Raw genomic sequence first — 117,500 nt, 5'->3', positions numbered from 1 at the left:
CGTCTGTGGACATTGGGATTCGAACCCACAGCTTTCTGGGTAGGTACTAATAACTCTGTGTAGGATGGACACAGTGAGCACGGAAGTAGCTGTACTGCATATCACATCTCCGTAGGTGACAGGGTGAAATCCAAAATGACACCCGCTCACCAATACAACCGAACCATCGCACAGCAGTCAACTCCAACATTAATACAAACATTCAGCCATCATGGTGAAACGAGAGCCCACGTTTGAAGAAGACAGAGAGCGATAAAATGCTCAAGAGCCAAGCCAAAAAAAAAGAACACAACAAAAAGAACAGAACCTTCACGACTACAAAATATTGATGTGAGGGAGGCAGCGTCTGCCATCCCTCTCAGAGTGGGGTCCAGCCACTGAAATGTAAATAAATCTACGAGGGCAGGGGGCGGGTGGGGGCGGTTCAGGGCTCGAATTACCTCTGCTCACAATCAGCAGCCTTCTCATGGTGCCCTGGAGGCCCATTCCTGTAACGCTAGCACGCTGCACAGAGACACAAATCACCATCCCTCGCTCCTCTCCTCCCCCCAACCCCCCCACCCCACCCCCCAACTCCCCTCGCCTCCCCCCCGCTCCCCCTCCCGCTCTCCCGTGCTCTCGTTCTCTCCCCCTCTGTTTATTTGACTGGAAATCTCCACCTCAAAGATCCTGTTCAGAGTCCCTGTGGCTGCTGCCTTTTCTATTTTCTCGATCTTTCATTCATTCATTCTTTCTTTCTTTCATTCTTTCTTTCTTATTTTTCTTATTTCACCAGAAACACACACACACACACACACACACACACACACACACACACACACACACACACACACACACACACACACACACACACACCATAAACACACACACACACACACACACACACACACAACCCAAGATTGTGTTTTTTAAACCTCATACAGTCTTTTGTGTGCAACAAACGAGTTGCTATGAGGTGCAAACTCCACACCAAAATATACACACGACAACAAATATCCTTTGTCCAAAAATGCACACAGCACAATCATTTTTAAAAATGCAGTTTTTTTGATGGCTCCGAAAGGATGGGGCTGTCGGACGATGACGACAAGCGTATCATTTTACCCCCTGGTCGCTCCACACACACACACACACAAACACACAGACACACACACTGACACACATGCACGCACACACACACACACACACACACACGCACACACTTGCACGCACACACACACGCACACTGTTGTTGTTGATGATATCTTCCCTGCTGATCAATGGCGGTGTGGAGCTCCGATCGACCGAGGCAGTCTGGGGGTCCGGGAGGGTTCTGTTGTGATCTCTACAGGCCAGCCGGGTCAGGGGGGCTCGGAGGGGTTAATAGAGGGAAGGTAAACACAGAAACACATGATACAACACAACAAAACATGGTGGACCACACCTGCAACATCACTGGGTCGACGGAACCACTCTTGTTCCTCCCCCTCTTCCTACCTCCTCTTCGTCTTCTCCTTCTCCTCTTCTTACCTCCTCCTTCCGTGTTTTCCTCTTCCTCCTTCTCTTCCTCCTCTTCCTCCACCTCCTCAACCTCCTCCTCGTTATCTTTCTTTTACCTCCTCCTCCTCCTCCCCTCCTCGCCCTCCTCTTCCTCCTCCACTCTTTCAGGTGAAATCAGAATCTAAGTGTCTTGCGTGCAAATGCTGTCTTTCAAAGAAAGGCTACAATATACACCGCAGCGGTCTTGCTATCTTCTTCCACCCTTGTCCCTGTCACTCTCCCCTACCCTGTCAATACAGCCACAAAAGCCCATTCAAATTATTGTTCAAGTCCACCTCTTAAGAGCATGTTAGGTAGGAGAAAGCATCCATTTCATTCATGTATTTTAGTTATTTCCTAGTTAAAACCATTGTGCTCTACATGCTTTGTGTATCCGGCCACTACTCTGTATCCATATGAGAGTGCTTTAAGCATCCTGCTCACGGATGAGAGAGGGTTCTTCGTCAATTTAATCAATACATCATCTGGGAGCCCCTGCTCGGGGTGGATCTGGTGTTCCGTAGTATAGTCCAGGTTCACCCTCAAGACCTTCGGTCTGAGACCTATATCTCTGGAGGAGGCTTCCCTGTAACATGGATGCAAATCTAGGATCCTTCAAAGAACCTAGATCTTTATAAGGTACCCATTTGGGAAAGGTTGGCTTCAATCTAGGCAGCCTGTGAGCGCAATGTCATGCGACTTTTAATAATCGGCATGGTTGCCATGGTGACCGTAAACTATTGTGTTTTAGGAGAACAACGCTGCCCTGTACTGATATTAAATTAAAGTGCCCGTGCAAGAACTTTCACCAACCACTGCCTGGTGACAGTTTGAAATTATAGTGTTTCAAATGATATATAATTATATCTTTGGCACGAGTATCCTGCACCAGAGATGCCAAATTACTTCAACTGCACAGTGAAACACACATACTGTATTTCATGATGACAAGATATTCCATCTTAGCAAATGAAAGATTTGGCTTGCTTTTTTATTTGATTTAATGTGCAGAATAATTGACATCATAGTTAACCTTCATGAGTATAGACAGAGATATTAGTTTGGCTGCAATCCACAGCACATCTCTCTCTCTCTCTCTCTCTCTCTCCCTCTGTCTCTCACTCCCTCTCTTGCTATGTCTCTCTTCCTCTCTCTTCCTCTCTCTCTCTCTCTCTCTCTCTCTCCCTCTCTCTCTCTCCCTCTCTCTCCCTCTCTCTCTCCCTCTCCCTCTCTCTCTCTCTCTCTCTCTCTCTCTCTCTCATTCTCATTCTCATTCTCTCTCTCGCATCACATGCAGGAGCCTGGCATCCACAGCAACTCTTGTCCGGTGTGGTTGGTGTGTGTGCGTGCGTGAATATGTGTAAGAGTGTGCGTCTGTGTGTGTGTATGTGTGTGTGTGTGTGCTCCACTGTGTATCTTCCAGACAGTTGTCAGGACGTGCGGTGCAGCATCAATCTGCTGTGATTACTGCCAGTAGACAGGGAGGGCCACCCTGCCTGCCTGCTGACCCTCTCCATCCATCCTCCTCAATTGGCAGCTTTATGGGTCAATCAGAAGAGCTCCGTTCAGCGGGCCGAGTGGGCCCGCGATGGCACCCAACAATGGGCACCATTTGACATTTGATGTCGCCCCCAGGGCTGCCTATTGTGCTCCCGATTGGCCGTCACCGGCTAATTAAAGCATTCTGCAGCGTTAATGCAGCATGTGCCCTGCCATCATTCAGTTACCTATTCAGTGATTACTGCCTTCATCTGCTCCCCCGGTCCATTATCTACCGGCGCCGTGATGAATATTTAGACTTTTATTTATTTTTTCATTTTGCCGTTGTTGTTGTAATTGTTTTTTTCATGGCCTCCTGACTTTCGCAAAATACGACGATGTAAATCGATGTTTTCATTTGGTTAAAATACTGGAATAATAATTGAGCAATCATTTTCTATCATTTTTTCTATGAGAAAGTTTGGTCACCCGTCAACTTCATCATCAGCCCCAAATCATTTTGACCATTGAATGTTTAAATTATCCCCGTCTCTGACATCCCTTCCAATGGCCTTGCATATCGAAGATGAGCTGGGAGTCTCCTGACTAATACGCCTTTGCAAATTAGTCGGGCGTTCTCAGGCTAATCGCCAGCGTCTTCCTCTCCCTTTATCGATTTCTCTGAATGTCACCGTTTTTTCAGCTGCTTATTCTACTTCCCTAAACACAAACACACACTTACACAAATACACATGCACACTTTCACACGCACACACACACACACACACACACACACACACACACACACACACACACCACTGACAAACCCCCGCAAACACTGCACCCAGGGGCAGCTCATGTGAGTGCTCAGATGTCTAGGGTGTCTAGGGTGCACGTTGTGTCGAGGGTGCCAGGTGCTAGTGTAGTTGGGTGTCTAGTGTTTCTGGGGTGTTTAGAGGGTCTGGGGTGTTTAGAGGGTCTGGGGTGTCCGGGGGGGTCTGAGGGGTCTGGGGGCTCTTGGGGCTCTGGAGTGTTTGGAGGGTTTGGGGTGTCTGGTGTGTCCGGGGTGTTTAGCGTGTCTGGGGGATCTTGACCGGCCTGGAGGACTGGACCTGGCATGACTTGGAAGGATTACCCTGACTCCACCTGGTCGCCATAATAAATCTAGAGTTATTCAGATCACACAACCATCACCACCAGCACAGCCAAACAACCAGCAAAACCACAGCCACCACTGTTTTCATATCATACGTTGCTGCCGCTTTTCAAACCACTAGTTTCAGCCAGATGAGTTTATCTATGACAATAAGTGAAGATACATAGTAGGTATCTATTAAGTAAGCCAATGAAATAGTTAATGCTCCTGTATTTATAGCAAGTAGGGCTCAAATTGTAACGTGCACTAAATTCATCAATCACAAACACATGGCTGAAGTCAGGCACCGATGGAACCAGCACTTCATCACCTTAGCTAGGAGCAGCCCAGCATCAAACCAGCAACCCTCCAGACTCCCTGCTCTAAGTCCTGAGCTGCTGTTTAGCGTACTGTGGAGACCAGCAGAGTGGACCCCTTCACTCTGCACTGCAATCTGTTTAAGGACAGGTATTGTGTTCAAGGTCACACTAACCCTAACCCACACAAATAAAGAAATATAAATACACACGCACTCACACACACACACACACACACACACACACACACACACACACACACACACACACACAGCCACACAAAAACACACTCCTTCACACACAGACACCCATCCGGCATTAATAAATAAATGAATACAGAAAATAACGTTTTTTATCTTAAATTATCTGATCTAAAGCACAATTTATCCTACTAATGCTTATTCGCTATTTCTGAGTCTCATACAGCGGGTATAAAGGAATCCAGTCACTAGGGAGCATCTTGCTCCAGGGTGCTAACAGGTAGGTAGAATATGATGAGGATAGCAGTATATTTTCAGGACTCTATCGCGTGGCGAATGCTAACCCACTTCAGAATCAGCTCCATCACGTCAGCAAAGTAATGTGCAGTTCACCGGAGAAGATCTTGACATTTAAGTTTTGCAGTTATTAGTAATCGTAGCGTAAGCGTACCCCCTACATCCACACTCCCACAGACCGCCCCTCCCCCACAGACCGCCACACCCTGCCAGCGTCAACCCCCACTCAAAGACCCCCTCCTCCAGCAGCATGACACCCCCACACCCCGCGGCGCTGCTTGGGTTTCTGCTCATCTGCATGGGGCCCTGGCGAGCCTCTGGTATCCACTGGCAGCCCACTAATGAGCCAGCGAGACGGTCAGATATGGTTTCACCTCCCCCTCCGCCTCCGTCCATCCACCCCTTTTACTCTGGATCACTCCATCCCATCGATCCTGGGTTTACCCCTGTGAGTTACACACAAGCATGCACACACAAACACACAGGCGCAAACACATCCACACGCACACACACACACACACACACACACACACACACGCGCGCGCGCATGCACACACACACACACACACGCACAAATGGCAGACACACGCACACACACACATACACACAGGCGTGCACACTTGCAAGCACGTGCTTGCACATACAAACACACACATACACACGCAGAGACACGAACACACTTGTGTGTGCCATTTCTGCATCTCGTATTAGGATCGTACTAGGAGCAGGCACATGTGTGAGTATGCATGCATGTATAGGTAAGAACAGAAAAGGTTGTGGGATCGAGACCAAACAAAAACAAAAACACAAAAACACACACACAACCACAAAGGTACATACACACAAACCCACTTGGAAAAATACATGTAAAGTTACTTGTATGGCAGATACATTTATATTAACAAAGATATACAAACACACAAAGACACACACACACACACATACACACTGACACAGAGACAAAGGTTCTGGGAATTACAGGGTGGGTGATGATGATCCGGCCGCAGAGGCATGTGGAAAATAAGGGATGAGGGGAGGAGAGGAGGAGAAAAGGAGAGGAGGAGGAGAGGAGGAGGAAAGGAGGGGAGGAGAGGAGGAGGAGGAGAGGAGGAGGAAAGGAGGAGGAAAGGAGAGGAGGAGAGGAGGAGGAGGAGAGGAGGAGGAAAGGAGAGGAGGAGAGGAAGGGGAGAGGAGAGGAGACAAAAGGAAAGGCGGAGAGGAGGGGAGGAGAGGAGAGGAGGAGAGAAGGATGGGGGGAAAGTAGGAAAAAAGGAGAGGAGGAATAGAGGAGAAGAGGAGGAGGAGGGGATAGAGGATCTTAGGAGAGGAAGAGGCAAGGAGGATGAAAAGAGGAGAGGAGGAAGAGAGGAGGAGAGGAGGGGGAGGAAGAGGAGAGGATGGTAGGATAGTAGTAGAGGAGGAGAGGGGAGATGTCGTGATGAATCTGAGACGGTTCCACCCTTGTTTTGCTTGGTGGTATCGACCGGCCGAGCGGGATGTTGTCTGATGAGCAGGGCGTGTGTGTGTGTGTTTTTGTGTATGTGTGTGTGTGTGTTTGTTTGTGTTAGTGTGTGTATTTTGCTTGTGTATTATTTTGTTTTAGGTATGTCTGTATTAAATATATGTGCGTATATTGGTGTGCATATGTATGTGTGTGCGTTTGAACGTTTCTCTACGTGCGAATATGTAATATTCGAATGCACGTGTTCGGTCAATTGATTACATGTGTGTTCCAGTGAGTGCATGTGTTTATCTGTGCCTTTGTCAGTGTGTTTCCTTGTGTGTGTATGTGTTTATCCTTGTGTGTGTGTGTGTGGCCCTGAGATTGCCAGATAAGAGCACGAACATGGGCACCAACATGGGGTGGGTGTCGCTGCGTATCTTGTTCTGTCTGCTTGTACGGACATCCAGCCAGCCATCAGATAAGAGCCCGACCACAAGGAACAGTTAAACCCCAGAGCGGGGACTCCTCCACCGTGGGTCAGGACCGGGGCTGGAGGCCTGACACAGAACGCTCTAAAAGAAACTGAGCACATCGGTACCGGTGATCCGTCGGTTAAACCCCTGGGTTGGTTCCCACTGGCACACTTAGATGGTATTTTTGGGTCCCCAAATGTTTTATGGCCCCCTGCCCAAGAGAACAGCAGAGGGGATCCCTGGGGAACACAGCAGACATGAGCACAGTGCTCCCTGGGATGGAGGAACGATATCCGCATTGGGGCTCTGATCACTGTTTCGATTTAGCTGTGAAAGTGTCTCAAAGAGGGAGAGAGAGAGACAGAGATGAGAAAGGGGGAGATGGGAGAAGGGGGACGAGAAGGAGAGAGAGAGGGAGAGAGAGAGAGAGCGAGAGAGAGAGAGAGAGAGAGGGAAAGAAGAGAGCAGGGGAGATAGATCATCAAGAGAGAGAGAGAGAGAGGTACTGTAAGCAAGAGTCTGACAGGGTGGGCCCAGTAAATAATAAGACTAAATTATCTTGTTTGAAAACTTCAGCCAACTGTCATTAATCAAAAGGGGAAGAACAGAAAGAAACAGCCGATTAAAGTTTCCTATCCAAAAACTTTGTTGAGCCCTGTACCAAAACACATAAATAAACATCAAAGGAACGTAACGATTGTGCCAAATCAACTGCACCTATTTCATGGTTAGAGCTCCAGAAAATACAGTGAAAGGAATGGAAAACTGGTACAGCATTCATCCATGTTTAGGATGTTTCTAGATGGAGATACAAGAAACACTTATAGACTAGTTAAATTGACAGACGTATATATACATTTATTTTTTTTAATTGCGACCATGCACTCAGCTGCAGTACGATAAATGCATCACGAGAGAGTCCACACCGAAACTCTCTTTACAAACTGCAATCACGGCATATGCTTCTACACAGTACGTCTTCTGCTTTTCTACTTGGTCATATTGTAGTTTACTTGCTGTAACCTTGCAGTCGGTTCATAGGCATCGAAAGCAACCCACTGAACATAACGGAATTCAGCGAAAATGAGCAGAGAGCAAGGAAACAAGAGCGGGAGAGACAGACACCGAGCTAGAGGGAGATGCTGGACAAAAGGCTGTCCCTGAGAAGAGCCGAATGCATTGCGCGCCTATCCCTCCTCCCGCCCTCCCCCTCCCACCACCCCTACACCAGCAGAACTCTCCAAGGATGATAGGGAGGGTTGCCAGCTAATAACTGGAGCGCTGTGGCGCCTGGACGCCTCCTCGTCTCAACAGATCCCCTCTTCTATTCTACTCTCTGCTTCTCCTTCTTATTCTTCTTCTTCTTCTTCTTCTTCTTCTTCTTCTTCTTCTTCTTCTTCTTCTTCTTCTTCTTCTTCTTTATCTTCTTCTTCTTCTTCTTCTTCTTCTTCTTCTTCTTCTTCTTCTCCCCTCTCTCTGTCTCTTCTTCTTCTTCTTCTTCTTCTTCTTCTTCTTCTTCTTCTTCTTCTTCTTCTCCCCTCTCTCTGTCTCTTCTTCTTCTCCTTCTTCTTCTTCTTCCCTCTCTCTGTCTCTTCTTCTTCTTCTTCTTCTCCTTCTTCTTCTTCTTCTTCTCCCCTCTCTCTGTCTCTTCTTATTCTTCCTCTCCTTCTTCTTCTCCTTCTGCTCCTCTTCTTTTTCATCATCCTCATATCTTCATCTCCTTCTTCTTCTCCTCTCCTTCACCACCTTCTCTTCAACACATGGGGGAACAAGGGAAAATTACGGAAATGAAGAACGAGGAATTACGCATTTCATGAGAAAATTTGAGGTGCCTTTCATAAAGAAAATGTGAGTGCTGCAGTCTAAAATGAGAGGATTAAAGTTGAAGAATTTAAAAATATTACATACATGTATCCAATAGCATCCAATACAGTCGTAGCTATGAGCAGCAGTATATAGTATTATGTAAGTAGCAGTAGTTATAATAGTACAGTAGTTATTATAGTATTAATCTGATTATGATATAGTATAATATCATACTATACATAGTATAACCCGGTACATTTCTTAGCAAAAGTAGCATGGTTGGGATTATTATTGGTAATTATACTAATATGACTGTGAATATTTATAATCATAGTCATATTCACAACCATATGATTATGCACATGCATATGCATACGCATATTCTCATTCATATTATCATTATTATAGTAGTAGTTGTAGTAGTTATAGTTAAAGTAGTAGTATGATGATTATGATAGTACTTCAAAAAAGCTACAGATCTGGGGTCTCATTTATAAAACTGTGGATCTGTTTTATAAATGAGACCTGTGGATCTGTTTTATAAAACTGGGATCGTTACTAAAAGTATACGTATGCCCAAAAGACAAGTTTTTCGTGCGCCAAAAAATATTCAGACTTATAAAACCCTGCGTCAAACACCTCTAAGCAATCTTTGCTTTATAAATCACAGAGTGCCTACAAGTGTGCGCAGCTGAATCAGCTTCACGTTCGGCCCTGTACACGCCCCTTTTTAACCATAAATTATCAATGCAAACGACCTCATGAATGCGATCTGCATTTAAAACAGACTCACATGAAAGTATTATGTCTTGTCGGAAACAATGGCAGAAGGACTGAGAAAAGCAAAAAAGCGAAATTTCAAGGAGGTTGAAGTGGAGACACTTGTGGGTGAGGTGGAGGCCCGAAAAGTAGTTTTGTTCGGCGGTCACGGGATTGGGATCACTAACAACATAAAGCAAGTGAGTGAGTGGCAACATGTTGCTGCAGCAGTGAACTCTGTCAGTGGCACGGAGCGCACAGTCCCAGAATTAAAAAAGAAGTCGTCTGACATAAAGGTACATATTTTTATGTACCAATAAATCGTTATGGTCCCTGAAGACCCTCTCCCTCCGAATTCTGCCATTTGCATGGTCCTCCAGCAGTGCCAGCAGTGCCATGGTGCAGCATTACGCACGGGGCTCACCGCTGTATGTATAGGGTTACGGTAATAAGACTGACCGAGAACACCTTGGATAATCAGTTTGTAATCACCCACGTAAAATGTTCTTGAACATAACCCCTTTTTAATGCCTGATTTGTCATGAAAAGCATCAAGAGGAACGGACAATAATATAACGATTGTGATGAGGAGTATGTGGCTTGGTTTTCCACACTTTGGATATAATTGACATTTGATTATGTGTTTACAGTGTCACATAAAAATATTATGTTATTGACACATGTTGGACAGATGCTTTATTCCATGCAGTCGCGCCATCAGTGGACAGTATGGAGTGACGGGATTTAATATAGAGAATTTTGATTTTGAATTTTCATTTCGATTCTAAGGAGATGTTTCTGGAGTGATAACTAAGAAATAACGCAGTTGACTTAAATTATTCTGATTACATAGATTTAATGCATGATACGGGTTGAAATTAAACTTATGAAGGGCAATGATAAAACATAATCGTTCTTCTCACTCTACATTTCTTTAGTCTGACTTCAGTTGACCACCACACCGTCTGTGTTGCCAATTCTCCTTTTCCTCCAAACCATGCGTACGCATGGGTCAGAGTTTGCTTAGGGCTGCGCACATTCTCCCGTCAAGTAAGTTTTTTATAGAACCTTGGCGTGGAAAGACACGTACGCCACTTTCAGCCCCGTTTTGTGCGTACGCAACGGTTATAAATGAGACCCCTGGTGCCTGTGTGACATCACTGATGATAAGAGAAGCAAGCAATGACTTGGATGGAGAACCACGGCTCAATCCAACTAGGTTCTCAAAGAAATCATTCAGACTTCGAGGAGCTGGATCCGGTGATGCTCAGTGGAAATAGACAAACTATTTGATGACAAAACAATATCCGACCCTTCAAGTATGTGAATTCTTTCATAAGTTAAAGAGTTTGTAACTGACCAGAATGGTGTCTGAAGAACGGCTAGACTCCATTGGAACGTGAAACAGTGTTGGTCAAAAAGAAATCCTCAATGCTGAAAAAAAAATAATATCCAACACTTGGTTATTTCTACACCTGTGAAACAGGGGTCACCGAAACAGCTGCCTTTGGTTAGATTGGATAAATCTGCTTGTACTCAATTTAAATCTATAAGACGAAGCAAACTATTGAATCGCAACAAGTAATAAAATATATCAATAAGCCTTTTCTATTAGATTAAAGGTCTAAAAAATCAAATAGATATAGGCGCACAATTGAAAGGTACAAGAAGAAAATATAAGAACAGATTCATATTAACTGTGGGGGAAAACTGCAGAGTGTGTAGAGCAAAATAAATAAAGCCAATAATAAACCCTAAGGAGAATATTAGCCTTATTACCATTATAAAAAAGTTGTCCTACAGTAGAGGCCATAGTTTAAGACAACAAAGATTGCTCACGACTGATAAGGAGAAAGCTTACCAAAAAACGTTTTGGGTTCTGTAGATTGTTCTCGACAGCTCAGAAGAAGTTTGATATCTAACGGACGCACAAAGAGTAGGAAGCTCAAAGTAAGTTCAAAATATAAGCTTGATAAACTGTCTGGAGGACTTTGCACTATTTTCTAGTCCATCAGTTTTAAAGAGAGTCAGTGTGGGTCAGTGTAAGACGTCCATACATTTTCAGAATATGACAAGAAGATGAGCGATGAAGGCTCAGCATACGACTGTTAGATGGCTCTTAGACGTCATTAACGATGTGGCTAACATTGCTATCATGGCAACCATCTTGGAGGTCCAAACCATTGTGCTTATCTTAGACTTTACAGGGGATGAATAGATTTCAAAACCAAACCATTGCAATTAACTCCATTAGGTCTTCATCCCTTCAGTGTAGGACACTGGGAATCAAAGTCAGAGTGTAGGACTAAACACCCGAGACAAGAGAGCGGGGGGAGGGGCGGTTCCTTAGTTTCCATTGGCAACAGCGAAGAAAACCTTATACTTGACAAACTATCTTGAGTATCTTGACAGTTTGTTGAGTTGGTCAATCCGTTTTAAAGAGAAGTTTTCTCCCAGGGCAAACATGGGGGCGGACAAGACGGAACTGGAGACTCTTGTAAGGGAATCCATTGTGCTTTACCTCCCAGCCAGAGCACTGAGGATAAGTAAAAGCCTGCTGGCTGTAATACACAGAGTGCTTCCTTGCTCCAACATGGGTGCCCTATACATTTATCACTTAAAGCGTGAAAGCATTTTCTTGTACCTGGTCCAAAACAGTTTTTTCGTCCCCACCTACCATTCATTAGCTCTCTCTCCCTCTCTCTCTCTCTCTCTCTCTCTCTCTCTCTCTCTCTCTCTCTCTCTCTCTCTCTCTCTCTCTCCCTCCCTCCCTCTCTCTCACTCTGTCTCTCTCTTCCTTTCTTTCTTTTTCTCTCCCCCCCCTCCCTCTCTCTTCCTCCTGCTTTCTTGCCATAGCACATGAACACAGAGTGGATTGGTTATTGTTTTAATTTATGTAATGAATCCTACCACCTCTATGGCCCTCCGCCCCTCCTCCTCTCCTTCACCGCCCCACCCTGTACTTCCTGCTATCCCTATACACCCTGTACATCTCTATCCCTCACACCATCTCCTCCTCCCCTCACCGACCCCATCATGGAAGCAAACATACATACGATGCACATGCATGTCTGTACAGCTTGGCACATGTATTTTGATTTCATTGAGTATTTGCAGGCTACTAAATTAATGATAATAAGAGGACACAGCATAATTTATTCATGTATAAAAATTCAAGGTGAGGGGTATTGAAAAGCAAGAGTTATGGTGTTATGTTAACGTTAACACATCTATTAATCATGGTTTAGAGACGTGCATTAATCTCAAAATGAATATCATTTTGTTTTAATTAAATCTCACACAGTGTAGCAGAGCCCTCCCGAACTCCTACACACACACACACACACACACACACACTCACACACACACACACACACACACTTTATTATATCTCGACCAATTAGTCATTTTTATATTCTTATTAAATTATGTTATCATTGTTACTGAATTAACCGTAATAGTGCTCTTTATCCAGAAAGAAACCCAGCTCCCCTGGTACTTCACTGTTTACGGCGACATTGACGCACCGTCCGAAGTCCAATGTTGGATCTGTTTATATGTCAATGAGGAGGATCACATCGCTTACGAGAAACACTGAATCCTCTTCACCCTCCACTTCCTGCCTTGCATTTGTCTGTCACCTTCTTCACTCTCCCCCTCCTCCTCCAAAGATCTTTGCATCAAGTAGTGCTTTAGTAGTGATTTGTGTGCACAATAAAGTTTGGTATAATGTGCAAGCAGTTTGTAAGTGCAATAGTGTGTTTGGGTAACAAGTTGTGTGCACGCGTGCACGAGTTGTGAATCGTGTGCAATTAGTAGGTGTGTGAGAGTGTTTAATGTGCACTCATAGTAACAAGCTATAAAATCCGGGGTCGGTTTCAAATCTGTTCTTGTTGCGCAATAACCAATAACTAGCATTGGCATCAGGCTGGGAGGTAGCGAGCATTAGCCTTCTAATTCTAACTCCCCCCCCCCCACACACACACACACACACACACACACACACACACACACACACAGAGACACACACGCAGACACACAAGGGGATGAGAGGGCTATCCATCAAGCAGAATGGGGCCCGTTTTCCCGTTTGCTTCATACCCAGGGGCCACACCGGCCACACGCGGTGCTCCAGCCCATTACTCTGATGGTCATTCGGCCTACGAGGCAGGTTGTAATGACCCGACCACCATTACGGCTCAGGCGCTGAATCGTTGTTTTAGCTGCTGTCGTCAGGGCTATCTGATGGCCTAATTACCCAGAGCTCCCTTCCCCTCTCTTGTCTCTTCCCTCTCCCCTCTCTTCCTCTCCCCTCTCCCCTCTCCCCTCCTGGGCTGTGGAGCTCTGTGGATAGGTTGGACATATAAGGAGTGCATTATTCACCGACATAGTGTGGCTGAGCGAGAAGTCTTCAACCCAAACATCTAGAGGTGTCTTGTTGTCTTCAGACAAACATATCGTGGAGGATGCTCAAAAGTTTCAAACACAAGTTCTAATGGGAGAATGGCTGAGACGAGACGAGCTCTGTCACATCCCGCCCCCTTCGTTGATTGTTTCCACTCCCTGTCCTTGTGTCTCCCTGATTGTCCTCACTGACCTAAGGTTTCACCTGCCCCTCAAAGGCATCCCCTCCTAATGTATTTAGCAAGCGTGTTTCCCTTCCTCTGTGCCAGTTCATCTTTTTGCCCTGCATGAAGCGTCCCAACATTTTCCAAGTTTTTCCAATTGATCCCTGATTCCTGATTCCTGCCTATTGAACCCCGACTTTGCCTTTGCCTTCTCCCTGCTGGATTGTTTGCCCGATCAAAGTCTGATCGCCAATGAACCGACCCACTACGACTTTGCCTTCTCCCTAGCGAATGGTTTGCCTTATTGGATTTACCGTGTACCGAACAATCTTCCGGTAAAGACCATTCTCTCTGCCCTGACTTTTGCCTCCTGAGCCGTGCTTTGGAGTCCTTTATCTGCTGTTGCCCACCCTGCCGTTACAAGCTATAGGTCAGCCATCGATGCGGCGGCGCTCAGTGGTCAGAGGGTGCAGGCATGTATGTTGACTTACATTTTTGTTTATGCATAATTTAAAATGTTACTTGAATAATTTGTGTTCCCGGATTCTTTAAGCACTTTGACTGTACACGGCATATTATAATAAGATGAAAAAACATGTGTAGGAGTCTCCACAGACTCTCCCCAAAAGTTTGTAAAGCTGCTCAAATGCATCTCCCCTCTGTGGTTAAAATTATATTATTCTGTCTTTGTTGTTATTGTCAATAGTCCAATCTACCGAGACAATTTAAACACAATCTCCTGCTCTATGACACACGTGTCTCATTGCTGCAGTCGTATCATTTGGAAATAATGGGTAATTTCACAGTTAATTATGCTCTCATTTGTCTGTGGGTATTCAATTTGATTATGTACTCATACATCGCCCAGAATTATGGAAATGTATAGGGTTAATTACAATGGTAGCCTTTGAAATCTATTTAACCCCGTAATGTCAAAGATAAGCACAATGGTTAGGACCTCAAGGGACAGAATGGCCAGTGTGATGGGTAGCTTTAACCACATCGCTAACTACCATCTTACTAACATTTGCTGACCTATCATATCTTATCGCCATCTGTAACATTCATGCAGTAACACACACACACACACACACACACACGCACACACACACACACACACACACACACACACACACACACACACACACACACAACACACACACACACACACACACACACACACACACACACACACACACACACAAACAGAACTGCAGATTAAATATTCAATATTATTTCCCTCTCTCCTATATGATATTAAGCATTAATTTGTTTTGTTGACAGGAGGTAGAAGGACCACATTACTTATTTTAAATCACCTGAATGACTAGTGTTGAGCAGTCTGCCATCATTTGATGTCCTGCAAGGCCAGCAGTACAAGTTGATTTCACCCCAATAGGAAATTAATAAGAAGTTTAAACAGCCGCCATGGCCTCCTATCAGAACAATTCTATCATTTTATCAAGTCATCTCTGGTGTCTTATCTCTGTCTCCGTCCAGAGCTGGCTGTTTCTCCTCATTTCTTTCATCTTATTTATTTTCTTTCCTCTCCCCATTCTTCCCTGCTCTTTCTCTCTCTCTCTCTCTCGCCCGTTCTCTCTCTCTCCCTCTCTCTCGCCCATTCTCTCTCTGTCTCTGTCTCTGTCTCTGTCTCTGTCTCTGTCTCTGTCTCTGTCTCTCTCTCTCTCTCTCTCTCTCTCTCTTTCAAAGTAATCCATATTGTCCCTTTAGCTCTTTACAAACTTAACAAACCAACACTGATCCTTTCAAGGCTAAAGTGTGTGAGTGAGTGATTGTGTGTGTGTGTGTGTGTGTGTGTGTGTGTGTGTGTGTGTGTGTGTGTGTGTGTGTGTCTGTGGTGGCTTGCGCTAAGCTTATGTACACATAAGCTTAGCCACGACCAAGCTTGCCGAGGCTAACTTTAACTGTGCCACGGTGCATTTTAGAACCCTCAATGTTAGTTTTCCCGTGCTAGATATCGATCGACCCCCTCGCTTTCACAGAAAACTCATGGTCCCCAACTGAAAAAAATAAACCTTTCACAGAGAGTTATAGAGTTATAGCCAATGCTTGGTTGCAGAATTTGGTTTGCTATCACAGAAGCTAGCAAGATCATGTTCAAAGAAACAAAGAGATCATATGGGAATGAAACTAGTATCTGATACATATGGTTGATGCTACAGCATTTGAAGACTTATTCCAATATTTAACCCCATTGTCACTACTATAGCAATGGCTCATGTGACATAGCGGCCTCTACAGAAATCAAGTTTAACATCAGCAAAGAAAAATACTACATACAATGGAAACATAGGACCTGGGGTGCATTGTACATTACAAATATTTTGTTTTATAATGACATAAAAGTGTTTATGCAGTATTATTCCTTCACAGATGCAAAATAAGGCTGAATATATAAAATTTAGATCAGCTTGTGGGTTGAATACTCTGTTGCCACTTATATCTGACACAGGTTTAGCCAGCATTTCAGGGGTTAAAATGTCTTCTAGTGTGCAAGAGGGATGCAGAGTCTTAGAGGACAATACCGATCTTGGTGAACAAAACACCCGAACAAACCTACCAAAACAACCAGTGCCAATATCATTTGGCAAAATTACTTTGTTGTACTGATTCTGCAGAAGAACATTTAGCGTGAGTGCGCCTGTCACAAACGTAAACAATTACTAAAAAGCACTTAGGTTTTTTGTAATCAATGTGCATCTGCAAGTACGGAGTCTGTGGACAACATAACAGTGTTTAGTTAGAAGCTGTGAAATGGCCCAAGACGTTTTAACCCCTGACATGCTGGTCTGACTTTCGGGTCGCTTGTTAAATGACATAGCTCTTCATAGACCAGCCTGAATATGGGTGGCATGATATGATTTAACCCCTAATCAGACACATTCATTCAATAAAGATGTAATATCCAAAAGACTGAATCCGAACAAGGAACTGGGTTTTCAGCAATGAATTACTGTGTAGACATGAAAGCTGCTTTGGGCCATGCTAATGTACCTTGAGAAACATTAGAAGTGCATATTGACCACTAGGATGTTAGATTTTAATGAGGACCAAGGATTTAACCCCTGAAGAGCTGAAGAAGTGTCTGTCTTTAACCTGTGAAACATTTCAGGCAATTGGATTTACAGTAGGTGAGTATTTATTCATGTAAAAAAAACAACAACAATTATTTCACCCTTTCAAAGCAGGTCTGATTACACCTGTACTGAGACACTGGTTGTAGTTATAACACTGATGTTGAATACGAAAATATACATTTTCCTAAATGTAAGGTTTTATGTGTGCTTCAATGATATTGTCCTAAACAGTCTCCCATGCTTCTGGGGTCCCCTCACAACTCATAACACTGTCAGGACAAACAGGTGCATAGAGATATATCTTGCCATCACACACACACGCCAGGCGCACAATCACACACACACACACACGCACACACGCACACACGCACACACACACACACACACACACACACACACACATAAACACACAGATCATCTCTGTCTAGCTGTCACACGCCCATGTACACAAATACACACACAAACACACACACATCACTCTGTCTTACACTCACACACTCAAAGACACACACACAAACATACACCTTCACTCTCTGTTGCACACAAGCTTGCTTACACATACACACACACACTCACATACACACACATGCACACACACACACACACACACACACACACACACACACACACACACACACACACACACACACACACACACACACACACACACCAAACCTCTTCCCTCTCAGAGGTGTCTGGTGACTGTTGAACACACTGATGGCAACTGTTGTCGAGCTCCTCCCTTAATTATGGAGAAGAGAGAGAGAGGAGGGAGGGGGAGAGGCAGGGAGAGAGAGAGGGATGACGAGAAACAGAGTGAATGAAATAGAGAGGGGGAGAAAGAGAGAAGAGGGGGAGGAGAAAACAGAAAACTAGAAGGGAGAGGGGTATTAATATGGGAGAGAGGTAAGGCGAAAGATACGATAGAGACAATAAGACAATAACAAATAAAGACAGAAAGGATTGAGATAGATAAAATTAGATACAGAAAGAAAGTAGATGGACAGTAAAAACAAAGAGGAACAGAAAGAGTGGAAGGATTAGAGAGACATAGACAGAAAGAAAGAGAGAAAGAGAGAGAGAGAGAGAGAGAGAGAGAGAGAGAGAGAGAGAGAGAGAGGCAAAGTAGAGAGTGAGGAGGGAGAGAAACAATTAGAGTGACAGAAAGCAAGGAATAGAGAGAGAAAGACAGAGAGAGAGAAAGAGAGAGAGAAAGAGAGATGAGAGGCATAGTAGAGTGAGGGGGAAGAGAGCAACAATTAGAGAGTGAGAGAGCGAGAGAGAGAGCGACAGAGAAAGAGAGAGAGAGCAAGAGGGAGGGAGGGAGAGAAAGAGAGAGGGAGGGTGGGAAGTGAGGCTGCAGCCCACCAGCAGTCTCCCCTGAGGCCTGTATGCAGCCTGCCTGCCTCTTCTGCCGCAGCTCAGTTCAGACCTGGCTCCCCAGCAGACCCTGAGCAGCCTGGACCCCCACTTCAGGCCCTCAGACCCTCAGAGAGCTAACTGACCCACTGTGGTCTAAACCTGCATCTCTCTCAGCCCGGACCCACTCGCGACCAGACCCAGGGTACTACTGCAACGACTACAAACACCAGAACCACGACCCCAGCCACCACCTGTTCTGAAGGCTGGAGTTGGAGGAGGAGGACTGCCGTTTCGGAGGCGCTGCTGTCAGCGCCATGCCTGACACCACAGCAGGCGGCCCCAGGAGGGGGCTGAGGATGGGGACGGCGGCGTGGGTGCTGACCCTGGTGCTGGCGAGCGTGGGCCCCCAGCCTGGCCTAGCGGGCTGCCCCGCGGCGTGCCGCTGTTCCTTCGCCATGCTGCAGTGCCTGGAGGCCGACGGCATCGCCAGCCTGCCCGCCCTGGCCCCGCAGGAGAGCGAGAACGTCACAGAGATGTGAGTAGCCACCCCGCACAGAGGTGCTGTCACAGCCGGGCGTCGGGGTGGAGGTGCGCGGCGGTCAAGAGCCGTGTTTTGGTCAGGTCGGGCGGCCTTGGTGACGTCCTCGCCCTGCCCGAGGGGGAGCGCTCGTGTTTGTTTGTTTGTTCCTTATTTTATTGCGTGAGTAAGCATTTGTGTTGTTTGGTGTGAGGCACAACTTGCCTTGTTTGTTGTGAGTGACTACTTATTTGTTTTTTTTGGGAGTCACAACTTGTGTTGTTTGGTGCGAGTCACAACCTGTGTGGTTTGGTGCGAGTCACAGCCTGTGTTGTTTGTGTTGTTTGGTGTGAGTCAGTACTCTGATTGTTTGGTGTGAGCTAGTAATTGTGTTTGGATTGTTAGTCCTTCTATTTGTTTGGAGTCAGAAAAGTTTAGTTGCTGCATGTAGTCAGTAGTGCTGTGTGGTTTACCGGTATGTGTAGTTGTTGTGTGTAGTCAGTAGTGCTGTGTGGTTTACCGGTATGTGTAGTTGTTGTGTGTAGTCAGTAGTGCTGTGGGGTTTACCGGTATGTGTAGTTGTTGTGTGTAGTCAGTAGTGCTGTGGGGTTTACCGGTATGTGTAGTTGTTGTGTGTAGTCAGTAGTGCTGTGGGGTTTTCCGGTATGTGCTTTGGGTGTGAGTCAGATGTTGTTTGCAGTGTCAATAATTATCTGTGGTTGATACGTGCCTCTGTTGTTTGGTTGGTGTGCATCCGGTTTTGTTTGGTGTGGGTCAGTTCTCTGTGGTTCTAATAAGTACTTTTGTTTGGTCTGGGTCAGTTCTCTGTGGTTCTAATAAGTACTTTTAGTTTGGTGTGATTAATCTGCTCTGTTGTTTATATAAGTACTTTTGTTTGGCAGAACTTTCACTAGTTTCAATCAGAATTACTGTTTGATCTGAGGCACGTCAAATAAGCCTTAAAAAGGTACTTCCTTTACATTGTTTTTGATGTAAATACAAAAAAAAAACTTTTTGGGTGCAACTTGGTACTGCTGTCTGGTGTAAGTCAGTACTTTTCAGTTTTATACACCAGTACTTTTGTGCGGTTTAAAAAAGTTCCCCTGCTGAGTGATCACCACTGCTTCTGTATGGTTTAATTTAGTACTTTTGATGGATCAGTGCATTTGTTTGGTGTACACCAGTACTTCTGCTTGGTTGAAATAGGTACTTTTGGTAGGTGTCCTTTTGTGAGGTGTAAGTCAGTAAGCGAGCGTGGGTACCTCGCATTTAAAGACCTTTGTGGCGTTACCGTGCCATTTCGGTTGTGAGGCGAGCGCTCGTGCTCAGCTTATCAACACAGTGTTTTACTGCTGCTGATGGGGGCTGGCTCAGAGGGTCTCACGGGACCTCTGTCTCTGGTCCATGCGACCAGGGACTTTGCATCTCCGCATCAAAGGTCCAGTCCCTCACAGAGGAGCCACTAATACATGGCGGTTAAAGATGCAAAGAAAAGGTTTTATCTTCGGTTGTTCAACATGTTTTATGATTTATGAGTGTGAAAGTGATTTTGAGAAAAACAGAGAGCGGGAGGTTCAGCAACCCTTAATCGTTTCAACCCTATAAATTGCACACCAATTTCCTTTTTTATTTTAAACTGCACCGCCCTGCAAAATGAAACCCAGACCTCCGAGCTCAATATCCTTCTGTGGAAACACATGTCCCTGGACTCCTTCCTGTTCTGGTGTATTTTTTTATCATGTATTCAAACACATTCTTTTTTTTATATAAATTGGACCGCTGATCTCGACAAAAAGGAAAAGCTCTATGAAAAATGTCCAAACTATATTTACTGCTCCACCGCCCGCCCCCCCCCCCCGATAACTATGTGTTATTTCTGAAATAGGTTTGCTTATTTACCACCACCACCATCACCACCGCCACAGTACTATTGTATAAAGAAGGACCCCGCAGTAAAATAACAATTGCTTTGGCAGAAATGGCATACTCTTTTTAAGTGATGATAAATCCATGGCATCAGGTTATAGTTCAGTATTTGCCATCATGGGAGCCATCAATAGCTTATTAGAAAATTGATTATGGATCGCTATATTTCATTTTAATCCAATTCATTCATAATTCAGTACGTTGAGCGAGTCTGGCAGAAGGCAATGGATGTAGACCTACCACATCCTATAATATCCTAGCACTGAAACATTCCTATGTGTTTTTTTTAATCTGTTTATTTGAAAGGTTATATTTAATATGCATGCTTATTCACTGAAGCACACAATTGGTGATGAAAACAAACATTTAGGATAATATTTTCATTTGATCTGACATCGATAATGGACAATCTCTCTGACATCAGATAATACAGAAAATTGACTGATTTTAAACTCTTTTATATGATTCTATATCAAAATTTGACAAATGGGTCATGCTTTTGGGTTTAAAAAAAAAAATGCAGAAAGGTATTTTTCAATTATCAAACATCTGCTATAATTTCTGTGAAGAACAGGTCAGCATTAACATTCTCAGTCTGTTCTGACCATATGTTTGTCTAACCCTAACCCTAACACAGGATTAGTGAGGTCAAAACCTCCTCCAATTATAAACTCATGTTAACAGTGCAGTTCTACCTGCCAGTATTGGACAATTAACATCCTCGCTAGCAGCCAAACAACATATTGGTACAAAAAGTGTCCAGTTGCAGTAGTTGATTGCTTGTGACTTTTCTTCCAAGAAACAGTCAATCAACAGACACACACAACCGCGCAGGTGTTTGTGTGTGTGTGTTTGTGTGTGTGTATGTGTGTGCGTGTTGTGTGTGTGTGTGTTGTGTGCTTGCGTGCGTGTGTGTGCAGGAATAGCGAATCAGTACAGATCACCTGTTGTTGGTAATGGAAGCACTTCACTTGAAGAAAAGAAAGGCATGTACTTGTTCCCGAAGGAAGGTGTTAAATGAGGGAAGTCTAGCGGTTATACATCAACGTCAAATGTTCAGAATATGTGAATAAAGACCGGGGCTAGCTGTGATTGCCAAGTGCTTATGCAACTTGTCCACCACGAGAAAGCAAAGGAAAAGAAAAACCTAAATGTCACTCTCGCCTGCACAGCGTTTTTCTCCCCTCTCCACCGCGCTGAACGGAGCAATTAGCCGCTAATAAAGGAGCAACAACATCTGTGGCAAATGACTCAAGTCCACTTGCTTCCATTCTCTCTGTCTCTTTTCAACAAAAAAAAACCTTTATCCTGCAATTTTTCCCTCTCCTCCCCTGTCCAACTCCCTCCCTCTCTGATACCCTACCTCGCCCCCCTTCTCCCCTTCCCCCCCACTCCATCCCCCCCCACACACCCACCCCTACTTGAGGTGTGGCCGCAACTTTTCTCAGAGAATCAATTCAATCAATGCGCTCACGAGGGAGCTTCTCTTTCCCGCCATGTGGGGGACATGCAAGTAAATGGCGACGCGTTGGGCGTATTGGCGGCCCATAGGACTTATTCACCTAGCACCGAGCGGCCATCTTGAAATGCATCATTTGTCAAGAGTTCTAAATGCAGATTTAAGAGTTTCCAGCATCCCCCCCCCCCCCCCCCCCCCCCCCCCCCCCCCCCCCCACGCCACCCGGGAACAATAGATACAATAACCTATTTGGCTCTATCCAATAAGTCCGGCTAAGCGGGAATCCTGAGCCCACCGGCACAGAAACCAAATTACGCTGTAAGGGTCAATCCTAGCAGAGTACACATGTTTACCTCTGTCAGCAACACAGTGTCTGGCTGTGTGTCAGCAACACACACCGTCTGCCTGTCCTTCTCTCTGTATCCAGTCAGCAACACATTGAATCTGTCTGTCTGTCTGTCTGTCTGTCTGTCTGTCTGTCTGTCTGTCTGTCTGTCTGTCTGTCTGTCTGTCTGTCTGTCTGTCTGTCTGTCTATCTATCTATCTATCTATCTATCTATCTATCTATCTATCTATCTATCTATTTCAATACTTACCTACCCACCAATGTATCTCTGTATAAAATCCTTATCCTAAATCGATCCTTCTCCCCCTCTCTTGCTGCAACAGACGGTCAGAATCTCTTTCTGGATAACCAGGCTCGCTCAGCATGCATGGAGAAAAACTTGATCAGCCAACCCTTTCAGAACTGTTAATGAAGAAGAATCTACCTTGGCCCTGCCACTGGGCGCTTATCAAACAGCGCCTACACTCTCTTTAATAAGGCTCCCTTTGTTTTTACATAATTAGAGGAATTCAAATTGGAAAAAAAGTTTGTTGGAATACCATTATCCTTCTGGAGAATGCATGATGTGGAAACATCCCGGTACCTGGCTCATCATTTCTCTGTCTGATGAAATAGCATATTCACTTCTTGGATAAGTGTCTATTACATTGACTTGTGACCTCACAAATTGAGCTCAAATTCAGCATGCAAAAAAAACATTTAGCAGGCACATTCATCCAAAGAGACCTACAAGTTAGGCTGAAAACGATTAACCTTATAATCTTGACAATGTAACCTTAGTTATAATAACTTGAAGTGAAAAACACTTTACTAATCACTAATGCTCGTTTAAATAAAGCCCTGAGAAACAGTACAAGTACAGGGCATGGATGAGTTATCTGTTGCGCCAGCGTAGCGCTGCAGGTAGATGTATATCTATCTTGGGGAGGAGGACCAGGAACTATGGAAAGTGACCCAAGAGGAGGTGAAAGTGTTTCCTGCTAGTCTGTCTGGCATCTCGTTAGGAAAAGGTTTTTCCAGCTCGGCCTCCCCAACGTGCATTAGGCCGGGACATAAGCTTTATCGCCGATCAGGTGGGAACACCTTTCCATTGATTAAGATGTTTGTTTTAATCATATGATATTGTTGTGTTACGCACAGAACTATGTGTGTCCTGAAATCGTTGCTCCAATGGTTGCTTGGAAGGGCAAGATGGTGTCTAAATAGACTCTGGGTGTTTGAGTCCCTGACAAAAGGTTCTGGCTTCATAATGCCCCATCTCTTGTATTGACTGTCTAACCCCTCGCTGCTCCCTAATGATCTGTCTCTGTATTCAGTATTTTACAACTACAAGTTTCCTTAAAGACCAGGCTCTTTATTCAGTGTCTCACCCAGGGGCGATTCTAGGGTCAGAGCTTTAGAGGTGCTGAGCACTCAATGAGCCCCACTGCCACACCACCCACCCTTTTTTCACACAAAAACAAAAAATATTTCTATTGAAAAATAACTTCATAATTTTAACATTGGTTCAACTAACTCAAAAGATTTTATGTTTTGGACATTATTTAACAATTTCAAAGACGAACAAATATAATTTTTAGAATAACATTTCTTACTCCCAAGTTTTAGGGGTGCTGAGCCCCTTTTTAGGGGTGCTTCAGCACCCCTAAAAATGGGCTAGCCTCGCCCCTGGTCTCACCCATGCCTGTTCCTTAAACATCTGCTCTGTATTCAATGTCCAATCCCTCCCTGCTCCTTAAGGACCTGTTTCTGTACTTTCTTACCCCTTTCTGCTCTTTAATGACTTGTCTATGGTATTCACTGCCCAACTCCAGAATGGATCAAAGAATGGATGAATGGATGGATAAATGTTTAGATAGGTGGACTGGATCAATGAATGGAAAGATGAATGGATAGATAAATGGATAGATGAATGAATAGATGGATGGATGGGTGAATTTCAAAGTTATCCACACACCTTTTACATTTCTAATTTCAGAGGTTTGCCAAAACCTTGGAAACATATTTCCAACAGTCCTGTTTGGAGCTGTTTGTGTTCATCTTCCCTTTCCCACTGCATGCCTGTTGATTATTTCTTTGTGTGTCTTTGACTACAGTAAAGTCTGCAGAGGACAACAAGCGGAAGGCCATGGTGTGTTTAATCATCAACAAACCCTCCTTTTCTCCGTTTGCCCCAACAGATACATAGAAAACCAAGCCCACCTGGAGAACATCACAGAGCTAGACCTGGTCTACTACCGGGAGCTGAAAAACCTGTGAGTACAGCTCAAATCTGTTTGTAACAATCTGTTGACGAATACAGGTAATGGGCCCTATCTTGCATCCGGCGCAATTCACTTTCTCACTGGCGCATGTGTCGTTGCTAGTTTGCAACTGGCGCAGAGCATTCTTTTCCCTGCTGCGCCACGCGTCGGTAAATTAGGGAATGATCTTGCACCTCAAGGGGCGGTTCGGCGAAAGGAGGAGGGCGTGTTCTGGCGCAAACGTTCCCTACTGCTGTTTTGCAGTTTCAGAAATCACTTGCGCCACAAACCAGGAAATACCTGGTTTAAAGTCAGTGGCGTGTTGTTCAGATGCTATTTTAAGGGCGCATGCATAATGTTGCTTGTGCACCTGTATTTGAACGGGGGGACGCATGCATATTAGGAACACAAGTCGATAACATAAGTGGGTTAAGTTTTCTTTGCCAAAATTTATTTGAGGACTCAGTATTTCTGAAGTTGTGAAAGAAAACCTTATTCCATGTGTGAATTAGGCCATATTATTTGGCCATAAACTGAGCCATTTGAAGTTTGAAATTCATGTGCATCTGTCTCATTGGAGACTGCAGACGTGCTGTCAAAATATCAACTTGGCTACTTCAGACCAACCCTTTAGATTTGTGCCGGGTGCAAGTGTCATTTTTGTGCCGGTAAAATAGCAACATCGCCATAGAACCGCCCACAAAGCTACTTGCGCTTGGTGCTTCTCACTTGCGTTTCAGACGGTTAAATAGGGCCCAATGTATGTAACATGTGAAGTACAGTTTGTTCTATCTCCCCACACATTGGCCTGCCCATAACATGTTGAATTAGGAGGGAACCAAGCCTCACATGGCAGTATATTAAATACAAGGGTCAGAATGTTCTGTTCTCAATTAGTTCTCTTGATCCGTCCTATGTTCACCGACATTACATGAATTTGTTTTCACCGGCTTCTCCCCTTTCTCGCCCTTCTGTCTGTGGGAAAAGGGCGAGAAAGCTAGCTATTCCTGTTTAGATATGTTATTGAGTGAGATCACATCATTTTAGTGGTCAAAATTGAAAAGGTTTACATCCCATGTTGGTGGTGTAGGTGGCGTCAGTTCGGCAAGCCCATTGGGGATGGAATGGAAAGTAATAATATGAGATAAGATAAGATAAAATGTAGGCCTGCTTTATGAATCCCAGATGTTAAATTAGGTAAAAATATAATACTGACCCACAAATACATACATATATACTGAAAATATGTGTTAATAATGTTGAAATATACATTAAATGTAAAAAGTCACAGGAAAATCATTGAACTACATGTTTGCATTGTGTAAAACAAGCTTCTTGGAGCATGGACTCTCTCCATGCTCCAAGTAGGATACTCAAAGTGACACACAAACCAAAAAGTACAATATTTGCTCCGAGGTTAAGTGGAGTAAATCTATAAAGGACATGCTTATAGTCCGCCCTCATATTGTCCAATCAAATTGTTTCCCCTCAGAAGGCCATTGGGGTAATTAGAGACACATTACATACAATACACTCTAATTCCTCCATGCTTGTAGAAAAGCCCTCCATGCAAACCCTGCCTTTTGCCTGTGTATTGTTTTAGGACATTATACCTCCTCATCCCAATCTCTTGATATTTTTTAACAAAATCTTAAAACGTAGCTATCAAGTTTAGCTCTGTGATTCCCTGTGGGTTTTATTGTTATTGAAAAAATCAGTGTTCCTGTTTTTCCTCTGTTGATTCCCTTATTAAGCACTGTTTTTTACAGAAAGCAAATTAATGTGATGAATAACATTGTTCCTCCTCCTCCACTTCCTGTAGCACGGTCACATTCTGTAAACTACGTCTCATTTCCCCCGGAGCCTTCCAGCACAACCCCAAGCTGCAGTATATGTAAGTAACCTGCACCACAAACACAACAACACAAAAACAACATCTCCCTATATGTCTCCAGCCCTCTCTGGAGGCAGAAGAGTCAAGTAGTGGTTAGGGGATTTGCTCCCAGCCTAAAGGTTCTGGGTTCAAAGCCCCAGCGTCCATATTAATAAAATAACCTTTGGATAAAAGCCTCTATGAACCGTAAATAATGATCTGTGTTGTTGTGAGTGCTGGCTGGGGAGGGGAAGGATTAGCCCTTTGTACCTGTCAATCAAACGGCCCATTAGGTTGTTAGTACATGTCACCTAGTGCTACTGACACCCACATCGCCGTCATCACGTGACCTGTCATTCCAACCTGGCAACTGAGTACAACGAGAGCCGAAGCCGGGGAATGGCTTAGTTAGAAAGCAGTTCTAGCTCATTTAGTTTCTCAACATCAGATCGTTTTTTTTGTCTGTTTCAGGTGGTAGATCCATCAGACATTGGTATACAAAGATGTTTTTGCAATCTGTCGGCCATGTGATATCGTTCAATCAGTCGGGAGACATGAATTTTGACAGTGCCCACAAAGGCCGATCTTATAAGCTTGTAGTAATTATGTTTGGACGTTTCATTAAGTCCACCATGATCATCCCTCACCACTTGTTATGGTTTCCCCCAATGGACGTTTATCTGATGAACACATTGGCATCTGATCTGACATTCAAAAGGTGATTTTATTACCCAATTTGAACAAAATCAATGTTTGAAAGAAACACAGGACTATTCTTCAGATACCTGTCCGTCTTAAAGGTTAGTTTTATTTTTATTTCTTGGTCAACCTCGAGCCTACTTTCCAGTCTGACAGTAGCCATGGCAACCTGGTGGTTCATTTGGCGAGTAACTTACCCTTCTTTCAGACTATGTCTTAAATCCTTCACAACGTGGTTGCCATGCAAACCAAACAAGAGCGATGTGGCCCGGTTTGGGGGGGGTATGGGGTGCAGTGTAGGTGAAGGGGACAAAGATTTTAGGGGGTTGTGTGTTGAAGGGGACCGGGGGGGGGGGGGGGGCTGAGAAATCCGAGACAGGCCTTCAACAGTCACCTTTTACTCCCTCGCACAGGCGTATTATCGACAGCTGATGCATAATAAATACACTCCACTGAGGGTCCATTATCACTTAATCAATACCCGAGTGTGGGGATGGGGCGGAGAGGGGGTGAAGGTGGTGATCGTGGGGGGGGGGACGGGACAGATGTGTCTCTTAGATTATCAGACAGCTCGGCCAGGTTGCTCCTGCATGGGAAACCCACCCGCTTGTTTACACGGCCCTGTATTCATTTAGCAGACGCTCCGAACAAACACACACTCTTGCTCCTTCTTTGGCCTTGGGCCGTTTTTTTTTTTTTCACCCATCACCCCCCCCCCTCTTCGCCTACCCTCCATGCAACCAGCGCTGGTGGAACGGTAAGGGTATCATCCCTGCTCCTCCACCCTCTGCCCCGCCCGGAGGGTCGGTAATGGATCAGACCCCAACAGCCCCCCAATCTGACATGAACTTTGGGAGGGCAAGGAAAACAAATGGTTGATCCTCGCCCCTCGGCTCTCGGGTCGAACCCTGCCCGGCTCCATGTGTATCGGCTTCCACGAGGGGCCCTCCCCTGCTGTCGGCCTGGGAGCCGTCCTCTGCCTACTGCTGCTGTCCTGCTGCTGGGGCTGGGCGGCCACCCAACCAATGATGGTTATGAGTAGAAAACTACATGCAGTGTGAATGCACTGCTATACATCCACAGAGCAGCAACTAAAAAAACAGGCTTTTTTAATTGTGATACAACATTTTGGGGGGGGGGGGGGGGAGTCTATTTTTTTTATTTTTTGCCCCGATAAGCTTTGACCGATAACTCCCTGTTCTTTTCTTGAAATTATATTCCTGCTTCTGTCAATTATTTTCTTTATCTCCATATACAGAACGTACAACAGCAAATAAATACATCGAATTAAATCAGAAATAACTCATTAAGGAAGAAAGATGGACTCAAATAAAAACGAATCCATCAGTTGACCAAGCTGCTCATCAGCGGTGCTTAAAGCAGAGGTAATGATAGGGGACGCTGCGAGGAGCGCCTGCTGGGAAAGTGAACGCCACGTGGAACATGGCAGCAGGGCTATTAGATGAGAAGCTATTAACAGAGGGTTTGTTTCTCTGGCAGAGAGAGAAAGCGGTTCGACACAGGTTTATATTGTTCTGTAGCGAGTGATTGGGCCTCATCGGCCGACTCACAATGCAAATACCACCATTGTATTCCTACCGTCTTCAATGAGGTCTATAGATGGAGCGATTTTATTTCTTTATTTCTCCCTCCACGAGTCTATCTGCTCTTTTTATTATTTGCAGCAAACTTTACTTTTTATTATTCATTTAATGAAGGAAAAAAAGGTATATAAAAAGCTGGGTTTTAGGCTTCTCACAAAACTAGTGCAGCTGTATAGTAAACTAGTAAAGTACAACTACTTCAACTATAATTGAGATACAGATAGATTTCCCTTCTGTTCTTTTGAACATTTAAGTGTATTTTCTTCCATGTTTTACCATTTTACCTTCAGATCCAAATAGTTTAGAGGTTTAAATTAATTAGAGTAGGTGCGTCTTTGTCACCAAACAAAATATGGGGTCGCATCCCTCCTATACAGTCTACACACTGTTTCATCTGGAGGTAGGCTAGAGGCCACTGACACCAAAGCTCACAGCTGCCTCTCATTGTTCAACCTCCCTTTACATTCTTAGGTCTACTGTTCACATAAAAAGCAGGAAAACCTTTCCTCAAAAGTATTTACCAAATAAAAGACAGTTTTCCGTGTTTTTCAACTGTGGCGCTGCATCAATGTTTGCATTCATTTCATAACAGAAAAAACACTCCACTTCAGCCTCCTACTTGTTAGTTGTCAGGGCTCATCATGTGCAAATTATGACAAGGTGATGATTCAGCTTCTCGGAAACACAAACAAACAAGGACAAAGACCATTTCAGGGCTCTGTCCATCGAGTGGTGAAAGCATTTCTGTAAAAAAAAAAAAAAATCTGTTCTTGTCTTTGAAAGCAGCGCCAGGAATAGATTTCAAAGCTTGGTTCTACCTGAAGTTGTGTGGGTGCACCGAAGAAGAGTTTACGACCGTGGTTTCTTTCCTGTTTTTTCCATTTGTATGTTGTGTGTATGTTTTCACTGTGTGTATCTGCTTTGTTGAGAACAAGAGCCTCTACCTGGCACATCATGTATCGCCAGGTGAAGGATAGACCCACAGTTTGGCGGCCATTTTAACCCGGTTCCCTGTCTTTCTGTTGTCATAGAAACCTGGCATCCAACGTCCTGGAGCACATCAGCTGGAGAGTGTTTCACTTTCTCCCTCTGCTCAACCTGTGAGTCACCACCAAGTACTTTCCATCCACTCTCTATCATTGTAACCATCACCACTATCTCCATCCATCCACTATCTATTAGTACTATCTATCACTAGAACTATTCATCCACTATCTAGCAATACAATTATCCATCCCTGTGTGTTTGTGTATGTTTGTGAGTGTGTGTATGTGTGTGTGTGTGTGTCTGTGTGTGGGTGAGTAGTTATGCGTGTGCAGGGTGATTCCTTTAATTCATCAGATAACTCATAGTAGACTCCTTCTTATACCTTAAGTTCATACTCAGATGGATCCCTGTTATTACATTATACTACTTCACCACATGCACGCCCCAAGGTTGAAACCACATAGGACCTCAACCAAGAGGTCTGCTAATGCAAAACCATACAACATACATCCCTCATTAGGGACACGCTCAGCCCCGTACTGCAGAGGCAGCAGAGCGTGCGTGCGCCCCTGAAGTCCCGCTACGGAGGTAATGTCTTACAGTAGCAGCTGAACCAGGGAGACGGCATTAAAACCACAGCAGAAAAGACACAAAGACCGCCTTTCAGAGCTTTATGGATCCTAATGGGATGAGTCAAAAAGGTTGATGGACTTCAAGTACCTGCTGCAAAGAGCTGTTTTCCCCCCAAAATACCATCTTTAAATTACATACAAGACCGGAGGTCTCCCGTGGCAACCAGCGGCCTCGCTGCTAAGCCGAAATACAAATTGCAGTCATATATTTTTTCGTAATTTAGGTAAATTATACATTTGTATTGTAATAAATAGAAATGAGCCATAAAAAACGTAAAGTTAATCACAGTATCTAAAAAGTACTTATACCCTTTACAGTCTCCTTGTTGTTTTCCAAATGTTCAAATCTATTCTGTGAAACGTATTTTATATGTACATTTCACCTGTGGTTGCACTCCACACCTTCTAATATATTAGATATTACACATTAGTCTTTCAAGGTGAAATGGTATGAAATGATCTGAAAAGAATGGCCTTTTTCTAAAAATAACTACATTTACAACATTTTTTATTTTATGCTTTCATGGTTCTGAGCCTTGTAAATCGCCATGGATAATCGACATGGCTGAATTACTTAATCTATAGAGGCAATGTTAATTCAATATTAATGAATGTATGGGTGTATACAGTACATGAATATATATTCCTGAAGGCCATTCTATCCCTGGTTCACTACCCAGAGTGCTGAGGGACAACCCACTGGTGTGCTCCTGTGAAATCCATTGGCTGCAGCAGTGGGAGAGCAGTGGGCGGGGTGACCCCGACAACCAACCAATGACCTGCTTCTCCTTTGGACAGGAAGTACCTCTGAACATCCTGCCCATGGACAACTGCTGTGAGTGCAGCTCATGGTTAAGAGATGTGTTTCACACCAATGTTGCATGGTCTTGTGTAGATAGAAGGGAGGATTTACTGTATGTGTCATCCAGTCTGGAGCGCAGGTCTGCTATGTAAGACTACAGGGAATGATTTATTTCTCAACGTTATAAAATGGATAACAAAACTAAATCAATCAAAAATGCATCTTATGCATCAACTTTTTATTTATATTATTTATATAATTTGAATCATACATAGGCCATGGGGATACATTTAATTGGGATATGGAAGTAAATCCTTAATTGAAGGTTAATGATTGCCCAATTAATTCTCTCAGATCACGCCCTGATTTGATTAAAATTGTTTTTATGTTTTTTTAAAAGATATAATTGGTATTATGTTCATGGGGTATGCCGAGATATTTGTCAATTTGCAATTGCCTTTCTTAGCCAGATTCAGACAAGTTTTTTTATTTTTTCGAATTCATCATTGAGCATCCATAAAGGGGGTTTGCCTTCACTTACCATTGGCCGCCTCCATTGAGCTGCAGATTTACAGTCGCCTTCATGGTTATGTGAGGGGAATACGCATTTATTATTATTAGATTTCCAAATAGTCACATATTCCAAACAAGGGCCGGGAACACAAAAAGATTGTAGATTGTGGACACACGGAATCCGGCACTATTTGGGCAGTGTGATTATCAGGCTACTGTGATGCAGCCTAACAGGTCACCCTCCATGTAGACCACCCAGCCAGAAGAAGCTGACACTATTGTTGTGCCAGCACCAAAAAATAGTGCCAAATTATCAGTGTGCTTTTAGAAAAACTTCAATCCTGTGTTGTTACTGCCACTTGTTTCGAATAATCAACTTTTCAGTGTATTCTCCCGACATGAACAGAAGCTATGCTATGCTGCTGTAACTCTGCAAGTCAATGCAGAGTTAGCGGCATGAACAAATCAAATGCTAACCCAGCAAACTCCCCTTCTGGACGCACAATGATAAATTTGGAATCAAGCCACCGGTCTTAATCTGGGAAAGACAATGGGCCCTATTTTAACAATCTGAAACGCAAGTGAGAGAAGCGCCAAACGCAAGTAGCTTTGTGGGTGGTTCTATGACGATGTTGCTATTTTACCGGCGGATAAATGACTTGCGCCCGGCGCAAATCTAAAAAGCGTTGGTCTGAAGTAGCCTAATTACCCGTAGGTGTGGTTTGGGCGTAATGTGCAATAAACCAATGAGAGTGCCAGCTCACATCCCCTTTAAGAGCCATGAGCGCATTTGAATCTGACAAGTTGATATTTTGACAGCGCGTCTGCAGTCTCCGATGAGACAGATGCATGACCACATGAATTTCAAACTTCAAATGGCTCAGTTTATGGCCAAATAATATGGCCTAATTCACAGATGGAATAGCGTTTTCTTCCACAACTTCAGAAATACTGAGTCCTCAAATAAATTTCAGCAAAGAAAACACACATATGATATGCGATAACTGTGGTTCTATTTAATGATATACGCATACATTAAAAACATAGTTTCTTACCAGTATTGTATGCATTATCATTATTGACTTGTGTTCCTAATATGCATGTGTCCCCCCGTTAATATACATTCCAATGGACTGTATTATGCGTCACATGTTTAGTTTTTGTGTGTTTAAACAGATGGACGCACACACGCGCGCCCGCATTCATTAATTATTTTACGCGCGCCCGCATTCATTCATTCTTTTTAAAACTCACTCGCGGTAAAACAATGTTTTCACACGATGAGAAACTCATCAATCTTAAAAGTTATTGGCTTGTACACGATGTCTTTGTCAAGAAAATATGTGTTTGCTGTACGGTGTTTGCAGATGCATTGATTTAAAAGTACAATTTATTACAGCTGTATCAGCTGTTTTTTCCCAAATAATTTACCAAGAATGTGTGGCTAGGTAGATGAGAGATTCAAAGTGTATGTGCGAGGTGCACAAGCAACATTATGCATGCACCCTTAAAATAGCATCTGAACAACGCGCCACTGCCTTTAAACCAGGTATTTCCTGGTTTGTGGTGGAAATGTTTTCTGAAACTGCAAAATAGCACCAGGGAACGTTTGCGCCAGAACAGGTCTCCTCCTGTCGCCGAACCGCCCCTTGGGGCGCAAGATCATTCCCTAATTTACCGACGCGTGGCGGTGGAGGGAAAAGAACGCTCTGCGCCAGTTGCAAACTAGCAACGATACATGCGTCAGTGAGAAAGTCAATTGCGCTGGATGCAAGATAGGGCCCAATGTCCGGAACCGTAAGTTTGACAATGCAATAGCCGACATTCTGGGGGGAGACTGCACAGTTCCTGCAAGTGAGAGGGCTGCAGTCAGGAACAGGAATCCCTACGTTGGAATGGAGATGTGAATCTGCACTCCAATAGAAACTCATCCTACCGTGGCAAGATGGATGTTTCAGAAGACAACTTTAAGAAATGTATTTCTACAGTGGCCAGGCTAATACGTAGGCTTGATTTCAAACCTTACAGAAACTATGTCTGAGGACTTTGATGTCCAGACAGGATGTTGTCGCTTGTCTTCTCAATGGCACACCTACATTTCCCAGACATTGAAGTTGATTGGTTGAAGCAAATTTGGAACACTCAACAAAGATTCGTTCTTGACACCGTCAGACCTTAAATGTTAATATTCTCGAGACTAGGTTAAGACAGGCAACGCCAATCTACAGATATCTTGGCGGATCCCTTTAATAATATAATGTATCCCTGATGGTGGTGTTCTCGCTCTCTCTCACTCTCTCTCTCTTTCTCTCTCTCTCTCTCTCTCTCTCTCTCTCTCTCTCTCTCTCTCTCTCTCTCTCTCTCTCTCTCTCTCTCTCTCTCTCTCTCTCTCTCTCTAGCTCTTCCTGAAGTGACCATCCTCCCGTCCGCCACTAAGATCAAGGAAGGAGGCAGCCTGATGTTTGAGTGTCATGTGAGAGGGACCCCACCCCCCGTGGCGAGCTGGCGTACGGAGAGGCTCTATTCCCGCCATGTGTTCGAGGTATGCCCGCACAACACGCCGAGACGTGAATACATTTATTTGAACTTGAGGAAAGTATTTTGTAAAAATGAACCAATATATCTCAGGTATTTCTAATAAATAGACTTAGTATCTTTTAATAAATACATTTGGTCCTATTCTCTATCTTTTGGAAATAATTTCAGACCGACTATTCAACTGTGTAAGATTTGCAGTAGATTATAATTCTTTACACTCCACATTTCAGACCTCGACACAGCACAACACATTCACCAACAAATATACAAATAGAATGAAGAAAATCTCCTTCTAACACACCCGCCCTCCCTTCCCCTCCAAATCCTTTCTCTGCTTTTTTTTGCATCCTGTGGAGAAACTCCTTCATCCACCTCGACCTCCACCTCCCCCTCCTCCATCTTATACCCCTCCCCCTCCTCCCTCTCCTCCATGCCCTCCCTCTCTTCCTCCCTCTCCTCCATGCCCTCCCTCTCCTCCATGCCCTCACCTTCCACCTCCCCATCCTCCTTCCCCTCCGACTCCACTTCCTTCATCTCCTCCCTGCCCTCACCCTCCACCTCCACTTCCTTTTTCTCCACCTCCTCATCCTCCAACGCCTCTCTCTCCCCCCTCTCCCCGATTCAGAGGAGAGTTATGGGCTCCACCCTGGAGCTAGTGCTGCAGCTCCTGGAGGTCTCCTCTAAGGACAACCTCCACAACCTGACGTGCGAGGCGGAGAACCAAGCTGGGCCGGGAGAGGACATGGTGCAGCTGGACATCGAGTGTAAGTGGCCCCCGTAGCACAGGAGCTGGCACCGGGCCTCGGGGGGTCACCGGGTCATGGAGGGGGGGTGGGGGGGATTCATGAGGGGCTGTCAAGCTTAATGGAGGTGAGTGCGAGAGTACACTGCTCCCCATCTCTGCGTTGCAGGCAGGGTGGACAGCAGCATAAAGGGAAAAGCTCTCCGCGTCGAATTTCTGTTCAAACAGGCTGCTAAAAATAATAAGCGCAGTGTTCCCGGCCAACCTTTTAAGAGCGTTTTTTTGGGCGCTGCCACTCAAGGCGGGGTGAACCAGCGCAGTGGACAGTGCACTCCTGTCATTCTGTGTCGATCGAGGTCGGCTCTCTTCGTTCGTGCTGAGGCACACGGAGAGAACCACGAAAGAGAAGGGAGAAACACCCCGACCGACCCTCTCTTCCCGGACAAACCCCCCTTCACCTCCGGGTTCGGGCCCTGTACTTATGATTATAGTGTTCACTTGACCCAGGGGACTTTGACGATGCTGTTGTCTACTTGGCGACGCCGCTAATGCATGCTGGAAGTTGAACAACACCCAGTGACAGGCCCCAGCGGACCCCGCCCCCCCCCCCCCCCCAAGCCCCAAGCACCACTGCAGGATGCATTAGCAATACATTACCGAAAAAATATTGCCAAAACAATATTGTACATCACCACTATCAACTCAGTGACAGTCATTAGAAGACAAATCCCCCCCCCCCCCCCCCCCACCAAAAGGAGTCCGGGGGAACCAATAAACAGGAGCCAATGGCACGGGTATCAGGGGACGGATAATAACTGCCCGGGAAAATGGGGGACTAGATAACCCGCACGCTAAGATCTCATTTGAGCTCGGCGCTAATGGATCCTTACCCGCGAGTCCGGAAAACCGCTTCATCCGCGCTGATTGGCGGGCGGTAAGTGCGTTAGTGCGTGTGCTAATCCATCCACATCGGCCCCTCCACGGCTGAGGGACGCTCGTTAACTGCCAGCCCTTTAATTAGGCTTAATTAGCTCGTTCAACAGTTACTGTTTACAGCGCTGATTCTACAGTAGCTCCCATTACCCCCCACCCCATCCCTCCTGCTCACCGCAGTTGGTGCGGAGAAAACTGCCATCGCTCTGACATCTCTTTTCAACGTATAGGAGAAAAAACATGTCAGACGTATGAAAGACGCCCGAGTGAAACACTCGAACGTGGAGCACCAGAACTTTTTTTAATTTGAATCCCCTTCATATGCTTGAGGACTGCCTACTGTTACACGAGTAAAACACTTTTCTTCAACACTTTTGATGCTTTTTTTGATGCTTTGAATATGTTTTCTTGTTAACAGCCTCCGACATACCATGGTTTATCGCATTCACACCGGCCGAAGAACACACCCAAAAATCTATTATTTATCCCCAACAAATGACTTTCACCCTTACTTTGAAAACTTAGTGTTCAGTGAGTGATTAATTGAATTATCTACCAAGTAATCCATTTGTCTGGAGGTTGGCCAACTCATGGGATTGTCGGATCACCAATTGTAAATTCTATACATTGCTTCCGTAAAATTGCCCCCTAAAAGCCCCTCACTCTCGGGGTATAGGTAGCCTAATTGCTACCATAAGTGCAGTCGGGCTTGGCTAAACAAAGGGTAGAATTTACCCCAGCTCTTAATAAAACTGACCGGCGGAGGAGACATGGGAGATGGTTCAGGTTTGTCCTGAGCCCAGCAGATTCCCACCGCAGGGTCAAGGGTTAAGAGCGGCTGAAGTGCGAGGGTCTCCTCACCTCTCCTCCATCTTGGATCTAAAGGATGCCATTTCCTGTAGCATCAGGTCCACAGCTGCTTCCAGGTAGTGGTCCTGTGGTCGGGAGCGATAAGGAGTACCAGGATGTATTATTCATGGCCGGGTCAGTACAGTTACAGATGGAAGAACATTGATTGGGGGAAATATCGCAGGACCCTATGGCTGCTGTGGGCCTGTGACATAATGTTGAACATGCTTTAAGTGCACATGCAGCAGAAAAGGAAGAAAAAACATGTGTAGGACAGTGATTTGGAAGTGGTTTTCTGCTTAGTCTAGGTTGCTAGGGCTCTTTGGTTATTACAACTGAGCTGAAATTACTTTATTATGCAAATGTTCTTTTATGTGTAGCACAATCTAGGATTGGAAATTTAAGAGGAGGTTAGTTAGTCACCGAAAATCTTTTCAAAATTTCTGAGACATACACAGATACACACACACACATTCAGAGTCTTTTAATTTTGGACACTAACTTCACCCATTAGAGAGCTATGTTGCTAAGTGCCTTGCATCCAAGCGCACAAGGGAATTGCACCAACATCCTTCTCAAACTTGCTTGTCCTCTTACCCTAAATGGTCCTCTCTAGCTCTAGCAGTTGAGAAGTTTGCCTGGCAACCGGAGTGGTTGCTGGTTCAACTCCCTTAGCCAACCTCTTTTGGCAAAGTGTTTTTGAGAAAGGGACCTCATGAACGGAAGGATCTTCTCTCTTAGACTGGGAGTGCAATAGATTGTAGAAGGTGCTAACAAATCACTCGATGAATACAATCTATTTCACTCAGAGAGAGGTCCTCGCCAGTTCCGGTTGCCAGTTCCAGTTACGTCGAGAGGACCCTGTTCCTCCAGAGGAACACAGAGGAACTCAATGATTGAAGATTTCCTCTTCTCCAAGTCTTACTCCTCCCCTCCCCCACACAGTCCCGGTGAGGATCCTGTTCCTGCGCAAGGCCGAGCGGCAGCACCACTGGTGCTTTCCCTTCGCGGTTGACGGGAACCCCGAGCCCAATATCAAATGGCTGTACAACGGCAAGGAGCTCACTGAGAACAGGTACACCTACACCCAGCTGTTCCACGACACGGACGATGGCTCCGTCAAGCACGGCTGCCTGTTCCTCAACAAGCCCACCCACCTGAACAACGGCGTGTACACCATGGTGGTCCATAACCTACTGGGCGACGACCAGGCCAACGCCACCGGGCTCTTCATGGACAGCCCTGCCGATAACTTCGCCGATGGCGCCATTCCTGGTGAGTCGTCACTCTGCAGGATAAGAATGCACTAAAATGTATTTTAGGGCCGGGAAGGACGTAGACAGTTTTTAAGGTTGGTTTACTGGAAGGCGTTGAACTGCATACACCTGTTGCATTGTCTTGCAACCCTAGTATTGGATGAAAGTTGACGGAGGAGGTATGGGGCAGTGCAGAATACTCGTACTGATACATCTGATAGCAAAAGGCCTGTGATGGCATCCTAATATTAGCCTGGTCCTATCAGACTCTCATACTTCATTTCATTTGCACAGAGAGTCTGGACCTACTCAATTGACAAATGTTAACTCACTTGAAGGCGGGTGTCTGTTGAAGTTTAAAAATATTGGTTCTGCCCAGTGCCACTCTGGATCTGCCATAACCAATCGCTAACGTTTGGCCGGGAATCACGTTGTGCGCAGGATGCAAACAAACCAAACACTGTGCGTGAAGATGTCCGTCAACGAGAGCTGACATTAACGTCATTGTTCTCAGCCACTTCCTCTGTTCGCTGATTGGACCCACAAAATTTGGACGGAGAAAACCCACTAACATACCGCAGACCCAGACGTAGTACTGAAGGGAAATTAAAATTGAGCGGAAGTACCACTTCTGATATTTTCCTTGGAAACTTATTCAAGCATTTTTACTCCAACCGTTCCTTTCAATGTCCTTAGCTTGAATTTCAAAACAGAAGCACAGTTTTGATATGGCCCTATATTCATGTACAACCCATTCAAGCTTGTTTTTTGTGTTCCCTCTCCCCGCATGCTAGTCTTCGATCCAAGTAAGTCCCATTTTACTCATCTTCTCTCAAAAATACAAACTTTCTGTTCTGTGAACACTCAGCATTCTCTTTCTCTTCTCTTTGTTTAGTTTCTACCAACACATCCAACAAGCATGTGACGGAGAGCAAGGAGAGTCGCCTGTTTGTGGTACGTCTGGTGAAATGCCTGCAATCCTCTCTGTGGCCGCCCGCTTCCTACTATGCTGAGGCAAAGATAGTATACTACAAAGATGACCCATCTAAACAATATATAATTTTGAAAATATTGTGCAAATAAATATATTTAAAATTGACCTTTTTAAGCAGATATTTTAAAAACTCAAGCATATGCAAAAACATGCAAAAGACAACGTCTTTAATCAAAGATGGTAAATTGGCAAAGAAGACACACTTTGACGCTTTTGATTGTTTCCTATTTGAACAGATCTCTGTGGCGGTGGGCCTAGCTGTGTTCGCGTGTGCTTTCCTCCTCGTCATGCTCGTGGTGATCAACCGATGCGGACAGCACTCAAAGTTTGGCATTCACCGTACGTTGGCATGCCACTCATTCATAGTCAAACAGCAAGGATGTTCCTTCGTTATGGCATTCATAAAAGCCCTTCTGTTTAGCAGAGCATCTCTGTTTTTTGGTTTACTTCACCTTTTCATAATATTTTTTTATTCTTTTGAATAGTTGTACTATTTGATATGGTGATAATGACCCCATACACCCAATATTTTACATTCATATTCTTTGTATATAAATAATTACAATTGGGTAGCTGAGACCAAATTCAGCCCAATTCCAGGGAAACAAGATTTAGGAGAAATAAATATAGAAACCTCCATAGATAAATAAATATGAAAACATCTATTCTTCACTATTAAAAATGTACCATGAGGAGCAGATCAACAAAATGTATTCAAGTGTTTTGGATTGACAATACAGCAGGACCAAAATTCACTCTCAATCTGACGCCTGCCCTGGGCTCTCTCTGAAAACCCCAGTGTCCAACTGTGCTGAGAGCAAACGCCACCAAATAATAGTTTTATTTTTTCCTCCAGTAACTTCTTAGATTGCCCAGGATTCAGTGGGGGCCATTTTGAGGGTCTCTGGGCGCATATTGCAGAGGAAGCCCACTCATACAGGCTTTCCACTAGGCTGTAACTTTGCACAATGTGAGCCCTGCTGTCGGCAGGTCTTAAGTGCCTTAATTACTGCATGCACAAGTAAACAGCGTCAGAAACCCACCCCTAGCCAGGGCCACTCTGGCTGCACTGTGGTCCATTAAAGAAGATGGATGGATGCATGGATGGATTGATGGATGTCTGGCTATAGGTCCTCCTGAATACCCCCACCCACCGCCACCACCAGCCTAACCACTGTTGCTGCCACCCCCACTCCTATACACCTCTCACAAAGAGCCTAAGTGGGCCTGATTGCCTAAGTGGACCCCCTCCTCCCTCCACTCCTCCATGGCTTTTTCCTTGCCCTCCCTCCCTCTCTCATTCATTCTCTCTCTCTCTCTCTCTCTCTCTCTCTGTCTCTCTCTCTTTCTCTTTGTCTCTGTCTCACCCGCTCTCTCACCCTCTCCCTGTCTCTCTCCCTGTCTCTCCCCCCCCCCCCCCTCTCTCTTTGTCTCTGTCTCATCCACTCTCTCTCACCCACTCTCTCACCCTCTCCCTGTCTCTCTCCCTGTCTCTCCCCCCCCCCCTCTCTCTCTTTCTCTCTCTTGCTCCATTCTCTGGAGCTGGGTTTGGACTCTGGGTTCTGTGGTTTTCCATGCTGAGTGAGGCTTTACAATTTCGAGCTTTTAATACTGCAGCCTCGGGCCGCTCAGCGATCAGCCTCCTGACACGGTGGTTTGGACCTGTTTTGCTCAATGATGCTTGATTTCTGCATTGTTGATGATGGTCATTATTACCGTCTGTCATCATCTGTCGCCATGGGATCAAGGAAAATTTGCCGGGGAGTCGATGGGCGAGATGGCAGTTTCATAAATGGCCTCTGGATTGCCTCGTTTGACCAACAATGCAATCATAAACGGCCTGAGAACTGATCATGACCCCCTCCACCCTCTTCATAGCTATGAAAGTAAATGCATCTTTATAGCCCTCCGTGCTCTGTGTCCCCAGGCTCCTCGGTCCTTGGCACTGAGGACGACCTGGCGCTGTCCCTGCGCTTCATGAACTTCGGGACCAACCTGCCCTGCACCGAGGACGACTCGGGCCTCTCCAGCTTCGTGGAAAACCCTCAGTACTTCTGTGGCATCATCAAGGACAAAGACATGTGTGAGTGGACAAGAGCCGGCCGCCCCAATCACCTCTCCCTTAGCACTACCCAGGGTCCCCCCACCCCTCCGCTGAGTTTCCATTCAGCCGTCTGAAGCCGAGTGTTAGCCGAGTGCTCCAGGGTGAAGTGGATGTAACAAGCTCATAGTGGAGTTAGAAGCACAACAGCATCACACCACCCTTAACATGACCCGCAGTACCGGCCGTATTCACCCCAGGTAGAAACCTTCTGCTCTTCAGAGTGGAGGTAGAAGCACACCACACACCAGTTCACACCGCACCTTACATTATCTGTGGTAATGAGTCGAAACCTTTTGTCTTGGTTGGAAAGGTGTCCAGAACATCAAGAGGCAGGACATTGTGCTGAAGTGGGAGCTGGGTGAGGGAGCGTTTGGCAAGGTGTACCTGGCCGAGTGTGCCAACCTCAGCCCCGACAGCGACAAGATGCTGGTAGCCATCAAGGTGTGTACGGTGGATCCTGTCTGGCCATACCAACGATGGCTCTGCGCTCTCACTTCTAGAGATGGCTAGAAAGTTCACTGTCAATAATGTTTTACTGTTGCACATTTGATCGTGAAAAAAATTGGACTGCTACTATGATAAAGTAAAGTGGTTTACGGTCTAAGGGATTGCTCCATCAGAATTTAGGAATACCTTAATTGTAAGGTTGTGTGTTTTATTCAATGTAAAAATCATGAATGGAAGGGAATGGGAGGAAGGGAAGGGAGATATCTCTGTGGGTTTCTTGTCTTTCTCCTTGCCCGATCATGGGCATTTTCATTTCTGTATTTAACAATGAATAGCTGTTATTCTCGCTTTGTCTTAAATGTGGCTTTCATCATTTTAACCAAAATGGCTTTAGAGATTCAAATGTATTCATCATTTGTCAACTTCAGTTGCACTTACAAATACAATCCCAGACAATTTTCAAAATTGGCTACATGACCATTTTGACCTGGCTTCCTCACGCTCGCAGACGCTTAAAGACGCCAACGAGTCGACCAGGCAGGACTTCCAGAGGGAGGCGGAGCTGCTGACGGTGCTCCAGCACCAGCACATTGTGCGTTTCTACGGCGTATGCACGGACGGAGAGCCCCTGGCCATGGTGTTTGAGTACATGCGGCACGGAGACCTCAACCGCTTCCTCAGGTATAGACCTCCGAACCGTAAGGCTCTGACCGGTCTTCAGAGCAGACAAATACGACAAGACACTTTGTTTCACAAAAACCTGTATGTTTATCTTCAGCAGGGTAACAATTACGTACTTGGGTTTGGACAAGCATGGAACAGAAACATGATGGTCATTAATAGAAAGATAATGCTCATGGTCAAAAGATGTTGTCTATAGAAGATGAGCCGCAACTCTGATAACTCTGACAACCGCACTGTGAAGTTGCTATAAAAAACGTATAGATTTATAGTGAAACAAACTGCAATGAAAAGGTATTCATTGCAAAATGTAGTATAAAAACGCAGGATAATGTTTTTAAGAGCCAAGTAAAGTAAAGACAGTTTTATTTGCTAAGCTCTTAATCACAGTCACCATCTCAACGGGTTTCATAGGCACGATCGTTTTACGACACCAATCTAAAGGGCCTTTGGAAAGCTCAACAATCCCAGGGGAAGAAACCGTGACCCACCGATAGTCGTCACTGCCTGAAACATTATGTAGCATTAATATGTCGGACTGTATTCTGAGTTCATCATATTACCTGTGAAACATGGTTGATGATAAACTATGAAGGAACCTGAGGGAAGATTGGCGAGAAGAGTCCTCGATCAGATGCTGCTGACACCCATAGTTAACCTCCCAGGTCCTCAGAGTTTAGAATACGAGGGAGTCCTACCTGCCCTCAGTCTCCCTCATCCTCAGAGTTTACCATCTGCTCCCATCCCAGAGGCTGTGGGATGACCAGTAGATAATGTCCACATAATTCTGTGCAATACGTCTGGCTAATGCTCCCATTCATCCCCAAAATCTATCATTCCCCCCATTGCCAGAAGCCAAACGGAGGCTCCAGACGTGAAGACGTATTTAGATTAACTTGGGAACACCTGGGTAGAAAACGCCCCCAAAATGGCAGAGACAGACATAGTGGGCGGACTAAAATCGCATTTCCACAAGGCAGTATTGGCAAAAGGTCTCATTGGCTCACAGGGCAGCTGCTCTCCCTCCCTGCCACCTGCCCTTTAAACTAATACTGACACAACTTCCTTTGTGAGGAGGTTGGGGGGGGTGGAGGAAAGGGTGGGTGGGGTGTCCCGCCATGGGTGGAGGAGAGTGGACGATTAGGATGGATGAAGACATATGAAGCTCATTTAGGGCGCCAAAGCTCCCAAGCAAGGAGTGTGTGTTTCTTTATTTCTTTATGGCCTTCAAGGACAACTGTGAAGTCTGGAGAAACACACTGGAGAAGTACTTCTCCTCAATTGCATTATTGCTAATCAATTGAGGGCGTATTACAAGCTGTACATCTCCTGTCATTTGGTTCTTTGTTAGAGGGGTGGATGATGATGGTGTAGAGCTGTAATGGTTTTAAGATCTCATATATGTCCAATCTGCTAAATGGAAAGGCCAGAGGTCAGAATTGTGTTAGGTCACCCACAGTTACCGTTCACACAAGGACCAATCAGAGATGGTCAGAAGGGCTTGTCAAAAGCAATAGCACAGGAGGGCTGATCATTACTATCATTAACACCAACTGTCTTTATATTTTTCTTACATTTCAAAGGTCATTTTATGTTTAAAACTTTTTGCAACTACGGAACTATGGATGTTTTTCAGTGCAGCCATTTATTTAAAAAATAAAAAATAAATGGTCTCAAATGAATAATGTCTGAAGAAAAGCAAAATCTTCCACCAACGCCTCAATCAACCTCTCTGAATCAATGTGGACCCCAGACAACCATGAAGGCACAAGGCTTTATTTGCCTAATATAATGATGGATAGAAAAAATAATATTGAATCACCTTCATGTGATGGCATTTTAAGTGCACTCAATTATTTGTGTGGTGAATGACAAACACCCTCCACGGAATAAGGGTGCTCAGACCTCAAGCGGAGCAGGCTAGACTAGTGGTTAGATGCCCTTACCCCCCACCTGCTACTGAATGACGCTCACATAGGACTCGATAGATAGAGCTTTCTAAATGACTAAATCATGACAATAATCAACATTCATCCACCTTGAGCAAGACGCCTCACCCCCCTACCTGAGACACATGTTGCCATTCGCATGTCGTCAATGACATTAAACCTCACTGTCAGCCACAAACCTCCTCTGCCCAGGGCCCACGGTCCGGACGCCCGCATCCTGGAGGAGGTGAAGATGCCTCCGCTGGGCCAGCTGACTGTCCCCCAGATGCTGCACATCGCGGGGCAGATCGCCTCGGGCATGGTGTACCTGGCCTCCCTGCACTTTGTCCACAGGGACCTGGCCACACGCAACTGTCTGGTGGGCGAGGGGCTGGTGGTGAAGATCGGGGACTTCGGCATGTCACGTGACATCTACAGCACCGACTACTACCGGGTCAGTGGCTCTTCAGCGCCTCTCTCTCTCTCTCTCTCTCTGTCTCTCTCTCTCTCTCTCTCTCTCTCTCTCTCTCTCTCTCTCTCTCTCTCTCTCTCTCTCTCTCTCTCTCTCTCTCTCTCTCTCTCTCTCTCTCTCTCTCTCTCTCTCTCTCTCTCTCTACATCCTTTATCCGAATCTATCCATCAGTCTTTCCATCTACATAAGATGCAATCAATAATTATATAATTAACTGACTCAAAAACCATCATTAAAGTATATGAATTAACCAATCACAATGCTGCCTCCTGGTCAGGTGGGTGGGCGGACTATGCTGCCCATTCGCTGGATGCCCCCGGAGAGCATCATGTACAGGAAGTTCACCACCGAGAGTGACATCTGGAGCTTCGGCGTGGTGCTCTGGGAGATATTCACCTACGGCAAGCAGCCCTGGTACCAGCTGTCCAACAGTGAGGTGGGTCCACTGGGAGGACTGGGTGGAGGGCTGGGACTACTGGGAGGACCAGGGTGGAGGGCTGGGACTACTGGGAGGAACAGGGTGGAGGGCTGGGTCTACTGGGAGGACTCGGTGGAGGGTTGGATCTACTGGGAGAGGACCAGGGTGGAGGGCTGGGTTTACTGGGAGGACTGGGTGGAGGGCTGGATCTACTGGGAGGACCAGGGTGGAGGGCTGGGTCTACTGGGAGGACCAGGGTGGAGGGCTGGGTTTACTGGGAGGACTGGGTGGAGGGCTGGGACTACTGGGAGGAACAGGGTGGAGGGCTGGGTCTACTGGGAGGACTGGGTGGAGGGTTGGATCTACTGGGAGGACCAGGGTGGAGGGCTGGGACTACTGGGAGGACCAGGGTGGAGGGCTGGGACTACTGGGAGGACCAGGGTGGAGGGCTGGGTTTACTGGGAGGACTGAAAGGAGGGCTGGATCTACTGGGAGGACCAGGGTGGAGGGTTGGATCTACTGGGAGAGGACCAGGGTGGAGGGCTGGGTTTACTGGGAGGACTGGGTGGAGGGCTGAGTCTACTGGGAGGACCAGGGTGGAGGGCTGGGTTTACTGGGAGGACTGGGTGGAGGGCTGGGTTTACTGGGAGGACTGGGTGGAGGGCTGGGACTACTGGGAGGACTGGGTGGAGGGCTGGGTAGGAGGACCCAAAAGCCGTGGTTGGGGCTGAATAACTGAAAATAATGAATAAATTCATATTAAAGACATCTATGTCTGTAAGACTTACTAAATATACATAAGAATTTGGCATAATTCAAATATTGTTTTTAGGGGTAGGCTGGTTAGGACCCTGATGGTGTTTCCTCGTCGTTTATGGAGCCGTTGTTTTCTTCATATGCTGCCAAGAGTTTCAGAGAGAACTTGGAAACACTCCCATGTAATATTGCTGTGATTAGGTCTTTTTAAGTCTATAAATGATTAAACACCAGGAAACTGAAATAATAATGGATAATAAACGCTCTACCGTCAGTTTAACAATTAAACAAACACACGACTTTTGATCTGAGATCATAGAGGTGTTTGACGATATTAAACCAAAATTAACTTTGTCTGTAAGCTCATGTCTACAGTAATTTAACATTTGTTCATTTGGATATAAAAAAAAGCTCACACAAAGGTTTGTGTTTTTAAAGTACTCCTTAAGTTCCACTATGAATTAAAGGTTTGATTTTGCATCAGCCTGTCAGTCTGAATACTACGATACATTTGATAGTTACTTTACATAAAGCAGTAGTTCCTCCCACTAAAGCCAATCAAATCTTGAAGGGTGAGATCTGATTATGTCTCTTTCGTCCCACCCACACATCCTGCCTTTTTTTTTTCATAACAAAAATGCAAACAAATCACATTCAGACAACAGACGCATCCAGTCACGCTACTGTGACTGCCTCTGCAAGAACACAAGCTACGACAACCTCATAGAAAACACGACTTGCATCTTGAATTTTTAAAAGCTTCATACTCATCACGGCTGCCAACCAAGTATTGTAAAGAAATGCAAACAGAACACAGTGCAGCCCTTTAAGGCCGTGATAAAGGCCAACAATGTTGAAAGATTCTTATCTACATTTGATGAGCTGTGGTTTGACGAGACCACAATGAATGGATCAGTCACCACTTTACTCAGAAAAACTGTTTGAGTAATGCACAGCACAATAAAATACAATAGAGCTGCTATTCCCACTGTCTTGAAGATATGTGCATTGTAATGCCACCGTAAGTCAAGGCTACAAACAGTCAAACCATCACAAACATCAATTCCCAGACCCTATCTTGAATTTCAATGAATGAGGCAGAATCAAGTCTAGAAATTTGAAGACTAGACCCATATAAAAAGAGATTTTAGGGTTGTCAGTATATCATATACATATATATCAGACTAAAAGTATATGAAATCCACAAAAATAAAAAGCTAATACAATGTTATGAGCAGAACAATAGTATTCTAGTACTTGAATTGAAAATATTTGAAGTGAAAACCTTCATATTATCGTATTCTCCAAAAGCTGCTAAAAGTTCTTGCAGCACGTGCTTGCAGTGTTTGAGTGTTGGTCAGACCTTGCAGGTGTGTGAGATCAGCTTCAATGATATCTGGAGGGTGTGGCTGTAACTTAGAGCTTATGATTGGCTAATATTTGGTTACCTAAAAGAACCATTGAAGGCAGAATTACCTGGACCTCATTTCATATCATTCAATGACAAACTGAGATATTAATATGTACTGTAGAGCTTCCTGTTTGCCACACTGTTTTAACTGGTTTCAACCACTTTCTACTGCTTTATGCATTCAATCCTCAGCCAGCCCTAAATACATCTAAAAATATACTATATTTAATTAAACGACAAGTGAGGCAGGCCTATATACATGAAAATTATGAAAATGATAGCTATATACATAATATAAATATATATATATAATTTTCATTGTACATTTAACTTTTCTTAAGCGTCACTTTGGATAAAAGCTCAATGATAGCATGTTGACTGTAATATAACAGCAGGCAAACTGACTCAATTATGTTTTTTTATAGTTTTGAGAATTTATCATTCCATCACAGACATGAGAGGACGTGTGTGTGTGTGTGTGTGTGTGTTTGTGTCTGTGTCTGTGTGTTTATGTTAAGGGCTCTTCAGAGCTCGATAAGCTCTCTGATTGGTCGATAAGTTGGTAGTTATTAAGAACGGTGGAGTGCAGCGCTTTACGCTAACGCACTCTGAACCAGGAGTCTGTTGTGACCACAACTGGAGCATTAAGGCGTCCTGGCCTCTCTCCTTTCAGGAGGCGGTAGATCACTTTCCTATTCACTCGATCCTAATCTCATTGGATGTATCTTCGCCCCCCTGGCCGATGAGGTTTAACCTCGTTAACGCCATCCATGCATCCCATCCAAATAAGTGATGGTGCTATTAACAGCCCATACACATAACAAATGGGGGTAATAAATCAGACCCAAAAATCCACCGGCCTGCCCGGCGGCCGCAGTCATTTTTGGGGGCTGGTATTGACTGTCTGGAGCTGGGAGACTAACTGGAGGACACAGTGACCGGGGGAAGGGTCACTAGTATGGGATGGGAGTAGGCCAGGGGTCAGGTCGAATAGGTCACATTGAGCGACACACTGGGGCACACATGCAGACAAACACACACACACACACACACACACACACACACACACACACACACACACACACACACACACACACACACACGCAAACACACAAACGCACACAGGCACGCACACACACACAAAAGCACGCACACAAATGCATGCACGCACGCACAAACGCACGCACACACATACACACACATACACTGATTGATTTACGGAAAAACAAAATGTGACATGGGTGTGAGAGCTCAGCCAGACCATAATAAAGACAGACCTCTGTTTGACTCTAGAATATGAAGTCCTAACTTGTTTTTCGGTTTTGACTTTGTTTAATTTATCCCTTTTAGGTATTTTCTCAAATGGAATTCATTTCAATTTCAGGGACAAAAAATGTGTTCTTTATGCCTAATGCACTAAATAATTGTCTCTCCTTTTGTTTCTCCACCCCTCCTTCTGATTCTCTCTCTCTCTCTCTCTCTCTCTCGCTGTCTCTCTCTCTCTCTTTCTATCTGTCTCGCTCTCCCTCCCTCCCCCAGGCAATCGAGTGCATCACCCAGGGTCGGGAGCTGGAGAGGCCCCGGACGTGTCCCAAGGAGGTCCACCTCCTGATGCAGGGCTGCTGGCAGCGGGAGCCCCAGCAGAGGCTGGTCATCAAGGACATCCACAGCCGCCTGCTCACCCTGGTCAAGAACCCCCCCCTGTACCTCGACATCTTGGGATAGGGAGGGTGGGTCGGAGGGGGTGGAGGGCGGGGCTGGATGGAAGAGGGGGGATTGGTTCAGAGGGTACGGGGGGGGGGGGGGGGCTTTTGGTTCTGAGAAAGATACTGGGATAAGGAGCAGGGGGAGGGGGCTTTCTACCTGTATGGATCCGGGGATACAGAGGGGGGATGGGAGGGTGGAGGACGGAGGGAGAGGGGAAAGGAGATCGGTTCACAGAAAGGAAGAGGAGACGGGGGTGGTTGTTGTGTAAAGGCTGTAAGATGTAATGTTTTGAGCTCCATTCCCTCCATTAAAAGCCATGTAAATGCAAGGAAGGCTTCTTAGGATCCATCCAGTGGCTCTGTGATCGTTCTTCGCACATGAACATCCCGTGGTAGAGAAGCATGCACGGGGGGGACACCGGCCCCCGAAGGTTGGACGTTAGGGTCAGCCGGGGACTCAAACCCGAGAGGAGGAAGAACAGTCTGAACAGGGACTCAGACGTCTGGCGAGATGGGCCATTATAAGGCTGTGATGACAGGAGAGGCCCTTCAGCGAGGCACATGCCTGGCTGCATGCATCGCGGGCTCCCACCAACCGGCTAGTGATTGAGTTTGGAGTTTGGACACGTGAAAGATCTTTTTTATGAACTTTAAATAAATAAATATATATATATATATATATATATATATATATATATATAGATTATTTGTGAAGGAGATGAATCATAGGCTGGCGTCTCTACTTTAGCATTCAGTTGATGGAAGAAGGAACTCACTCCTATGTGAATACTGCATCAAACATAATGTCATATTATCATATTTGAGTTTTCTTTATTCAAAATCCCAGACAAAATTTTGCCTCTCAGGATCGATTCAGGTGTTCTACACTTATAGCTACAGCCCACTGTTGGCTGTTTCAATACCTGTCTGAACGGGAAAAATAAGGAAAAAAGGACAATAATAATTGGTTTCATTATGGTTCAATGCATAGGCGTCCGATTCAGAGATAAGCTTTTGTACATATTGCCCCTGTTTCCAATGCTAGTATCCTGACCTCGAACACAAAGCACTGTATTGAAATCCGGCAAGATGACGTATGTGTTTGTGTGTGTATGTGTGGTCGTGTTTGTGCTTGTGTGTGATCAAATCTTTGTATGTAGGATGTGTGGATGTCTCTGTGTGGGGGATGTGTGTGTGTGTGTGTGTGTGTGAGAGTGTGTCTTTGTGTGTGCTTGTGTGTGTTCAAATCGTTGTATGTGGGATGTGTGAATGTCTGTATGGGGGATGTGTGTGTATCTTCATGTGAGAAGACACACACATTTGTGTGTGTGTTAATATCTCTGTACACTGGATGTGTGAATGGCTCTGTATGGGGGATGTGAGTGTTTCTTTATGTGAGATGTGTGTGTGTGTGTGCCTGCGTGCACGTGTGCGTGTGTCTGTCCTTGCGTGCGTGTGTGCATGTGTGTGTTGTTGCGTTTGTCTCTATATAAGGTGTGCGTGCGTGTGTGTGCATGCATGTGTGTTTATAAAGAGAGCGGTCGAGGACACAGTGTCGTGTTTGGTAACAGATGGAGGTGGAAGTCCAGGAACAAAGTGCTGCTGGCAGATGGTTCTGGAAACAGAGACAGCGCTACCGGCCGCTTGACCGCTGCACACCCTAGTGTGAGACCAAATACAAGGCTCTGGGTTTAAGGATTTATTGCCATATAAAACTTATCAAAGCGCTTGTTCGAAGAGAAATGCTTTTTTTCATTATTTTTTTTCCTGTGGATCCATTTGTGATGCCTTGAAGTGTAAATACTGTCTGTAAATATATAATGTATTCATGTCTAAAGAGATGTCTCGTTACCCTGCCACTTTGTATAATGTCTTCGCTCGAATAAAAAAGCAAACTATATATATGTTTATATTGTATGTCCCGTTCATAATTCACTTTCATCCCTCAGAAAATCAAAGGGTTCAAACAAACGTAAATATTGGTTGTATATTGGTTGCATCCAACAGTTTTAAAGTTGTGATTAGAAAAATGGAGTTTCATATTTCGTCATGTTGTTCCTAAAACAATATCGAGAGAAAAAAGAGGGGAAAACAACCATCTCTACAGCAGCCAACTTCTGTCCTGTCTCCACGCAATCCCTCTCCTGGGAGTGGTAATGGGTTGTGAGTAATGCTATCATCACCCCCCCCCCCCCCCCCACACACACACACATACATACAAACGCACACACCTCTCTCCCCCACCCCGTCCGCTCTCTCTCTCGCTGTCTTTCTCCTTAATTTTCTTCACATTTCCTCGTGTTTGTGCTGTCTTCTGTTCTCTCATGTCCTCTCGCTACTTCATTTTCTCATGTATCTTCTCTTTCACTCTCTCTTTCAGTCTCTCGTTCGGACCCATCTCACTCTCGATCTCTGATTTAGCGAGGATGAAAACACTTGGTAGAGTAGTGTCTTGGCTCATTTGTGAGGCTCCAACCAGGTACAAGGCCAGGGAGAATAGGTAGCTTCACTTGTCATAGTGCACACTCCAAAACATTATTTTCTGGTGTATGGGTGCGCGCGTGCGCGCGCGTGTGTGTGTTCGTGTCTGATAGTGTCTCCTATACAAAAGGTGATGTTCTCATTTGGACTGCACGATGAAGGACAATAGGGTCGTGTTCATATATGCAGCCAGACCTACATCCGCATGTTTAATCCATTTATTTTCCAGTTTACGCATTCACTTAAATATGTGAAAAGAAAGCGTGAATTTGGCAATAATCTCCGAGAAAATACAATATCTTGAAACAATTTTAATTAAGAATATAATGTTATATTGATTAAGATTGCGAACTTTGTACGAAACAGGTTGTGTTGAGCCTATAATTCCATCCCGCATTCGGCAAATCACATCGACACCACGCATCACAACATCTTCCATTAAACACATCTCCTTAAACAAGTTATTGACAGGTTATCATTGCTATGTGTCAGTATTCACGAGCCATAAGAATACGTGTATAAAGCTTAGCGTATAGAAATATATGTCTCTTCATTTTGGTTAACGAGAGAGAAACACCTCATAACAGATACTCTTCTGCCCCCTTCTGGCGACGTTGACACACACACACACACACACACACACACACACACACACACACACACACACACACACACACACACACACACACACACACACACACACACACACACACACACACACACACACACACACACACACACACACACACACACACACACACACCAGAAATGGGGTGAGTACTTTTTATTCATGTCAGTCTCCAGACCATTAATAAAAAAAACATTCTGATTTTGTAGAAACAAGGATAACAGTCTTACAGTTTAGGGTTGGGCTTTATGATTTTGGATCCTTTTCAACCATTGTTTGTTATAAGAAATGTTTATGTAAAATATCTAGGCACATTATCAACAGCAATTTCACATTCTTCCCTCAGTACTGCATGTCATACATATAAAAGACGATGTTACACACAATTTAATATTCCTAGGTTCTATTCTAGGTGATACATCATACACTATGCTCTCTAATCCTCATTAACAACCGACTTCAAACCATCAACAGAATCTGTTCCTTATCGGACCAAACACATCACTTACAAGTTCGCTCTCACAGGAAGACCCTCCTCACATACTGAGCTTCTACACAAAACCACAAAGACTGTGTGTGTTGTATGCTAGTGTACAAACTGATGTTTAGGTGCTATACTGGGATGTTAAGGGGTCAATATTTTACCACCTAGGGGAAAATACATTATTATTTTAATAAAGATATCTTTAAACAAAATGTTTACCTTACCACTAAGCGGTAAACTGGATGTGGATAAGTGGATGCACATTTAAAAGGGCTTGTAAGGACTAGTCAAGCCCACACCCGGGGGTAATGTGTGTGTGGGGGGGGTCCTTTAAATGATGATCAAACTCCAATCAGCTCTGTGCGGGGTCTCTAGATGTGAAGAACAATGCAGGCATCCATGGGTCTCTGTGCTGCTAAGTGCTTTAATACTCGTTGCAGGGTTTCATTAAAAGAGGCACAGTACATTCGACCCTCAGCCGGCAGAGCTCAACGTCGCATTAAGACAACACATCTTTTCACAATTGTTCCCACTTTGGTCATAAAAAGAGACTGTACTCTAAATATCTATGTTATACAGGATACATCAGCAATACATACCACTAGTGTCAAATACTCAAATATCAATAAGAGATGGCACAGGATCTTTAGACAAAATGTAAACAATACAAAAAAAACACAGTGAAGGGTACTACTTAGTCAAAAACCTGCAATGACCACCGAACAGTGATACCCCAAAGCCACGAAAGGTTGGTTAGCAAATGATCCACCTCAATGTGACAAATTCTCATTTTCGGTCCCATGTTGCACCAGTGCGTTCCCCACTAAAAGACCCACCGATTCCACCCAATTCCAATTATCTGAATAAAAGTATTACACATTTGACACACATTAAAGCAGTTTTTTCTATGCCTGGTGACATTTTAGAACTCTTGACGCCAAGAACTCTCGTCGGAGCGGAAAGAAGTAGACAAATTTGAACATAGAAAAAGTACAACGTTGCCATGGAAACATAACTTACTGCTTTCACCATGGGACTCTTAACTACTATTATTATCATTTCTTTTACTTGAGGATGTAGAAGCTTGGGCTTCAAATCAGAGCGAAGCACATGTGGCCAGGGAAATCAATTTTAGTATGTACAGAGTGGAATCAATACAAGTATAAATATATGTATTGGGGACAGGGAAATCGAATCTGCATTATATTATGTAGTTGTCAATCAGATTGCTAATGTTGATCAGAACCTAATCAACTGACAGCACGAAACAATTCTGCTGAAATGTAGATAGCAAAATATAACAACGTTATACTCACAACGCACCATGTTGTCCTTGGCCCAGAGTAAGCAAAACGGCACACTTTAAACGTTAGTTAAATAAATCCCTGCTAATCCCTAATTAATGACTTTCTCTCCCAGTGTGAGTGTCAGCCATGTGGCCCACTGGAACCTACTGTGAATGCGAAAAGCTTGGTGGACAATTCCAGAACAAGTATTTTCTGAGGTTTCTTACGTTAGTATGAGAACGCTTCATTTAACCCAGAGGCTTGCAAAAATCAAGGAGACAAGGATGGCGGAGGTACGTCTGTGAATCTCACGTGAACACGCGTCATGAGCCCTGGGTCTTCAGCTTTACACATAAAACAACAAACAAACAAAAAATGGAAGCTTCATTTGACATGTCTTTGTACTTCCACATACACAATAAGATATCTTGAGTAATAGACAATGTTAGTCCGGTCCTACCACAAACATCCTGCCGTTATGTTACAATATTTAGAGTTGCTTTGAGAGAGACCCATGTGAGATGGGCGGGGTCTACTCATTATGGGCGGGGTCTCCTCCTTGCATCTCCGCCCCCCTGCAGCGGCCCCTCAGGTGGGGCTTCCAGAAGAGGGGGGCGCTGAACACTGCAATGATGCCCAGATTCAGGACCACGCCGGCGGCCAGTGCCCCCACCGTGCCCAGGAAGGTGGGCACCGCGGCCTGGCTCACTAGCCATGCCCGCCGCGACACCATGTCCGCCAACACCCCCTCCATCTGGAAGTGGGTGCCCACCACCGCACACACGTGGAACAACTGATGGCTGTGGCCTGGGGGGATGAGAAGGGGGTCACATGGGAGGGTTGGACGCCAGAGGCTTGCTCCTCTGGAGAGGGGGCCAGCTAATACCATGTGTCCAGCTATGAATACTCAGGCCAACCAAGTCGCACTGCAAATACCAAAACAAAAGAGAAAACGCAAACACATTCGAGGACACTTCGTTCAAAGAAAATGTTTCCCTAATTTACAATATATTTTTATATATATATATATTTTACAAATGGCAAAATTTAGACGCATAAAACTTTGATATTCCCATAGCTGCATAAACATGACAAAAACACTTCACAGTTTGGTTTCCTTTGTTGGAGCTGTGGAGGTGGCAGAATATCTACCGAAGTAGTCGAAGCGTCCTGGGGCCAGCCGCTCCGGGAAGTGTGAGGCAAACAAGAAGCAGGTAAGGATGGCGAAGAGGAGGTGGTAACTGTGGTTGACCAGGGCCTCACTAGGCCCACAGCTCCCCCAGCAGCACAGGAGGAGCTACAGCAGCAGCAGCAGCAGCAGCAGCAGCAGCAGCAGCAGCAGCACACACACACACACACACACACACCCACACACACACAAAATTGAGGAGTGCTCTTTAAAGCGTTTGATGGAAACACAAGCATAATAACAAAAGAGTCTGAACAGAATAAAACAATATTTAAAAGTGAATAGAACATTTAATTATAGGCAAACAATTGCTTCAGTGCAAACCAAAGCTCAGTTTCTAGGTTAATTACTCAAAAATCCTTTGAAAATATTAATCTGAACGCTGATCTTACATAACCGTACAAACACCCGGGCAGTCCCAATTAATGAGCTCAGGCCAAAGAACAGGTTGAGTCAACACTTTGTTGTAGATTCGTACAAGATAAGTACATATTTGAACACAATGAAAAACATTCAGTGAACAAAATTCCCAAGAAAACAGCTCCCAATCATTTCTTTTTTATTCACATTTAATTTTAATTGCAATCCAGATAGATATGAGTGATTTTTTAATTTTTTTAAGGGAGAAAATGGCTTTAAAAAGAAAAGCTAAATAAGGAAAGCAAAAAGATTGGGATTAATATTGCTGCAATTCGATGAACAAATTAGAGGAAACACACAACAAACCAATCTACATCGTAATCCATAACGGCCAACACGAGAAGACCAGGTTCAATAAGGGATATTATGCTACCAGAAGCAAAAGAAAAAGGCCTATTTTCCAACGGCTTGTAATGGCTAATCACACTCACACCAGGTGGCATAATATCACCACTTCGAGTGTTATTGATGCAATTTGTCCTCTGTGGGCTGCCATAGTGTGGTTCACTCACTCTGTAGAACAGCGGGACGGTGTCGAAGAGGAAGGGGAACACGAAGGCTCCTGTCCGGAGAACTTTGCTGCGCTGAGGGAACTGTAGCTCCAGGAACCTGTAGAGCACAAGAGAGATTGCGTTTTCGAGATGCCTCGTACACCTGCACAAGTTGCAAAAGTGGGAAATCTCCCAACTTTCTGGCGATATTTCTGCAAGGCACGCCCCATTTTAACCTGTCCCACTTGGGATTCTGAGAGTTCACCGAGTTCAGTGAGGTTAACCATACGACTCGACAAACAGACTTATTGGGTTAGTCCGACTATGATTGGATTTTTAAGATGCACGTATAAACCATAGTCGGACTAAAATCTGACCAAAATGGGTTTCTCATAGATTAAGAACCATGTATACATTCAATCGGATTGAAATCGGATTTTGCGTTCTGCACATGCTCAAGATTCTTTCCCGGGGCCGTGAGCCGGAAGTAGAAGGAGACAATAGTTGTGTTTTTGTCCAATCGGAATCAGCATTGCACAGTCTTGCTGTGTGTGCAATACAATGTAAAGTTTTATTGTTTGTTTTTGGGCTGGTTTGCTAAAGAGGCTAATGTAGCTAACAATGACAATGACTGGCCAATGACCCTTCTTCCCTGGCTCGTCGTGTAGCGATGCCAACAAAGACAAAGAGGAATGGTGTAAGTGCTACAAGCCAGGAAATAACGCCACAAGAGCACCTCTTGCGGCTGGTGTACGATGCACTTCGAACACACCAAGAGCTTCAGCACACACACACACACGCATGCACACACACACACACACACAAACACACTCAGGGAAGGCTAGGTGTCGAATGGCAGACCGCTAGATAACAGGGGGCTTAACACTGTAAACCCCTACGACAGCCACCCCCCCGCCCCCCTCGCAAGACATACCTGACCCTGATGTTCATGCCCTGATACAAACTGTAGAAATCAGTGGCTGCTACCCCATGTATGAACAGTATAGGGAAAAGTAGGGAGTTTACCCTGGGGGAAAGGCCCTATAGGTAGCAAAACCTGTGTTAACACTGCAGTGTTTGATAACACCGGTGGTGTGTTTGTCTTATATAAAAGGTTTTGTTTTGTTTACCAAAGGGAAGATTGGCTCTGGTCTAGCTAGTTTGCCCTGCTTTAGAAAAGAGCTTATCACCTCACTTAGCAAATACCAAGTTCAACATATAGACAAATGACTATCAGATAACAGCTGCTTAAACTAATGACACCCGTAAAAAGGTGACATCAAAACATTTTTGATGTCATTATCTCTAATATCTAAGTTGATCCGTCTATGTGGAAGACATGAATGTGGAACTAAAGTGTCTCAATTTTGGATCTTTCCATCTATCTTCTGCCCTTTGATAAACAGAAACTATACTCTGGCCCAGGTAGAAAAAATAAATAAAGATAAGACTACAAATAAGTTAATTACCTTGTAACTATAACTAGACTAAGACTTAGACAATATATTTAGAAACGTTCCATCTGCACTAGAGCACAAATAAAGCAATTAGAAGCAAAACAAATGAACATTGCACTAGCCTGCATGACGCCTGCACAATTTAAATGTTGTTGCCTCGTTCACACAGACCAACGGACGAAATGGATTCAAAGAGAAGAAGGCTCATGTTGACTGAGTTGTTGTCAGATGGGTCTCATGATTCAAATCAAAAGTAACGCCGCAAGGGAAAAAGGCAAGAGGGAGTTTGAGTAAACTTTGGTCAATATTTGAGTTTCTACCTAAAGAAAAGTACCGGTGGTCAAACAAAACACAATCTCTAATAACTGAGATATGATTTGAAACCTAGGAGGTGGTAACTAGACTGCACTATTGTTTTATATATGTTCAAGGTGATTGCTTTGCAAATGACAAAACTTTACGGAGCATGTTGATAGCCGTCCCTGAGTCAATAAGGGAGGTTCTGCAAGCTTCTCATACAAAAACAAACAACACAAAAAAAGCCAAGAAGAGTGATAAGATGTGACCTTGAAATCAACAATGCCAAATCCCCTTCACTTATCTTAAAGAGACCAAAGCCAACCCTACATATTAACCAGCTGTGACATTAAACCCAAAAGCCTCTTCTTACCTAAACATAATACAAAGGCTCTGTTTTGGTTAAAAACAGATAGAAACAGTGATTAGGTTTTCAGCTGTTTTGGCTCCGATGACGTGGCCGGTGTATGTCATCTACAACCAGCCCCTGAAGAGAGGGATTATAGGCTTCCCTCATTCTACCCTGTTCAGCAAAGCAGTGATCCCATAGTCATCAAATTCACTGGCTGAGGGTGGTTGGCTGTAACAGGCTTTTGAAGAAAATGGACTGGGATAGGCAGCTGGGCAATGAGGTTTTGTTAAGCACACTTTGCCTACTTTAACTACCCTTATATACAACCATAACTTATAAAACAGGTACTTTTATCTGATTAGTTCAGAGCAGTTGTGAAATACTGTCAATCTCAAACTATGCAAGCCTGTTAAGCTTGGACAACAATGTTGCGGTTTTGAGGGACTATATTGCTTGGCGAAAGAATGCCCAATCAATTCTATCATTTTATGTCACTGTGTTTATTTTGTGAAATTTAACAAGGAAGTCTATAGTGACCACTTACTAGGAATTCTGCTTCTCAGTCCTAACCATACCGCCTTGCTGTTTTGAAATCCCGGTAAACCACGGCCTCTTGCGATTATCTACATGCTTGTTGTGCATTGCACGTTAATCGGAAATAAAAACCAGGGAACAACATAGCTTCTATTTATTTCTTAATATATTATTAACGATAGCATCCGTCAGAATTAGTTTGTGTCAAAATAATGTAGCTTTGCGACTTTGCGTTTTTGAAAGGTTCATTTACAAATGGATGGCCATTCTGTTCACACCATTACTATTGAGACAAACCTAGCCCCATTGTATCACCTTCGATGTGCCCCAGCTAGGAACAGGTCCTAAAAAAGGTGATCCTGGTTCTATCATCGCACCGTAACCTTGCCCTGGTACCCAAAATGCTGTGGGAGGGTCTCTCACCTAGAGTAGCAGGAGAGGCTGGTGCAGAAGATGGTGTTGCCCACGGCAATGGGGACGTAGTGGTGATGCAGCCAGCTGTTGACCCAGCCGTCAGGCATGACGTAGGACCCGTACGAGATGGCACAACCTGCAGAACCACACTGTTTAATTATCAAGAGATTTAAAGGAAGCATTTCAACGAATCAGCACACACTTTATCCGAAGCGACCTTAGGGGAATTGAGGTGCATGTTATTAATGAGCAGGTAGTGGTTAAAATCAGACATGGATCCTAGTACCTTTATACCTAAGTCACTAACTACACTATCCTGCTGTCTGTCAAGCTTTCCCCCTGTCCAATCACTGGCTTCACCGCTTAAACCACGCTGCTTTGACAGCCACGTCACTCACCGTTAAATAGGGCTCCACAGGGAGTGTCACCAAATCATTTGTTGAACATTGAAATCAATCAATGTACAAAGAAGGAGTTCCTCATTTTTGAGTAAAATATTTGAATTCTTTAGTTTTTTCATACGCCGTCATCGGAGGCAGTGTATGAAAAGGTTGATGCTCATTAGACACAATGCTGATGGCTTTAGTGGAGCTGAGAGGTGACCAAAACTAGAGTGAAAAATATGATTGCCAGGTGATGCTTCATCTTTAAAAGTTTATTTTGCAAACGTATGCTTGTGGTTATTGTCGAACAAAGACACCTTAGGGGTGGCAATTGTGCTGAGGTCCAACATTAAAGTGCCTACAAATCATAAAAGATCATAGAAACCATGCAAGTCTGAGTCGTAATTGTCCCTTAGAGTAATTTGAATAAAATGGCACGCATGGCACACATACCAAAGAGTGCATGCATGTAGGTGCGATGTTCGCTGAAAGTGCCATACCCATAGCAGATGTAACCATCAACAGATGATATGTTAAAAAGGTGATTTGAATATGCATTATTTGTTACCTCTATGTAAATTCTAACAGAGCCTGTGCTCAACTACAGGGCAGGGCAGATACAATGCAAACACATGCAAAAGGCCTGTCAGGTCATACCTGAGCTGGTATAAAGATGAAAACACTGGTATTTTCACACTCTGACTTGTGTGAAGATGGTGAACAGGTGCCTAAGCCTACAAGATTATTACACTTAATACTCAATGACTATTACCAATTTAGGACTCCAAGATGAATCCTAAGTTGTTAACGTGTGCAAATTGAGTAAGGTCACCTTAATATGTGTCGTTAGCAGATGGGCGCTATCAACTCAGCGATTGGAAATCAAACATATTCAATGATTAACTAACTATGATCACAAAATAAGTATTGAGGGTGTTTTATAATCAGAAACTAACTGTGTAATCCTTCCTTCACCAGCTCTTAGATGCAATATAAATTGAGAGGAATGCTTTTCGTGCATTTTTCCATTTTTGCGTTTCCTTGTTCAATTTGTATGCACAACCTAGTACTCAAAATGTGGAGATCTAAATGTATCTTCAACAGTGATTTGGTACCTAGACCCGGAAACTGAAGTTCTGTCTACGGTTTCATTCTAATTATTAGACAAATGGCTTCCTCAATGACCCATCGGTTTCTTCCCAAACAGGAAATGCTGAATGAACATTCTTCCACTAGCCACATTGAGAAACGCAGGCTACACTCGTTTTTATTACCCAAGAAATAGAGAAAGAGGAACTGCTATTTTATGTTCAATTAGCCAAGAAAGTAGACCGGATGGGTTACCACATTATTGGCTTAGGTTGGCCTGATCAGGTTTGCCTGATGAGGTCCCAGGCACAGTGCTGACATATAAGTAAGAGATATTATATGGTACATTTCTGATGGGAAAAAAAGTTTGAAAGGTCTTGTAAAGGACATGCATAGACACACAGAAAGCAAAATGATTTGTCAGGGGACTATAATGCTACTAGCTAGAGATCCAAGTTGGGTCACTAGAATTTTCATCAAATCGATTGAGGAGTCAGGCATGCTGACGTTAAGCCCCGTTACCCAAAACGACATCTCCAGGGTAAAGTTTAACAACTGATGTTAGCAATCTTTTAACTTCTGCAAATGAGGAATTTTGGGTTCCAACTTCCATGCTGTGCAAAACAACATGTGGAAATTCTTGACCAAGTATTTCATAAACATGTGCTTTCAGTCAGCACAAGAAGTCCCCTAAAATGAATTGTGAAGGTTAATTTCCAGTAACATACCTAAAATGAATGTACTCAATGTAGTCTCATTTGAATCAATCCCATATATAGCTTCTAGCTATATATGGTAGCTTCTAGCTTTGGATTCAATGACTGAACTCTGATTCATTTGATGGTTAAAAAATAAACGTTCTAATATAGATTGAAACAAATCCATCAATCTAAATTAAGTATCCATTTATCAATATATATACACACACCGACCCTTCATGCATATATCTGTTCACGTTTTCAAAATACTCAATCACCAGCATCATGAATGAACGAATGAGCAATTGAGAGAGTGAATACCCAGGCTGTAGAGGCTGAGCGCGCCATAGTCGAAGAAGTAGCAGATGTGCCGCGACTCGGGCGACATGGTGCTGAAGGTGTGAGCACAGCTGGAGGTGAATGGGTACACGCAGATCAGCAGCATGTACACCAGCAGGGGCCAGGTGTAGCTGTCCGACAGGAAGTTCATCGTGGAGCACAGGATGCTGAAGCGCCACAGGAAGTACCTGGGAGGAGATGAGGGAAGAGTGTTGCTGGGCTCGGCGTGATGAACAAAGGCGGGTTATTGATAGGGCAGTGCTGCTTCACAGTGCGGCGACGCCCGAACTTTGGATGGACACATGGATGACAAATCATCATTACATTTTAATGAATTAAAGTTTACAATTAATTAATACGTGTGAGACATCTATTTGAAATACTGAAGAGCATACAATCTTCAGTAGGCCATATGAGGAGCATCAGAGAGAGGGATTAGCTTCTCAGAAAACATACATATAATAGCAAGGTGTGTGATGCATTCCATTTACACTACCACTAGTTATAATACTCCCACACAAAGACGGTACCAAAGCAGTATCACTAATGGGTCGTAGACATGGAGATAATAGCCCCAAACAGGTTTGTACAGGAACAAGAACACACCATGTTGGCAGGAAGTGAGTCCAGATGTTGATGGTCTCGTTGGTGAGCTGGAAGCTGCTCAACAGGCAGTCCTTGGCGGAGCTCTGGGGGTCCCGGTAGCCAGAGATGATGCCGTCCTCCCGGAACACCTGTGGAGCGGGAGGTTAGGCACCACAGGTGTCCTTCAGGTGAGTGGTTTTTAGACAGGGATAACATGAGGTACGATCTGAGACATGCTCACATGATGTCTGGTTTAAAGAGACAATGTGTATTCCTGCACAACAAGTGCATTTTGTTTACACAGAGTGCAAATACGCTGTTAATGTAATGCACATACACAGTACAAATACAATGTAAATGTAATGTACACACACAATAGACATAGGCAGTTTGAGTAGTTTGCATACGCAGCAAACAACTTCAACACCAAAAACGCCCCTTCCCAGCGTGGATGACCATGTTATCAAACAGACTACATTGAGAGAAGGAGGGCGGAACAAACCAACAGCAAATGGAATGAAAGGACACAGGAAGTTCCTCTCACCTTGGGCACCTGGTGGGTGTCCAGGAGCTGGGGCAGTTTGAGGCTCAGCATATCGGCGTGCATTCGCAGGGCCCCCTGGCCCCTCTCGCACGCCTCACGCAGCCGCACCCGGCACTCCCGACAAAGCACGCACCACATCGGGCCGTCAAGGGCCTTGGCCCCCTCCCCGGAGCCCGCCGGCTCCCACCGCAGGCAGCGGCCCCAGCCCCATGCCTGGCTCCAGCCACCGGCACCACCCCAATTGGCCACACCGCCCTGCCACACAGGAAACACTGGGAGGCAAACACACACATATGCACTAGGTCATCAAACTGTGTGTAAGAGATGTATGGTATTTAGTGGCTCTGGTACCAAGTGGGAAACAAACCCACAATCCCAGCAGGGTGGATCTCATGCTCTACCTAGCTCTTTGAGTGAGTGAATGTGTGTATTCCTTTGGTCATGTCTCTAGTATTTGTGAAATCATTTGTTGCATGCGAAACAAACAAGACACTTGGTCAACAACTAGTTTCATCGGTTTACATGGGTTCATTTTTGTTCAGCCAGGGACGCGGACGCAATGTCTTTGTTGGACCGGGGCAGGACAATCTCCCTTTGTCTGAGGCTCTGGAGCGCCCAGCAGACATATTCTTTGAGAAAGCCTGCCATTGTCACGGTCGCAGTGGGTCGTGACTCCGCGAGAGCTAGTATGGTAACAGCATGTTCCTTACGGCCAGCGCTCCACAGACAAATCCTTCCTCTGATGGGAGATTGGTGGAAGGTGTGGGGTGGGCTGGCAGAGGGGTCGTCATTGAAATGCCTTTTTTGACAGGCCTACAGCAAGTCTTTGCATGCTAGACACTCCGGATGTCTATGACGGTAGTTCTAGAAAGAATGTTCTTGAAATGTGCTTACTATTATTAACTCTGCAGAGATAATCAAGGCTGAAAACCTACCTCTTTAGTCACTTGTTTGGCCCCTAGGGATGCCCTCAGCTGCTGTTGCCGTTTGCTGAGATTGCTGCTGCTGAAAGGCACTACATAAGCATTTGTCTTCATGTTTTCTGTGCACCTAGCCCTGTCTAATTCATAATTTCATCTGTTTAAGCGTGTTGCAGTGACTGCGTCTGGATTCCTAGTATGTTGCGGTGACTGCGACTGGAAGTCTTGACTCCCCTGGCGGTTAACCAGCCAGCATCCAGCATAGACACCATTTATTTATATTTTTATTACCTAAATGACTTAAAATGTTTGCTTGTATGCTTTTCAATGATTGCCCCCATTACTCTCCTAACCATCACTGGAAGAAGGGATCCCCCACTCTGCGTCCCTTCTCAAGATTTCTTCTTTGCTAATTAATGGACTCTGTTCTTGCCCTTCAGGGGGGCTAGGGCTAGGGGACTGTCATAAATATATGACATATTAAGCCCTTTAAGATTGTAACTGTGATTTAGGGGTATACAAATTAAATTGAAATTGAATTCTAGATTGTGAGAGGGCAAGTACTTGTGTGACTGAGTGAGGTAGTGTGTGAACGAACAGGGATGAGAGAACAAAGTCGCACTTTAGGGAACGGAAAACACTTGGCTGACAAAAACACACGCAGTGGAGCACATACAAAAACATGCACGCTAACAACGTGACCAGTCCAAGGTGGGCGTGCATGACGGGCTGAAACAAGATGATGATCATGACCATATGTTGGCTAAGAGCAGTGCTGTCTGTGGAATTTACACTACATGCCATGGTAACAAAGTTTACTTTAGACTGTACGTGTTCACCTACAGTCAAGACACATTCCTCCGATTTTTTTTTCCTTTTACCCCCTCTTCTTCTCCCAAGTCCTAAATCCTCCTCCATTCCCCTCACTTTTCCTCTCCTGATTTACACTCCCTTCATATGGTGGTAAAATACAGATCAAATGCAAAAAAGTAATAATACAAATACTTGCTCCCTACTACGGAGCTTATGGCCTAGTGGTAACAATCTAGTGTTTGTAGCAGAGACACATGACAACACTAGAAAAGTTTATAGTAGAGTAGTTATAGTAATTCTCTAGTATTTATAGTAGATCTCCGATGATCCTCTAGACCTATAGTTTAACTAGTATATCATGGTTAGTCATACTGAGTCCGGGCCCGGCTGAGATGGAGCGACTCCCAGCTGCAGTCTCTGGTGACAGAGTGGGCTTTGTGGAGGACAAGACCGGGGAGGAGGAGGTGGAGGAGGAGAAGGCCAAGGGACAAGAATGAGGGGCACACACACATTCTCTCATTACACACACACATACACACACACACACACACACATTCTCTCACACCAACAGACACGCAGGTCTTTGGGTTCGCAGTAGGATGACGGAGAGCCGAAACATTCTGTTCATTGACCAGTCTGGGAAAGGAAACGAGTTAAAAGAGATTGATCAGGTCAAATATTTGTGTGTGATTGAAAGGAAAAAAGTGTTTTGTTCTCAGTGTGTCCTCCTGTCGTCCACTATAAAAGGAAGGTTCGTAAGGAGAAAACATTGATTCCCTGAAAACTGATTACAGAGGGGAGTTGCAATACAGAGAACAATGAGTCACTGGAAAGTTAGCATCCAGCAGCCAATAAATGGACTAGAGATTCTGATTCAGCCCCTAATAGCGTGACTGAAACGTATAATGCAATGCAGGCTTTGACAAGGTGGTTTTTGCATGTTTTCAAAGTAAACTTGTTTGTTAACCCCTTCTCCGCACGGTTGTTAAACAGTGACAGCATTACACAGGAAATACTTGTTCTCACTTTTTGTCCTTCTGTTGCAAAAACCCGGTTTGTGAGTAAAGACCCCTTATGTAATGACAAGTTTTCCTGAGATTGCAGGGTTTTAAGTCAGAGTATGACACACCAATGAGCCCCGTCCTCCGTGAGTCATTCCAACTCATAACTGCCTGTCCCACCAGGAAGTGGGCTTGTGATTGGACAGTTGTGTTGGGGCCCCGCTGTTCCTGTCAACAACAAGTCCGACAAGTACGCTGATGGTGAGCAACACACACAGATCAAAACCCACACCCAGGGCTTTAATACATTCCATTCAACTTGCACAATTTAATATCACCAGTCATATAGTAGATGCTTTCAGCCGAAGCGAAATAGCGCAGTTAGAATTTTAGATACATGTTATTAATTAGCATGTATTGGTTAGGGCATCTTGCTCAAAGACGCCCTACAGGTAAACTGCATACCTGGAACACCCTCACCACTGTGAGTATGCTGTACCCTGACTCTGCACCGTCTCTACAACAACGCATGGATGGCTAACATACACCAGCTACCCGATGGGGCATGGTTTGGGGCGAGAAGGTTAAACCAACTCTCAGGCCCCCCAGGGAGCCTCCCTCAGCGCTCTACAAACATGTAGCTGTCCAACGAGTCTGGACAAAGACAAAGACACTTGAGACATCCATTTTAGAAAAAGGGAATACACAGACACGCACACAAACACACACCCTCTGAAACCACATGTTGTGGAAAATAGGGAGTTGTTCAGAGACAATGTTTTCTGAGAACTGAGTGACGAGTTCAAAGTTACTGGCAAGGACGCTTTGTTGCTGGTTTCCAATAATTAAATCTTGGAGAAATATTGACCTACTGGTGTGAGACGGGAGGGCTGAGATAAGTCTGTTTTCTTTCAAGGGGTTAGCGTTTCCCCTGATTAAGTATTTGCTTGAGACAAAGTCCCATTAAGCGTGGCCTCTGCTAGTGCTGGGTGGGGTTTGTCTCTAGGTTGATTCTGCGGTTGTCCACTTTGCTTTAAACTTTTCCCCAAGAGTGGGAATGCGGCAGGGCGTTGGGTTTGAGAGCTGCCTTCATTGCACATATGAGTGTTTTTTGGTCCAACACCTTTCAACAACAAAAATCAACCATGTTAAAAAACATGTTGAATTTCCGCAATTTTATATTATTGAATAATTTAGGGTAGACACTTTTATTCAAAAATGTAAGATAGTATATGCCATTTAGCGACAGGTAGGGGTTAGTTATTTTGAACAAGGATAGATAGGGGGAGAAATTGGGGTTGAAACGCATAATCTTTCAGCTGGGTCTCAAAGACAGTAACCCCTTGACCCTTATTCTTTAATAAAACTATATAATGTCATTAAATATATTGTCTAACTCAATACAAAATGTAAAATATTTAAGCTACCCTGCCTTTCTTGAGTTTGAGAGAAATGTCAATGAAGGTTTTTAACAAAACTCGAAAATTACCAGACCAACCGCCTATTCATTTGGTTGCCAGGGTCAACAGCAACAGTAATGCTCGGAATGTGCCTCACGCAGACTGGCTGGCCTGCAGACACTTGGAGACGTATTCAGAGAGAGGCATTTGATTTATATGAAGCCAGGTAAAGAGTGCCTCTCCGTTTCACATCGTCTTCAAAGAAACAGGAGATGCCATTAACCTGCCTTGGAAGGTCAGGTAGTTTCAAGCACTACGCGGTATAGCTAAGGGACATACACCAATGTTTTATTTAAGGTTTGCCCCTGGATGGCGATCGTTGGACTTTGCGTGTCAGTCTGACCGTCTGTTTCAGAGGATTCAATTATGGTGATCTTGGATCATTTAAAAATACAAAAACAGATTTATGCAGTAGGAGTGGGATAATGTGATATTTGTGTAAATTTGTAAGGGTAATGTTATATTTTAGATTTACTAATTCAAGGTTCCCCTCAAGGGGAGATTGAAGGCAGGTGATTTCAATATCAACAAGAAAGATCACATACAATACCAATCATAAAAATGTAAAACAAAACATTTACGTTTTAGACCCAAATAAAAAAATCCTCGATGCTGTCACATGAGAGCACAAACAGATGTTGAACTGTAGAAGAGGGTGACTTAGAAAGAATTCCTACTAGCAAAGATGTATCTATGCCTATATACACACAAACCCAGAACACACAGAGACCTGTGGGGACCCACCTCACAACAACATGCTGGACTGGATTGATTTCCACTTTAAGCCTACACATCAGACGCAACTTTTGGGCAAAATGAGTATCAGCCACCTTCCAATTAAAGTGACATGACGTCACATTTTTCTTAACATTCACAAAAAAAATACCGAACATTTCGTCCAGTGTGACTAAAGTCTCACGTTTATGTTGTTGCACATCAACTTTCCTGAAGTCTCGCAATAACTCAAACCACTACAACAATAACGTTCGTGCATAAACATTATTGTACACAACCCGACAAAACGACAACTTATTTGAGCAAAATTGTTAGAAAAAACAAGGTGGCGTGTTTTTGGAAACGAGCTGCCCGCGAACTTTTGTCGTGAACCTACTTCGTCATGTTTGATGCAACGAAAACCAAACTCGTACTTACCGCCTGTGTCTGTCATGTGTCGGCGTGTTACGCGTGCGCCACTACCATACAAAAAATGATACTTCGTATTCCGCCGTTACGATGCCAACCTGGGCGCGAGAGCAGCTCTCCGTGGTTGTCTGTCTTGCCTCCAGTAGACCGTCTGCCAACTGACGCTGGGCCTCGAGCCTGACACAGAGAACACCGGGGGAGCCAGTAGGAAGCTCTGCTCGGCGCTCACGTGGACTACTACAGAAACAATAACACGCGGCGTGTGTAGCATGTGGATTCTAACAAAGACACGGTGATAATGTACGTTGGTTTCTTCTTACTACGGCAATGATGACCTGTAACTATTTCGTTGTATTAGGCGTGTCAGAAGAACCAATGTGTGTTACCCGATACATGACTGAAAGTAGTCGCTTACCTGACTAATTTGTTGTTTTTCGTGAGTAGATTATGTAACCAACCACGTATGTTTAATAATTAAATATATGCCGTGTATTCAACGAGAATGACAATGTTTTATAATTTGCCTTCGGGTCGCGGACCTCCAGGCACACACAGATCAGTAGCTCTCTACTTCAGTGCCAGTCGGGCTGTGTTTTGTTTTGATACATTTGGATTAGATTAAATTTGAATACCTTCCCACAGAGTAGAGCAGGCATACTCAGACAACGAAATGCAGTTTAGCAGTAACTGAAAAAAAAACAGTAAAGTGTATGGACAGGTACATGTCAATACACTAGTGAGATATGGACAGTAGTACAAAATAGTCTAGTTCAAATTTTCACTTTAAAAGTGATAATTGGGATTGGGACTTGCTGCAAAAACAATCAACGTCCCATCGAATTTCGCTTCCATACTGGACACATCATACTACTCTCCTTAGTAAATAAATAGGACCCTCAATGGCTAGAGCCCACCCTGGGGAAATAAACTATGATGTATAACAAGCAGGAGACATGGCTAAGGACCAGTCCAGCCCCTGCCTCTTATCAGTGTTCTTCCAACAGGCTACATTAGTGTGTTGTAATCTGGGACATTCCATCATAATTTAAATGCATATCATATAATGCACTAAAGTCCAACATTTAGCAAGTCATTTAATGGTTTGAAGAAAGTCAAAACAAAAAGTGCCACTTACGCATTAAATCCATATTGGTAGGAACCTTTCCAACTGTTAAAAATGACCTTTTCATCAACATTCTAATGAAGAAAGCTCCTTAAGACATTTCATGCTCATAAACTTCACTCCCCAGAGTTGATGTGGACCTAGACGAGAGAACTGCCCACCCTTCCCATGAAGAAACGAACAAAAGAAGTCTGACCCGTTTGCCAAAGATCTATCAGTGGTTATTCAGTCCATAGAGTCCGAGGATTTGGCTATACTCAGCCTGGGGCACTTTGCTTAGTCACTGGCGGGCATGGGGCCCACAGCAGAAGGGGGCATGAGAGCTAACCCTGAAAGTGAGAAACAGCCAAGACCTAGTTTTGGAGGGAGCCAGTTTTTTTTTTAAAGGGCTTAATGAGTTTCAAGCAGTTGGTTGATTAAGGGTAGTGAAGTTTTAATTTTGATAGAACTGAAACCGGTTCGATTCAGAAGTAGTTCACATATCTCCGACACAGATCTGATTGAGATTTCAGTCAATAAAACACAGATGACGATGTTAGACGGGCTTCTCTTTATTGTTCAATGTGAGGCAACACACACACACACACACACACACATAGACTGCCTTTCCTCCACGCTGTGTATTACAGATCAGTTGCTATGGAAACGGTGATGGTAGACAGGCATGCCATCGAGGGGTTCACAGGTGTCAGTACTAGGCCCACCGCAATTTCCTAAGGGTTGGTGTACAAGCCCCTCTCCCCTCGTGGACAGCATTTAACAGATGTCGATGATGATCACTCCCGTTATCAAACAAAACGACTTTACGAATCCACCCGGAGTTACTAGCACTAGTATTCTTATTCAGAAGAGTAAGAGCAAGTTATTTGTTTTTCGTTGGAACAATACACACCAATCTCTATCCCCTTCCCCTGACATTTCTTCATATTTCATTCAGCGACTGCTTACAAAAACAGAAATAAGCAAAAGTAAAGAAAATTGTTTGGGTACAAAAATAAAATCCAAATTAAAACCACAATCGGGCACAACCCGCCATTTACACACACACATATATATATATATATATATATATATATATATATATATATATATATATATATACACACATACATACATACATACATACATACATACATACATACATTTATAGATCTATAGATATTTTATCCTACACAAACAGCAATACATTAGTCACTAGTAACAAAATTACATCGCAAATAATGGAGGGTGGGAGAAAGAATAGATTAGCCACATAGGAGAGCATATCCCAGAGACGGTGAAGCCCGCCATCTTGCCCCTCTCATAGACAGGTTACCAGGCCCTGTCTGAGATTTAGAACCGGTAGCTTGGCCCGCCCGAGTTGTCAAGTTAACAGTGGGTGTGCTTTTCTTTTGCTTTCTTTTTTCAGAAAATACTTTTCCTTCCACAGCTTGGCCATGACCAAAACCCTTTGGCTACCGGACGCTGGACAGGAAGCTCCCTGCTCTCAAACACAGGGGACAGGAAGGACGAAGCAAAAAAGACAAACACAGCTCTACTATATACCTAGATGGATGTATCCGAGCATGACAGTTTGTAAGTGTGTGAGCTTGTGTATGTATGTGTGTGTTTGCAAGAGATTCGCTCTTGACGGCGCATGTACTCTTGGTCGCTAACATATACAGTTTATGCCTGGTTAGGGTGTGAACTGGCAGCCCTTTAAAGATGTGTAGCATTCTTCCCACCCCCACCATTTCCTCATCCAGACCACTAGGGGTCACTGTTTACACTGGGGGAATATTTTTTTGTGCGGGAGAGTGGGAGTGAGGAGGTAGGGGGGAGAGATCTACCGTTACTTTGAGCTCCGTTTCACCCTTCATCTCCTCCACTGTATTCACCTTTACAGCCCTCCTTAGCCCAACTCCTTTCTCCTTTTCCATCCATCCTTTTCGTCTATCCTTCCTCCTTTCCTTTGAGTTGTTTTTACCTCTGAGACGGAGATACACACAGAGCAAAAGAGTGGGAGAGAGAGAGAGTGATAGAGAGAGGGAGCGAGTGTTTGAATCGATCGGCGGTCCACGGCGCCGAACCCCGCCCCGCTCGGACCTCTCAGCCAATCTCCTTCCACTGCCGGTAAAACTCCACCATGTTCTTCAGCTCCATGCCCGCCGCGCTCGCTGCCTGGACCGCCGCCTGGGGACCGAGCGGTGCACCAGTCAATTTCCCCAACCATCACAATAACAACTCTTTCCCACCTTTTTTAGGGAAAGGGTTAAAGCAGCAAGAGTGAACCCTTTTTTAAAAGTAACCAAAACTGCCATCAGATTTACCGACTGGTCTCTCTTCTGCGATTTATTTCCATAACTCTTTCCTCCGTCTCCTCCACATTTTTTTCTAGTCCCTCACCATGCTGGATTGAAGGCAAGCCACTCAATTGATAGCCTTCCTTGCCATCATAGATAAACTTCACACTGCTAGAACAGCCTCCATCTCCTCTGCTGTCTTTCTGCAGTAACCTTTCAGCAGCTTTTATCACATTGAACGACAATCTCTGCACTTGCCCTGTTCACATCCTTCCTCACAGGTTGCAAGTAGGGATGCACCAATTTATCGGACGAACATCGGTAACGGCCGATGTTTGCGTTGTTGACTGCCATCGGCATTATCGGGAAATAAAATGACATTCACCGATGGCAGTGGCCGATGTTTATCTGTTGTGTCATATCCATTTTGCGCGGGCTAAATGTTGTGTTGGTTATTTGCGGTCTGACTTGCAGTTTCGGAGAAGATGCAACAGGTGGTAGGGTACTAATAATACCACCCATAACAGCAGCTGGCTGGACACGCCTCTGGCATGATGACGTAAGCGGGCGGGTGCCGCGCGCACGTGTGGTTTGTTTACAAATAAAAGTGAGAGAAAATGTCGGTCGTGTGGGAGTATTTCACTGTCTCGTAGAAAGAACAGCGATATGCAGTTTGTTGTTTTGTTGGGCTATGTAAGTACTGAACTCTTCTCATTGAGTAGGGAGTTGTATAGTAGGGATGGGCAACGATCGTCGAATAGTCGGAGTCACGTAGAAAATCGAATAATGAATGTGACGCTTTATTTATTACACGGCTCTTCTCAATGCTGTTGAACGCTCCGTTCCGCTGTTGAACGCTGGTAACAAATAAATTGTATAAAAGACACACCGTGTGAAGTAATTTTTTTTGGCCAGTTTCCATATGCTAAAGACGTGTCTATTTCACTGTCATACAGGCTGTGTTTAGTAAAATAAATAGCGATTTGTTTTCGGCGCATGTAGGCCTATCTGCCTAAACCCACGTTGAAATAATTTTGATGTTGAATGTTGATGGCGCAGTTGTTGAAATAAACAGATTGATTTCATACAAATCATAAAAGCCTCTCCCTGTGTCATTGCGTGTATACGAGGTGCGTGTCTGTGTGCGTGCGTGGGGGGTTAGGGTTTGTTTCCCTGACACAAAAGAGGGAATAAATAACTAAAATACATCGGTATCGGCTATCGGCCAAATTGTTATTTTAAACATCGGTATCGGTCCAGAATTTAACAATCGGTGCATCCCTAATTGCAAGTGCATAGTAACATGGAAATAATCTGTAGGATCCTTGTAGTCTCACTACTGGGGTCCCTCAGGGTTCTGTCCTGGATCTCATGCACTTCTCTTTGAACATCAAGTCACTCGGTTATGTAATTCAGTCACATTGCCATTCTACCACAGCTATTCAGACAACACTATATATTATTTCTGGGTTTTATACTGAAACCCAGGTAGAAGCACAAATCTCTGAGTGTCTTCTCTCATTGGATGTTGACACAGCACCTGAAGCTCAATCTGGACAAGACTGAGATGCTCTTTCTTCAAGGAAAGGCATCTCCCATCCACAAGCTCTCCATCAATATCAACCACTCTGTGTTGCCTGCTACTCAGACTGATATAATCATCTCATCTTGACATTTGGTAGTCTAAACCAGTGTGAATAAACACAATTTTGTTTTTATATCTGGGAGACTGACCTTCATGGTCGCAGAGCGAGAACTTAGCTCTTCCACAGCGTGACCCGTCAAAATGGTTACCATGCCGGCCGTGTCATCATCTCCGTTGCTCTGGGAGATGGTGAGCTGGCGGCAGCTGTCCACCATTTTGTACAGATGCCTGGTAACAGAGCAGCCAATCAGGAAAGAGAATAAACAAACTCAAGAAGAAAATGAGATAATTTTAAATGTATTACCTCTTTTAATATCCAACCAGTCACAAAATATGCAATTTTGTGCAAGATCAGTGGGCAAATGTTTGACACTTGTGGATTGTTTACATTTTTTTTCCTCTTTGGCCATTCCTCATTTCTCGTCATGCAAATACAATAACTTCTGATCCGTGCAGAAGGTGCATTTGCATGCCTCCAGCCGTTATCCCTTTGCTGGCTTACCATGCCTCAATGTCCTGCCGTTTCAGCTTGTCTCGTTCAAAGCTCCGCCCCGTCTCCTTCTGGCAACGGATGTACCTGGGCCGAGAACAGAAACAGAACCGTTGAGTCATTACATCAGAGGCATGCCACCTGGAAGTTAGCTTTACAACAGAAAGAACAGTTTGATTGACTTCCCCTCACCTGTTGCCTTTACGGAACTCTGACTCCAGGAAGCGAATGCTGTCCCTTGCTCCCGCGTTCTCTTTCTTCAGCATGTCCAGCCCATCAATCACTACAACACACGAGAGCAGTAAGAGACCTGGAACACCTTGGCTGAACCAACTGGGACTACAATAAAACTCCTACTGTTCACAGATCGCGACAGTTCACATGGGGATTGAATGCAGTACGTTTCGTCAAAGAGTTGAACACCCACTATACTATTAACTGGGCTAGATACTGATTTGTGCCCATGTAATCCAAGGGGTAGGTACCCAAAATAGAATGTACTTTATCAATCCCAGAGAGGAAATCAGGGTAACCTGTGGCCAAAGAGGGAGGGGCCTAGGTATTGACCTTTGCACAGGGGTTCCTACCTGTGCGTGGGATGATGACGATAAAGCAGCCGCTACTGGCCAGCTGGCGGATGAGGTTGAGGTGCTGGCAGAGAGCTGCAGTGTCTGGGACCAGGTAGGGAGACATGGAGGACTGGGCCTTGGGTTGCTGCAGGCTGCCCTCTAGCTGGGAAACCTCCAACTGCAGGTGGAGAACCATAATGCATGAGTCACGAGCAATAAACACAAAAGGTGTGTGAATATACAAAGGTTATTATAATACGGTGACTAATATTCAAGTTCCTGAGATCATGGATGAAGTAGTACTGAAGTTAGTTTTACTGATTAAGGAAATATTGTAGGAAGTTCCAGCACCAAATAAGATCCCAATTGTTTTGTTGTTATAGTCTCTGCCGCAAATGGAGATAGCCTACAAAATGTTTTGAAGTTAAAATCAAAATGCACATGAATCTACCCCACCAAGTGAAGCATTTAAATACATCAATAGATGCAATGTAACCCGTAAAAGAATGTCATTAATGTTTCTATCATATTTATTTTACAACACTGTGCCAGTCGAGAGGGCTGTACTTGTTGGTCCATGCACCACATGCACCACAACCGGGATGAGTGATGACCTTCTGACCTGCAGTCTGAGCTGGGCCATGTCCCGCATCAGGCGGTTCCGACGCGCCTCCTCTTCTGCCTGGACAAACAGGAGACTGATATAAACACATTCGACCAGTCTCCACAGTATCACGTCATGCTGCCCTAATTGCATTCTGGATTTCCCTTCTCTTGGATTGATTTAACACTACTTAATTCAATAATAATTATAGTATAAGTAACAGTCTGTGACTGATGGGTCACTTACCATGCGGAACTGGGCTTTGGCCTGCTGCACCAGGTTGTCCTGCTCCGATTGGCTGATGCTGGTGAAGATGCCCGCCTCCGGGTTGAAGTGCAGCACGTTGCCCTGGAGACTGGTGAGGAAGTGGCCAAAACTGCGGATGCAGCACACACGCACAACACACTGGGGGACAGGGAGAGGAACCAGAAGGAAGTGAAGAGAAAGTAACGTACAATATAAGACCACAATGTAGTTTGCTTTGTTTGCCAAAGCAAGCACCCATGAAAACTGTTGTGAAGAAAGTGCACACACGCATGCGGGCGCACACACCCTCTAGCAGTATATGAATATGAATGTAGGCGACAGACTGCTGAACATCTCCCAAACACAAAAGGTGTGATTCTCCTATACCTGGGCTGAAATGTGATGTCGTGTATGAGAGTATGAGAGTGGGTGTGTGTGTGTGTGTGTACGTACGTGTGTATCTCTGTGTATTGGGTGTGCACGTGTGTGCCTGTGTGTGTGCGCTCCCACCTCTTGCAGGGGGCTGAGCGCAGGCCGGGGGCGGGAGTAGTCCAGGCGGCGGTGGGCGAGGCCCAGGGCCGGGAGGTGTCGCAGAGCCAGGTCCTCCGGCAGCAGCAGGCTCTGCACCAGGCCGGGCTGCTCGCACTCCCCCAGAAGGGCTGCCACCTCCGGGCTCAGGCCCAGCTCTGAAACACAGCCAGCACCGGTCAGCCTGGAGGTACCACCACCGCTGACGCCTCCCATTGACAGTCTTCCCGGGGGGTCTTCACAGGCGTACTCCTATCCTTTACCCAGCTTCACTCTACAGCTCCAATGTTACTTTATAAGTCTTGAACGCCAACAGGGTAGGGTGGAACCAAGCTTTTATCTGCTTGTCGTAAGTTTGGTTTGTTTGATCTAGCATCTTCATAGGAGATTATATATTGTATGGGTAGTTGGTTGTCGTTATGTTATTATACAGCCAAATATGAAGAATTAGAAATTATTATATAGCCCAATTATTCCTACTTCTCTTGTTATTAACAAAAGTCAGTCTGATCAAGAATTAGATAATAAAATAAATATCAATGATTTATAAGTGGTAATTGGATATATGCAAACACTTTCAAGGAACTGGGCCATAGAATAACAGCCTTGGGCCTACTCTGTAACCATTACTAACCATGTCACATGTCAGCCGGTCAACAGATCTGTTAAGACTACATGGGCCGACAAGGTGAAGACACAAGGGAGGAATGCAGGCGAGAGGGCGCTAGTCTCCTCCTGTTGGTCCACATTCACCTGTTGGAATGTTGACCAACAGCATGAAGGAGACGGTTGGAAACATGTAGTGTCGCCAAGGAAACACACACACACACACACCTTTTGTGTGTGAAGCACTTAAGGGACATTTGACTACAACACAGGACTTTAGCTAGACTGGGTAGCCCTGCCCATTCTGCCGGCAATTTGAATTCGCCCTGCAGAAGGGTCTGGAGAAGAGCAATACACTTCTTTCTTCTTCCGATACGTTTTTGCGGGAGCCAATCACCAAGCTGGCTTCTCCCCCCCTGGCGTGCTATTGGCTGGTATAACACAAGGATGACAGGGAAGCGGCGGCAAGCAGCCAATTGCGTACAGAGTCAGTTGAACTACGCTTGATGATCACGCCTCTTGAGCTGAAGAAAATGACAGCAGCTTCCCCAGGCCAACGTGCAATCTACATTTGAGCTTGGTCTGGCAGTAGCCAGGCTAAATTTAAGCATTAGAGCTGGTTAAGACGAAATCCGATAAAAACCTTAATCTCAGAGCTTCCTCATGTACAAATCCATTCCATGAGCCCGTCTAAACGAGGGCGGGACAATAGGCAGGGTGTTGGACTCACCTGCTTCCAGCATCTTGCTTCCGTCTGGGAGCAGGTTCAGCAGGACTGACAGTCGGTTCCACAGGCTTTGGGAGCTCTGAGCACAGAGATTAGATGATCAGTCTGTATAATAGTATATTACTTAGGAACAGTATATTATAAGCTTTCTTTATATAGCACCTAAAAGGATATTAAAAATGTAACTTTAAAAAATATCAGGGGACATAATACTGACACATTTTATAATATGAGAATCTTGCTGCATGGAGAAAAAAATAAATTTGGGATCTTACCTGGGCACACATGAGGATTATATCTGTATTGGTTCTCAGCCAATCAATGAAGACCTTCACTACTTGAATAAGGCCCTGAGTGGTCAGGATCTGCATCTTCTCTGACAGGGTTTTTTCACTACATGCTGATGGGTTGCTGTGCTGGCTGCCTTCCGAATCAGAGTCCAAATCTGTTGAAGAGAAGGCGCAGTATATAGTACATAAAATGCTCCTACATTAACTCAATCCTGACAGACCAAACGACATTCTAAAGATTTAATGACGGTCAAACTCTGAAACCGATCAGTCTTCATAGTTTGAGGACAGAGATTGACAGTTGGTTTACCGATTTCGTTGGTTCCATTGACGGTGTGGGGGGTCACGTCGCTAGGGGGCGTGTCTCCGGCTGCGGGCGGCTTCTCGAGGGGAGGGGATGCGGTGGCGGTGCGAGCAGGGGCGGGGCTGGCGGGAGCGGCGGAGCCCGGGGGGCGCAGCAGCATGTTGCTAAAGGTGGGGGCGAGGCGGAAGCTGCGCTTGGCCTGGAAGAGTTGCGAGGACATGGCCTGGAGGTTGCTGCTGATAATGCTGGCCTCGTTGCCCGGCAACAGGGGCCCGTTGGTGGCGGGAGGGGTGTCGCCGCCGCCCTCCTGGCGCCTCGGCTCCTCCGCCCCGTGGCCCTCCTCGTGGCCCCGCGGCCTCTGCTGTCGGGGCCGTCCCTCGGGGGGCTCCGAGCTCTCCGCCTCCTCCATGTCCTCCAGGTCCGAGCGGGACTCCTGGCTGTTCATGTCCGAGTCGGTCTCAACGTCGAAGGCGGTGCCGCCCTCCTCTTCCTCCTCCTCCTCTTCCTCTGAGCCGGTGGCCCAGCTGACCTCGTCCCGCTTCACCTCCTTCTTGGAGGAGGAGGAGGATGAGGAGTTGACGGCAGGTTCGACGGGGTCAACGGAGCTCCTCCCACCGCCGTCGTCGTCGTCGTCCTCCTCCTCCTCGTCGCTCTCGAAGCCCTCGCTCAGGTCGCTCTCGTCCTCGGCGTGGACGTCCTTCCGTCCGCAGCGGCGCCGGCGGAGGTGGGAGAGGCGCGTGTACTTCTTTTTTTGCCGCCGTTTCTCCTCCTGCTCCTCCTTCTCCTCCTTGCACTCCTCACCACTCTCCTTCCTCTCGAGGCCCTGACCGTCGTCTTTCTCGTCGTCTTTCTGGGCGTCCCGGTCGGGTGCCAGGGAGCCGTTCACCAGGGGCTTCGTCTCACTGGGGTCTGCCAGCGGCTGCAATAGGTCCTGCGTCTCTTGGTCATCTGGGTCAAGAGATACACCCAGAGTCAAACACCCAGAGTCAAACACCCGGAGTCAAACACCCAGAGTCAAACACCCAGAGTCAAACACCCAGAGTCAAACACCCAGAGTCAAACACCCAGAGTCAAACACCCAGAGTCAAACACCCGGAGTCTAACACCTACACCCGCTTCCCCTCACACTTGAGGTCAGCGTTTAAACATATGGATCAATTTGCCTCTTTTCTTTGTTTGACTCTAGAATATTGCTGAATAGAACAGACACTTCTCACATCATTATCATTGAGAGAACACTTTACAGTGCAGGATTGTTGTGTACACAAAATCAGGCAATGCATCCCCACTGGGAAGAAACTGGAGTAGCCTGCAGTCATAGTGGGTATTTAGTCAGGAGATTCTCCCCATAGGAAAGATGCACTAAAGGTCACCCTGACACTTACTTAAAACAGAAGTATTTGTCATGTCGTTATTTACATCTGTGGAGCAGCCTGGAGCCTTCCCTCTGAGAGTTTGACCAGGTGACTTCCTACTGCAAGCCTAATTCAGAGGAAGCCCTAGGGGAGGTGCTCACCTGCGTTGTCAGCCTGGAGTGCTGGGACCTGGCTCTCTCCGTCCTCCAGCTCCGCCTGCAGGCGGATGTTGACGTGGTTGACCAGATGGGAGAACAGGGCCAGCGTGAAGGCTATGGATGCGCTGTACTGCTTCGACCCTGCAAGCACAACATCAAGGCATGCGTCAGCCCGACTCAAAGGGTACTGGCAACAGACTTCCAGAACTTCCGACTTGCCGGGACTTCACAGAAATAGGTTTGTTGAAAATGTGCACTGGCATTTTTTATTCATTTTACATTTAGATGACATTTCCTCTGAGATGTTAGTCTTTTATTGTCTATTATCTGAATTACCTTTATGTGTGACAAAAAACTTGGCATACAAAATAATTACCCTAAAAATGTAAGAAACACACCCCACACAACACACAATCAGGACCACTCTGCACCCTCCAACTCCCACCTCCTCTCTTGAGACTGTGCACGACCATCAGGCAGGTGACCACCATCTTGAAAACCAGTGCGTCGGGCATTGTAGGGGAGGGGCTAGTGGGGTCTGCGTTGTGGGCCAACTGCAGCTGCTGCGGCATTTCCTCCTCTTCCTCCTCCACACTGGGCAGGTGGGGGCCCACTCCGGAGTGGGGGGGCGGGGGGAGGTAGAAGAGAACCAGGTTGAAGTCCTCAAGCACCGACTGGCACAGAGACGTCAGCTCCGCCTCCATCAGGCTGGGGGGCAGAAGACGTCAGCAGGAGATGCATACGTTTGAGAGAGAGTGATAGACAAACACAGAGAGAGAGACACAGAGAGCGAGAGAGAGCGAGGGTGAGCGAGACAAAGACAGAGGGAGGGACACAGCAGAGATCAAGGGTGAGAAAGAGACAATGACAGGCCAAAAGAAAGAGTGTTAGACAAAGATGGAGACAAAGAGAGAGACAGACGGAGAAAGAAAGATTCAGACGCAGCCAGATGAGAAAAGAACGAGGCAAGGTCAGGTGAGGAGATCAGGATGAAAGACTGATAAATACACGCATGAGGAAAGACGTTGTATCAACCGTAAAATCTCACCTGCTCTTGGGCTGCAGCAGGCTCTGGAGGTACATGAAGCTCACCAACAGACGCTTGATGTCTCTGGACCTGGGGAAAGGGTCAAAGGTCAAACACACATGCCAGAAGTGCTTTTAGTGACAGTTGGCATAATTAAAATAGTTGTTTTAAAAAAGGAAAGAAAGATGAATAGGAACATGATGTACAGTGTACTTCTAATGTTTTGCTAGCAGGGTCAAGCTTGGTGACTTAACGGTAGGGGTGTAACGGTACACGTATTTGTACCGAACCGTCACGGTACAGGCACTTCGGTTACAGAGGTGTACCGCGGAACATAAATGTGCCGTACATAGCGTTAATATGGCGAATGTAAAGGCTTGTTTTGCGATGCAGAATTTAAAACTTGAAGTTGGAGTTCCACCCGGACCGTTTAGCCAAAGTATACTACTCATAGATAGTATATAAAATGGATGTAGCATCCTAGCAGACCTCAGTTATTCCAACTGCATCCTATTCTCTTGGTTTATGCCCGTTGCCATCTTAGTTTGACTCGTCATAGTTTGACTCCGCCTCATTTCCTTTAACCAAAAAAGGGCATTGATCTCCCTCCCCCCATTGAAGGGGGCGGGATAAAATAAAATAAAAACTAGCCTCCTAAAAAAAAATTCACCCCCCTCAGTCTTGTCATGGAGATATGAACTAAACATACTGACTAGAATGTTTTTTTGGACCAGGCTGTAAATAGGTTTAATAAGACTGTGAAAACGGCCTGTATGTGAGTCAACGAAGAATTGCTCCCTTTTGGTACCACCACGTAGTGGCCACCCGGTGCTACTGCAATGTTTGTCACTTCTGCATTGGATGCTGGTATATCTCGCTGTGGTTGGGGCTTGATACTACTCCGACTCTGTAATCCGGCTCCGTAAGTAGGACACCCCTCAGCAGCTCTCCGTTGGGATGTTGGATACGCAATGCAATTCCCCGCCCGATCTATCTTATATGTTGACTACAAACCATGTAAGCAGTGTTGTAAATAAACTTCCAAAGCTTTTCAAATCTTATTTGGTGTTTTATTGGTCCTAAAGGGGCAAAGTAAACAATGTACAAAGTAATTAAGGTGCAAAGTCATACCGGAGTTTGACTTTGCACCGTCAAATCCGGAAATTAATTTGTTAGAGGACCAACCACAGCCCTTCCCGTCTCCTTTGCGTCGACCAACAGGTCCATGGCGTCGACGGATAGTTAAAAAATATTGGATGCTCTCCGGCTATGGAGAGGGCTCTCCGTGTCTACGTACAGTACTTTAACATGCATGCGCTAGGGATGGGCAACGATCGCCGAATAGTCAAGAATCACGTAGAATATCGAATAATGAATGTGACTATCGTTATTTATTACACGGCTCTTCTCAATGCTGTTGAACGCTCCGTTGACTGGCATGGGCCTTCACAACTTTCGGTGGTGAATAGCGTCCTCGGTTGCTAAGCGGCGTCAACGTCTTTGGTGGACTATTTCTCTGCTGATCAACACTACGAATGCTGGTAACAAATAAATTGTAAATAGACACACCGTGTGAAGTTATTTTTTTGACGTGTCTAGTTCACCGTCGTGCAGGCTGTGTTCAGCAAAATAAATAAATAGCGATCCGTTTTCGGCGCATGTAGGTCTATCTGCCTAAGCCCACGTTAAAATAATTTCGATGTTGAATGTTGATGGCGCAGTTGTTGAAATAAACAGATTGATTTCATACAAATCATAAAAGCCTCCCCCTGTGTCATTGTGTGTGCGTGTATCCGAGGTGCATGCGTGCGTGGGAGGGTTCTTGATTGACCGATTTTCGAATATTATTTGAATACTTCTCAGCGAATATCGAATTGTATTTTTGCCAGAAATGCACATCCCTAGCAGACGCATTTGAAAAAGGCACCATCCAGGTGTTACTATCACTTTGGAACAAAAAAACGAGCTGTGCAAACCCAGCTCACGACACTATTTCAACAACCCCTGTCTGGGAATTCAGAATTGCAAATGGCAAAACCAAGTTTATTGGTGTTTTCATTGCTGCTGATCTACGGCTATTCTCCGTTGTTGACAAACAAGCAGTTTTTTTTAATTTTCCCCTTAACTATGAACCGTACCGTACTGTGACTTTAAAACCGAGGTACGTACCGAACCGTGACTTTTGAGTACCGTTACACCCCTACTTAACGGCAAAACCTTGTTTTTACATAAGTACAGGGCGATAATAGTAAAACGAGGTATATACAGTCAATGAGTCGTAGAATGCATGTATGTATAAAAAGTTACATTATAGAACCTTTAGAGGGTTAGGTCTGTTTTAGAGGGAATAAACTGATTGATTTGTTTCAACAGCTTCAACAGTTTTCCCCGGACCTTCAGAATCCACCCACTGACCTTTGTCGCGACGGGGAGAGCTTCTTCATCTCTTGCTTCTTCACCTGCTGGTACATTTTGGACGCTTTGTCAAACAGGCGCTTCAGATTGCCGTAGGCGCCCTCGAAGGGGGTCTCTGATTGGATGCTGGGGGACACACCGGAAGAAAGGAACGTTATGATTGGACAAAAGTGCTGTGGTAAAGTGAGGGTTAAGTCTGAACAGAATAGGTAGTCATTATATAGAGGGACATGATTGGACTATATTAATTAGGATGAATATGATTGGACACTTTATGGACTGGTGTTGGTGAGGACAGGAAAAAAAGCTCTCACCAGCGCAGGTAGTAGTAGGTTGCCTCCACATTGTAGAACTTGCTCCCAGCCAGAGTTCCTAACTGGTTAAAAGGCATGCCTGTACAAAGGTCCAACTAGTTAAGGGAAAATATGATTTCATTTTCATGAAATCAGTTTAAAAGAAACATCCTTTAACATTCCTACATTTTTCCTTTAACTTAATGATCATCTGGTATACTGAAATATTTGACCAGATTCTTCAGGTCTGTGCATGTAGATACAGGCATACAAGTGCTGGAGTGCTAGGGCTTTAGGAGGAAGGCACTCACCGACATGGGGCGTCACAGACAGGGCCTGGTGGTAGAATCTCTCTGCCAGCTGCTCCGCCTCCACCCCTGCCAGCTCGTTCTGGTACCGGGCTGGGGGAGAAATAAAACACTGCTTTATTTGTACAACCCAACTTGTTCTAGCAGTCAGGGGCATGGATGTTTAAAGCGTTAAACAGATGGTCAAATTGGAACAGGATTACCACACTATGCTAACACTTTGCTACAGAACACACAGAGTAGAAACCATCTCCCTACATGTCCTGAGTCCAGAAGAAGAGCTGAACTGCTTACTTGAATCAGTGTTGGTCCAACTCAATGTACCAGTACCCCAGAACCAAGCACATTCAACCATATCACCATAATAAAAGACATCCTGAACAAGGCACGAATGCATACAGGTGAACGTATGACATAGACTAAGATATGATTTATTGATCACAGACAGCAAATTAATGTTAGATTAATTTCCGAGGGTTAGAAGAACAATAGTTCTAATATAAAAGACACTGAATTTTATTTTTGAAGAAAATGTTTGATATTATCGACAGAAGAAAACAAATTAGTTAATGTCAGAATACAAGTGAGTTAGTGAAACTATTTCCTGAAACGAGCCGGTAGGAAGACTTGCCTTTTACCAGCTGAATGGACATTATTGACCATATATACGCAACATGACGAAAACTATATGTGAGCAGAGTGGGTAGAAACAGAGACCAATATCAAGATATTATAATGTTGATGTTACCTAGATCTCCGAGGTAGACCAGGCAACGGTGGCAAGCCATCTGGGCCCACTCCATCTCCTTGGGGGAGGCAGACACTGGCTTCTTACGACCTGCCGGAAGACATATTGGTCAGAATGGTGGGTCACCCTTTATGATATTGAAATGTGTGATGAATATAAATCATTTTTGGACATACATTCGCTTAAACATAATTGTTTTTTAAAAGTTATTGCCATACAAGTACATTTTTGCCATACATTTCTTCTTATTTGAATTCAGCTGTTAGTGGGCCCCTAATACAGTACTTGAAGACGTTCAAGAAATTCAGCCTTGGTGCAAAATTACAGCCAATACGAGCTAGTCTCACAATGACCTTTCCAAAAACGGCGTTGCTGCCGAGGCACCAACGCCTCGGAAGCGGGCAGCGGGAGACAATCGCGGGCAACAATCCCTTTCTCCTCCATGTTGCGGTTCATCTACTTCAGGGAGTCAAAGCCAAAATTCCTTTCCCCAAATTCCTTCTCAACCATAGCTGAGATAACCCCCAACACGAGTCTCATGGAAATACCAGAGACGTCAGAGAACCCAACGTGTTATGCACCATAACACCAACAGCATTACAGTGTGTATTCACACACACACACACACACACACGCACGCACGTGGCGCTCGCACGGTCGTAGCTAATCACTTCATTGGCGGGCCAAATTCTCTTGGTGGGCAAAGCAGAGAAAGGGGAGGTAACATGTCCCCGTATGACGACTTAGGGGAAAATTCCAAATAGGCACGTCTGAGCTTTGTTTTTTCAAAGGCGGAGCAGGATACCTAGTGCTCGTTTTACACCAACGCCATTTCTAGCTACTGAGGGACCAAAGGCAGGCTAGGGGAACTCATATTCATGTTAGAAAACCTCATAAAGTGACATTTTCATGCCATGGGACCTTCAACTGACCGATGAGGGGGTCTGTGACATGGGTCCAGTCGATGCAGTCCTGAAGCTCCAGCTGGTAGTGGGACTGGATGTAGAGCAGCAGGTGCTGGTAGAAGCCCACCCCGGCAATCAGGTGGGTCCTGTAGGCACACTCAAGGGCACTACGGCTATGGATGTGCTATAAGATGGTGGGGAAGGGAAAAGGTCAAGACATTTAATAACTGTCTCCAGGGGCTTTCACAGGCCCACATTACATGCAACCTACCAACCCAGTCACTCCAGGGCAGTGTTTGCTCGACCGCCGGCTGACATGTAGAGTTGTTGTTAAAAAAAAATGCATATCTAAACCAACGGCAGATTTACATCAATGAGGTATATTAGACCTCAGTTGTGAATGCGTAACAATTTCATAATTCAGGCAGAACAAGTAGAACTAGGCATGACCAGTGCTATGACATGTCCCAATTGGGGCACATTCACAAAAAACCCGGCAGACTCAAAGACATGTTGAGAAGGAACACATAGGAGGGATACTTAGAGGTGCAATGGGTGCTGTGTGTAAGATTTCCATAACAAAGAGATAAGGAAAATATCAAAGCTTTGAATCTGAATTAATCTTAGACAAACATCTCATGTTCCTCTTTCCGCCAACACAAACACAGCCATGCAAAATAACAACCAGCTGACACAGAAATTGGAACAGCCATACACTTTCTGCCAGGTTCCGGGTAACCAATCCAGCACAGTGCAGTGGCTTCATAAGCAAACAGATCATTTGACAACTGACAGGGATGCTAGGTGAGTCACATAACGCCATCGCCATAATTCCCCTCTTGTTCATGGGTCAGATACGATATCATATAGCAGTTGTCGTACAGCGGTACCTTCTTGTTGGTCTTGATGACCTGGATGACCTCGTAGTAGACCTTCCTCCACAGCAGCTCCTCCGCCTTGCGCCCGTAGTCCACGGGGTGGAGAAACATCAGCTTCACACACAACTCCCTTAATCTGACCACACACACACACACACACACATTAAAGGTTTGTGGACCATTTAAAAACAAACACTCCCAAAACACAGTGCTGTATTCATGAAAGCTAATGCATTTTCACACACTACAAGCTTAGAATCTTGGCATCATATATTGCTATTCTGAAAGCAAAAAGGTGTGTACCTAGGGGAGGACTGGCTTATGAGAGAATGTAAATAGTACCGCAGAATCACAACACATACACTTCGAGGTACTAAAAATGTGGGGCATGATGAAAGCTTGACAACAACAGAAGTCGACAGTGTTGACACTACGTGGCTTTACTGATGCCAATCAGGAGTTTATAGTATCCTTTCCTAAACAGCTGGACTTACTTGTTGCGAAGGCTTATGTTCTCGGGTTTGAAGACCTCCCTGTAAGACGACTTACTGCCGATGATGACATCTAGCTTGTGCACAGACTCCACCACCGCCCTGATTGACGTTGGAAGAGAAGAGAACAGCATTGCTGTGACTTGGCAAAAAAACACCAGTGAATTATTTCGAGTCAGTGTGGTTATGAACATGTCCATCGTAGAGCGCCAGTGTCTTTCCTCGTTTCTCTTCGACAGGTGGATAAAAAAATAAATCACTCAAATATTTGGATGGAGGGTCAACAAACACCAGCTAACTAGCAAAAGCATATTTTGGAACACTGAACAGGGATTTTCTGATATAGTGTGAGGCTGCTCTCTCTAGATCACCCAAAAGATGCTCATGATCAAGCCTTCTTTACCTTAGAAAAAGCTGCACGAGTGACTTCAAGCATCCCGTCAGCGGTGTTAACAGCGTTAATGATCTACTAACGCTAGTACAATACAATACAATAACCCAGATTTGTTAGCCCAAGAAGACTCCCTGGGCTAGTTGGAGCAAAACGGCCTTGCTTAACGTTACTCACCTGTACAGACGCTTGATGAGTAGGACTTTCGCTTCTGGCTCGCTGTCTTGCCCTGGCCCACTCATCTTAGCAATCGTAATTATGTTTGATCAATTCAGTTGGTAGTCACTCAACACCTCCCCGACCCAACACTCGTGCTTGTTTCCCGGCAGTGACAACCGTGCTGATAGCCAGACACTGTTAGCTACCTAGCTAATATTAGTCTATCTTAGTCTCTATCCCGTTATTGTGTCCTTTGGCAATACCCCCTCTACCCATACGTCCTGGAGATCAGGTAGAAGGGGGCGCCGCGGTACGTATAGTATTGCTGGTCAGCTAAAACGCTCTAATATCTTGCTTGTGTTGTTCCCTCTTCCAACCATTGCTACGAAGGCGGCCATTATTTCTGAGCAGTGGCTGGCCAAATGTCGCGAGAACACACACGGTACTTGCGAGATTTAAACGGTCTTGCCAGGGATTCTATAACCCTGAGAAATAGCTGTAATTTGTGGTTCAGGCTAACCAGTAATTCAGATTTAGAATAATGAACAATTATGCAGCAAACATATCCAAATACAAACAAGGTAACTTTATTTTTTGGAACAGAGCACCTTTGAATTACCGACAAATTAGTCAGTATAATTGGAATATATAAAATATATAATATAAACTGACTCAGAGTAGGATGACACGCATTGGCATTTTATTCATCAATGATACATATTGCTGCTCTTAATATTTTACCTTTATCAACCTTTTTTGAATGTAATATATATATACATGTATAAAGTAAGCGGACATGTGGATATGTCTCCCTCTGCAGTTGTTTTTAAACAGCCCAGACTGCCAACATAATTGGCAACTTTTACCTTTTGGTATATTTTGAAAGTATCATCAAGTTGGTCTGTAAAATCAAAAAGGCATAATAAGGTGGGCGAGATAAGTGCACGTGTTTGTGTGCGTGCCTGTGTTTGTGTGTGTGTGTGTGTGTGCGTGCGTGTGCGCGCGCGCGTGTGTGTTTGTGAGGGTCCTTGCGTGCGTACGTGTGTGTGAGGAGGACCGAGATAGACTGTTGGCTGATCTGCTTTTCCATACCGACATTGAAACATAATTGAATAAGAGATGTTATTATTATATTATTATCCTGCTGAAACATGATACACTGTACTGGAATGTACTGTAGCATATATTTCTGTAATAATAGTATAGGCCTACTATTAATAAGCAAACACTCAATAAGTATCGACATGTTTTTTGGCTAATTTTCTCAAAGGCAAAATCAAAACCATGTTTTTATTATCCTATTTGTATCTTAAAATCACCCAATCATAGTCAAGAAGTATGCCCTCTGCCATCTATTCCCCATGTCTTAATAAATGTTGAATATCTTTTACATTCATTGAGAGCTCAAAGGGCAAAGACGGTCCTGTTTTCCTCCATAAGAAATCCTCTTTGACTGTGAGGAACGTAATATTGATACTTTGGATGACTGATAATTGATTCTATTGTTTTTGTATTGAACATCAATATAACATATCAATCTATTATTGAATTGGTGGATACGTAGTTAAGTATTTTACAGTCGTATACGTACTAACATTTTTCACTAATGTATTATATCATCATGTATTGTTATTTGTGACATCAGAATGCAAGGTTGTCACTATTACAGATTTCCTTTTAAGGTCATCTTTATGTTGACTTCTGTGGAAGCAGAATGTCTGTGAGTTATAACATAGAACACATTCCAACACCAACTTAAGAATTTAATTATTTGTTTATTTATTAATTTATTTACATATTTCTATCTCCAAGAATCACCCAGCCGAAAAATATAAATTCCGGTTTTATTTAAAAAGAAAAAAAGAAATAAACGATGGAATTATCATCAACTGCATCAAAGGAATTATTCATCAACAAAATTAAAGTGGCAAAAAATCATTATTACAATAATAATTTAATGATCAGAATATCCACATTCATAATAAATCCGTATACAACTGCAATACACTCACCACTCGTTCAGTAATATACATAAAATCACCAAATGTCTTTCCTTTTGAAAACAACAATAGAAGATTCTAGAGAGGGGAGGGGGGCTATGGCTTGTCAAGGTGGGGGGGGGGGGGGGGGGGGGGGGGGGGGGGGGCGATGAAGATGAGTAACCGGCGCCATTGATGGGACAAAGGTTATTAAGTATCGTAAAAGGGGAAGGGAGGAGGGGGGGGGGAGAGGGCAGGAGGAGGCACACTTACTCAAAAGGACCAATACAAAAACAAGCGATGGGAAATTGCAAAAGTACTTCCATGAGCAGCGTTCGCCAGCCGAACCAGACCTTCAACTGATAAAAGGTTAGCGGTGCTCGTTGAGGGGCGGAATTTACCGAACTAAATTTTAAGGAATATATATATATATATATTTATATATAAGGGTTGTCTGAATAAATATACCTCTGGATCACAACCATCGCAAACATACACAGCATGAACTGAAAATCAAAATCGTTTTTTTGAGCTTCAAACAAATTGTAGATCGGGATCTGTGTAAATAACTGTCCTCGTCTATCTATGTACAAACATTGCTTGGTCACCCAAATCTCCTGCAGGAAAAAAAGCTTTGAGTTGGTCAACATGAGCGCACGCTTGAAGTGATGCGCCTGACAGCTTGAAGGACGCAGCAAAGAGACAGCAGCCCTGGGTGAGAGTGTGTGATTCTGCACACACAGTGCCTTTCACAGCTGTCCATTCACCTAGAAAACCATCTCCTCCACTCAGGATTCGTAAACCGAGATAGAGAGACAGAGCGATAGGGTGAAGGCAAGAGCGAGAGAGAGAGAGAGAGAGAGAAAGAGGTGGAGGCAGAGAGAGATACAGTAAAGGGTGAATCAATTATATACGCTCTGTATGTCTAAAAAATAACAACCTGTATAGACATACTATGTATACACATTTATCCAGTATATACACAGACAATTTGATTCAGTACACACACTTATATACAGACACATTCACTCATTTTGGCAGGGCCTATAATGTATCTCTCTCTGTCACCAGGGATTCAAAGTGAGGAATAATTGGGAAGGGGGGTGGGTGGGGTGGGGGTTTTGTAGTGTGAGCATCTCCATTTAAATAAACAGCTTTTAGAACGGCTCCCAGAATGCTGTCTAGTGGGTTCTCATTGAAACCAAGGACTCATCCATTCACCTGGAAACTCACGAGGAGACCTTAACACGCCCTTGGACGGGAATCTCAAAATGACCCACACACTGTGAGGACTGTCCTTCTCCGAAGAGCATCAACATCGTCTGTGAACGGAGAGCCCCGTGGCGATTGTCGGGTAAAAAAAGGAAACAAAAGCAAACCCAAATGTTACCCATCGTCCGTGTACTCGCGTCACCCGGAGAGCGATGAAACGCCAGAGGAAGAGGGGTCGCAGGTCAAAGCAACATTTTGTTGTTGTCAGTTAGTGAAGGAGGAGCAGCTGGGAACAGGTTTGTTCCTGTTGGTCAGAAAGTTTTCCAGGGCACAGTCCCACACCTCAGTGTTCACTATAAGATTGTCTAAATAAGAAAATGTAGTTTGTATATAAAATGGATCCTTTATGAACTTCCATCAGATAGAGGCTTCCGACTTTATCAAGAAATAAATATCTGTTCCGAAAGATTTACGATGTAGAGTATATATCTATATATATATAGCTTTGTATGTACTACAGTAAGAATAAGCAGTATCATACAAATATAAATAGTAACATTCTGTCCAGTTTCAAGATTGTGTTGAATATTTTTTCTAAGCAGATTTTTTGTGTATAGGCTGTGCATATTTAGATTCCTTTAACTCAAAGTCAAAAAAGAGTTCCTTAACAGAACGGCTAAACTATGAATTAAGAAAAAACTATTGAAAATGAAAAATAGCACGTAGGTCTAAAACTAGGAGTTTAAGTAAGTGTCTAAATAATAATTAGAAAAGTTCTTGAAAGAAGAGATGACGTCATTAAAAAGTAACATGGAGAGAGAGAGAGAGAGAGAGAGAGAGAGCGAGAAGAGTCAAGAAAAGCTTAAAAATTGCTTTTCGTCAGAAAACAAAAAAAAGTCAAGCACCTTTGAAATACGTGTCACCTACAGTACAATACACCTCTCTCTCTCGTGTTGTGACCCTGCCTGACCCCCGTGGCCTCAGAGTTGCTTCGCCCCTACTGATTCAATTTTCTGCATAGCTAGTCTTCACATGCAAGCCAGGCCGGCGAGCGGATAACCGAAACGCTTGGCCTGTCCACCGAAGAAAAGTCCTATAATATATCCAATTACGAAGCGACAGATGCATAAAAATACTCCAGTGGATCCAATCAAAGAGAGAGAGAGAGAGAGAGGGCCCAAGTAAAGGAAGGTCAATAAATAAATAAAAAAAGGAGCACCCAGCAGATCCTTATCCGGTTTGCTGGGCGTTCGCTGCACCATCCTTTGAGCAAAGGGACTGGGACCAATGGGACCCAAGTACCCCCTTCGTCAGCCAATCGCGTCCCGAGAGAGGGCCCTTGACATTTGGCTGTGCCACCCTTTGGACTTCACACGGCCCAGCCAATTAGGTTCCAGGATGTCCTCCACGAAGCTTTGTGAGTGGCTGAGAGAAGAAGAGCAAAAAGAGGGCAGAAAGAGAGAAGGAAAACGAAGAGGGAGGAGAGGAGGAGGAGGAGGAGGAGGAAAAGGAGACGAGGGGACTTGATCAGGGGCTACTGAAGCAGAGTGAGGAGATGAGATGGTCCCTGGGTTGACCACAGGTTTGAAGGCATCCTCATTTCAGGGAGGTTTCTCTTCAGCTCTGAGGAGAGTGCTTGTGTACCTGAGTCTTTCCACTTTATATTTCACTGAGGTATTTTTTACGACCCCTCAACGACTGAGCGTCCCTCATCTCTAGCCTCACTACGATCTCAACGTCTCTGCTTGTGAAATACTTTACACATCGAAAGAAGTAGCCCTACAAGCTGTGTGGAAATAGAAGACAAAGATTTGTTTTTACTTCTGGCTCAATGTTAGCATTTACAAAGACATTCCTAGTGTTGGATTTGTCTGCAGTTTCAGCTATTTACTGAATCTAACCCCTTCTGTCCGATTTAATTGTAGTTCCCTAGAACTGACCAAGAGATACATGGCAATGTGTCGTTTTGACCCTGGACCGAAAGAGAGGACATTCATCCAATAATTTAAAACAAGCTGAAACAGACGGGTCTGAGATTCTTGTTCTGCATGCCCCTATTGGGAGTATTCACTGAGCTGGTGCAGAATGAGTACAGAAACAGTGACACAAATTCACATAAGGACAGGTTACAGCAGACATTTCATACAGAAAGTAATAAACAAACACATGAAAAGACAGGGCAACACATTCAACAGACAGTTTGTATCTTAAGAACGGAGAAATATATTAAATCCCTTTTGGAAAACAAAATGATAGATTAAATAATACCTAGGTAGTTATGCGGACAATCTAAACGCTCACAGTCTCGTATGATACTTTGGATAAAGGCATCTTACAATACCGTGAGGTAGTACATTCTTTACATTCTTAGCATTGTCATATCTTTTTATTTTGGATTTTCTTAGAAAAGGTACCGGTCTTTTAAAAGTCTTCATCCTTCAGTAAAGAACAGCGGTATTAGTGTTGAGTGCAGGATTTAATGTTTCAGCCTGTCTTTATTCTGTGTGTTCTCAGTGTCATGGCTGTCCTACTGGGGGTTCACTAATGAATGGTCTAGTTGTCTCTGGAGGTAAGAATGCCAGTCAATGAGCGTCGTGCCGGGGACTTCAAGGTTAAAGCGCGGTAGGCCTTTGTCAGAGGTTTGGCTGCTACAGAGCTATTTATTTCAAATGAATGCAACTACAGCAACCAGAAGCTAGAGAGAACACATAGTATAAATGTACAAACTATTTATAGATTTGAAAGATATTCCAACCTCGCAACGATCAACCGTTTCCCCCTGGACACAACCCGTCAACTGTAGAAAGTGCAGTTAGAGCGTAACAAATGACAATTCATCAACTTCCCTTATTATTATTTAGGTAATTAACACAATTAAATATCTATAAAATAAGGAGGAGGCCAGGAGAAGACAGAGGAATCCAGTGTAGAGAGGGTTTAAAAGAGGGGGAAAACAGAGACAGAGGCATCTGTGGATTGTTATTTGCAGTTATATAACCTCAAAGCATAGACCATTGGAGGGACATATTTTATGGTTTACATTCATTTGACCATATTTGAGATGAGAGGCATTTTTTCTTGTTTTACCTATGATCTTTCACGTACATTCAGGTGTCTGTTATATGTCGAAATTTTGTAGGCTGCTGTTCTTGGCAAGTTCTCTCATGCAATATATATTATTTAATATCAAGAGACTAACCTGGTTAAACAAAGGTTAAATAAAGAAATAACCAAATTATATGTCTGGTTTAGCTTTGGTTTTTTTTACTGTGAACTGTGACATTTTGAACTCCTCAGACAGACGGAGACAGGATTAGCAGACGATGAGAGACGTACACACAAACTGGAACACAGAAGCGGAGACAAAGACACAACACAGTGACATGACCTTGGAGAAGACAGGGAGGAGGAGGAGGAGGAGGAGGAGGAGGAGGGGGGGGAGGAGGAGGAGGTGAGATGGAGGACGCAGACAGACAAAGACCACACTTGGACCTGGGGAATGGCACCATTAGTTTCTCTTTAGCACCAGTGGATCACATGTCAGTTCTGCGATTGAGAAGAGAAAAATTGTATGAACTCAGTCTCCCCCCCCCCACCCGAAAAAATAAAATACAAGTAGTCCCTTTTTCAACACTTAGTCAGTTTTCTTATAAAAGCGATGGTATTGCTGCTTTCTCCCGCTGTCACCTCATCATATCATAGTTATTGAAGACCCTGTTGAATAACGCTCAAAGGCACTAAAAGGAAGGACTACGGTAGGTCTACCTGACCACCTACAGGTGCAGCTATCACACCTGTAAGCACAAAGGGAAAGGAGGGGGGTGGCGGACGGGGGACGGGGGGGACAGGCGCGATGGACATTGCCAGCTGTGAGTGTGGCCGCGGCACTGGACTGAAGTTTGATCGGTATCTTATGGAGCGTTCTGTTTGTTCGTTCCGGTGAACCTTTCCTCTCTTTCCGTTACGTTGAGCCGTCACGCGGGACTCGGCCGGCATTGGTGCGGTAACTATGGTGACGGTCAGCCTGTGTGTGCCCGGCGCTGTCCCCTTAAAACAGTGTACAGTGTGTCGTCGGGGGGGGGGGGGGGGGGGGGGGGGAGGTCACCACCTTGGCCTGCAAGAGTGGCGCTGCGCGGAGCCTGTGGGCTGAGCCACTGAGGAGCCCTTAGTGGTGTGCATGGGGTGTGTCACGAAACTCTCTCCCCTAACATTACTTCTCTCTCTTGCTCTCCAAAAAGGGTTCATGACCAGGGGGGGGGGGGTCGGGGTTCGGCTGGGCCAGGGTTGGGTTCAGAGAAAAAAACAACCCTTTTTGTTTATTTGGAAGAGTGTAGGCACAGTATTTTTGTTTATTCGAGTTTCCTCCTTTAATTGGGTCCTCTTTCTCCAAGCGTTGCTTTTTGACCTGCTCCCTCTTCCTCTGCTGTTGCCATGACGCCGAGCGCCTGTGCGGTTGTCACGGGGGTGGACATTTGGTTGCCATGGAGCTCTCCGTTCAGACTAGGTGGTTGATGATGTCGTGGTGGTGGTGGTGGTTGGTGCAGTGGTGGTGGTGGTGGTGGTGGTGGTGGTGGTGGTGGCGGTGGGTTGTGACGCGACGTGAGGTAGCAGAGAGGGAGGGTGGGTGTCGTTCGGAGGGGGGGTGCTGTGGGCGGGGCTATCCGTGGAGACGCCCAGGGGAGGAGTTCCTTGATGGTGGTCCAAGCCTCTTCCTTCTCCTCCTCCTCCTCCTTCTCCACCTCCCTCTCCACTTTCTGTTTTCACACTGGGGTCTGCTGAACCCACGGAGGAAAGCTCGGTTTCCTAGTGAGACAGAGAGAGAGGGGGGAGAGGGGGGCGGGGAGAGGGCAGGGAGGAGAAGGGCCAATCGGAGGACGATGGAGAGAGAGGGGTGGATGCGTCGAGGGGGGGGGTAAAGGAGACAGGAGACGCGGAGAGTGAAGAGACAGATGAATCAGAAGGCGGCGTGGGAGGTGAAATGGGACGGAGGGATAACGGAGTGAATCGTGTTTCCAGAGTTGACGAGGGAAAGGGCGGAAGTGTAGGGGAGGGATTTGGAAGCATGTGAAATGAATGCAGCAACGAAAAGAGGAGATGTGTGGTCGACGTGTGAATTCATGGCAGGAACAACAAGAAGGCGGGATGGGAGGATGAAGAACGGCGGTGAGGAGGGGATCGAGAGGAACAAAAACGGAAAGATAGAGGGAGAGAGACAGGCAGAGAGACGAACGGACAAAAGAGACAAATGATGCACAAAGTTAATGTGTGACGTACACCGACATCGATGGCGAAACAGGAAAAAAGGGGACACGGAGAAAGGAGGGATGGAAGGAATTAAAAAATCTTGAGGTCAAAGCGCTCCTGATCTTCCTTGTGCTGCTGAGTAGCGCTGATTTTTGTTTTCCGCAGTGACCGGGGTAACACTTCAGGAGGTCAAGTGATTCTTCCCGTACAACGAAAGGACAACTCTTGTACAAGATCCCCCTCTAAGCCTCTATGGAAGTAAGATGGACCGGAGAGACAGCTGTAAAGAACACTTTAGCTTACGCACACTTAGGGGGCAGGCTCTACACGCACACATAACTGCAGCACATAGTGTTAGCATCACAACGTAGCAGATCATGCAGAGCTTAGATTTAAAGCTTAAATGTAATGCTCAAAAATTAGAGCCTGAAATTAAAGTGTAGACATAAACTTAGAGCTTTATTTTAGAGCCTACACAAAGAGCGTTAACTTAGAGCATCAAAAGTAGAGCTTTTAATTTAGAGCTTAAATTAAGAGCTTACATTTAGAGCCTACATTTCGAGTTTAAACTAAGAGCTTAAACCGAGGGCTCAAACTTGAAACATAGAGCTTATGCTTAAAGCATAGAGCGTAGAGCCTTTATTTAGAGCTCAGATTTAGAGCATGATAAAGGGAATTACATTGAGAGACACCATTTTGAGCTTGAATTAAGCCCTGATGGCGCTACGCTACACAAAGCCCAAACAGTGGCCTCCTCACCAACCAATACTTCCAACCCAAACTCATTGAAACCCCATAAGTCTCTGCTCAGAGTTGGGTTCGAACTTTGGCTTGGTGCAGTATCAGTGTTTGGTTTGGTCTCCGTCTCTTACCTACGTTGGCGCAGATAACCTCACACATATGTATTAGTCTAAAGTAGTAAACAAGGTTTGTTTTGGTTGTTAGTTTGTTCACTCCCAGTCGGTTTCACTGTAGTCTGCATGGATCAGTGGGAAGAGAAAACATTTGGATTATCTGGCCGTGAGACATTACAAATCTTATACTGTATAGTTCTTATATATCTATAGTGCAACGGTTTTCAATGCGTAAAGGGCTTTAATATAAAGTTATATATGTACATATATATATATATATCATATTTTTGAATAAAATATTATTTGTATTGAAACAAACTCAATACGAACCCAAAAAGTCCACCTTGCAAAAATTGGATGTGAATTCGCAGAACTTTTCTCTTCTCAATCAGAACCAAAACAAACAAGAATCGAAACATTTGCATTGGCTTCGTGTTTTTTGGTGATTACTGGTGCTATGGATGAGAAGTTGTGGATTGGGGTAACAGGATGTCATTGAAACAACTAACCACAGTTCACTACCACACCCCTTCTGGCTTAATATGCATGTGTACATCATAACACATGACTATTAAGCGGGGAACAAATATTATGTTTGAACAAAGCAACGTTTTATTATATTAAATGTAACTGACATTCTCTTATTTTAACAAACACACAAACATACACAGTTTGAAGGCACAGCTCGGATGTTTCGCGCCATAGTCCATTGTAAAGTTATTAGAGAGAGGTTATTTTTATACTAATGGAGTTTAAGGTTGTTCCAGCAATGACATAAAACATTTAAAGACAAACACATGACGGTCTCTTATCCTATCTTGGTTATTAGTAGATAAGTCTATCAGCACAGCAGCCTTAAATATAGCAAAAACATAATTTGAAGCAAGGATAATTAAAATGAATAATAACAAAAAGGAAATCAAAGCACATTTGAAATAAAATAAAATAAAAACACAGAATGACACTTTCTCAAACACAGTGACAGTTGGTCCTAGTTATGCTTGTTGGACAAAAGATGATCCCAGCTAACAAACAACATAAATGTGACACCTATACTCCAACAGACTCACACACACAAAAAACACACATTTACACATGGATCAGTGGATCAATATCGGGACAGAGTGGGTCAGATACGGAGATTTCGTCACAGGTTGCTGTGTTATTCGATGGACAGGAATAGGAGCACACATAAAGAGGGAGAGAGGAGGGTGGAGCAGAGGGGGCTATGGATGAGTGAGACAGAGAAAGGGAGAGAGAGGCAGGGAGATAGAGAGAGAGAGAGAGAGAGAGAGAGAGAGAGAGAGAGAGAGAGACAGAGAGAGAGAGAGATAGAGAGAGAGAGAGAGAGAGCGAGAGAGAGAGAGAGACAGAGAGACAGAGAGCGAAAGAGAGAGAGAGAGAGAGAGAGAGAGAGACAGAGAGAGAGAGAGAGGTGTGCTGTATTACCTGGAGACTCGGGGCGGGGCGGGAGCGAGGCGGGGCTGCACTAGGATAGACTGACGACGCCCCTAAGAGAAATCACCGTATCTCATCAACACAAGAGGAGAGGAGGGCGGCGAGAGAGGCAGACACAGAGTAGGATGGGAATAAGAGAGAGAGGGGAGAGAGAGGTAGACACAGAGTAGGATGGGAATAAGAGAGAGAGGGGAGAGAGAGGTAGACACAGAGTAGGATGTGAATAAGAGCGAGAGGGGAGAGAGAGGTAGTCACAGAGTAGGATGGGAATAAGAGAGAGAGGGGAGAGAGAGAGGTAGAGAGAGAGCAGGGGAGAAAGAGAGAGAGGGAAAGAGAGAGAAGGGGAGAAGGAGAGATGGGAAGAGAGGAAGAGATAAAGAGAGGGGAGAAAGGAAGGATGAGAGGAAAGGAAGGGGAACGGGAAAGGGAAGAGAGGGATAGAAAGATAAAGCTAAACGGGAGAGAAAGGAAGGAGAGAGAAGGAAGATGGAAAAGGAGAGAGCCGGAAGAGGGGAGAGATGGAGGGACGTTATCAAGAAAAAGAGAAGAGGTGACAGGAGGAAAAGGGATAGAGAGAGGGGGTGTGAGAGAGACAGAGAGAGAGAGAGAGAGAGAGAGAGAGAGAGGGAAAGAGAGAGAGGGATAATGGGGGGGAAGAGAGAGAGAGAGAGAGAGAGAGAGAGAGAGAGAGAGAGAGATAGAGAAGAGGAAAGAGACCAGAGCAAGAGGGAACCAAGAAGGGAGGTATCTGTGCATTTTGGGGGGAAAATTCAAAGGGAAAGAAGGTTTGAGGGAGAAAAGACACAACTCATAACGCGCTAGACAAACAACATTCACCAGCACATACAAATTACAAACACACACTGTGCGTACACATATATAATAAACACAACACTTAAAAAAACCACACCAGACACACACACACACTCACACACAGACGGTTGCAGTTGGTTAGAAATCCGCCGGATACAGCGGGAAGCTTTGATCAGGCTGCCATGCACAAGAGCCGTTATGGAGGACATGCAGAGGAGGGAGGCGTTACGACGCACATTCCCCCATCACAAGGCTGTCATTCAGCCCCAGCCGCCCAGGGCCGAGCCCCGGGGGAGCCCTGGTTCAGAAGGCAAGGAGAGAGAAGGTAAGACACACCAACCAGCAGGTCACATGCACCTGTCTGCATGTACACACCGGTAGAGATGGGAGCTGGCTCATAACGAGTGTGCGTTACACACACACACCCACACACACACACACACACACACACACACACACACACACACACACACACACACACACACACACACACACACACACACACACACACACACACACACACACAAATACTTATTTCTAATGAGTGGTACCTAAAACCACAGCAAAATCAACATGCAATCATCACACACACAAACACGCCCCTTTCAACTTCCAGGGTAATGGTTCTGCGTTCAATCCATGCGGTCATCTGTATGTTCCTCAAGTAAGGTGCTCAGGCTCTACCAACCCAATATCAGCCCTTATCTACCTCTCACTGCAAGTTCCTTCTGATTAATCATCTTCTACAATATTAGGAGCTTCCGCATGAATCCTGGTTTGATTTAACTTTATAAAAAGTGCTTTAGCTTCAATAAATATTAAAATCATCTTTTTTCATCTAAGGCCATAAAGTTAGCAAATATTATGAATTACAGTAAAAACACTAGTGTTCAATGTTTATTTTCCTTCTATTCTCAAGGTATAAGAGAAGGTCTTCATCATGGTATGGAAGTTGGTCCTTATGTTACGTCTTTCCCTAATCATCAGCTTTTGGAATTGCAATAAAGACCATCGCTGTCATGTCTTGTCATTGTCTCCTGTTTAATTTTTTAAATCATCTGGTTCATCCCAGAGCTTTTGAATGGCTTCCTCCTAGACAGGCTTTGAAACATCCTCTATAATCAATCCAGATAATTCCCTTGAAACACAGAATGACAGCGCACACCAACCACGTTGAAGGAGCCATTGTTTGTTTAGATATTTTCTTTTTTAAATTAGCGATACCATTTTAATTTGTCTGGTAAATTGGACTCACTACTGTACACCTCTAGGGAAAATTGTAGATATAAATGCATCAGAGAATAGTATATCTTACTGTTTCCAAAGGCGTATGTCTTCCTAATCAAATTTTATGATTTACTGAATATCTATTTTCCTTAAAATAAGAAAGTGAGTAAAACACAAAAAATATATACATTATGGGGAAAAACACTATTTGTTTCAGGATCTCATGTTTTGTTTTTTGGACATTTTCAGTTTGGCTAAAGTAATATTTGTAATTTGACAATTCATTTGTATCAATCAAACATATCCATAACACTGAATTTCAGTAATTAATGTAAATATATATCAATAGCATGGGTAAATGTCAGGTGTGTGGGATATTGATTCAAGAAGCTGTGTAGTGTACACACACACACACACACACACACACACACACACACACACACAAGCACACCCACACAACTACACATCAGTGACACATGCACACATGGGCTTGATCGGAAGTGACTTTGATTGACAGCATGAAATGGAACGCTGCAAGCTCAGAGTTCAGAAGAGACAACCCTACATCCGGATTGGTGGATCAGCTCAAGGCAAGAGTGTGCTCTCAATGTATGAAACCGTTCATACAAGACCATACACATACAGTCACCTCTAGAAACTCACGCACACACTCACACTCATACACACACACACACACACACACACACACACACAAACACACACACACACACACACACCGATTACACCACCATCACAGAGCCTGGATGGATTCACAGCCCAGGTGACGTAGAACATCTCAACAGCAAGAGGAGGAATGCAAACAGGGAGAAACTTGGAGATGCGGTTCAAACATCTTTGATACGCTGGAGGAAAGATGGCAGCCGTACCCAAACACAGGTAGGAGATGGGCGAGAGACGGGCGGAGAGAGACAGAGAGAGAGTGAGAGAGAGAGAGAGAGAGAGAGAGAGAGAGAGAGAGAGAGAGAGAGAGAGAGAGAAGCTAGGGAGTAAGATAGAACACAGAACTTGATTTAACGGAAGAGAGGAAAGAGAAAGAGCATAGAGCTGCAGGTTGAAAGAAAAGCACAGGCCACCGCTCAAAGAGAGAGAGAGAGACAGAGAGAGAGAGAGAGAAAGAGGAAGAAAGAGAGAGTGGAAGGAAGAGTTGACAGACCTGATCGGCAAACATTCTGGTTTTGGGCTCAATGACCACCGGGGCTCCTCTTATTTCATCTTCCACAGCCATCAGTCTGAGAGAGTGAGAGGGAGGGAGGGAGAGAGAGACAGAAAGATACACACACAGAGGAAGGAGGGAGAATGAGTGGGATTTAAGGAGAGAGAGGAGGGAGAGATAGGGACAGAGAAATAGAGAGAGATACACAGACAGAGGGAGGGGGGAGAGTGAGACAGATGGAGGGGGAGAGGAGGGAGATATAAGGACAGATAAATAGAGAGATACAAACATAGAGGGAGGGGGAGAGTGATAGAGAGAGAGCGAGAGAGAGAGAGAGAGAGAGAGAGAGAGAGAGAGAGAGAGGGACAGACAAATAAAGAGATACACGAACATAGAGGGAGGGGGGAGTGAGAGGGATGGAGGGAGAGAAGAGTGACGGAGGAAATTAACAGTGATACGGATAGAGAGAGAGAGGGGAGTAGAGACGGGGAAGAGAAGGAAAAGAACCAAGGTGAGTTAAAGAGCGTGAGCCAACTACATCCAGGTGTATTCACATCACCTGCATTTGTTCTTGCCACGGCAAAAAGATCTCAACACACTCATGGTTATCCCTTTATGCCTTTCTTCCTGGCATCTGATTTCCTGTTGGCCATTTTATTCAATTGGAACCCCAGAAAGACCGTTGGTGTGATCCAAGTCCTTTGAAGCACCTGAATCCCTCAGTCCTCGTGTGCTCCAGTATCCAATCATGATACTTTTCTACCCGGCAATTATAAAGACTTCAAACCCTTGGCAATCGACGTCAGTGTTGTTATCTGGTGCCGGTTGGCCTGATTACCAGCCAATCAGGATAATCCCTGGGGACTCTCCGATTGGACACAACGCACGCCATCCACTGCGCCGCGCTGGTCACGTGGGGAGGGGCTTTTAAAAGAGCGCAGCAGCAGACATGATGGGGTGCTATCTGCCACTTCTACCTGAAACCTCGACTGTGAACAGTGGACCTTGTCCACTGTTTACAAGTTCCCACAGTAGTCCAACTCTAAGGTGAGACCAGTTAATTTATTTTAAATGAACCAGCCTGACTCCTGGTTTATTCTCGTGTGTTTACACCCTGGCTATCTCCTTATTGAGAGCTGTAGGAAAATGAGGAAAATGAGTGACCCAGATTGCTCCTGACAACGCTTGCACGCTTCTGTCTTTACGTGCCCTTTCAGATGTCATTCAGTCAGACAGCCGCTGACAAAATGAATTAAAATCTCAATTAAGTGTATTTTAAACGCTTGGGAAAGAAAAAGGCTGTGAAAGGGGCTGTGGTTCATCCTACTGTACGCTACTGTATTAAATGGGAAAATGGGCATCAGGGGAAATATTAGCATGAGGAGGAGGGAGGATTAAGTCAATCGACCCCCTTATCAAAGGGATTATTCAAATGTGCAATTATTTCCAGAGCCTTGTGATCAAAACAATACACATTACGTCATCGTAGGCTGTTAGGGAAGTCAGATAGCAATTATAATCACCAAGCCAACAAATGAGGGCTGCACTTTTTTTGTATTTTGTTTCACAAAAGAAAATAGTTTGCTTTGTTTTTATGTCTCTACTTGATGTCCATTGCAGATTCCAAAAGTTTTTCAAAGCCTTCTTATTCACACTGTTGCAGACATCTATAAATAAAACAAATCCACAGGTGTAGTTTTTTTAAACATAGGTGTTTGGATGTTTTATTCCATGAATAATGTACAATGTTGAGGTACTTTACAAAGAAATGAACAAAAACATGGGGAAAAAAGAGAATGAGCAAACAAGCACTGACAGAAATATTGGCACGTTGTCAATGAAAATGTCACATGGGTACAGCATCAAACTCTCCAAATGCACACAATGAATCATGAAGCTGCAGACCTTTCAATACATTGTCTATAAATCTATTCAAGTAGTGGTAGCTTATGAGATCAAGTCTTCAATGCAGTTCAAACAACGTTGGCCCCGTAGCGTAACACACAGGGTCAAGATGAAACGTTTGCTACACAGAGAAAAGGCAGAAGACAGGCGATGTACAATAGCAGGTGAGGTTCATGGCAAAGTCAAAGGACACATTCATATCAGACCTGGATGAAACTGGATGGTGGAGACGTTGTGTGCTTTCACATGCTTTGGTAGCACGGCCAATGGTAGCAGGATGAATGAGCATCATAAACATAATATATGGAGGAAAACTGAGTAAAATAGTAAATTAGTTATCTCGGTTGTAGTGAGACAAGGCACAGGCCGGAGTATCAACTTCTATCTGAAATAAAAACTGAAACTTTGCAAGTTACTTTCAGCTACGGTTTCACCCAGGTCCGGACGCATATCATTAAATGGAAGAGCATATAATGGGAATGCATATAATAAAGTGAAACCTATAGAGTTAATGTAGTACCTGGGCCAGTGCTGTTGGAATCCAAACCAATCACATGCTTGTCGAGCCAAAAACACAATACATCCTGAAGGGATTGGCATTATAGAAGATGTTATTGAACAATCGATACAGCCGCTGGCCTAGCTTTGCTACACGAAATGGCAGACAGACCAACAACCAAACATGATCAATACCTCTGCAGAATTTATTTATATTTTTGCCCTTTTTAAGGGTAATTATACGGAAATAATACTTAAATAAAACCATAACTGCATTGTTTACATTATTGTAAGTTGTCACATCTATGCCACACTATCAATGACGTAGTTCAGAATTCAAATCTCAAAACCCAAGCAGAAAACATCAACGTAGCCTATTGATATTAGAAACGTATTGTTTTAATGAAGAGCATCCATCGAGCAAAGGACATCCATCAAGTCATTCAGTGGATATGCAGATACGGTTCACAAGCACAAAACAGACATATCAAAGACAGCATACTGTGCTCTCTTAACGGTAGCTTGCACAGTATACAGTATCATATGTCACAGTTGAGGGAAATAATATGAATATGAATTCTAATAAATATATGCTATATTCTGACTCCCTTGACCTCAAACTGTTTGATTCTTGCACCATTTAACAAACGTATAGGCAATACTTTAACGCTGAGTCCCTTTGTATACACTTTATGCATTCTGTACTATAATAATAATAGTGCATCCAACTTTTTTCTAACAGAGTATACTTTAAAAAAAATATGAACGCTTGTATCTATTATTGCACTTCTCAGACCAAAAAGGTTATTGCAAGAATGAAATAGTTACTTTATATTTGTATATTGTTCTCTATGATAATATGATATGATAACATCTACAGTCTCTCTCTAGCTCTCTTTATATTTTCTCTCCCAATATTATCTATATATATATATACTGTGTATATGTGTTTAAATAGAATACTCTGGCTCTTACATCACTGACTTTAAAAATATTTTTATAAATTAAGAATTCAGTAAACATGGGTATTTAATTAAACAGTAAACAATGCTATTTAATCAGCTCAGGTCAACGATAATACTATATATATATTTTGTATTTATTTTAATATATATATATATACACACACACATATTTATACACATATATATATAAATACACAAATTTATACATATATACATATGTGTGTGTGTGTGTATGTGTATGTGTGTGTTTGTAAATGCCTAGTGTAAAGTGGATTAATATAGTTATGATATAATGATCTTATTTGTCTTTGGTTTATACTAAATAATGCCCTGGCCATTTGGCAGTGTTCACATTGGCTTGAGCAGGAAAGTCCACAAATTGCACTAATTCTGAATTATTTAGGGGCCATATTTTACCACCAGGTGTTATGTTGATTAACCATTACAATATTTTTCCAAATCTAGAGTGACATCACACGTGTGATATTGAAATGGCTTGTTATGGTTGATTAACATCACACCAGCCTGTAAATAGGGAACCTTTAAAGTTATTTATCCAAACATTTGATGTGTAGTTCAACCCATTACATCAATGGATGTTTGGGGTTAATTTAATACTGGAAGGGAATTAGCTTTTAGAATTGAAGGTTAATTTAGTATTACATGCTGTTAGTGTAAACAGTACACTAGTTTGATCATTTGTAGAATTCCAAGAAGAAAAACATAAGGATTTGGTCTCCATTGCCATCCCAATCTGACATTTGACCTATGGTTGTTCGGTTCATATAAACACGTCTGGAAGTCAATAATGTCCAGATATTATGTGCATAAAGTTGAAGTTAAATCTAGATATGGGAAAATGTTGGTTGAACTAATAGCTTGTCCCAATTGTTCTGGCAAATTAAACTGTAATCAACGCTTCAATTTTTTCGAGTGAATCTGTCTAAGTGTGACTCCATTATAAAAATAATCACAGAAATGTCATGCACAAAGATTGCCCTGAAAGGGAACCTTCTCTTCAACTCTCTCTCCCCCTCTTACTCGATCACCAAGTCATCTGTTTGATTGTGCCCCAGCGCCCTCCATGTTCTTGGTACTAAGTCTGTCCATTAGATAGTGGCTGCACCTTCGATATGGGCTTGATTGATTTGATAAATGCTGCAGCCTACATGTCTGTACTTTAGGTAGCCGAACGTTTACAAGTAACCAGATCCAGAAGTCCAGAGTGGAGTCAAGTAGGATGGCAATTTGGAGAAACTCATCCGAGTTTCACTTTCTGTAAACAGGAGACTAGCTTGCTGCTAGTGCTTTGTCTGCCAAATCTTGGGGTTCAGCACAATGAGAGTGCAGAGGCAGAGTGCAAGCAGGTAGCCGTGTGGGTAGGAAGACAGACAGGTAAGGCATCAAACAATCTCATTCAGGCCGAATGAAGGGAATGGCCGAGCTTATTACAGGCCTGCGAAAAAATGCTTCTTAAATAAATTGCCTACCAACCATTAACTGATGCATGCAATTTTAATCGATATCTTAACATGGTATTGCGATTGTTCAAAACACTTTGGATTTGCGGAACCGATAACTCTAAAGACGCGGGGACCGGAGCCTTTCGTCAAATATTGTGCAAGCCGCACTTCTGTCTTGAGAGACTACACCTTAGGAGTACGTATTTAATTAAAATAACGGAGGCATCATTGCTCATGCTCAGTTCAGGCAAAGAAAGAAGTAATCCATACTTCCTCAGTACACAGCATTATACTTAATCACATGGATGTTAAAATGGAAGAGCTGGTGTCATGCAATTGTATTCCAGAGTCAGCCATGACCAAAGCTCTGTTTGACTAAGCTTGAACTTAGCCTTTCCTCTTGTGCTTTGATTCTTTAAAATTTCACAGAAGTGAGTTAGTTGAAGATTACGATGTTGATTCTGTGGTGGCCTGCAATCCCCTAGAGATTGTTTTAAAAAAGGAACATATTTTTCTTTGTAGAAAAAAATAAAGAGGTCCATTCCTACCCTCTGAGCGTTTAAACAAAGATATAGAAAGTTGTTCAAAAAGGTTGGTTGTTATTTACAAGTATTGGATAATTTAGGGTCTATTCCATTAAAGCAGACCAGGGTTCACTGTCTTCCCGTTTCTTCTCGCCTGGAGTGGATTTAAAGTGGTAATATTCTCTGTCAACATATCTACACTTTGCAGACCATACACTACTTTTAAGCAGAAAACAAGGAGTGAGTCATGTAAATGTTTCAGACAGAACAGCTACAGCAAAGCCATAAAATCCGCCTTGCTGCCGGAGTATCCCAATGCAACACCCAATGGCCCTTCTCTGTCAACAACTTCATTTTAAAGAGGCTCAATAAAGTCTATGAAGTGTGTCGCTACAAGTAAGCTGCAGCCTCACATTTCAATGTAAGTGCTCATTAAATTCCAGTTCAGACATCGAAATATTATAACAGCTGACACTAATAAAAACCAAAGTGATGTTGATGGAGGATTGTCTCCACATTTTACCGCATTCAGGTGTAAAACTGAAATCCATTTAGCCTTGTTTTTCTTCCCTTCCCAAAAAGACTCGGTGGGTTAGTCCATTGTCAATCAAACAATTGATTACTCGCGCATAAGCCCATGAAGAAAGGAACTACCCCACATGATCTGGTAGTAGTGGCAGTAGAAGTAGTAGTAGCCCAACGGACTACCATTCATTTTTCTGCAGTTATTCCCAGGGTCATCCACAAAGAGAGTCTTGATCAGGCACACTTAAATCTGTTAATGCAGATACCATTCTCAAAAACATATTCTTCATTTGGTGTATGAGTTTGTTAAATCATGGATGTAAGCATTGATGCATTTCACAGACAGCGTATCAAATGTCAAACGTCATGTGCTTCACCAACATGGTATGGGGTTCATGGTATTGGTGCCGGACAAAATGAAAAATGACTCATCCGCCCCAAGCAGAAGTGGAAAAGCCTTTTGAGGTCTCTTTTACTTTCCCTCCTTCGCAACAACAGCGTCAACATCAACAACAACGACAGCGAGATGGCGGTGGTGAAGGTCCTCCATTTACCTGCTGATTATCCCTTTAATCTGGGAGTCTTTCTCGTGCTGCTGCTGCCTAAGCCGGCGCTCGCTGTCGTCCAGCCGGTTCTGGTACTGCAGGAGGATCTGACTGGTCTGCTGCTCCTGGCTCAGCAGCCTCCTCTCGTACTCCTCTAGCTTTTTGTGGGACATCACCAGGCGCTCCTTCAGCGAGTGGATCTCATCCTCGTACTCCTTCACCTGGAGCAGAGGAGAGGCACCAGGGGAGGTGAGGAGAACACACTGAGAGAACGAGAAAAGGCAGACATTTCGCCAAAATTTGGGCCTCATTTGGCCTAATAGTGAGAGCATAAACATTTATTAATTATTTTTTTTGAGATTATATTTGTGTCCATAGTGAACAGTGTTTAGTTTTCTAAATGTCATGATGGGTGTACCAACCGCAATGAAACGTTATTAAAACTCCAAGAAAAGATGGGTACACTTAAAATAACTTCATTATGACGACTGCAGTGGAAAGATATTAAGCCTTCACTGTAGTATTAATTTACCCTTTAAACCTCTGATATATATTACATAAAGGCTGTATTGCTATTTAGTATTTAGTCAGTTGGCAGACATTTCTATCCATGCCACTGGCAGTATTTCCAGATACAGATCCTGGGGTTATGCACCTTGTGCAGGGATGTGTACAGTCATGCTTACATCGAACCCAGTAGCTTTGGGCTGCGAGTCAAACAACCTAGCCATTATACCATCCTGCCCCTGTAGCTGTTACACCACGTTGCCCACCACAGAGCTTTAAAGGTCCCTGAAACTCCATTATCCCCAGTAACAATGTCCATGCCACCTAGGTGGCTGCCACACTCCACCAAGCCAGCTTTTCTGGGCTCATCCAAACCAAGGACACAGGGTGTTGGTGTTGAAAACCGGTTTATGGTAGAGGTTGGGTATAATGATACAAACAGATGGTGCTCCATGCTGCCATGTAACAGATCTCTCAGAGTGTGTGTGGTGATGGCTGCTTTAACCTGTGGACATTGATTGCTTGATGTACAATAGGTGTGAGCAGACATCTTGACCTTGTGTTACCTTATGACATTATTGTTGTTTTTTTGTACCCACTTACAATTTCAAACGGAGCATGACCTACCACCTGCTCCATCACAGGCCCAGGAACATCAACACCTACCCTCTCCATGCGAGACTCGTCCATGCTCTTCGAGTACTCCTTCAGCTTGAAGTCCTCGCGGTCGGACCGGGCGCTCAGCGGGATGTCCGCCGAGAGGTGAGGCATGTTGGACACCCAGGCCACCGTCCGCTCGTTGGCCGGGGTGGGGGGGTTGAGGCTGGAGGGAGTCTGGGAACCCTGAATGCGATGACCAAGAAGACCAGGAGACGGTTAGATTGAGCCAAAAGCCTTGGTGGGTTAGGGGATGGGGTTCATTCATTGGGGCCTTACAGCTCGATTCATCTCTTCGTTTCTGGCCCACACTTTGGTAATCCTGACAAGCTTCAGAACAAGGAGCCACCGCCTCATATCTAATAAAAGAATCCGCCTGACACCCTGAGGGCTGGCATACTTCAAAGGCTCTCGGAGATGCGGATCAGCCGGTAACACAGACGGTAACAGAGGAGGGGAGGATCAGCCAGAGGAAGAGGGGAACACCACGTGGTCTGCATTAAAACCGTTGGTACCTGTTTGCTCATGGTGGGCTTCAGCAGGTGCTGTTGCTGGGGTTGCTGTTGCTGTGGCGACTGCTGATTGCTCTGATTGGTTGTTCCCTGCGGACTCTGGTTCTCCCGGACAGAGCTCTGTTGGTGGGGCAGGCCCGGGGGGGTGCTGCCCTTGACTGACAGCTGCCTGGGGCCCGGCTGCCTCCCGGCGTAGCCCGACTCGGGAGACTGGAGGAGGTTCCCGCTCTGAGGCCGCGTCTTGGCCGGCGCCAAGGGCGTGGCCGCCGCGCTGACAGACAGCTGATGCGAGGTCTGTGATTTGACGCGCTGGGCGGGAGGCGGGGCGATGGAACTCTGGCGCACTGGCTGGACTGTGGAAGGGGGTGTGGCCAGGGAGGAGTGGGAGGTCCCCGTCTGGGACGCCATGCCCATCATGTGTTGTGGTGGGATGTTATCCTTAAAGATACCGACACATTTAAATGATCTGTCATTGTGCAAAAGTGGAACGCTATCCCTTCGATCAGCAATAAAGAGAGAGAGAGAGATCCCAAACCTTCTTTCGCTGTCTTGCCACGTGAACCTTAAAAGGTGCATCCCCACGTACCTGCATGTGCATGGAGAGCTGCCTGCGTCCCTGGTCCGCACGGGTGTAGTCGTCGCTGTAGCTGTGGGAGTGGATGATGCTGGGCTGGTTCAGGTGCCCGTCCCGGGCCGTGAGGGTGGACAGGTCCTCGCTCCGGGAGAACCCTCCGTGGGCGAACTGGGGCACGTAGGACTGGTGGGAGGGCTCCGGGTCGGGGGCCAGGAGCAGGGGCGGCGGGGGCTGGGCCCGGCTGTGCTGGTGGTGGAGCTGCTGCTGCTGCTGCTGCTGCTGCTGCTGCTGCTGCTGCTGGGGTCCGTCCGCGGTGGCCAGGTGGAAGAGGGGGTTCTGGAAGGAAAGCGGGTAGCGCATGGCGGCGGCCTGCTGTTGCTGCTGCTGGGACAGCGAGTCGGTGGTGGCGCCCATCTGGCTCAGCCGGAGGCCGCCAGACATGCTGGAGCCCCCAGAGCCGGCCGACAGACGCCCGCCGGCCCGGAGCTGGCTGCTGAGGCCCGAGCCCAGGCCGCCACCGGCCCCGCTGCTCAGCCCGCCGAAGCTGCCCATGCCGCCGCCGATGGAGGCCTGAGAGGAGTGTAGCATGTCCACCGAGCGCAGGTTAGACACGCTGTTCATTCGGGGGAATCCTGGAGGTCCATTATAGAGAGGCGCTTTTTGATTGACACTGAGCAGCTAAATGATGGGCGTCATGAGCGGTAAGCGGTATATTGTTTTAAACGGCAGCAGCGCGCTGCCGTGTCGTTGTCCCCGTCAAGGTGACGAGGCCACGGATGACATGGGTGAAGCGTGGTAGGGGTGCGTGTTTTTTATTAGTTACCTAGGTACACCCCGGACACTGGATCGCTTCAAAGTATTTCCCGGGAAATACTTCCTAAAATGGGTTGTATGACGACTTGGAGAGAAAGCAGATCATGATATGACCATGTCATGACAACTTACCGCGTAGAGTGACCGTATTGTAAAATCAACCTGCAGGAACACTGTAACGCTGTCTCGCGAGCCTCAGGTTATCGCCCCTGTGGTCTATGATCGGGGGAATCGGTGTCCGGTCACGTCCCGAGTTTTCTGCGGCCCCTGCCGTTTGATTTAAGCCTCTCATCAGGGAATATGCGTTCGCCATGCATTAACCGACCGTTTGGGCTCAACGAGAACAAGGCTAACCGACTGGGATGGGATGGCAGACATCCGGCCGATGTACAACGTCACGGACAGACTCAGGACAGACACTCACCTTGGGGTCCGGGTCGGTGATGTCAGAGCTGCTGGTGCAGTAGGCGGGGCTGGAGCGTGCCAGGGGGGGCCGCGTCACGTAGAAAACGTCTTTGGAGTTGGCCCGCTGGAGGTGCTCCCGTTCCTGGAAACTCAACTGGGGGCGCGAGGGCATGACTCCCCCGCCGGGGACCCCAGTGGTGGGGGAAGGCAAGCGAGTGATATCTATAGAGCTGGAGACGACCGCGTGGCAGACGCATGACAAGAGATGGACGGGTAAGAGGCCTTCATGTGGATGGAGGAACCCAGTCAACGCCAATCACGCACCGACCATCAGCAACGACTAACCAACAACTCACCAAACATCTACTCACTAACCACCCACTAACCAACCACTCACCAACCATCCACTCACACACAAACCACTGACCGACCAATAACCAACCACCCCCCCACCACTCACCAACCACCACTCACCAACCACTCACCCACCAACCAACCACCCACCCACAAACCAACCCCTTACCAACCATCCACGCACCAACTAATCACCAACCAACCACTCAACTAACCACCCACCGACCAATCATCAACCACTCACCAACAAACCAACTACTCATCAACCACTCACCAACCAACAAACCACCACTCACAAACACACCACTCACAAACAAACCGACTTACCCAAGAGCCAGCCAACTTACTTGTCATACCTCTGGAACTCGGAGGAGGGGGCCCGGTTGAAGCTGGGCCTGGATAGTAGGCGGCCCGGCTGCTTCTCCAGCAGGCGGCCGGGCCCCTGGTGGCTGGGCTGCCTCTGGAGGTGGGGGTTACGCAGAGCCATGCTGATGTCGTTCAGGAGGCGGGGCAGCGGGCCCAGTTTGATGATGGCATCCTGGAGACAGAGGGGATGAATACAAAATTAATATTCAATTGTCAACTTATTGAATTGATAATGTATGCTGTATTTCACCATCGCATTAACTTTGAATGTGAAGCTGTACAACAAATATAAGATGCGCATTCTCTACCCTGAACTGATTTTGTGTCACTCGCTTCTGTCATTAACAGTGCAAGGGTCCACCAAATTATACACATTCATTTTAATGTCATGTAGATATAAAAATGCAAATGAGGCACAATAGGTGTGGTACGGATGAAATCACATTCACTAATCCCGTTGTACTTGGAAATATGTCACATAACAAGCGCAAGACGTGTGCTAAAATAATATTCAGTTCTGACTTCTGACCAAGAACCTAATCAGTTTGAAAAAGTGAGGCGTACATAACAAACACAATGCACAATGCAATCGCGGCTAGCAAAAGGCAAGTAGGAAGCGAGATATACAAACGCGGGGATCATTCACCGTTGTCCCGCTAACCTTGCTGAGCTGGGCCATGACCTCCCAGAGCAGGCTGTGGAGGATGGACAGCTCCCTGCCCAGGTCAATGTAGCCCTCAAAGCTGCCCGCGTTGCTCACGCTGTCCAAGTTGGAGATCTCGTATTGGAACTGCTGCATGGAGCCCCACTCCATCTCCAGGAACTCGTTCATGAAGCACATGTACTCCTCTTTAGTGCCGAATCTGGAGCCATGAGGAAGGGGGAGGAGGGGGAGGAGGAGGAGCAATGGCAAGATGAAGGGAGAAAAGTAACCAGAATCAGAGAAAGAAGGGGTGAAAATGAGGAAAGCAAGGGAACGATTAAGTAAAGACAATGTACACATGAGCTGAATACAAAAATATAGGCAACGTACGATATAAAAATGAATGAAGTATTTGCACGGCATCCTTTGAACTAATTTATCTTTGACGGCTTAAGTTGAAAAGAAAAGCAGTGGGTATACAGAAAGTACGTGTAAAATTTGTCCTACAAAATATGAACTACACACACAAAGACCAATAAAAAGATAACAAAAAAAAAAGAAGCAAAAATCAACAAATCCCAAGCCATCAAAGTGAAAGAAGCAGCAGATACTAAAGGCTGCGTGGAAGGGCACTGACTTGGAGAAGTTGGCCAGGTTCTGCACCACCTTGGCTATGAGGGTTAGGGTGCGGGAGGTCTGCTCGTCGGGGTACTCCTGTGTCAGGTTGAAGAGCGACGGGGACATCACCGCGGGACACAGGAAGCGCAGGAAGAGCGAGCCGCTGATGAGGCGGTCCGCTATGTCCTCCCGGCCCCGCTCGGCACAACGTACCCTCCACGACGCAAACACCTCCTTCAGCTCCCGGGGGAACACGCTGGGGAGGAGCCGGGTGGAGGAACGTGTTAGGAGAACCGTGAGGAGGAACGTTAGGAGAACCATGAGGAGGAGAAATGACGAGGAACCGTGAGGAGGAACGTTAGAACCGTGAGGTGGAACGTTAGAACCGTGAGGTGGATGTAGAACCATGAGGAGGAACATTGATGAGGAACCGTGAAGAGGAACGTTAGAACCATGAGGAGATCCCTAAGAGGAGAACCATGAGGAGGAACGTTAGGAGAACCATGAGGAGGAACCTAAGATGAGAACCATGAGGAGGAACAATGAGGTGGAACGTTAGATGATTGATAATGGCAAGAGACACAAGATACATCCCCTATCACACTGATAGGGTTAGGGTATGTCTGCTGGGCTTGGGTCTTCATTAGGGTCGGTGGTCCTACTTTCACATAGCCAGATACACACTCTGAAGGACGCAGTACTCACCAATGGGAGTTGATGATCTTGCACAGCGCCAGCTCGCAGCACATGCGTAGGTTAGCTTGGTGGTCTGGGAGCACCGAGGGTGGGGTCCGCATGGGGTCTACCTCGCAGTTCTCCTCTGACTCGTACAAGGCTCTGATGAATTCGCCTGCAAATACACTCAACTGTTTCCATACTGTACAACCAAATAGACAGTATTGTTAGCTGGTACAATAATGTGCAAATACACAGTAGTGTGTTAGCGGCCAGAATAACTCCATCAGCTAGAACAATACTGTTCAAATGCCAATACATAAGAGTACTATACCGGCTATTACTGCGCTACCAAGCCAGAGTGGTTAGTTACCTACAGCACTACAGCCAAATACAGGTATGGCTCTGATACTCCAGGAATCTTTATTGGTATTCTAATCAAATTGAATATGAAGCAACCGTACATCTTAAAATAGTAGCTTGAAAGAAAAGGCAATTAGGGCTAATGTGTAATAATTGTCGTACCTATAGCGTCCTTGAGGTACTTGTGTCCAATCAGCTTGAGGTACTCTTCTATGGCTTTGGTGGCCAGAGTGTTCTCTCTGAAGATAAGGTGTTCTCGGTCCATGAATCTGTCCACCTCACACATCGCCATGTCTGACAGGAAGTCCTGCAGAAAACAAAAACATTCACACAATTACAATTCCGTCTTTCCCGTTGACTATCAATTAGCAGACGACCCCAGATACATGCGGATCTGTCATGCACTGTAACCCCCAACCCACCATGAGTAGGTAGGGGTTTGTTATCTCGCTCAAAAGTGTCTCAAAATAGATTGAAGACATTGATGATAATTACAGATAATTATACAACAAAGCTATCAATCTACCGAATGAATAGGCTTTTAAATAATACCATGCCCTATACCATGCTTATTGTTGCCTATAAAGGTAAATGAAGGTACTTTATTCACTGACTTTGTTTTTCCGATTCGCATGGCTACTCTTTACTGTCCAGTTGTTGTTTTTAAAATAGCTTGGGCACCACGTTAGCACCACGTTAGCAACCCCCAACTTCGATGGCATGCTGTTGATGTGCTCGTTCTCAGCCTGACTTGTGAGTCGCTTTAGATGAAAGCAAGCACAACAGTTAAACGGCAAACAGCTCCGGACTCCCGACCTACCTTGGCCTTCCCCGTGCTCTGCAGGATGTGCACCAGGGCGCACGCCACCTCCTCTTTGCTCTTGACGCTGAGCACGGGCTCCAGCACGGCACACAGCGTGCGGTAGTTGTTAGTGACGTACTCAGCGAACTCTTTGTACAGCTCCATGGGCAGGATGCTCATGGTCTGGTAGCGGGACTTGAGGCGGAGCGACGCATTGATGATCTTCCCCCCGCCCACGCCCGCTCCCTTGGTGAGGACGCTGGGCTGGATGACGGGGTACCACTGCTCCACAAACTGACGCCCTGTGATACTGGAGATGGGGATGCTGACCAGGCCCAGGTATGTGCTCTTCTCCTGCACGTCGGAACATGCCGCCCGCGACGCACAACATTTGACACACAACATAGAACATACAACACACGACATATTGACACACGACAAACGACGCAGAACATTCAACACACATTGTGGGACATTTGACGTACGACACATGACACACAACAAACAACACATGACATACAATGTACAAAATACAATAGCACAATGATGAGTAGTGAATCAACAGCAAATTAAGGTGTTTCGGCGCAACATTTAATCCTAGCAAGTTAACTGTCCTAACTTTCATTGGAGATAAGAGCAAGGCCCCCACTAACACAAGAAGATTGTTATAAAAAAAACAAAAGTAGACATCTAGATAACTTCTAGATAGAATCAAAGAAACCCCTGTTACTTTGTACTTGGGTTTCAAGCAGGATTAGGGCAAAGCCCAAAGCACACAGCCATCTCGGGACACAATAATGTTTCGGAATTTTCCAAAACAAACCTGATTCGGCTTCGTTTAACGGTCACGGTAAAAATGAGAAGCAAACTCTGCGCCATGTGTCGGCTAACGTCGGGGTTGGGCTTTGCGTTTAGCACGTTTCGTGCTGCTCACCTTGCGTCTCTTCTTGTCCGTCTCCTTGTAGAGGTGAAGGCGAAGGTTGCGGACAGCGGGCAGGTTGTTGAACTCAAAGTGCTCCCCCCAGAAGACGGTGTCGGTGCGGGGCTTGCTGGTGGTGCGCGCGTACAGCATGTCGTCCAGGCACAGTTCACAGTAGTAGCGCTTCTTGGCTGGAAGCTCGCGGGCCTCGATGATCCACAGTTTGAGCACATTGTCCACACGGCGGCTGTTGTCCTGCAGAGACACGGGGGGTGGGGGGGGACGGACCCAGGGTGTGAGAGATAGGGTACGGATGCTGGGGAACATCTAGACGTCTCCATATGCAGGTCGCTAAGGCGACCGACAGCGACGGATGGTGTGAAGGCAGATGAAGACAAGACGTGAGGAGGAGGACAAACGTAAACATCACAAACCATGTGACCGGACCACCATGTTTTCCTGTGTGTGCGTTGACATGGATGTTTATTAACTTGTGAGTGCAGTAGGTGTGCCTGTTATATTTGTCTGTGTGTGTGTGTGAGTGTGTGTGTGTGTGTGTGGGGGGGGGGGTTTGTAGAATGTTTACTCGTTTGATTGGGCATGTGTGTGGCTAGGTGTGTTTGTTTGGGTGTATGTGTGTGTGTGTGTGTGTTTAGGTGTGTATGTCTGTGTGTTTGGGTGTGTAGATGTGTATGTGTGTGTGTGTGTGTGTGTGTGTGTGTGTGTGTGTGTGTGTGTGTGTGGGAGGGGTATGGGTGTGTGTGGGTGTATGTATGTGTGTGTGTATATGTGTGTGTATATGTGGGTGTGCGTGTTTATATGTTTGTGTGCGTGTAAATGTGTGTGTGTGTGTGTGTGTGTGTGTGTGTGTATTTTATACATGTGTGGGCATTGGTGCCAGCCCACACATTAGCGGGTTGAAGTGGTGTATGGGCGAGGGAGCCAGCAGGCAGCAGCTCGGTTCCTGTGATAAATGAGCGCTAGGAAGCCAGAAAGCCCGGAGGTCCAGTTACACCAGGAGCTCCACTGCGGTAGCGCGGTAACCACGACGACGGGACTCACAACAGCAGCACAGTTGAAAGGCAGTAGGTATTGTGAGCTACCAGCTTTGGGAAAATGTCAAAGTCATACAAAGCGGTGAGAGAAGAAGGAACGTCAAGGAGGAACGATAGGGAGGCGGTGGCCTTTAGACCCCCAGACATTGGGGTCCAGGGAGCACAACGGTCCACAGCTTTTGCACGAAACACGTTTTTTCTGATTTCACATCACAAATCCACATAAAAGTAGAAACGCACAAATCCATGTCCCGTGTGCAGCGGGAACGCTGTGGTGATTGCGGAGAGCGGTGCTTGAGCCAGCAGGCGCTGAGTCACACCGATCGGGCTGAGATGCCTCAGTGGCAGCCTCCTCCTCCTCCGCAGCATGCCTCTCAATCCCTGGCTCCTCAGACAGCTGGCTGAAACACATCCACACCGCCAAGCTCACAGAACCCTCCAGGAGCACCCAGAACCAATCTGACTTCTGAGATCCAAAGGTTTTCTTGCCCAAGTAAGGATTTGATGCAAGCGCGGCAGGGGCGAATCGAAGGAGGATTGGTATTTCGTCCTACGGAGGAGTTTGATTGGATGGTTTAGAAGTGACGTAACATGCTGTCATTGCTAGTCAGCCTGTGGTGGGGTTCAGTTGAGAGGGTATGAGATGTTAAGTCTATTATTGACAAAGTAACGTCAATCAATGACTCTATTGGGAAGCAGAAAAAGCGAATCCTTAAGTTATTCATGTCATGTTGTCTTTGAGATCCTCTGTGAGTTTCTCCTGTCATCTCGCTCCGCCCGCGATATTGAACCAGCAGATTCGGCTCCTCTGCATTCCTCAGGGGTGTGCTAATTAGCACATCAAGCTTGCAGACTGAAAATGCTTTCACTTTCACTTTGTGAAGCTGGAACTTCCAGCTGAGCTGTGATCACCGCCGTGATCTTCTATCTTCTCCTCCGTACAGGGTCCCTCCCTCCTCCACTCTCCAGTCCATGTTTGGATGGTAACTCTGTTGAGATGGTCAGTAGT

At 45.0% G+C, this 117,500-nt stretch overlaps 4 protein-coding genes across 6 annotated transcripts in view; 1 reads left to right on the top strand and 3 right to left on the bottom strand.

Annotated features, from left to right (window-relative positions):
• Positions 1-18,770: 18,770 nt before the first annotated feature.
• Positions 18,771-49,311, top strand: ntrk1 (neurotrophic tyrosine kinase, receptor, type 1; the record flags this gene model as incomplete). The annotated part of the gene is made up of 16 exons (XM_079735054.1): positions 18,771-18,991; positions 24,885-24,959; positions 26,770-26,841; positions 30,155-30,223; positions 31,423-31,577; positions 34,457-34,599; positions 35,221-35,359; positions 38,065-38,394; positions 39,244-39,329; positions 39,606-39,708; positions 41,297-41,452; positions 41,784-41,914; positions 42,429-42,601; positions 44,743-44,983; positions 45,279-45,437; positions 49,126-49,311. 16 exons carry the CDS (start codon positions 18,771-18,773, stop codon positions 49,309-49,311), a joined length of 2,439 nt encoding a protein of 812 aa, XP_079591180.1.
• A 3,343-nt stretch (positions 49,312-52,654) lies between these two features.
• paqr6 (progestin and adipoQ receptor family member VI) lies at positions 52,655-69,522 on the bottom strand. 3 transcript variants are annotated; one of them, XM_079757700.1, is made up of 8 exons: positions 69,436-69,522; positions 62,964-63,235; positions 62,441-62,568; positions 61,817-62,022; positions 59,335-59,461; positions 56,293-56,389; positions 55,324-55,468; positions 52,655-54,978 (listed from the first exon to the last, which is right to left on the bottom strand). In XM_079757700.1, the coding sequence occupies exons 1-8, from the start codon at positions 69,494-69,496 to the stop codon at positions 54,704-54,706; spliced, it is 1,311 nt and encodes a 436-aa protein (XP_079613826.1). In that variant the 5' UTR covers positions 69,497-69,522; the 3' UTR covers positions 52,655-54,703. The 3 variants fall into 3 exon arrangements, with proteins under 3 accessions (XP_079613826.1, XP_079613828.1, XP_079613827.1); XM_079757702.1 differs by lacking the exon at positions 69,436-69,522 and adding an exon at positions 68,716-68,797; XM_079757701.1 differs by lacking the exon at positions 69,436-69,522 and adding an exon at positions 68,310-68,443.
• Positions 69,523-69,969: 447 nt separating this feature from the next.
• On the bottom strand, positions 69,970-87,240 carry smg5 (SMG5 nonsense mediated mRNA decay factor). Its single transcript, XM_079739110.1, has 22 exons — positions 86,861-87,240; positions 86,296-86,394; positions 85,814-85,937; positions 84,951-85,107; positions 84,019-84,108; positions 83,274-83,363; positions 82,984-83,062; positions 82,670-82,795; positions 80,276-80,344; positions 79,673-79,935; positions 79,231-79,368; positions 77,721-78,662; positions 77,396-77,565; positions 77,124-77,199; positions 75,770-75,945; positions 75,260-75,418; positions 75,032-75,091; positions 74,428-74,587; positions 74,033-74,123; positions 73,853-73,927; positions 73,440-73,578; positions 69,970-71,595 (listed from the first exon to the last, which is right to left on the bottom strand). Exons 1-22 carry the CDS (start codon positions 86,923-86,925, stop codon positions 71,512-71,514), a joined length of 3,432 nt encoding a protein of 1,143 aa, XP_079595236.1. The 5' UTR covers positions 86,926-87,240; the 3' UTR covers positions 69,970-71,511.
• A 4,103-nt stretch (positions 87,241-91,343) lies between these two features.
• Positions 91,344-117,500, bottom strand: part of syngap1b (synaptic Ras GTPase activating protein 1b) — a gene marked incomplete at both ends in the record, with an annotated part of 118,996 nt that continues 92,839 nt past the window's right edge. Inside the window, 15 exons of the mRNA XM_079735530.1 lie at positions 91,344-91,458; positions 97,581-97,642; positions 100,804-100,879; positions 107,238-107,449; positions 108,402-108,578; positions 108,908-109,342; positions 109,491-110,048; positions 110,716-110,926; positions 111,398-111,588; positions 112,048-112,279; positions 112,697-112,933; positions 113,383-113,527; positions 113,878-114,022; positions 114,536-114,871; positions 115,452-115,691. Coding sequence (XP_079591656.1) covers positions 91,344-91,458; positions 97,581-97,642; positions 100,804-100,879; positions 107,238-107,449; positions 108,402-108,578; positions 108,908-109,342; positions 109,491-110,048; positions 110,716-110,926; positions 111,398-111,588; positions 112,048-112,279; positions 112,697-112,933; positions 113,383-113,527; positions 113,878-114,022; positions 114,536-114,871; positions 115,452-115,691 — 3,372 coding nt within the window. The remainder of the gene's footprint in view (positions 91,459-97,580; positions 97,643-100,803; positions 100,880-107,237; positions 107,450-108,401; positions 108,579-108,907; positions 109,343-109,490; positions 110,049-110,715; positions 110,927-111,397; positions 111,589-112,047; positions 112,280-112,696; positions 112,934-113,382; positions 113,528-113,877; positions 114,023-114,535; positions 114,872-115,451; positions 115,692-117,500) is intronic.

This window comes from Pollachius pollachius (assembly GCF_949987615.1).
Source record: "Pollachius pollachius genome assembly, chromosome: 1".
Classification (NCBI taxonomy): Eukaryota; Metazoa; Chordata; class Actinopteri; order Gadiformes; family Gadidae; genus Pollachius; species Pollachius pollachius.
The sequence above is the reverse complement of the archived record's forward strand: the minus strand, read 5'-3'. Positions and strand labels throughout refer to the sequence as shown.

What these genes read in the sequence shown, in the direction of transcription:
- smg5 (XM_079739110.1), bottom strand. Translation starts at nt 86,925, where the DNA reads ATGAGTGGGCCAGGGCAAGACAGCGAGCCAGAAGCGAAAGTCCTACTC. An exon ending in GGTCTACCTCGGAGATCTAG is followed by an intron (nt 83,364 to 84,018) that starts GTAACATCAACA and finishes TTTCTCCCCCAG; the next exon opens with CCCGGTACCAGAACGAGCTG. An exon ending in ACCTACTACTACCTGCGCTG is followed by an intron (nt 82,796 to 82,983) that starts GTGAGAGCTTTT and finishes TGTGTCCCCCAG; the next exon opens with CATCCAATCAGAGACCCCCT.
- paqr6 (XM_079757700.1), bottom strand. Translation starts at nt 69,496, where the DNA reads ATGTTGATGAAAAGGTCATTTTTAACAGTTGGAAAGGTTCCTACCAAT. An exon ending in ACTCACTTCCTGCCAACATG is followed by an intron (nt 62,023 to 62,440) that starts GTGTGTTCTTGT and finishes ATCTCCTCCCAG; the next exon opens with GTACTTCCTGTGGCGCTTCA. An exon ending in AGCCTCTCCTGCTACTCTAG is followed by an intron (nt 56,390 to 59,334) that starts GTGAGAGACCCT and finishes TGTGCTCTACAG; the next exon opens with GTTCCTGGAGCTACAGTTCC.